General features: G+C 44.7%; 7 protein-coding genes and 1 pseudogene across 8 annotated transcripts; 4 read left to right on the forward strand and 4 right to left on the reverse strand.

Annotated features, from left to right (window-relative positions):
- Positions 1-1,268: 1,268 nt before the first annotated feature.
- On the forward strand, positions 1,269-3,727 carry LOC120848570. The gene is made up of 3 exons (XM_040220559.3): positions 1,269-1,695; positions 1,771-1,910; positions 2,583-3,727. The coding sequence occupies exons 1-3, from the start codon at positions 1,512-1,514 to the stop codon at positions 3,660-3,662; spliced, it is 1,404 nt and encodes a 467-aa protein (XP_040076493.2). The 5' UTR covers positions 1,269-1,511; the 3' UTR covers positions 3,663-3,727.
- Positions 3,728-17,675: 13,948 nt separating this feature from the next.
- Positions 17,676-25,798, reverse strand: LOC8038636 (surfeit locus protein 6 homolog). Its single transcript, XM_029973973.4, has 5 exons — positions 25,484-25,798; positions 25,220-25,393; positions 23,561-23,653; positions 19,719-20,149; positions 17,676-17,965 (listed from the first exon to the last, which is right to left on the reverse strand). The coding sequence occupies exons 1-5, from the start codon at positions 25,668-25,670 to the stop codon at positions 17,744-17,746; spliced, it is 1,107 nt and encodes a 368-aa protein (XP_029829833.2). The 5' UTR covers positions 25,671-25,798; the 3' UTR covers positions 17,676-17,743.
- Positions 25,799-25,946: 148 nt separating this feature from the next.
- Positions 25,947-57,642, forward strand: LOC8038638 (60 kDa SS-A/Ro ribonucleoprotein). The gene is made up of 8 exons (XM_029973974.3): positions 25,947-26,045; positions 29,853-30,188; positions 31,644-31,869; positions 32,587-32,819; positions 38,041-38,379; positions 39,432-39,671; positions 49,585-49,754; positions 51,914-57,642. Exons 2-8 carry the CDS (start codon positions 29,904-29,906, stop codon positions 52,044-52,046), a joined length of 1,626 nt encoding a protein of 541 aa, XP_029829834.2. The 5' UTR covers positions 25,947-26,045; positions 29,853-29,903; the 3' UTR covers positions 52,047-57,642.
- A 3,549-nt stretch (positions 57,643-61,191) lies between these two features.
- Positions 61,192-70,148, reverse strand: LOC8042418 (calcyclin-binding protein). The gene is made up of 6 exons (XM_029973975.4): positions 69,971-70,148; positions 68,198-68,411; positions 67,462-67,558; positions 64,624-64,723; positions 64,176-64,270; positions 61,192-61,685 (listed from the first exon to the last, which is right to left on the reverse strand). The coding sequence occupies exons 1-6, from the start codon at positions 69,986-69,988 to the stop codon at positions 61,520-61,522; spliced, it is 690 nt and encodes a 229-aa protein (XP_029829835.2). The 5' UTR covers positions 69,989-70,148; the 3' UTR covers positions 61,192-61,519.
- A 337-nt stretch (positions 70,149-70,485) lies between these two features.
- LOC8042417 (V-type proton ATPase subunit G) lies at positions 70,486-74,936 on the forward strand. The gene is made up of 3 exons (XM_002415476.5): positions 70,486-70,683; positions 70,804-70,904; positions 74,679-74,936. Exons 1-3 carry the CDS (start codon positions 70,602-70,604, stop codon positions 74,844-74,846), a joined length of 351 nt encoding a protein of 116 aa, XP_002415521.1. The 5' UTR covers positions 70,486-70,601; the 3' UTR covers positions 74,847-74,936.
- Positions 74,937-81,788: 6,852 nt separating this feature from the next.
- LOC8042413 (aspartate--tRNA ligase, mitochondrial) lies at positions 81,789-111,871 on the reverse strand. Of its 2 annotated transcripts, XM_029973976.4 has the most exons (16): positions 111,253-111,871; positions 105,303-105,401; positions 104,630-104,728; positions 102,550-102,673; positions 100,668-100,714; positions 99,982-100,053; positions 97,416-97,520; positions 94,516-94,695; positions 92,962-93,069; positions 90,556-90,621; positions 89,031-89,183; positions 87,727-87,859; positions 84,617-84,696; positions 83,268-83,378; positions 82,520-82,595; positions 81,789-81,969 (listed from the first exon to the last, which is right to left on the reverse strand). In XM_029973976.4, exons 1-16 carry the CDS (start codon positions 111,541-111,543, stop codon positions 81,812-81,814), a joined length of 1,902 nt encoding a protein of 633 aa, XP_029829836.2. In that variant the 5' UTR covers positions 111,544-111,871; the 3' UTR covers positions 81,789-81,811. The 2 variants fall into 2 exon arrangements, with proteins under 2 accessions (XP_029829836.2, XP_040076494.2); XM_040220560.3 differs by lacking the exon at positions 105,303-105,401 and having other exon boundaries at positions 111,253-111,808.
- Positions 111,872-132,284: 20,413 nt separating this feature from the next.
- On the reverse strand, positions 132,285-133,831 carry LOC120848571 (annotated as a pseudogene).
- Positions 133,832-137,511: 3,680 nt separating this feature from the next.
- On the forward strand, positions 137,512-139,417 carry LOC8042414 (innexin inx2). Its single transcript, XM_002415478.4, has one exon. It carries the CDS (start codon positions 137,609-137,611, stop codon positions 138,731-138,733), a length of 1,125 nt encoding a protein of 374 aa, XP_002415523.1. The 5' UTR covers positions 137,512-137,608; the 3' UTR covers positions 138,734-139,417.
- The last annotated feature ends 3,453 nt before the right edge of the window (positions 139,418-142,870 follow it).

Genomic DNA, 142,870 nt, shown 5'->3' on the forward strand with positions numbered 1-142,870 from the left:
TCGTCTCGTTCAGCCTACGGCAGGAGGCAGTCACTCCAGCGATGACTTATTTCCATGAAGCTTCAAGGAGGCCGGACGCAGCATCGACGATAAACAAGTACGATGGATGCGAGCGGAAGCCAGAGCCAAACAAGTTTGTCATGCAGGTGGGAACCCCAGAAGCTGGAGTTCTAGGGATATTTCTTCCCTCGATATCTGCGTAATGGAGGCTCAGTTGTTGCAGTGGAATCCAAGGACGGAGGCCACTCCAGGATGAAAGGGACTCTTGCGAAGGTGCAGTCCGAGCGAGCGGAGCCATAGACGGAGCAGATTCATTCTTGAGATGAGGCAAGCAGCCTCGAAGAAGGAAGCCGGGTTGAACATCGGTGGCTCGCGGTTGAGACTGGGACGTTACATAGCTCAGAAATGATAGGTATGCTTGGGAGAAGAGCGTGTTGGTTCAAAAGATGGATGAAGAAAGAATAAACAATTAACACTGGGACAACACAACCACATCTTTCAACTGGCAACAGATGATGAAAAATTCCCTACAGCAAGCAGCCAACTAAACCCAGGAGGGAAAGGGCGGAGAAGGGGAGATAAAAAACGCGAAGTGCAAGTCAGAGAGATGAGTTTATCTCGGACTCTAGAAATTCAACTTCAGTTTTCGCCAGCAGGAGGGAAGGTTTGACACGTTGTTGTTTGCTGTGGTCATGGCGAATGACTCTATGATCTCCCTGCCGAATCTGCTGCTACCCCCCCCCCCCCCCCCCAAGATTTTTGTTTAATCAAAGAGGGGATTATCAAGCGAACACGAACGGGCATGTATGATATGGGATGATAGGAATCTGGAGAGGGCTTAGAAAGTTCGTTGTGATGTTCCCGGAGTTTGTGACTGGTGCATCTGCCGGTCTGACTTATGTATTTATGACCGCAGCTCAAGGGAATAGTGTAGACGTTCTTCTTTTTGCATGAATGAACTTCTTGTCGTGTTTAACAGTGCAGCTAATCGGAATCCGGTTTTGTTGTTCACTTGTTGACATAGTTGCTTAAGACGCATGCGGCACGAAAAGACAACATTCGTGTCAAACTTTGAGGCAATGGATTTTTTCCGGTGGGCTGAATTGTGTACGTAAGGAATGACGGCGAATCGGGTTTTCTTTTTTTGTGGCTGGTGACTGGCTGGGTGGTTCCCGTTTCAACCCATTCCCATTTCAACCTTCCCGTTTGTACCTTCCCGTTTCGACCCGGATCAGAACGACCTTCCCGTTTCATCTTTCCTCATTTCGCCCTTTCCCGAAACAACCTTCCCGTTTCGACCCGTGTCACCTCGCACTGTCCACGGGAAGTTTGTTATCAGTTCAGTCAGTTCAAGTGTACCATGTCTGTCTTCCTTGGTGACCTAATTTCACCCTCTCCCAAAACGACCTTGAAGATTTAATCACCAGCAGTCATTTTTTGCACGCTGTTCTGGTGTTAGTGTGTCGGCAGTGCTGTAAACGCATAGCAGTTACCGCTGTCACCGCCGCAGGATGTCTTCGTTTGTCATCTTACAAACCCAGAAAAAGAAGCAGTGTTTACACTTAGATGGATATAAGTACCACAAGAAACGTTCGAATGCGAACGGAACTGTTGCGTGGCGGTGTGCCAACCATGGTTCATCCTGCTGCCCTGCATCAATCCTGACGGAAGGAGATCATGTCAAGAACACCCTTCGTGAGTAGAAAGGTTATTTAAAGCTGAAGGTTAACGTGAATTTGCACTGCGAAATTAACATTTCATTTTTTTTAGGAGACCACAATCACCCTCCCGATGAAACAGCCGTTGTCAAGGACCGGATCAGAATGGAACTAAAAGAAAAAGTGGCCTCTAATCCTCACGTTGCAGCTCCGACGCTCTACAACCAGGAACTTCTTCGCGCATCTCAAGCCGTAAGTGTCCATTTTGTGAAAGTGCGATCATAATGGGCTTTTTTTTTTTTTAGCTGGGCTACATTAGAAAAAAGTAAACGTGAGATGTAGTAATTTGAGTCCTGGGGCAGTGATAATGGCCTTGGTGGCCACTAGAAAAATGCGAAATTAGGTCATTAGCTAGCTAATTAACTAAAACGTTTTAATTATTTTTCACTCGAGGGCGCGTAATGTATTTGGATAATTAAAGCTCGTCCTCAATATGGTCTAGATGTGAAGTACCATTCTGAATTAAAATTCATAGTGGGCGCTATGGGGCAAGATATGTCAGCCTTGTTCAAGGGTAAACTTTCTTGCCCTGTAGTGCCCACTAATACTTTTTTAATCAAACTTTTACGGTACGGCTAAGCCAGATTGAGGTCGAGCTTCGATCTTTTATATACCCTATGCCCCTAGCCCTCAGATGCTAAATTTACCTACCCATTTTAGTTAAGTAACTACCTAATTCCGCCATTGCGCCTTAGTTCAAGCGGCCAGAATGGCCACCAACTTGGCCCAAGGGCTCAAACTACCCTATCTCACCTTCCGTTTCTTTGAAAATTTGGTGCAGCTAAAAGGAAAAGAAAAGGGGACTGTATGTTTTCATGTGTAATCAGGTTTGTTGGCTAAAGCGGGAACTGTATTTATTTTTAGAGCGCGGCCGATGTTGTAGCTGAAATCCCGACTTTCGCAAGCCTGAAGAACGCCATGTACAGAGAGCGACGCCGTCATCAGCCGGAACTTCCTGCAACTGCGGACGACATTCAGCTGAGCCCGTTGTACCAACAGACAGAAGACGGCCATCCCTTCCTTGTAATCGATGACACTAGTGTTGGTGGTTCTCGGATCTTAGCCTTTGCATCACGGGAGGGTTTGCTGCGCTTGTCATCCGCGAAGATGCTCTTTGTTGATGGTACATTTTTTGTTGTGCCTCAGATTTTTGATCAACTCCTGACCATTCATGTCATGTCGGATGGCAAACACTCACCCGCAGTGTACTTTCTGCTGTCTGGTAGATCTCGTGAGACGTATGTTCGAGCATTTCAAAACTTGAGGAATGTATTCGCTGGTGCGGGCATCGTGTTTCCGAATCCTGACATTTTTCTAACAGACTTCGAGCAGGCGCTCATCGCAGGCTTGTTGACTTTATTCCCAACCGCAATCCATCGTGGGTGCCATTTCCATTTCACAAAAAGAGTGTGGGCTGCAGTACAAAGAGCCGGCCTCCAAACTGCGTACGGGCAGGATGACACTATTAGGTCCCTTATTAGAAAGATGGTGGCGCTGTCGTTCGTTCCAGTTTCTGACGTCCAGCGTGCATGGCTGTTTTTGCGACAAGAAGGCGTATCCCTCGGTGTTTCAGGCGTCATCACTGTGCTTGACTATTTTGATGGCACCTGGATGAATGGTCATTTTTTGATTCAGCAATGGAATCACCACGGAAACCGAGGGCCACGGACAAACAACCACATGGAGTCCTGGCACCGTAAAATAAATGCGGTGTCAGGGAGGGCCCACCCGAACATTTACAGTTTTATCGATTTAATTAAACGGGATGAGGCTTTGACTAGGATATCCTTGCAGCAGCTTGCGAATGGTGGTGCTGTGCGGGCCAGGGGCCACAAGTGGGTCAGCAAGGACCGCAAGCTTTCTGAGCTCGAGTGTCGCCTTTCTAATGGCACGATTTCCATCTTTGAGTTTCTCAACAAAGCGAAGGCATTTTCCGGTCTGTGATGTTTTTCTGTGTGCGCGAGTGTTCAATGTTTAAAAGTGTAAAAGCAAATAAAGTCGCGATCATATGTCTGTCCCCCTGTCTGATTTCTCGCTCTCCAAAATATCACAATCAAAAATATAAGGTTTTAGGAGAATGTACGCAAGGCTTTGGGTAAACTGAAAATAGCGTCGCGACGGCGACGCTAATTTTAGCTTACCCAAAGTGATTGTGTACGTAAGACTTCATTATTGTGCATAGCGTGAAAATGTTACCGCGAACAAGCGATCGGCGGCGTTGCTGTTTATCTCATAGAATTAAAAAGCTGCCATAAACACTATTGCTCTCTTTGGAAGTGCTTATCTGAGCCACTACCCTAGGCCCTAAAATTTGGTACCTGCTAATACCCTTCCGAAGTAAAATTCTAAAAGAATCGACAAGGTCGTTTTTGCAGCAACGGCGTCGCCGAATGTACTTAGGCCATTTCGCGGTTGCACGTTAAGGCCCGTTCACACTCTTGCGACCGAGTTCGACCGAGAGCAACCAAACCGGTTTTTAAGCCTCTTGCGATCTCTTAGGACCAGCTCAGCTGCAGCGCATCCGGTCCTAAGAAGTCGCAAAAGGCTTAAAAACCGGTCTGGTCTCTCTCGGTCGAACTCGGTTGCAAGAGTGTGAACGGGCCTTTATGGGGATCATCTTGAAATAAAAAAAAAACAAAAAAACTTTAAGTGGTTGAAGTAAGAATAATATATTACATCGAAGCCTACCTGAAAGGTGCATATTTTTAAAACACACCGGCTTCCAGAAATATTTCAGAACATGTATTCTTAAGCCGAAAAGGTGCGCTGACCAGGATTTGAACGATTAGCCTTTCGCGAAGAGGTTGGCATGCGCAGGGTTTTATACAAATGGGCTGAAAATGGACGGGTTCAAACGCAAAGGGTCTTTCGGGTATCAGTTGAAACAGGACGGATTCAAGTGAGAGGGGCGTTTCGGGAATGGGACGAAACGGGAAGGGTTCAAACGAGAAGGGCGTTTCGGGAATGGGACGAAACGGGACGGGTTCAAACGGGAAGGTCGTTACGGGAATGGGTCGAAACGGGAAGGGTTCAAACGGGAAGGTCGATTCGGGAATGGGTCGAAATGGGACGGGTTCAAACGGGAATGGGTTGTTTCGGGCTACACCCGACTGCCTATCAGGCCCGCGAATCAGCCTTTTTATTACTGGTCGTAGAAGGTCGACGGGAAACCCTGCCCCGACAAGCCTTATGTGCTGGAATTTGAAGCTATTTTCTGAAAGATTACAGCAAGACTTCATGAAGGATGAAGAAACATGGACTTGATGGTACCGTGTTTTGCCGACTTCGAATGGGCGCTAGAAAACGGTAGGGCAGGTTTTGCAGACCTTTGTTGAAAGGTCCAGCAAAGTCCAGTGGCACTGACATGAAGCCGCAAATAAAGGTACTGCAGACATTCATTCGAAGGTTCTTTTTTTCGTGAAAGTAAGGCTTGACGAGCAAGCCGAAGAAACGGCTGTAATACTGTCAGGAGAAGTTCGATCAGAATGAATGATTAGGTAATCGTCTACATATCTGAAGATATGGCAGCCAGGCGTGATGTCTAGTTGTGCTTTTATAGCTCTGTCGACGAATAAAAGAAATAACTCGCAGAGAACGGGGGCGAGGCATGAGCCGATGCAAACTCCTTTCTTTTGGCGGTAGATCCCTCTCTCGTGTTCAACTAGATGAACTGGAGATATAGATGAATCAGGTACACGAATCCATCAACGGAGACATCGGAGGAATTCTGAAAATCCACGGCTCCGTGCTCAAAGATGGCGTCGGAGATTGAGACAAGCAATCCGGGAGGATCTAGATTGAAATAGACGTCTTCTATGTCAAATAAAAAAAATAGAGTGCGGCAAAGAGAAGAAATGTTAGGAACTGATGAGAGAAATGAGTTCTATTGAGTTAGACATTCTCAAGGGTTGATGAAGATGGATGCAGGACAGATGCCTTTGTAGAAAGAGCCCGAGGTGCTTCTGCCAACAACCTTTTCCTGACACAATACTTCTGAGGGGAACTCCAGTCTTATATGTTTTTGCAGTGAAGAAATTTGAAAGGTACTGCTTAACTGGACTACTAATGGCGGTTCTTTGGGACGATTGGTTCAACGACGAGCAGAGTTGTGTAGCTCTTGACCTGAGGGTCCCGGACGGTCGCGATTTCAGTTTGAGAAAATTCTTTGAAAGGGCGGCGTTCACCTTATCTCCAAAATCTCCCTCCTCTAGCGCAACGAAAACACCTGTCGTATCGGATTCTAACAGCTTTAGGTGTTCTTGACAAAGCTCTTGAACAGCGCCGTGTAGCGAGATCTTGCCTGGCTTGGGGGGTGGGTGGAAACACACGGCGCGGATGGCGGAGCCGAGAAAATCTTGCCTCTGTGGTTCTGGGACGGCAGCGAGGACTTGATGTACGGAGGCGAGTTGATCAACCTTCTTAGTGGGAAGGTCTGGGGTGAACTTGAGGCATTTGGAGAGTAAATCCATGGTGTCGGACGAGAGAGCAGTGTTGTACAAAAGGACTGGTGGTTCGAACTGCGTCTCGTTCAGCTTACGGCAGGAGGCAGTCACTCCAGCGATGACTTCTTTCCATGAAGCTTCAAGGAGGCGTGACACGGTATCGATGATGAACAGGTACAATGGATGCGAGCGGAAGCCAGAGCAAAACAAGTTCGTCATGCAGCTGGGAAGGATCGTCCCCAGAAGCTGGCGTTCTAAGGATATTTCTTTCCTCGATATCTGCATGATGCGGTAGATGGAGGCCCAGTTGTTGCAGTGGAATCTAAGGACGTAGGCCACTCCAGGATGAGGGGGACTCTTGCGAAGCTGCAGCCCGAGCGAGCGGAGCCTTAGACGGCTCCGCTCCCGTAGATCGTAGAAAGTCGCTCCCGTCGACCTTTTACGATCAGTAATGGAAAGGCTGATTCGCGGGCCTGATCGCCAGTCACCAGCCACAAAAAAGAAAGCCCAATTCGCCGCGTCATTCCTTACGTACACGATTCAGCCCACCGGATAAAAACCATTGCCTCAAAGTTTGACACGAGCGTTGTCTTTTTGTGACGCATGCGTCTTTAGCAACTCTGTCAACAAGTGAACAACAGCCGGATTCCGATTAGCTGCATTGTTAAACACGAAGAGAAGCTCATTCCATGCAAAGAAAAGAAAGTTTACTCCACTCCCTTGAGCTGCGGTCATCAATACACAGATCAGACAGGTAGATGCACTAATCACAGACTCCGGGAACACCACAACGAAGTTTCTAAGGCCTTTTCAGATTCCTATCATCCCATAGTCACACATGCCCGTTCGTGTTCGCTTTATCATCCCCTCTTTAATGATACAGAATTTTTTTTTTTTTTTTTTTTGGGGGGGGAGGGGGTGCATAACAGCAGATTTGGCAGGGAGATCATAGCCATGACCACAGCAAACAACAACGTCTCAAATCCTTCCTTCCTGCTGACCAAAACTGAGGTAGGTTGAATCTCTAAAATCCGAAATAAACCCACCTCTCTGACTTGCTCTTCGCGTTTTTTATCTCCCCTTTCCTCCCTTTCCCTCCTGGGTTTAGTCGGCTGCTCGCTGTGGGAATTTTCGATCGTCTGTTGCTAGTTGAAAGATGTGGTTGTGTTGTCCCAGTGTTAATTGTTTATTCTTTCTTCATCCATCTGTTGAACCAACACGCTCTTCTCCCAAGTATAAAAATACATATGATCATAAAATAACAAAGGTGCATGTCAAGCCAATACAATATTCCATCGACGTATATGCCAATAAGTATTGTCTTTTCTAGATGCTTCCCAACCTCTGGGCCTTCCTGAGGTGTCTGAAGGATGAACAACTACTGCAAGAACTGATGATGGCCCAGCTAGACGACGGGACAACTGCTGCCGCGTCTCGCGCAGAAATAGAAAGATGTGAATGAGCGCATATCTAGAGTTTTAGAGGAGCACTTCACCGGGTCTCCTTTCTGCACGTTTTGAAACATTGTTAAGAATATTCGGTTTTGAGTTCCATGCTGCAATGGCCCGTGCAAGCTCAATAAAACCGCATTTGTCATTTGTTCTATCTAAACCGTGTCGTGGCATATAGTTTATTCATTGCAATTTCATCGCCATTTTACAGACGTATTGAGAACCCCTCACGTTAAGTTTCAAAAACGAAAAAAAAATGTTCTTGACATTGCGTTGCTGGCGTTTATTTTCGTCGTTGAAGACTTTCTTTTAGAAATACTCCTCGTCCTGTCTTAAATGCGTTATTCTGGAAAGTGCAAGAGAACACTGTCATCATCACCCCAATCAAAAAAGAAAAAAAAATCCTGTGATTAAAGGGGTATTGGAACAAAGCTCTAGCGCCTATCTTATACACCTTTTTCAGAAGGACGCCGCCATCTTGAATGGCGTTACTTCCAGTGTGGGCGAAAACATTTTGCCGTCCCCACGCCAATAGAAGACATTCAGAATATAAGTGTAACCGTCACTCATTCTCGTTTTAACTCACCTCTATGCTTTTTTTATCGTTTTTTTTTTTTACTATTTGAAGGTTGCAAAGCTTTATTCTTTTTTGGTCGCCCATACTGAATGTATCTACCGAGTAGATGGGGACGAGCGTAAACGTAAAAGGTGTATGGTCTAAATCGTCGACTATGTTGGAGTAACACCGCTAAGACACAAATTTTCGTTCGAAAAGACACTAATACTTTATTTAAAACGATTACCGAATGGCACCTGGTGGACATTCTCAAAGCTTCTTGAAGTGTTATTACGTCAAGTGTCCCCCGAAAAAGCAGCGCCGCTCAGTGGAAGTACGGCGCCAAGCTCGGCCAATCGAACCAGATTTTCCATCTTTCCCGTGCCTATTCAAGTGCTGCGTCTGGGTCCTCGGTCGTCTTGAATGGCTAGGTTGTTGTAACCTGTTGACACAAGTAAGTGGCGAAGCTCTGAAACACGCCAGCTTTGCCGTAGACTCGCCCGTGCTGGGACCAGGGACGGCGCCAAGGGGATGCGAGGGGTGGCGGGCGCCTCCCCTAAAATTTCTTCTGCCACCCCAAGATGAAGCAGTTTTGTACACAAATAATTGCCTACGACGTTGGCTTGAAGACCCAGTGTAACGAGTGTCCAGACTTTAGAGCCATTCATGCGTTTTATTTTTTTTTTTTCTATTAACTTCCAGCCACTGGAAGTCGTACCGCGGGTAGGGTGCCTTCATGTCTCCCTAACCGCGGGCGAGTAAGCTATCAAGCGCTTTAGAAAAAGCAGCTTCCCTTTGCGACGCCTGCTGGCTTTTCTCTCCGTATTCCGCTCTGTGGTGCTTGTCTTCAGCGGAGACCGGAGGCGTGAACGAAGGAGAGCTTAGTTAAAGTCGAGGTCATGGGGAATTTCGGACTGTCTCGGAAAGGGAAGCAAAACGTGGTTGTGAGTCTGAGCACAGGGGGCAGAAACCCCTGCTGTGATACCCCCCCCCCCCCCCCCCTCCCCCCCGTCTTCCTCCTCATGTCTCCACATTTCCCTTTTCAATGAGCACACCGCATAAGCTATCTTCCATAAGCCCGTGGGCGACAGCACCTCAAAGCAACCGCCCCTCCCCCCCCCCCCCCCCCCCCCCCCAATTTGGTTCGCCTCCCCACTGCCCCCCCATTATGAAGATCCTGGCGCCGTCCCTGGCTGGGACAAATGACGTCACGAGTGCGCTGGAGGCGCCGGATCCCCCAGACGCGTCGCGGTCTGAGCGGCTACTATTCGAGGCTATTTAGAACGGAAAATATATAGCCATACACTCAAACTTCGAGTGTGCGATTGCCCTTAGCAGGTATTGTTAATCATGTTTAACTTATTTCTGAATGTGATAGGTATATTTAAATTTTGATTGTAATATCCCCGAAAGCAATCGCTCACACTAAGAATTTTTTTAAATTTTTTTGTCGATTTTTTTAAGAAAACTTTGAAACAGGCCCTTCAAAAACCTACGACTTTCTGGCCTCGGTCCCCTTCAAGGAAACGAAACGTCAACATAACTCGCGGGCTAATGCTCCGATCAATAGAAGGCGCACGCGCTCTCACATCGGACTAGCCCAAATCCGTGTTCGTCGGGCAAACATGCAAACTGCTCGCGAACCGCCTGCCGGCAATTTCCGCCGGGGCACTTCCGCAATAAACGCCAGATTGTTTGCGTGTCACCGAGGGTTCATCGCACGCGCGTGGCGCCGGCAAGAACACCGCAGCCCCGAGACGCGTGTCGGACGCGCCGCGGGTCACCGCGCTAATGGCGTCCGCGCCGAGACGTGATAACAGCGCACTGCCCCCGCTCGCCGCAGTCAGGTTATCTGCGCAGCCATATTTTATAAAAGCGGAGCCCTGACGGGGCACGCTCCGCGTGAGGTATCGCGGTCGGGTCCGGTGTTCCCAGAAAAGATAAATGGCAAGTGTTTGTGTGCGTGTGCGTATGTACGTGCGTGCGTGTGTGCGTGTGAGTCTGTGCGCGCGTGTGCGCGCGTGTGTGTGTGTGTGTGTGTGTGCGTGTTTGCGTGTGTGTATGGACAACATTCTTACACGTCCTACGTCACAGTTACGTTGCTCATTCATCACACAAGAGACACAGGACATGGAAGGAGCACGCTTCTGACAGTATCTGCGAACTGTATTTTGTATGACGTATTAGTAGTCGGACCACACACTGCAGATACATCCTCACAAGAGAAAGTGCTCGACCAAACGCGTCACTCTGGTCGGCCTTCTACGATTGGCCAAACACTCGATCTGATGTCTTAAAAAGAATTCATTCTTTGTGCGTGAGGAAATGTGTTTATTGAGAGAATGCATACATCACTCGATGAAGTAAGGAGGATCGGGTGCCAAGTGGCATAGCGCACACCATCTCGGAGCACCTGGAGCGAAAACTCGCGCCGCAGAACCCATGGAGGCATCCTGGGTCCAATGGCTCCCTGTCTGCGTATTTCGATCTGGATCAGCGTCGTACCTGCGAGCGGTCGTCTCGCGTTCCTGCGTGATGCACATTCAAGAGCTTAGGTTAGCAGTGTTACTGCACGGGCTAAATGTCTCATCTATGGCTGAGACACCAGACGCTCATCGAGGCTTACTAACTTAATAATTATGTTGTGTGTATGCTTATCACAGCAGGAAGTTAGTCAGTCCCAATGGGCGCCTGGTGTCTCAGCTGTGGATGAAAAACATAGCCAGTGCGTTACAACCGCTAGCATGGGGTCGTTAACGTGTGCCACGGGGTAGTGAGACACGACCGCACGTCGGAATGATGGTTAATTCAGATCAAAACGGGCAAACGTTAACTTGAAACCAGAAAAAGAAAAAAAAAATTACGCGGCCAATTTGCTTTTAGGTCTTTTTCACCAGGGCACCGCCATCTTGAATTGTCGTCACTTCCAGTATGGAAGTGACGACAATTCGTCACTTCCAGTAAAACAGGCACACGTTCTCGTTTTGCCTCCCCTCTATTTTTTTACTATTTGCAGGTTGAAACGTTTTATTATTTTGTCGTCGCCCATACCGGATACGCCTAATCGGTGGCTGGGGACGAGAGTACGCCAAAGTAACATGCATTACAAAGTGACTTTAACAAACAACACATACACAACTTTTCCAGGCATCACCCTTACAGTTGGCAGTTGCCGACTGGAACAAACTGGCAGCCAACATTGTGTCCTTAGTAAACGTCGACGAATTTAAAAGTCTGTGTGCTACCGCGTAAATTGATATGTACGCTTTCCACGTGTTTTCATTATATTGTATTTTTTGCATGATGTTTGTTCACATTTTTACTGTTCTGTTGTTGTTTTTTTGTTGTTTTTTTTTGTATACTGTTGAATTTCTCCCCTTCCTGTATGCCCTCCTGGAGCGCTTGTGAGGTATAAATAAATTAAATGAATGAAAGTAGTTAAATTGCATTTTCACGAAACCAAACAAACAACAATAAAAAAAACGTGTCGCAAATTAAACAAAGTGGCGATGCGCCTTTTTGCAGTGACAGCAAATTATACTTTAAAAAAAATTAAATTCAGAACGCTGCAAGACTCAGAACTGTGCAAAGGTGCATTCGATGCTTCGTGTCGAAGTGAAGTGATCATTCATTCATTCATATTAGTGTATTTCTTTAATATGCTTATATTAATTTATTAACTCGTATGTATATTTATTCCTTTAATTTATTAAAGATGTTCTAACAAAATGACAGTTCTCAAGGACAGACAAACTCTGACCCCAGCAGAACACAACAGCCCTAATGAGGATATCAGGCTATCTAAGTAGAACTAAACTTGGATTGAGCGCGTTGGGGATAGATTAAAAAATACGAAAGAGTTAGACAAAAAGGACGAACAGGACAAACATCTTTCGAAGATGTTTGTCCTGTGCGTCCTTTTTGTCTAACTTTTTCGTATTTTTGTATCACAGTAGCTATGCAGTTTTACGTGGGAAAGGCAGAGAACGTCTGCACGGGAGCAGGAGGAAATGTCCACAAGATACCGTGGCCACCCTAAAGCGAGGTGTTCAATGTGGCACTGCCTAGGGTCGGCTAAGTGAAGCTCAGTGCAATGGCACTGCAGTGACAGTGGCCACAACTCGCGTAATTTTATCCATTGCAGTCTTTGGGGTGATGTTAGTTCTAAGTTAGTTCAACTTTTCTTCAGCAGTTCGAAGTTCGTTGAACTTTTAAACTTCGCAAGTTCTGAAGTTCGAAAAGTGTCGAATTTATTATAGTCAGTTACAGGTCATCAAAAGTTTTCGAGGGAAAGGAAGGCTGAGGAGGAGGAAACAGACGGAACGCCGGAGAGAGTAGGAGGTTTTCTTCTCTCCTCTTCAGCATTCCGTTTGCGTCCTCCTCCCCAGCCCTCCTTTCCCTCGAATACTTTTCTTAACCTTCAAAAGTATGAAAATCGTAAAATTTCTTAGCGCGGCAAACTAGAACGCTCAGAAAAAATCGATTTCTGAGCGCGTAAAATTCAAAAGGTCGAAAATGGTTGATTTTTTTAAGGTAATAAGATAGAAAGTTCGAAAGCTTCCGAACCTTTCCAAACCTCTCCGTTATATCTTCAAACATCAGGTTCGAAAAAAGTTCGCAGAATCATTACTCATTATTCCCAACCATATATAAATCACCCCCCTAGCGCTACGACGAATGCGCTTTCAAAATAAACAGCTAGATGGGCTAACGTGTTAGCTGAAATAAACGCGGCGCAAAAGCACATGAGCCAGAAATAAGAAGACAGGACAAGCGCTGTTTTCTCCTTCTACTCGTCCTGGCCCTTTTGCGTTGTGTTTATTTCGATGTTCGCTTTCAAACACGGATGCAATGCACACGCTCGCACGTGCATCTATGCATTCAGAACGATATCAGGTTGGCATCGATCACATTTGAGAGACCACATGCGCGGACCTCTCTCTCCAGGCTACCTGGAGACGTCAGGCTGTTCCAGGAAAGCAATTTCTAACAAAGCCTCGGCCAGAAAAATGGATTTCAGTATAATGAAAACAGATGACTCGCACGCCCAGATGCGAGATTCCCAGTATGGTTTGGAGAAACGCGAAATAAGCGTATACAGACCTGTCTCGACGTATCTACACGCAATGATGCCGCGCAGTCGTTTGTTGTGTCGAAATATGCGCGCACCAAGCACTTCAACTTCAGGCGACTTCCAGTGCCGAGCTAGTGGTAGTTTCTGCGTAGAATCATCCGCGGGCAGCATAAAGCGAACAATAAAAAGTGTTCCCTCGTCTGCCGTCAGCCTCCGCATTCAGATTTGAGGTCTGAGCAGTGAAAACTTCTCAGCTCGAGGCATCGATTTATTCGCTGTCCGTGTCTAACACGCTGCCCAGCCTGTCTGTTATGCCCCCCGCATCGGGAGAGCTAAAAACAAAAGCAAGAAATTCTAGTATGAGCAAGAAAATTCAGAAAGAAAACGCCTTTCGAACTTTACCACATAACGTATGGTTACGTTATCTTTTACTTCTTTTTGCGGGTTATTTTCAGACAGAGCAACGCTTTCGCTTTAACGGTGGGATCTTTTTTTCTTCTTATTTTTATCAAAAAACACCACAGAGATTGAAAGTTTTCGTGTGAAAACAAAAGACAAACAAAAGAAACAACATGGGGAACTTTCGTTATTTTATCATTTTCCGTTTTTGTTTGTTTGTTTTTTGCGTCTTCGGAATAAACCGATAGCGAAATGCACGTGCTTACAGATGCAGTGCCTTGTCAAAATAACTTTACACTTGAGAGCTGCATACGAAGTTCCTCGAGCTAACTTACAACCCTGGCGAACAGATCGTAAAAAAAGTCGGTGCATACCCTCGCGTTTATTTTTTTTTTTAATTCTTTTTTTATTTTTGTGGTCATTTTTATAAACTTAACAAAAAATATGGTTGCTCGAGGAACGCTATACCTATTTACGCTTGATGTGGCACGGTGTGTTGCAGATGCGTACTCAAAGAAAAAAGGCCCTTAGTTTATTTAAAATTACATTCTTAACTATCCCTTTACGGCAACCCATGCAAATCTGGAGGAACACACGTCATATTGAGTTGAATATCATAGGAAGTACTGCTTTCTTTTTCACCCATCGGCGTTTAAAGGTGAGCATCATGTGTATATTCTTTAAATCTTGAAAGTGGACTGAAGAAACTTCTCACGACGTCTTTTGAGAACTCTGAGTTGGTCCACGTACATACGTCGTAGGAGTTACAGAAGCGCCATTTAATGTCATCATTGATCACCAAACACGGGTGATATGACATACCGACTGGATACGTGCACTCACTTCCCACTGCTGTTTTTTTTTTTCTTTTTTTTTTTTTTTTTTTACTATTAAAGGGATATTTTAAAGAAATTTGAAATATACCAGTCGTGTTCAGATATAGGCTGAATAGGATCCACAATATCCGTAAATGTCGATCTCGCGTTTGTATTTTGAGCCTGATAGCTATAATTATTCGTTATAAACGGCCCACTCTGACCAGCGCTCGGAGAGCAGCCAGCGGAGAGCAAGTGACACCCAGCGCAATTGCGACGTAGCCTGTCTCGGGACAACCAAAGCTGCGGCGAGGCTGACGTCGACAAGACAATTGCAAGCAGGGCATATGGCTATGGTGCCTGGAACACGTCCCGGACTGGTGTGTTTACAGCGTCCAAAAAAGCGGTCCCTCGATTTCCGCCTGGTGATGTCATAAAAGTGTTATGCTGTCGCCGATCGCGATCCTGGCGGTGTTCCAACAACTGTGGTGATGTAGCAGATGCCTGTCCTGCTGCTGGTCGCACTCCAGTGTGGCAGTCCGCGGAAGTTTCAGCGGCCAGATGTTGGGACGCCGCGACAACAGCGACACTCGCGTTCGGTTGTGCTACTCGCAGCTTCTCGTTAGTATTGCTACGGTCAACCGCCAGGATCGCGACATGCAACAGCATGACACTTCGGCTTCTGTGACGTCGTTTGTTGCCACTTCGAGAACACTTTTTATGTATGGGCAGCATAGGACGCTAAGCACACCAGTCGAACACGCGCCTCACGCTCCAAAACATGGCAGCCGCCATGCCTCTGCTCGTGCGGGGCAAGTACGTGCAATTACAAGCTCGCCAAAGCTACGTTCACGCGCACGCTGCACAGGCATCGTCACTACTTGGTCACTACATGTCAATGTTCATAGACAGACTACAAACGAGGCTTTTGCGGCATCCACCAGGTGCCATTTGCTAATCGTCTAAATTCGTTTTAAAATTCCTTTTCGTGTTGTTTTTTTCAACAAGAGATAGGGGTGTCCGATGTGCCACTACTCCCTTGAACACGAACAGACCAAGAAATAAGCGCAGAAATTTCGTTGTAGTATCTCTTTAAACGATTATTAGAGAGCTTTAGTAGATCGTTCCGATACCTCCGATAGGCCCGATAACGATACTATGAATGCACAAGGGAGGCGGTGGCGGAGTATCGCGTATCGTTATCGGAGTCATGGGAACGATCTACTAAAACTCTTTATTGTTGTTTAGGGCTTCGGAAGGAGCACGTGTGACGACGAGACAAGCGCGCTCACGTGATTAGGCACACGGAACGGAGCCCGATGTGCGCGTTTCTTATCCCGCAAAAATGGCCGTTCTGCAGATGTCGCTTTTCCACGGTGCACCTGTGCTCTATGGGAAGCGCACTCAACAGCGCTGACTCACCCACCCAAGCAGGCCCACCTCGAGCAATACGGAATATAGTTCTTAAAACAGTTTGAAAACCAGGGTTTGTGTAATAAAAAAGTTTAGTTTCGGTACATTCATAAGACATAAAGAAAACGCTAAAATAACGAGACGGGGCGGCGTAGTGTACAGTGGCTAAATTTCAGGGCCAAAATATCCCGTTCCCTTTCCTACTGAAAAAAAAAAAAAATGCTTAACAAATTAAAAAGAGACCATGCAAGAAAATAATAATAATCCATGGTTGTGTCGGGACCGCGACTGCGGAGTCTGGCAAGTAGGAATATTTTTGAACTTTTGAATGTCATGTGTGCCCGTTAGACAGTCTGCAGCTGCGCACGCGCGCGTTTCCGAAGAGAGAGGGTTGCTGGCGGTGCGCCGCCGCGCCAACGCTGACCAAGGCCACACGCGGCCGCAGCTCCTGCAAGAGGAAAGGTCGCTTCCCGCAACACCTGTATCATAATCCAGCGTCGAACTCCCCCGGTCGTTTTGGAGCGCGCCGGGATAGTGGGAACTGATCCAAAACGACGAGTGGAACAGGTCCATCTCGATCCCGATGGCCCAAGGGATAGGCGCGCTCAAAACGACCGTGCAATTCACCATCCTTATGTTATTTTATCAAAACGCAAACATTTCAAACGCCAAAAGCATTGTCTTTCTTCGACAACCAAATATTCCAAGAACTACTTCGCGCAACGCATAAATAGTGCGCAAGACCCACGTTTGGATCCTAGCTCTGCCGATTATTATTTTCTGCTGGCTATCGAATTTTCATTTCTACCTGACCAGTACTCTTCATTCACCTGCATGTTTGTATCACATAGATGTAATTCAGTAATACTATGTTAAACTAATCAATATCTGTTTGAATAATTACGCAGGCACATCATAACCCAAAATGTAGTGCCCCCCCCCCCCCCCCCCACACCATTATTAGTGTATCCATAATCGAGAAAGAAGAAAATATCTAATGGCACAAATGATCTATTACATCTTGACAAAATGTAGAAAAATGTATTAAAGTTACCAATTTATATTAAAGCTACCATTTTGATGCAAGGTGGCTAGCGTGTTGTTCATCATTAAAGGGAAGATCTGGAAAAATGTTGAGTCGCCGATTTGCCTCAAAATTGCTCCCAACACATTAATAAAGAGAAACCTGAACTAGTACCCAAAATTACGAATCACAATAATGTTTTTTCGAAAAGTTACATCTTCAAATTTGATCCGAGAGGCTCTACTGGCAACACTAAAAATGTGACGTCAAACATAATTTGGGCCAAATTTGAGCAATACAGCTTGTTCCTGATGGGTAACAAGAACCTTAATGGTATGAAATTAATGCTGGGGAAGCTCATGCCAACTAAATGAAAAACAAAATGTAAGAATTACTGTTTCTTAGTCTGCCTGCACAACTTGCAAACGTTGTGCAGGCAGACAACCTGCAAATGGTACCTGGGACTAAAGGTGCGGAAAATATTGGTTTTGGCATAACCTTCTTTTTGCCACCTTCTTAATAGTTATTTTAAATTTGTTAGAGGTAATGAATAGCACGCCAGGAAGAGCAAAGCGTGGGTATTCCAAAACTGCGCTTAGACTGGGTAGCTTTAAAAAAAACGCCATACTATGCAAAAAAAAAGAAAACAAAGTGGGCAGGTACAGGGGAAGAGATGCAGAGGACATGGCCTAGTCAGCAGCCTTTCTAAAATGAAGCAATAATAACCCCCACGAAAACGTGGACTGCCCTCACTGAGGAATTCTGCAAACGGCATTGGCTCATTAAGACAAAGGTGCCACGAGCACCAACCATTTATTATTTACAGCGCAATTTGGAATCCTCGGGGAAACCTAGAAGCCTGGGATGATGCGTCCCTTCTTCTTGAGCCGCTTCATCTTGGTCTGCAGCTTAGCCTGCTTGCGTGCCTTGATGTTCTCCCTCCTCTTGTCCTGGCGCTCCTTCTGCTTCTGCGTTGTGCTCTCCACCCGGGCCTGCCACTTCTTCTGGCTCTGCTGACGCAGCTTCTGCTGCCGCTTCATCGACCGCTTCAGCAACTCAGGGTCGTCCTTCACCTGCGACAAAGAACGAAAAAGGAGCATGTGTCATCACTGAGGGTTTGTCCTCACAAGAACAAAGGAATTGTGAAAAATCTTTCCTAATTTCGGCTATTGTTTCGAGTCAGACCTCGGTGTCTATAAAATATGAAAGAAGTATTGGTGTTTACTTTCTCTTACAGGCTTTTTGTAGAAACTATCTAATCCCTTTTGATGTCAAAAGAAAGAAGTCTGAGTAACAGATAAGCTGCGCTTGTCATGGCACTGTTTTCCATCTTCCCGGTTTTGAGTCGCCATCATTTCCAACAGTCTAGACAAAACACAAGGAAGGTGAAAGCTTGGAGGAAAAACTTAAAAAGGGTACTTGAAAAGGAAAAGGTAAAACAGTACTAAAACAGACAAAGGAAAGAAGAAATGGAGCACGAAGAAAAAACTGAAAAGAAAGTGAAATTATTTATGAAAGAGATGTGAAAATAAAAAAGGGTAAGTAGGTGTGGCTTGTGCATGTTCTAATCTCTGTAAATCCCTCTTCATTTTAGTGCCATGTCCCTTCCAGAAATAAAATAATCAGTCGACAGTCAGCACCTTGTGTGTGTGCTCTATTCCTTGTGCTCTCTGCCTATTTTAGCACTGTTTTACCTTTACATAATTATGAAGCAACTAGCCCAACCTGAAAAAGAGTCTGCTTGAAGTTTTAGATTCAGAGTGCAGTCGACATTTCGCTAATAAACTTAGGCCGAAAAGTAACCCTTTTGGTGAAATGTCGGCTGTTAGTACTCCGAGGCTTCCAAGACACTCCTTCTAGAGCTCATGTAAGGATGAGTGATAGAAACTGCACGCGGACGCTTGTAACAGAGCAGGGGCATTTCAAAAATAGCATAACTTGCTAGTACTTTGGAATTACATAGTCCTAAAAATTCTACAAACATTTACCGGCGAGCTATTACTGAACATTTCTTTTTTATTGATTCTAAAATGCTTAAAGGGGAGACTTCTGCATTGTACAACCATGGTTGTACAATGCATAAGTCTCCCCTTTAAGCATTTTTTTCTTTTTTCTTTAAAGGGAAGCTACGGAGCTTCTTGAAAAAAATGAGTTAGAAGTAAATTCTAGTGTATTTTTACCCTGCGAACCTGAATACCCAAACCATTTGCTGTGCAAGTATTGTTAAACGCGAGAAAACGCGTTTAACACTACTTGCTGTACGTGATGTATTCGACCAATCTTTTGGCTGCCCAAGGCTAGGGAGGTGGGGCTTCAGCCCTATTTTGAAATTGCTCTTATGGCTCTCCGACGCGGCGCATTGAAAGATAATTGTGATATCTGTTATTCTAAAGGTGAAATGAATGCAATTCATGTTTTTTCTCAAATGCAGAAGTGCCCCATCTTCTCTTTAAGCCCCTATCTTTTTTGTGCATGCATGCACAAAAAAGATAGAAGGTTGCGTATGTTAGTCAAAATGGACTTTGAAGAATGGTTGAATGTGAATGTAGACAGGCACTATCGTGGACACAGCTAGCTATAACATCGGCAAGGGCTGTGGTGTTGTCTGCTTCGCATTTATCAGACAACCAAGTAGGGTGTGATTGTGAAATGAGAGAGTGATCAATCTTTGAGAGGAATTTTAACATTTCATTCCTCTTGGAGAGCATGTGGCTCTGAGAGTATGGAATGACCACCACTCGCGCATTTTAGTCGACGGTATCCACAATAGTACATGTGCACTTCAGGCTCATCCAACTCCACCTATTGAGAAAAAGTTGACTGTACCTTGACTCCCTGTACCTTGTCCATGGCCTTGAGCCACTGCTTCTTCTGCTTCAGCTCCTGTGCCTGTTCGGGGTCTCTCTCCTCCAGCGTCTTCAGCTTCTTGGCCTCCACTTCCAGCTTGTGCATCAGCTTCTTGGGCTGGTTGCTGCGCGCCGCCGCAGACTTAAAGGCCTTCTTCTTCTCCTCCGTGTCTGGAATCCCGGAGTCAGCCAGGTCGAACTTGCTGAACACCATCTTGCCTTCCCGGTTGAAGATGGGTGCCGGCTTCCCAGGCGCCGGTTTTTTCGGGGACAAGTTGCCGCCAGGAGCCGTCGAGTCTTCGTTGGCAGCTTTGGGTCCCTTGTTCTTGTTCTTCTTGGCCGCCTTCTTCTCGGCTAACTTCTTGGCCTTGCGCTCTTCCCGAGACTGGATTACAGGAGTCTTGCGAATACCTTTCCATGTGAGACAGAGGTTGCAAAGTGAATACACGCATGCATAACCTTCCGATGAAATCATTCAGTTGCAAGATGACGGTGTAATCTGGAGAACTGTACTACTGGCTACCGGCAGAAAAAATCTTGTACCTTCTCAAATTATGACATAATGATGCTGAAGGGGACAACATACCTGTGTGTGTCTTGTCCCCTTTATCATTCCTAAGTCTCATGTTTTCAAAATATTGAAAGTTGACCATGTTTTCTGCATGTTTCCTATAATTTCGATTAGGCTGAAGTTATACAAAACAGGGGAGCGTGTGTCCTTACAAAATGCTTTTGTTGAGCAAGCTCAGATGAAAACGAGATGTGCTCACTCGTACCAGCAGGAACCCTTATGACAAGTAATGTAAAACTATTTCATATTGTCACGAATGACAGACGATGAGACAGGAGAAAACGGAATGAACTTAAGATTTAATGGGGGCAAACTTGTGCCAGAAATGAAAGAGAACACACATCGAGAAAGCAGCAGCGAGTGAAGGTATGTCGCGCAACAGCTCGCTATCGCTAGAGAGAATCAGTGAATGAATCGGCAATACGGCACTAGGCTCTTTATCTACTATGCCGTCATCTCGAATATCCGACCTAGAATGTTTGGGAAAAAGCTAAGGCGAGACTGACTAGGCAAGGTCATCTGGCTTCTTTCTCTTTTACGCTCGGAATAAGAGTATACACGAATCTTGAACGCAGCACTATTTCACTACGCAAGTCATGATTTTCTCCAATAAATTAAAAACTTAAAAAATAGATTATAATACAACATTGTACTTCGTGTGTCGTTTGCAAGTAAAAACAAGACCTGGGCAAGGAAAACAATGAAAATCCCAATGCAAAGCGTTGCATGGAACAGTTTGAAATGTAAATAGTCTAAGCATTATTGGGAAATGAGTGCTAATAGAGGTTCATAAAAACTAAATTTAAATGCTTGCCCCCTCTGTTGATATACAGTGAAGCCTTACAAAACTAACACAGCAAGGTGCCCCATCTGGGTTCCCATAACTTTACGGTACACACCGAGGGTTGCAAGATACCCAAACTCTCCTGACCACCCCATACCACTTAGTAAAAAGCTTTTCTCCAACTTAAGCTTCTTAATTAGAAGTATGGAATGTCAAGAGAGTTTGGCTATCTTGCCCGCTTCGACCTGGATGAGCATTGTACCGGCATGCGGCTGTGTATCACTATTGCGTGGTTCATGTTAAAAACCCCAGGCCAATGGCTGTACTGCACTGGCTAAATTGCTCATCTATAGCTGAGAGACAAGTTGCCTGTTGAGGCTGACTAACTTCCGGCTGTACTAACATACACACATTATTATTATTAACTTTGGCAAAAGTTAAGCATAGATGAGAAAAGTCGAAGTCGAATTCGGAGGTTTTATGTCTGAAACCAACGATGGGCATCTGGCATACCCCAGCGAAGGGGTAATGATTAATTTGGACCACCTGGGGATCTTTTCACATACAATCAAAATGTTGATCTCTACAATAATCCTCCATCAGATTGCAAGCACCTCTACTGGGATTCAAACCCCCACCTGGGGTTTTGCCTCGATGCCACCGAGGCGGCTAAGCAGAGATGAGCCACACCATATAACACTGTGGTCCAAAAATTCCACATTTTTCATTAGTGAGCATGGCATTTTTAACAAAGTTTGTTTTTACAAGAATGAAGACAGGAAGAGTTATTCTTAACTGTTTTTAAAAGGTAACTAGAGGATATCCAAGACTGAAACGTTTGACGATATTTGATATAGATTGTTCTCAAAAGAATTGGGACGTGCCAAAAATAAAATATGACACAACTATACTGCTAAGACTCATTTGTATCTTCCTATATTTTTACTAAATTTGTTTTGAAAATGATGGCGTAGTTTCGTGAAAAAATCAATATATGTGCGGAGCCCTCGGATCCACCCTATTCGGAAAGGTCGCCATCTGTGTTGGGTTGGTGACGTCATTCGCCCAACGCGCAGCGTCCCCTTGCACACATTCGCAGGCTTGGCTCTTCGGCATCTCACACTTCAGCTTTCTTGTTTACCTTCTGTGTTTTGAAGAAACGGTTTCGAGACGATGACGTCTATGGCATCGCTCGCTTCGTCGGAGTCTTCAACACTGATTGCAGCAGCGATGAGAGCAATCGTTATGAAAAGATATTGGAAGCTGGTCATTTTGACTTCAACCCACTGGCGACCAGCTCCAGCGACGATAACAAATTGTGACGGACAAACTCGCCGTCGTCCGCAATGACCTCGCATGTGCGTGCAGGGTGGAAAGTCAGAACGCAAGGGGGTCGAGAGCTAGAATAAGGAAGCCTAGAATGAGGGAGTGTTCAACTAAATACGATCACGTGGTGTATGGGCACTAAGGTGTGACTAACTTGGGCAGTGTTGACCGGTCCCCAGATGAAAATTATCAACATTCGTAAATTGATTCTTGCAATTGCTAGAGTTCTAAAAATCGCAAAACTTGGTGCATATACTAAGTAGTCTATGAGCATTCCAATTCAAGAATCATCTACCAGTTTAATTTTTGTGACTTAACCCCTTTAAAGGGATACTTCAACAAAATTTTAAATATGCCCGTTGTGTTCAGAAATAGGCTGAATGTGATCCACAATATCCGTAAATGACAATCACACATTTGTATCTTGAGCCTGATGGCTCTATTTTTCCTTACAAGCAGCCCACTCTGGCAAGCGCTCGGAGATTAGCCAGCGGAGAGCATGTGACATCCGCTGCAATCATGAGACAGATTGTCTCAGGACGAGCAAAGCTGCGTCGAGGCTGACATCGAGAGTATGTCCTAGCCGTTTCAGCCACCAAAGTGGCCGAAGCACGCCAGCGATCAGGCCACCGCAGCTAACCCCAAAGCTGCTTTTGTATGAATTTTGAGTGATGGATTAATCTTCTATAATCTTGTAGAGGGACAATAGCGACACCTGGGACACACAAAAGAGTCTCGGGAAAAGGGGAGTTCCTCCTTCCCCTCTTTTCTCATGGGGGCTGGAGGCAAGACAGTTATCGTCACTATCTGTCAAGGTTCCTAGACAGGCATTACAAATGAGGGGTTAGCGACATCCATCAGATGCTTTTTGCTAATCATTTCATTCGTTTTGAAATTACCTTCCGTGTCTTTTTCAACACAAGATTGGTGTGTCTGATGTGATTATGGTCCCTTGAACACGAATAGACCAAAAAATAAGCGCCGCAATTTCGTTGTAGTATCCCTTTAGAGATTAGGCTATCCCCCAAAAGTTTAGTTTGTGCTCTGCTTAAAGATACCAGGCATTTCATGCACTAAAACATGTTGAGTCCCTGGATAACTATCTTGGTAGCAGGAATCTTCTTTGCAATACTGAAAGTACCTTTGAGTGCTTCAATCTTCTCACTAAGACGGTGTTTAAGCTCGTCCAGGTTAGATGCTCTGTCCAAGGCCACAGAATGTAGAGTGCTCATTTCTGAAAGGAAATCAGAGAAGAGGCGACACTACAGACAATAATTCCAGCACAAGTGATGAAAGAACAGATAATAAAATGAGATAGCTCTCTCCACTGTGTCTCAAATTTCTGATACGATTATTTGAAAATTGCATTGCATTCAAACCCTACCAAGACATAGTAGTTCTAAAATCTCCAGGTCACCCTATTCTTGCAAAAGTAAACACAGTCATGGCTGAGACTCAGAAGTGCATGCAAATTCCAGTTTAAGTTCAGATTAACAATCCTTTACCAATGGGCACTAAGCGGCCTGTATCACATAGAAAATTAAAAAAAAAGAAAATGCTCTTTAGTGTCAAAAACATTTTGATGTTCTTCCTTATAAAAAGTGAAAACAAACCTTTGTGTAAATTAGAAGAGCATAGAGCACTGCAAAGTTTTCTTTGAAGAACAGACAATGTTTCCTTATATGGCCTTTCACCGAAAAAACCTGGATAAAATTTTGTTTTCTTCATGAGCTCAAATGATATGAGAACTGCCACAAAAAAAGCAGTTTAATTAATGAAAAAGTGTATATGACTTGCAGATAGGGTTACCCACTCTTCAATGAGTGAAGTCGGGACGGGACGGGACGGAACTGGGGGGGGGGGGGGGGGGGGGGGGCAGCGCGAGGCAGCATGTTGACACGAAGGGGTTTGTACACACAATGATGATGATAACAGGCGCAGCCCGGCACCAGCGTCGCCCCGATTTCCAGCTTGCCATGGTTTGCATGCTAAAGTGGCTAAAGTCTCTCACAGCCAAGGCTAGCCACCGCAGCACTGCTTCGTATGATTCGTGCTATGCAGTGTGACGCGCATTGTTGGGCATGCATTGGATCCTATACAAAATTTCTAACTGGACAGTCTGGACCTAATCCAAGACATACAGCTGTCCCGACAGGGATGCTGCGGGACTCGGGACGCTTTATGAAAGTCGGGACAGTCCCGAAAAATCCGGGACGGCTGGTAACCCTACTTGCAGAAGGTATTTTTCTGTTTGACTAAAAAGATTTATTTAGCAAATCCTTAGAGTCAGATAAACACTCCTATTGCCTCCAGCAGTTTTGGCATGTCTTTGTGCAGCTGGTAGTCCGCACACAGCTTATTCAAGCGGTTCTGAAGTCACTTCATTGTCTTTTGAACCCTCTTCACTGGGGGCTCACCTCTGTGTGCTTGCAGGAAAATTGTTGCAACCAATGCCTGATCTTACTGAACCTTTGTCTTGTGAGCTTTTGTCTGTTGAGCTTATTTCCGGCCAGCATGACACTCCATCGGCTGCTATAGCTCACGTGTACACGTTAGGGAATTCTAGAACGGCAGAAATAGCAGCTGCCACAAGGATCGTTGACAGATACACAAGAAATGAGAGCTACAAGACAATTGTCGAGCTTGTAAACTTTCCGAACAGAACAGAGAACACAACAACAAGACTGCTCTGTTTTTCCCTTTCACACTGTCCCGTTTTTGTGCTCCTTCGTGTCTGCAGGGCTCAATCCTTAAACTGCTCAAGTATTGAAACTTGTCAGGCACGTCAAATTCTACTCACTCGCTTTCTTCTTCTGCGCTCTCCTCAGCCTCTTCAGCGACTGCTTTTCAGTGAGGCCTCCTGGTTCCAGCCCCTGATCGCAAAGTATCTGGCTCACCGTCTTGAAGGTAGAAGGGTCCAGTCGTGCCAGCTTGTGCTTGCCATGCACCGACATTTTCTGCATTCTCTTTGAAGCTACAAAAGAAAGCGGCGGCATAAAATAAAATTAAAAAACTCGTAATTCGTAATTATAAGCGTACTTTAGAGTCCCCGTGAGTACGGTACCTTTCACTCTTTCATCGACCTTTTGGTGCACTTCGCTGGTCAAGGTGTCAACAGTGTCTTGATCGAAGTAGTACTTGGGCTCAATCGTGTCGACTAGTTTGAGCATGTAATCGTTTTCGGCTTCCAGACGTGACCGCAAGTCGCACAGTGGATCGTCTGATCCATTGCTGGGACTCGATTCACCCATTTTTCCGCGAAAACTGAACGATCAAGCAAGGAACAGCGACTCCACATGCACACAACCGCACAAAATTACAGACGTGCACAAAACACGCGCTGCGGTGGACGTCGCCATGTTTACGCCTCGATGCGAATGAGTTTAGAATAATAGCTTTTATTATAAAGTTTTTAGCAAGTTTAATGTTTATTGCAATAAAATAAATATAAATAATTAGTGGTTGAAAATTATTTTGAACACAAATATTATAAAATCTTCAGACGTTGTTGGTTTGCTGCGGACTCGCAACAAAATGTCCGACTCTCTCCAGCTGTAAAGAGTTGTAATGATAATTCGTGCGAAATTTCGGTTTCCTCTCCTTTGTGCTACATGAAACTTGTACAAGTAAGCAGTGAATTTTTTTAACGTTTAAGGGTTTTCCTAAATGAATTGTGAAACTCAAACAAAGTCATTGGCGGTGATCGAACCCTTGAGAAAAGCAGCAACTTGAGCAAGGCAGCAGAAACGGATTTCGATGTTACTACGTGGTGTCGTTTGGCGCATGTTTCATCGATTTCTCGTGGTTATTTTTTTTAGATATTTATGATTTACATTCTGCGGGGGGTTAATATTATGTTAAAAGTGTATGAAAGGCTAATCATCTTATCTCGATTCGCTCATGAAGATAATTTTGATCGCACTCGTAGGCTTATTTCGTTTTCATCTGACTCTGCATGTTTGCTTACCGATCGACACAGTCTTGCAACATGTAGAGACGCTGAAAATATCGCGGAAGCCAAGCGTACCTGACGCGAAATTTAGGGCAGTCTATATTCTTAAAATTTGCTTGCTGCTCTTGTATGCCCCCGAAGCTGAGGTCACCTCAATAATTGTACGTTTTTTTTCCTCGACAAGTGGTTTTTACCTCACCTTTTACTAAATCGGCGCGTTCATTTTCGTCTTCTGATCGATCATAAAGCGTGGCATGGCCCGCTGGGCTGTGTGCTTGGGGTCATCTTGATTTCAGTGACGCTAATCCCTTCGCAACTGACAAAACTGAAGGACACTTATTTGTGATCCAGAACTTATTTCTCTAACCGTCCCCCCTCCCTCCACTTGACTGACTAGACGCAATCAGTGCCCAATGGTTCGAAGTTCGAGACTGACTTAAAGGCCGACGATCAGACTCGAGATTCGGCAAGGCAGAAGATCCTCCTCACCATAGGGGAGGAGGAAACAGCCAACGGTGGACAGGGTAGAAGAGGTGAGAGGAGGAAGTTTGGGGGAAAGTGGAAAGCGCGAACTGGTCGTCGGCCTTTAAAGGTTTTATGTCAACCAAGTTTGATGAACGGGCAGGAGTGCAGACAAGCTAAGCTACATTCTAAGCTTGAAACATATTGAATCCACGTTGAAATGGATGTCGCTCGCAATATTGTGCAATAGCGAATTCACTAAAAAATGTCACATGAAAAAATGTATACAATATTAAAGCTTTACAAAGGCTTTGTGGTTATTGTGGTCAGAGTGACCTTGCTAAGGTGAATCGTAAAATTCCACTCGAAATTTGGTCATTATGACACACTGTCTCAAATTTAACATTTACGATTTAAATTGAAGGTAAATTGCTGCTTCAAACATTTCAGGGGATTATTTCAACGGTGCTACTTCGTTTGAATGCGCTATGTTTCTAGTGTCATGTTCAACATTACGTGAACTGATCAGGTGCAAATCTTGCTCAAGTGGTGGTGACACTGAAAGTACCTTTCAGTGTCACCACCACTCGAGCAAGATTTGCACCATTTTAAAGTTGCTAGTGACAAACACGAAACTATGGACGTCGCAGACTTCTTTCAAACCTCGGGTTCGACTGGCTCGGTGAACCTCCAAACTTCCAACAAAATTTGACAAAATTCTACTTTTTTAACAGCGTTGCCTGACCTGCCCACACACAATTTAAAAGTTCGGGGGAAGATAATTGCTACAGTAATTTGGAGTAAATCTAATGGAATAATTACCCAAATTTTACGCCGTATAAAAGCAGACGTGGTTGCTTCATGGTCTAGTTAGTTTGGTAATGTAGAACAATATCCTTGATAAATGCTCCACTGTCCTGCTACCAGGTGGCGCCACTAGTTTTAATTTCCTTGCACGCGCGTAACCAAGCTTTGGTCAATCTTAGTATTAAAATGAATCTGGTTGTACTTCAAACTCAGCAAGTTTGCAAACATCTGCGTATAGGAACAGCTTTTTTGTAGCGTGTGCACCCAACCAGTGTAGGGAAATAGCAACTTGAGACAAGCTTGCGACCTCGTAAGAACACCGAAAGCATCAGCGAATAAATACCAGAAAGAAAACAAAACAGTGCTCCACTAACAGATAAACTTTAATGTTAAAAGAGATTTGAAAATGTGTATGAAACCAAACCTGGAAAGAGATTTTTGAAGCTTTTAAATGGATGCTGAACCGAAATTCGGAGCTCACAGAACAAGGCTGGAGTGATAGGCGGGATGCTGCAAAACCCAAAAACATCACTTGTACCGCAATAGCTCTAACGGTTGGACGTATTTGAACGCGGCCGACGAGACATGTCACTTCATGATTCTCATTCCCTCTCCTCTTTGCTTCGTCCCCTCGAGCAGGTAAACCAAAGCAAGGAGGAGAGGAGCAAGGCTGCTGCTCCTCGTTCTCAGCTGTTGCAGTTGAGAATGTCACGGTCCTCGCTCAGTCGCACCTTTCTTTTCTGAAAATACGGCCATCCGTTTGAGATATCGATGTATGAGCAATGTTTTGGAGTTTGTAGCATCCCATTCGACGCTTCTGTGGCCTTATTTCGCAAAATCCCAATTTCGGTTCCACGTCCCTTTAATGTCAAGCTTTCTGGCAAAATGATATGTGCTCGGTCGTTAACACCTATCATGCCGTGTAATTTGAGTACATCGCACATCATTTCGAAAAGGCATATGTGTTTCTGTTTTTCTGATCGTAGTTCAGTTGCCTTAGTCACTGACAAGATGAGAAGGGCAGGGCATATCTCTTTCGAATGACGCCAGCACTCGCTTTTCGCCATGCTTCGTCGGCATGTGCGAGCTCGGGGCCGTTGAGACGCCAAAGTATTATCAAAGGTAGAGAGCTCATGCTGGAGGCGGGACAACTGAAACTCCCCTCCCCCCCCCCCCCCCCCTTACCATTCTCATCCTTCCAGTGACTATAGTAGCACATTGTCTTTCTTGTACGCTCCATTTCACGTAAACACGATGATGCAATTTTGCCGTCGCTCGCTCTGCTTCATCTGACCGTGGAGTCAACTGCGGTCAGACTTGAAGGGAAGATAAAGCACTTTTCGACGAAACCGAGTTTAGAGCAGATCCCTGCCGCTTTTTTCTCTCATGAATTCTATTATCGTACTCAAATCAGGTCAAAATAAAGGTAAACCACTTTTATTTTGAAAAAAAGAAAAAGGGCTGGGATTGTTATGTGGCGTGTGGTGAGCCTCTCAGTCGTCCATCATTCGTCTAAGACGTGGCATCGTCGTTGGCATCTCTGATTCATCTCCGAGTGACGAGCGAAACCCCGCCGACGACGTCGCTTTCACTAGTTTTACCCTCCGCTCTTGTGCTTTCCTGCGCTCGGCGTGCAGCAGCGGGTGGAGCTTCGCTCAAGTTTTAATGCAAAAGCATTAACTGTCTCATGGAGCGAGCTGACGTCATCAGTCTGAGACGCAAAAACGGCAGATAGTTTCCTTCGGTTTTATTAGCTGGCGTGCGTCAATGGGGCTCTCATTGGCCGCTGCGCTCATCAGTTTTCATGACTGATCACTCCATGGCGCTGCGTGTCCATCAGCGTAAAGCATCCAAGGTCACCAGGGGAGCACCTGCGCCGACCGGCGACGAAAAGTACGCAGCAGATGAAAAAGGGAGCAGACGAGCGGCTTGCACGTTTTTGCATTCACAACTCATAAGAAATGCTTAGGTGTACCTCAATCTTTTTTAATTGCTGATTATGTTGCTTCTACTGATAAAATCGAAAGAAAACTTTGGACAGATAATTTAGAGGTGCCCACATTCAAACTTTCACCGTTTTTATTTGTTTATATTTTTTTGTAAGTAAGAAATTTTTTTTGGTTTCCTTTAATGTGAAATGAAATACAGTCCTCGTTCCTCTCTGCTTTTATTATCCTTGCATAGTACCAACTTGCCGTCTTCCCACCCTCAGGTCGGCCTCCTTGGTGGCTGAGGGGAGGCATCGTGCCTGAGGAGGACGATCATGGCGGAGGACGCTGCGCTGGCCCGTCTGAGGCGCTTCCTCTACACGGGGCTCGAGGGCAACCGCTACCAGCCGGGTCGGAGGGACTTCTCTGCTGAGTCTGTGCAGAGCGTGCCGTCGCTGCTCGCCGACAAGAGGGGCGTCGAGGTGGTGAAGGAGGTGCTCTGCTTCGCCAAGGGAGAGCCTAAGACGCTGTGCCCGGACGCCTTGGCCTACGTACTGGCACTCTGCGCTGCGTCGGATGACGCAGCCACCAAGACGGCTGCCTACAGGGCTTTCAAAGAGGTGCGTGCTGTCGCCATTGTGGAGGCACTATAGGTGTGTTGGTATAGGGACGGGCTTACGCATCGTGTCTGGGTCGTAAAAGATGCAGAGTCTGGGGGCTCAGAAAGTTCACTGGCCGACACCTTTTGACTAAACAGCTTCGTGTGAAAGACGCGACGAGCTGGCGAAACTACCGTAATTTCCCGAGAAGTACCCCCACCCTCGAAAGATGGCGCGCCCTAATTTTAAGCACGACTTTCTGTGCGAGAAAAAAGGCCAAAATTTAGCCGACTCCTACAAGTTGCACCGCCCGTGTAACCTTGGCAGTAATGCATCTATTTTTTTTTTTTTTCACCTCTGTTATATTGCTGTGTTTGTCGTGCATTTTTTTGGCACTTGTTGGGAGCACTTGGAGACAGCGTTGTCCGACTGAGCTTGGTGCACCATGTGCCTCTCAGCAGAAAGCACTTGCATCCAGGGAACACGAAAAGAACAGCAGCCGTGGCATCTGTAACAAGGCACTGAGAGATCTGAATGTAGTCTCAATCCAGCTTTGCTACTGTGTTGTTATGTGGTATCAAGGCTACAAGACAAAGGCAAAATGGCGAGAACTCAATCCACGGCTGTGGGAGCAGCGGTATTATATATAGGCAATTCTTTTAAACAGTTTGAAATATAGAAAAACTAGCTGAACAGCATCTGAAATTTCTGTCGCTGTTATATAGTTGTACAAATAAATAAATATAAATACCGAAACATGAACTCCTTGGGATGAGTAGCGGAATAATTGAGCATGTCCAAAATTTTTGTGTTCGAAAAATCAGTTGGCGACTGTAAACTTTACATTCCGATAGCGTGCACGATGAGTTGGAGAAATAGGCTGCAAAGAAACAACTTTCACATTCTTTAGAAGAATGCATTCCCAGCCTGGCTACAATACCGTCTTGTTAACCTTTTTGGTAGCACTCCCAACATCAGCCGACCCCTTATTTTCACCAATTTTCTCTTCATTTGCTGGGACCTATCTGTCTAGAGTATTGCAATATAGGGCAAATTTTCCGTGTTCGTTTCCAAAGGACATGATAACTGAAGAATTGAGTAATTTTTGGCAAAAGATACGAGGAATTTCTAGAAGTACTGCAATGTTAATGAAACATACAGATGACCGACATTGCCACCTCTGCCCACGCACACCTGGGGCCTTTATCTTCTACCGTTTCCTTCACACCCACCGACGAGCTGCCTTGGAGGTTTAAAGGCAAGCACCGACCTTTGGATCCTCAGTTGGTAGATTGGAATCACAGCCGAGGTGCCTGCAATCCGACGAAGGCTCATTGCAGAGAAGGCGCTGGTAACCGAGATTTCAATTGCATGTCAAAAGATCCACAGAGGATCCAGAATAAACCTCAACCCTTCGCCGAAGTCTGCCAGACGTCACCCTATTTCATTTTGGTGTGCCCCCTTGCCCTGACACAGGTGTGCTCGAGCCCCACGCAGCTGTTTGCCGTGACGCGCTTCCTGGAGTCTGTGAGCCAGGGCACGGGCTGGGGCCGTGCCCACCGCAATGCAGTGGCTGCCTGGTACACCCGGCGCAAGCCCCGGGAGCTGGCTGCCCAGGTCACCAAGGTGGTGTGCAGGCACCGCTGGACCCACCAGGACGTCATCCGGCTGGCTCACGTGCGGCCACCGGCTTCCAACCTGGGTGCGTCATCGGCTCTTTTTTTATTTTTTATTCTTTTTGCCGCGAAGGTGCATGCAAAGGAGGCAAGGGAGGCTAGATTCACATGACATACTCTCGATTTGAAATCTCACCGGAGGCCGCATTAATTAACTTTCACCCTATCTTTCAAGTATGTGTGGAGGCAGTGTTTTCCAGCCCACTCGAGTTCTTTCACGTTGGGATCGACCAAGCCAAACAGAGATATGGTTGGTTGCTCGTCTTCATTTATGACCGGTTGGCCACAAATGGATAATCGTGCGGGCAAGCGTCGTTTCAACTTGCGGTCGCATGTTACAGTTACACAATGCATCGGTTGTCTCACATAGCGCAGTTGCTCAACTGTTTCTGCAGTTGCCATCATTTCAGTTGCTGCGTACGCCATAGATGCAGGTATTCGAACCGGCGTTTAGTGGCCCAAAGCTAGGGTAACTATGTGCACGCTTTACTGATGGTGACAACATTGTCCCCGGAATACCTTTGTATTCCGAGCACTTATTCCTTTTGTTCTGGAGCGCGTGAAAGAGCGACGCCTGGTACAAGCTCTTGGTGGTCACTGACAGGATGAATGTGGCAGGGACGAGTTTTAGATGTCCCGCATCCGGCACATGCTCGCTACTTTCGATAATGTTTGGAGCATCGAGGTCGAAAGTAGAAGATGCACCGACAACAAAAAGCCGAGCCTGCCCTCCATTTTCCCAGGGGTGTCCCTAGTGCTGCGCTACCTGACCAAGGGGTTCCAGGCGGCGGAGGAGTACCTGGCGGAAGAGCGGGCCAAAGGGGTCGTCAACCCAGAGGCGGCAGAGGTGCTGGCCTACCTGAGGGGAGTGCACGAGGTGAAGCGCACCTCGGACGAGCAGACGGCCGCCAGGCTTGTGGAGATGCACGACCTGGCTCTCGAGCATGTCCCCACCCACTTCCTCAAGTCCAAAGAGGTGGGTGCAGGGAAGTGCGGCGCCCAAAGCATGTTTCCGATTGTTCGCCGCAGTTGGCGGGAGTGGATGCCACAAAGGTGCTGCGGTATTTGGTGCCCCGGTGGGCTTCCGGTAGCATATTCATTTGTTCTCTAGCAGCTCACAGTGATCAGGTAAGAAAATTTTCCTTCGGAGAACTATCCGTAACACGTTGATAAGAACCTGCGCACATCGTAGAAGGTGGTCCAGACAACGAAAGGATGCGAGAGAAAAACAAAACAAGAGGAAAACTGGAAGTGTGCTGGGGTCCGCCGATAGTGGGCGGTAGCGAGCTCGTTTGCAAACAGAAGTCGGCGATTAGCCACCGACACGCCGAGAAAGGCAGGGAGAAGCTTCGGTCGTCCTGCCTCCAGCACGAGCTTCCCGCTTTCCACGACGCTTTCGCGTCTCGTGCATCTCAAGCAAGCGCACACATTCTCCTTCCGTCCCTCGATTAGTCCCTTAATTTTTGCCCGACGATATCACAAAAGTGTTACGCCATGGCCTGTCGCCTACGTGACGGCGACGCGACAGTAGGGTCAGATGCGGCAGACGCCTGTTCGGCAGCCAAACAGTTGACGGAAGGCAAAGCAGATGTGAGACGGGACGCCACAACGGCAGGGATCCGCTGACCCCTATGACATGTGCGCGGGTGTTTATAAACGGCTTCTCTCGACTGCACGCAGGTCAAATGAACAAAAAATGAACAGTTAACAGCGCAATAGGAATCGGTAGCAATGGTAGTACTCACCCGGGGAACGACGCGCGAAGCGGCGTGTTGTCCGTCAGTACTCCCGTCGAAAAAGGCAAAATAAAGACACAAATACTATATACGGTACATACAAGAAATATTGCGCGCCGAAGAGAATAGAAACACTCAGAAGCAATAAAAAATACACTGGAATAGATAAAAATAGGTAATAGAATCGAAAAACAGAGGATTGAGAGGAGACAAGCAACAAGGCAACGCAATCTCAAGACAGAGTGGCCAGGCGAGGAACAGTCTCTTCCACTATTCCTCGTGCGTGAGCCGGGGCACTTGGGGGGATTTGGCAAAGGTCTGTTTGGCGTTACGAAGAGTTGTGAATGGCTGTCATTTTTTGCGGGCACTTATACGGCCAATTGCCTGATCTCGAGATGCGACGGCGCAGCATGTCAGCTCCCAGACATGCTCTGTTACCGCTTCAGGACCACTTTCGACGCACGGGTGGTGAGGGACGGTAAACGCACCGGTCAGAGGCGCATTCTCGACATCGTGGTAGGGGTCTTCATTATAAAACATTACATACCTTAAAGGGATACTGAACCGAAATTTCGAACTCACAAAACAAGGCCGGGCGGATAGGTGGGAAGCTCCAAAACCAAAAAGATATCACTCATATGGCGATATATCTAACGGATCGCCATTTTTTTTGGAAAAGAAGTGTGCGATTGAACCCGGCCGACGAGGCCAACGCGACAGAGCACATCACGATTCCCATTCTCTCTCCTCCTCGCTACGTCCCGTCAAGCTGGTGAACCGAAGCAAGGAGGAGAGAAGCGAGGCTGCTTCTCCTCACTCTCAAATTCTCCCGGAGGACAGTTACGTCAAAGAACTCGCTTGATCGCGCCCTTCTTTTCCAAAAGTATGGCCATCCGTTTGAGATATCGATGTACGAGTGATGTTTTGGAGTTCGTAGCGTCCTGTTCAACACTTCTACAGCCTTACTTTGCGAAATCCAAATTTCGGTTCAGTATCCCTTTAAAAGATGAAGTGAGAAATCCCTTTGAAGGGTAACTCCGGTCAAAAGTTGAATTAAAGTAAACGACTGATGTCGACCTACGGAGTCTAAATACGAGCATTGCTGAAATACTACGGTAGTGGGAAACCACGAGTTACTCTGTAAACCGATATTAAAAATGCTACCACCAGCTTTTTGGCGACCATTTGGCGGGTTGGTTGTTTGTCGAGCAACCTTGTGCCCCGACGTCATCTTTGTTTTCGAGGAGGTTTCTCGTTCAAACTGCCGCTTCTTTCGCCGTGTTTTTACAGCGGAGCTGTTAAGGGCTAGGTTCCCCAGGATTGTGTCCGGTATGTCGACACAAACCTACCTGGACAGCCACTGCCATCTATAAGCGACAGCGGCAAGCGCACAACCAGTATGGTTTTCACCGTCGCTCGTAGATGGCGGCAACCTTTCCAGCTATCATAGAAGAATTGATAGTTGGGCTCGTTGGTGGGAATTCATCAAAGAAAACAGCGCGAAAAACAGACGACAACGAAGAAGCACACGTGACGAGCGCAGTGCTCATCACTTTTGTTTCTTCATCCTCGTCTGTTTTGCGTGCTGTTTCCTACGCTCCTAGGCTCTTATCTATTTAGATTTGGACTCAGGATGGGTTGGCCGCGCGCCCTTTCGAGGAAAGGAGACAGGCTGCGGAAGGAGCGGCGACGTACAGAGCAGCCCAAATGGGTCTGCAACTGCCGCAAAGCCGCTGTCGCCTCGACTTCCACTGTGTCCAGTGCTTCAGATTTCCTTGCCAAAGAGCACATCGCTCGCCTGGAAAGCCACCGCCGAGAACAGAACCAGCGATGTAAAGGGCGCCAGCGGGCCAACGCCACGGACGACGATCGTGCCACGGAGGCGAAGTGCAAGCGCGAGGCCCAGCGACAACTGCACTCCACGCCGGCTGAACAGTTCTCGGGTGCGACATTGAGTTTCCGGAGGAAGTTCGTGGAGAACCCATCTGGCGTCACGTGCGCCGTGTGCGACCGACTCTGGTTCGCCGGAGACGTATCCACGATCGGCGGCGTGTTGGACAAGAAGAGGCGGGAATCGGGCACGTGCGCTTTGCAGCAATGTATTGAGTACAGCTCCGCTGGTCTTCCTTCTTCACGAGAGTGGAAAGGCTGAACGTTTTTCTGTCATATTTTCGGGCGTCCTGGCTGACGATTTCTGCTTGTTACATACCGTTTTAGCGGTCGTAGTTTATAAGGGCTCTTTGGCGATCGTACGCAAAGATTATTGACTCACTGCTCGCTCAAGCGTGTCATAGTGCCGAAGGTAGCATTCACTGGCTGACAGAGTTTAGTCCGTTCCTGCTCGGCACGAGCTTACGATTAGCTTCCACAACACTTCTGCAACGTGCATTGCACACTACCAAGATTGTAGTTCTTTGGAGAAGATAAGGGGGGGCTTGTTTTGAGCCTCGCTTTTTGGCCGGCAACTTTACTAATGTGTATTAATATCTGCTACAGATGTTTGATATCTGCGAAGCAAAGCTGTACAACAACCGTAGCGTCTTACCTGACTGATTGGAACTGCTGTTGCGACTAGTCCAGTCATATGCTTTGCAGTACCGCAAGATGAACTCTGCGTCGCACGATGGCCATGCAGCTGATAACGATAGTTGCCATCATGCTCGAGCCATTAGTTTCGGTTTTGCCGCAGACCCCCAAAACGAAAGCTTTGAGATAGCATATCTACAAAACTACACGAGGCATCGCAGAAAAAGTGACACTTCGTAATTCAGGGACACTTAACCTCCTTGTAATTCAGGGACATTGTTACCCTAAAATCGACAACATTTCTCGGGGTTACCCTTTAAAAGGCAACTCCGCTTCATTTTTGGTTTTGAAAAAACAATGCAGTTTTCTTCAGTATCACCAAGGAAGACCACACTTTAAATATTACAACCTAGTTCTGTCTAAATGTTTCTTTACTGTCCGGCTAACTTCGCAACTCGCCAAGTTACCGAAATCGGTGGACCCTAGTGGGTTAATTGAGGCACAACCAACAGCGCAGACAAGGCTATGGCGTGGGCATAGCCAACATTGATCTAAACGTCGTCACCATTGCCCCTTTTTGTTTGTTTTTACTTCTCCGGGCAAACGTAACAGGTGATGTCAGCAATTTTTCCTCTCGGTGCTTGGCGGTGTCCACGTGATTGGTGTAACTCGCCTGCACAGCACGCATCTTGGGAGCTGTCTTGCCATTACCGCCCTCTCCCGCGTCTCAACCGCCGTCGTCGTCTCACCGTTTGTGATCATTGTCTCTCGGAGTTTCGTTCACACTAGGTACGCAGACTGATGTTGCAGTATTGCAGATGTCATTGATCGTTGTTGACACCAAATGTGGTGAAGAGTGCATTGCAGACGACACCCGCCCCCATCCCGCTCGTCGTTGCATAGAGGATCACGCGACATCTGCGATAGCCACGTTTTTGGCAGCCTGAGGCCAGTGTTGCCAGACGGAGCCGAAATTTTGGATTTCAATTTCTGCTCATGGTTTAAAGTAAGATTTAACAATATATATACAGTCGAATCTCGTGAATTCAAACTCTCTTAATTCAAACTAACATCCAGGTCCCATCCTATGCATCTCTATGGGAGGAAACTCCCGGTAATTCAAACTTTGCTTTATTCAGACAAATTTTGGGTCCCCCTCGAGTTTGAATTAACGAGTTCTACTGTACCATTTTTTGTGAAGCAAATGACATAGTGCCTTTTATAAGTGCTTTTGAATGTGAAATCACTCATCATCCCGAAATTTTCGGAATTGAGTGGAGATGCCCTTTAATGGTGTATTCGCACGAGAGATCTTTATCCCCGGAGAAAGCCGAGTACATCATACAGCTGAGAGAAGGAGACGACATGAGAGGGAGGAGGCAGTGCAGAAAATCCAAGCGAGCATTCGCACGACGGAGTCGCATGTTTTTGAGTCGCCGGAGTTTTTCTTTTCGTAAACCTGTTGGTGACTTTCGGGGGCTCGTCGAACAAAAGGCAGAGAAAAAAAAATAATAAAGAAAAGACACCCCACACTTCAAGCCTGCTGGGGACTTTCGGGGCTCGTTAAACAAAAAGGCAGGCAAAAAATAACAAAGAAAAGGCACCCCACACTTCAAAGCTATTGATCATTATCCCTCCCCAAAGGCAGGGGGGACAAAAAAGGGGACCCGGTCGCTCCGACGGATACCGACTGAACAAATATCTGTAGGCCTGTCACAGATTCTCCTCGGGTCCCCGCGAGCATGCCGCGAGCTGAGGGGATCAGCGAACATTTGTGACGCGCAGCACGCGACCTCTAAACGCGATGATGTTTATTCTTCTCCTTGGGAAGAAACTCCGTCATGCGAATACACCATGAGCCCCGGTAAATTCTGGCACCTGGCCCCCTCGTTGAACGGAACGACATCCGACCCCCTTGGTTCCCTGTCTGTGCAGATGTGGGTGTGCCTGGTACCCCGGCTGCCCCTGCGCCTCCTGCTGGAGCAGCTTCCCCGCCTGGCTCGGGGAGGCCTGCTGCGGGGGGGCTGCCTGGTGAGGCCCCTGCTGGAGCGGCTGCAGTCGGACAACTCCCTGGCGGACAGCGGCTGCCCGCTGGGGCCCCTCGAGACCTACGCCCTGGGGCGTTGCCTGGAGGGCTGCTCCTCCGCCCCCGGGGCGGGGCCCTCAACCCAGCACAGCAGGGGCGGTGCCCACACAGGGGGCAAGAGGGGACACCGCCACCACCGTTCCCAGCTGGAGGACGTGCTTGCGTCCCTGCACGTCTCTTCCTTTAAGGTGAGCGTGTGACATGGGCGGCCGTGTAAGAACCTCTTCGGAATGGTACTGGTGTAGTTCTGTTGTGTGCGGGTCTAGTGGGGCCGGGTTTACAGGTCAGGTTTGAGTGGGGTTTCGCAGAGAGATCTGGCGTCACTGGCAGAGCATCGCCCAGATCTCTTTTATTGACCTAATATTTGCCATTTTAACAAAAACTAAACATCTTTTTCTTACAAAAAATCGGTATGTGGGGTATTTTCATTAAAAAAATGAAAAAAATGGTGCCTGGGAAAGGGGGGGGGGCTACTCCACTGATTGCTTATTGCAGACACAATATCAAATGAACATAAACAAAGTGTCGGTGTTGTTTGCTGGTAAGCTACGTGAAGAGCAAAATGGGGCAAAAGATGTTTCTGTCCGTTCTGCATTGTTTACATTGTTCATATTTGATAAAATTTAAGACATCCATAACTTTTTGCTGCGTGCTTTTTTCTTGTAATTGTGATGGTTTAATGCTGTGCACTTTACACTAATATTTTAAGTAAAAACAACATGGGGCCCAATTCCACCGGCAGAGGGCTTATGCATCAAAATACAAGCCTGCTGGGCTGACCAAGAGGAGCATGCGATTTCTGTTTTTACTGTTTTATGTCGTAGAAGGCTACGGGTGCGAAGTAAGTTAATCAAGCTCGACGGACCAAGGTGGTGTGTATATCAAGTCACGCCATGCCGTTTCCACACTGTTGGTGACTATATTCTCACACCGGCGCTTTCCTCTGCACTGTAGACGTTTGTGAGATCGAGCATGGGTAGCATGAAGTTCAGTGGGACTTACCTCTTCAGGTGGTTGGTTCGAATCCAAATCGAGTTGCCCGCAATCTGTAGAAGGCTCAATTGCAAAGAAGGTAACCGAGATTTCAGTTGCACACCAAAAGATTCCTAGGTTGTAAAAGTTAATCCAGTCCTCCGCTAAGGTGAGCCAAATGCCCTTCGTTGGGTTTGGCATATGAAACACACAAATTTGACTTTTTGTACTCGCTCTTTTCCTCAAATTGCGCGAACGGCCCCTGCAGACGCTGCCAACGACGGGCAAGCGGTACCTTGTGGCAGTGGACGTGCGTAGCCCCATGGCGCACGGCCGCACAGTGGGGCTGGGGGCCCTCACCCCGGCCGAGGCCTCGGGGCTTCTTCTCCAGGCGCTGGCACGTGCCGAGACCGGTGTCACGGCCCTGGCCTTCTCAGCACGCGGGCTCGTCGACATGGAGATCAACAACAAGATGACCCTCTCCGACATCAGCCGCAGGATGCGCGAGGTGGGCACCTTAATCCGTGACCTATGAGATTGCCGGCGAGCAGAGTCGATATCACCTAGAAGGCCGGGCCTGTACCCTTCACCCCCATGTGTCATTGCTACCGGACCCAAGCAGTGCCGTCTGACTCGCGTGGATGGTGCTGTTAGTGAGCCTTCAAGTGTCTAGCGACAACCGCGACGCTAGCATGCTGCGGCGTCGAGACGCGCGCGTCCGCCAGTTGGTGACGTGGCTTCGTGGCGTCTGTAATTGGACGCCACACCTTTTTTTTGGAAGGGATACTACAATGAAATTTTGGTGCTTATTTCTTGGTCTATTTGTGTTCAAGGGAGCAGTATCACATCCGACACACCAATCCCTTGTTGAAAAAGACATGAAAAAGAATTTTTAAATGAATTATACGATTAGCAAAAAAACACCTGGTGGATGTCACCAATGCCTCGTTTGTACAGTTTAAGCTCGTTATAACAGACCTTGATTTTGACCAAGATTTCGGTCTGTTGTAAGAGGAGTATGTTTGCAGATATGAAGTTGAGTCAGTGGTATGTAGAGGAAAACCAACCGAATTTCACAAATCGGTATGTTGTATCCAAATCTCTGTTGTAACCAGGTCTATAGTAATGAGCTTGGACTGTAATGCCCGTCTAGGAACCTTGACAGGTAGTGACGATAACTGTCTTGCCTCCGGCCACCACGAGAGAAGAGGGGAAGGAGGAACTCCCCTCTCCCCAAGACTCTTTTGTGTGTCCCAGATGTTGCTATTGTCCCTCTACAAGATTATAGAAGATTAACCTGTCACTCAAAATTCTTACAAAGGCAGCTTAGTTGCGGTGGCCCAATTGCTGGCATGCTTTGGTCGCTTCGGTGGCTTGAACGGCTAGGACATCCTCTCGACGTCAGCCCTGCCGCAGTTTTGCTTGTCCCGAGACAATCTACATCGTGATTGCGGCGGATGTCACATGCTCTCCGCTGGCTGTTCTCCGAGCACTTGCCAGAGTGTGCCATTTATAGCGAAAAATACAGCCATCAGGCTCAAAATACAGACGTGTGATTGTCATTTACGGATATTGTGGATCATATTCGGCCTACTTCTGAACACGGCGGGTATATTTCAAATTTCGTTGAAGTATCCCTTTAAGTAGTATTGGCAGAGGTCTCTTCCTGTTTCGTGCACTAAGCTTCCCATCGGAAGGAGTGTTATTAGTCCGTTTTTCCGGTGCTCCGCCAGGTGGAGGTGGTGGAGGAGCATGAGCAATCACGGTGTTTCTATCACACGATCCGTCTTTGGTCACGAGAGCCACTGGAAGGTAGCGGTGTTTCTGAATGGCGCAGTGTTACAGAAACGAAAGGAACGTAAAAAATCGACATTGTGCGAGGCTGGGACCGAACCAGTGACCCGCTGCTAACGCAAGTGGTGTTCTACCACGAGCCATTCTCTTGAATTACGATTCTTCCTGAGGAACAGACTGGGCCAAAGGAAGTTTCATACAGGGGCAGTTTCAGAAGCCGTGCATAATTAGGAATTGTTTCTCGTCTAGTCGGCAGATGGCACCACGACACTGGTGTCTTCACGCATGCTTGTCAGCCCACTGCTGCGAGGTTGGTTGTAACAGACCTTTTTCTAAAATACCTTTGATACTTTCTTTGACAAGTGACACCGACACGTGTGACGAAGCTCATTTCACTAAAAAAACATGAAGTCTTTCAGTTCATTTTGCTGCCGTGCGCCCCCGTTTGCCTCCTGAATCGTGCGCCATCACACAGTTGGCGCTTTAAAGAATGACGTTACTTGTAGGAAGCACAAAGTGCACCTCTTATCGAAGAACTTTACCCTTCTTGAGTAACAAACACTGTCTGGGGTGGTCGTTAGGGAACTACAAACGAAGGGCAACCCAACATGCCCCTGTTCGTCGGTACACATTGGCGCCGTGACATTGTATCAGCTTTTGTTACTTTTTATGCTCCATACTACCAACACTAAAATTTATGCACCAAACATTCCGGTATCGCTCTGGAATGTGATCGACATCTTGTAAACCCTGAGATGGGGAACGATAAAAAAACGGACAAACACAACAAAATCTCAAACGCAGCTGAAGTTTTATTGATAGAAGCATACCAATAAATAGACTTTTACACAAAAGGAAAAGAGAAAGGGCAACAAAAAGCTCAAAAGCAAAAACAAGACGGCCAACGCGTTCACCCCAGACGGCCTAAGCCCCTCCCCGGCTCCAACAAACCCCGGAAAGGGCGCCGACCACTCGAACAAACAACAACCCCACGGTCACCACACATGGTGACCTCCAAACCGCTAAAGCCTAATCCCCAAATTTCTTACTCAAAGCAAACGCTTCCCGGTCCCCCTCCCCCCCCCCCCCCCCCCCCCCCCCCCGCCTTTTTCAAGGTTTGCAAAGCTCCCGTCAAACAAGCAAAAACTCTTTCATTCGATCAGTGATCACCAAGGACGGCTGGCTGACACAATTCCCCCGCTCGCGAATGCATAAAGTCTCCTTAATTAGCCTTCTGAACAATTCTTTTTCGTTACACAACACAGAAGTCTTTTCCCAAAGAGGGGAACAAAAATTACAAGAACTAACATGATTAACCAATTCAGAATTCTGCGCCAAATTTTTTACACACCTTTTATGCTCCCCAAGTCGGTCATTCAAACAACGGCCCGTCTGACCAACATAACACAATCCACAGTCAAAGGGGATCTTGTAGACTACCTCTGTGACACAGGAGACTGAGGGATCTCTGTGTTTTTTCCCGCAACATCGCTCACGTCTGAAGGAAAACGGAGTAAGCCTGTCTAAACGGAAGTCCGTCCTAAAAACTACATTAACGTTAAACTTCGCACCCAAGGCCTTTAGGCTATGAGAAAAACCATGAAAATAAGGAATTACAGCAAAAGCTCTACCTTGAACCCTCTCAGCGGTCACCGACGCGCGTACAAGCAGTCTACGTGCACTAGAAACGATAAAATCCAAACTATAACCCGCTGACAGTAGACGTTTGGTTTGAACGTCGAAAGCGTTACCAACACAATGAGAACAAGATTTTTTCAGTGCACTGCCAATTAATGATCTCACCACCCCCCCTTTTACCAGTTTAGAATGAGCACTCCATCTAGAAAGAACCTTCTTTACGGTTTCCCTACCATAAGACCAGCAAAGCCCCCCTTTATTAAATAGTTGCAAGTCCAAAAACTGTAACTTCCCATCTTTCGCTGATTCAGAGGTGAATTTTAATTCCGGTGCAGCGGTCAAAATAAAATCATGGATCCGAGTAGCAAAAAGCTGATTCGGAGCACAAACCAAGATATCATCAACAAACCTCCGAACCAGGAACCTTTCTCCATCCAAACAGCCAATAAAATTTGTTATTTGATCGAGCCTGGCTTCTACGCTCACGGCACTCTTCACAGGGGCAGACGTACCTAGGTGTTTCCTGAGGGGGCGTCAACGTATCATAGGTAGGGATGTTGCAAACCTCCTGAAGCTTATGTTCAAAAAGTTTAGAAAATTTCGAACCTAGCCAAAGAATGAATTAGAAAAGGTCACAACATTAGAACCTTGTTGAAGTTTGAATTCATTAAATTTGAAGATGTGAGTGTTTCGGAAAGTTCGAGTTCGAAGATTTCCCATTTTTTGACAGATCTTTGAAAAATTCGAACATTTCAAAAAATTTTAAGATTCGAGTTCGAAAAACTTAAAGGGGGGGGGGACTTGGAATTTCTTCGAGGTACAGGTTCGGAAAGTTGAAAAGTTTTGGTTTTATGATCAAAGTCTGAATTTCATGGACAGAGATTGAATTCCGCAGTTTTTAATTAAGTTTTAAAGCGATGGCTTTAAGGAGCTCTTGTAGTGCCGGCCTTGGTGGTGTGCCGGAAAAGCCACAAAAACCCTGATCGGTCGATAGAATCATGACGTCACAGCCACATGACTTTGCGTGGGAATTTCAAACCATCCAGAACGGTCACGTGAAATGTGACGTAACGTGTGGAACGAAAGTGATTAAAACATGACATATAATGCAAATGAAAGGTCGCTACATGTATAAAACAATTTCACTTTATAAAGTAATTGATTTGTCTTAAAGGAAAAATATGAAGAGTTTTAGGCAGAGGTGGGATTCAGACCCACGACCCTTCGGTTGCAAGCCAGACACGCTAGGCCACGCAGACACGGTTGCACGGCTTAGGAACAAGCCAGGGTTTATATGTGTAGCTATCGTGTCCCACTCCTAAAGAAGAAGCTTAAGCGTCCTTTTTTTTTTTAATTCATCTAAAAAACATTTTTAAATGGGCTTAAAAATTTACTGAAAACGTTGCACATTTCTTTTATGCCGTAAATATACTTCTTCCTTACCGGTTCTGGTATACTGGCGGTACTACCTGTATTACTCGTTTTTTGTCGAAACGTATGAAACACGCGTTGAACTGGTTGAACGGTTTATTGAAAAGCCCGACGGTAGTCTGGTGAACGGGCTTCAAACTTCTTTGCAATCCAATCAAACATTGTCTAAATGCGATGCTGCCATAAGACAACCAAATATACAGGACAATGCAGTCACATAAAGACATCCAGGCTTCCCGGATACCTTCAGTTGCACTGAGCGTTTATTTTTGGTGGGATGACCCGTGGGACGATGAAAACTCTGGACACAGGCACTGCACCCAACACAAGTCAAGGTTGAGTAGAACACAACCAGACTAAAAAATTAGGGGACCCCCAATAATACAGCTGATCAGGGCCCGTTTGCTCAAAGCGCTAACCGCGGCTGAAGTTAGCCGCAGTACCTAGGAGAGGGATTTTGAAATCACGTGACTGGGCTCGGTAGGGATGCGGCGAAACAAGGCGGTGCCCTGGTGAGTGAGCGCTGCTCGCTGTGGAACTAATATGTCGTTGTAGCTGCAATATCGGACGCGTTAGTCGGCAACGAATGGTGCAGGAGGCTTTCGCCTTGCCTTACCAAAGCATGAGCAACGACCTTGCCGCATTTTTTGGATAGTCTTTCGGTTCTGGCCATTCGTAAGCCGAAATGAACGCGATAATTGTCGGCATGGCAACATCTTTGGAAAGTGGATTGCCTTGACTCAATCGGCCGGGTATTGATAGCACACAAAAGCAGACAGCGCTCAATAGACCTTTTTCTGAATTTTCCAAGCACCGAGGTGCATGCTACGAGAGTAGTCACACGCGTTGCACATCCTGGCGTCTGCAGTAGTAATTCTCCTAAGCAAAAAGTCTAAAACAAATTTTGCCTTGCTCGCACGTTCGTCAAAGCCTTATTATGATTATTTACTTCGAATCGTTTATAACAGGAAGGCCAGCACGCGCAGACTGTAGAATTGCACTTCCAGCGTTCTCCTCGATGCTTCGGTAATTTAGAAAACGGTCTATTGGGACGCTGTCTTCTTTTGTGTGCTATCAATACCCGGCCAATTGAGGCGAGGCAATCCGCTTTCCAAAGACGTTGCCATGCCAACAATTATCACATTCATTTAGGCTTAGGAATGGCCAGAACCTAAAGACTATCTAAAAAAATGCGACGAGGTCATTGCTCATGCTTTGCGATTTAAGTGAGGTAAGCCAAAGTGAAAGCCTCCTGCACCATTCGTTGCTGACTAACGCACCCGATGTTGCAGCTACAACGACATATTAGTTCCAAAGCGAGCAGCGCTCACTCACCAGGGCACCGCCATGTTTCCCCGCATCCCTACTGGGCCAGTCACGTGATTTCAGAATTTCTCTCCTAGGTACTGCGGCTAACTTTAGCCGCAGTTAGCGCTTCGAGCAAACGGGCCCAGGTCACGACCGGTTGTCATTGGGCTAACCATTGCCGCCGCCTGGAACTTTTCTTCTTCGTTAGTAACCAGGTGGTTACTAATGATGATAAATTAAGCATTAACCCAGCTTTCACTGTGGCGCATCGACGTCGCGCTCCGCATGCCTTTCACCAATCAACCGCTTACTCGAGGAAATCGGGGGACTTTCGTTCAAAAACAACTATGAAGAACGTCCCGAGCGAAGGGCCTTGGTTGAATTCCAAGCCTGCATATTAGGGATGTGTTGGCTCGCAGGTGGCCTCGGGGCAACCTACAGAGTTGTGCACAAAAGACACTCTGTGCAGAAGTAAAAAAAAAAAAAGTATGAGGTACAAGGCCGAAGCTACTTCAAAGGGGTCATTCAGTGCTTTAAAAGTGAATCGTTTGTCGCACGATCCGCCGAGGAAAACTCCAGTGCAATCTCCACTTATTTTTATATTTGTTGCCTCGAGCCTATGGGGGCAAACTTGGTATGAACTTCGTCAAACTTTTGTTCAGAAGTTCAAAGTTTGTCAAACTTTGTAACTTAGCAGACTCGAGAAAGTTTGAAAATCGTCTAATTTCTTAGTGTATAAGTTCGAAAGTTAGAAAATTGTCGAATTCCATAGTGCAAAAAATTCAGAAGTTCGAAAATAATTGAATTTCTTAGCACCAAAAATTTTAAGTTAGAAATTCATCGAATTTTTATTTAATAACTTCAAAATTTTGAAATGCTTTAGAATCTTTCGAACCTCAGGTTTGAAAAAAGTTTGCTGCAGCATCTCTAATATGTCATATGTTTGAGACCCCCCCCCCCTCCTCGTTTCCCTCCCCTAAACCTTTACGCATGCAAAATTGAAGAGGAGGGGTCAGATATCCGGACGCCCCTTCTGAATACACCACTGGTTTTTCGGCAGATAACTTTGCCCGTGGCATGTACAGTAATCCCTCGTTAATTCGAACTTGGCTATCTCAAAAGTTCAAAGATTCTCTCGTTATGGAATTAACTCCCATAGGAACCATGCATTTACTCATTGCTTATCTGGAAAGTTTTCAGGACTGACCTCGGATATCTCAAAATCTGACATCAAATGTAACAACCACAAAAAATGAACCGGGCAGGGCACAGCAAGCAATGTACTGGTGGTCTAAACATTGGTTGATGCAGAAAGAGTAATCCAAAAAGAAATACACAAAAAAGTAAAAATACGTTCAGCCTTCCCACTCTCGTGAAGAAGGAAGACCAGCAGAGCTGCACTCAATACACTGTGCGTTTCTTCTTCGTCGTCGTCTGTTTTTTGCGCTGTTTCCTACGATGAATTCCCACCAACGGCGCCCAACTATCCATTCTTCTATTATTCGCAACTCCAACGCCCTATAGGTGGCGGGGCGGTAGTTCCAAGATGGCGGAAGAGACGGGGATAGATTTTCCAGGATATCCCATGCGCCTGATCGCTGACGCTGTTCAGCGCGCTAAAATTTACTTATTTGTCCACAAATGCAAAGCGGTTAGGGAAGCGGTTAGGGTGACGGAGAGAACCTCAAATTGCGAAGATTTGAGGTGAGCGAGCGTGTTTTAGGCACCGGCCACGTTACTGTTTGTGGCAGAATATTTTTAAGGGTGATGAAGATATGTTTGCGCTTTGCCTGGCCATTAGTGCTCTAAAAAGAGAGCCGTGCACGGTGACCGTCAAGCTTCAGAAGAGCAGCGTTCACGGTATTGGTGTCTTCGCGTCACAGCCTCACAACTCGCTGCTCACTGTCCCGGTTTTTGTGTATTGCAACACGTAATCAAGCTGCTCTATTGTTATTGATAGAAAGTTTGTTACCGCAGGTTACCGTGCAGTGTAGCATTACAACCGCAAGCTCGCGCTGCGTCTTTAAAGCACAATTTTCAGTGCGCGCCAAAAGCGTTGCCGTGCTCATCACTCTAAAAAAAAATGTTGTAGTCCGTACACTTCTTGTTATTTATACGACACTCCAAAACTTCGGTTCGCCGTGCAGCCCTCCGACATCAAACTGACGGCCCCAACTTTTACGACAGGCTTGATGGCGGCGCAATATGAGATTAAACAGCTAAAGTATGCATCAAAGAGTACCGAAAAAAAAAACCCACCAAGGTTCTGCAGTAAAGCAAAAAAAAAAAAAAAAAACGCGATTACTTTTTTTTTTTACGGTCATTTACACTTACTTAAGCTATTTTAATAAGTTGCACAACTCGCTATTAAGCCGCTTGTGAAAGTTGGTAGCGCCGGTTGAACGTCCGTGCGCTCTACGTTCAACTGAAGTTTAGGGGTGTTGTACACTATGCAAAAAATGCCTATTAACATAATCGGCATGTTTAGGGGTTTTATTTATTGCTCTATCCAAAATAAATATTTTAATATACCATACATTTTTTGTACCGTGTTATTTGCAACATTGTGGGCCCTCTGCCCAAAACTGCGCGTTCCAAGCTCTCCTCACAAACGGCTGGCTAACACAGACGTGCTTGATATGCTTCAAGCATTTCTTTATTTGCTTTGTAATTACCTGAAAGCAAGTATGGGTATTCTGTCTTTTTAAAGTGATTGGAATAAATGGTCATGTTCCTTGTAACGGTCTTAAAACGCAAACCCATTCCCAATTTGTATTGCTCGACATATTGTTGCGTGAGTTTTCTCCTACTTATGGCAAAGAATAGACTTTTCATAGACCTTACTATAAAGTTCTTCATTATTAACGGTAGCGTTTTCCGTCACGTTGAGCTCAGATTGAGCTGGCGGCCATGCACAAGACCAGAAATCCGCAGTATATGCTATACACAAAAGGTCCCTAATGAAATTAGACATCCCGGTCCTTCGTGGAAGGCTGTTGCAAGGCGGAGCACAAGAATTCCTCTTTCAACGCGCTCCCTATTTTCGTTAAAACGGCTTCACGCATGAAGGCCGACAGTCCCTGCCACCATTTCCGCGCCGCCACCACCGCTGCCGTCCCCGCTCCTCTGGTTCTCCATTAGTCCGTGGGAGGGCGAGCGGCGCGCTGGAGTTACGAATAGCTGGAAAAATTGGTGGCATCTACGAGCGACGGCGGAAACCATACTGGTTGTGTGCTTGCCGCCGTCACTTATAGATGGCAGTAGCTGTCCAGGTAGGTTTGTGTCGACATACCGGACACGATCCTGGGGAACCTAGTCCTTAACAGCTCTGCTGTAAGAAAATTGGGTATCATTGGGCGCCTCAAAAACATACGTTGCCTTGCCTTTTTTTTTTTTTTTTTTTTTTCTTTTATTAAAGTTTGGCAGTGGTTGAGTCAGTGGCCTCCATTTTTCTCGGCCTCTGTATCTCTCCCTGGTAGGTTATCTCGTTAAATTCTGCTCCTCATTTTTTTTTCTTCTTTCTTTTTGTGGGTTTTTCCTTTTTTTTTTGAATTTTTGCTTTTTGGTTTTGCTGCCTCATCTTGTGAGTGTTGCTTGTTGATAATTTTGTTGCAGTTGTTTTATTCTCCCCACAGGGCAGCGTGCCCTGTGAGTGTCTAGTCAGTTGGTACGATTGTTGGAGGGTTCCATTCCCACAGCGCGGGATCAGTGCAACGAAAATTCACTACCTCGCGTAGCTCGAAACACCCGCTCATCTTCAATTTTTTCTAGTTTTTATGACTTTGAGTTAATGAGTGTTTACATGAACTTAATATTAGTTCCTGGGACGAAGATACTGACACCAGCCAGGTTTTAAAGCCTGACGGTTTTCCAGAACCTCCCATACTCACCAGAATCAGCCAATCAGCATTAATCACGTGACCTTTCCACCAGCTAATCGGCGTTGAGCTTTGCGGTCGATTTTTCAGGCTTTACTAAATCTGGTGCCCCCCCTCCCCTGATGTCTGATGAGCCAAAGAAGCTTTCACAAATAAAATTTCTGCCAAACCGGACAATATATGCAGAAAGATGTTGGTTGTGCCCACCAGGAATGGCAAGATCGGGAAGCAAGGATGTGATGTTCTGGACTGCTTTTAAGGGTGTTAATCAGCGTGCAGTTTGAGCATTAAAAGTTGTGTCACCACTTTTGTTCCTGGTTGAGTTTTGAATGTTGGGAAGCCGAACCGTAGTTCCCGATGTTCCCCCAACAGACGCCCATGGGCCCGGTGAACGTGTCACTTCCCTTGCGCTGGGCCCGAGAGCAGAAGCGTCCATTCGACCTGTTCCTGGTGTGCACGGACAACCAGACACAGGCATGGGACGTGCATCCCGCAGAGGCCCTCAAGGAGTACCGAGAGGCCCTGAACCTCCCACAGGCACAGTGAGTCGACAGCTTTTTTTTTTTAATGCACTTTTGAGTCCGTGGCATGTATCCTCGATGGTGACGTCATGCTTACAACATGACGGTGTTTGTGTGACGTACCGGCATTTTAGAAAGCTTGTCTTGACGTCATCACGTGAACACCGTGATGGTGTCATCATTTTCACATGACATCATCAGCGTGACAGTCATCATGCCTGATGTCAGTGTCACGTGACCTCAGGTGACACTACAACATTACATTGTGACATCACATCACACCGTGACATCGCGTGACACTGGTGCCTTTATATATTCGCAAAACTCTAGAAATGTGCATTTTAGTGGCCTTCCTGTTGTGCCCGCAAAAGGAGGAGCATGAAGAAAGGCTGTCAAGTGAGAGAGAAAAACAATAATTTGTTTAAAAACAGCGAGGCAATATAAGTTCTATGCATTTAGAATGCCTTTGGGAAATGCCAAAGAGGCTGCTAACTTTTTTTTCACCGACCCATATTGGCATGGTTTTGCATTCTTAAGTTGCGAGTTGTGGAGCCTTTGGGAGGTGGACATTGGAGGGTGGCGTCTTCATCTGAACTGGGGAATTTTGTCGCTCGTTTCACGGTTTGAGTCATACAGCAGAACATTGTTGATATGTTTCCGGGGGTTTGTGATAAAAGCATCTCATACAGCAGAACATTGTTGATTTGTTTTCGGGGGTTTGTGATAAAAGCATATATGATCTGGGAAAATATAGCGACGGATATAATGCTTGTGGGGACCCTTGGGTGAGGCAGGACGCTACTCCGCACAGCAATTTTCATGTTCGCTGACATTTATCATATTTATTCAAAGTGCAGCGAAACATCTCCAGCTCGGGTCTATCATTGTGCACATTTAGACTGTCCATCTTGGGGACTGTTCGGCAAAATAAATGCACCTATCCGCCGAGTGATGGATGTGACCATCATGGGGTGTGTGCATGTTGGCACTCAGTATGCTTATCCTACTTACGAAGGACAATGAAATAATGCTTTTCACTTTGGGCACCAACTGCTCATCATAAACACTTCATGTTCATCAAACATGGAACGGGAATTGGTGAGAATGTGACTACAAGTGAAGCGGCATCATAAATAATGCTTAGGTTTTTACAAAACACGATGTATGTACAGGTATTACTGACTATGACAACTGAAGGGAAACAAAATTAAAAATAAAAATCTGCTGAATGAAAGTAAGCACTTAGAGTCTGTTAATTTCCAAACTAACATGCTCAAATCAAGATTGTATCATTGCTGTCAGATTTTAAATCTGACCACACTGGAAAGTGTTTTGCCCATGTCCAAACATTTCTTGTGCCATATGCTGCTCAAAAAGTTCAAAATATTTGACAAAAAAATTGGCTTCTATCTTTGGCATTTGCCAAAAGCATTCTAAACGCATGAAATTTAGATTGCCTTTGGTCACGTCCACCAAAACCAGTCTGCCGCTCACATTACACACCGCGCCGAATGAGCTGTTCATGAGCTGGCACTTGGACTGCTCATGAACAGCTCATTCGAGCTGTTCATGAGCAGTCCAAGTCATGAACAGCGACACGAAGCCAGTTGCTGTGTAACGGCAACTGGCTTCGTGTCGCTGTGGGCCTGGTGATCTTGTTTTGTGGCCATATCCCCCACCCTTCCCTTTTCACCTTTCTGCGCCGCTTTGGTGGCGCACAAAGTTCGTAAGCAAGACTTTATAGTATATGTGGTCCACTTTGCTGCCGCCGAGTGCACACTGAGGAAAGCCCCCGCTTCAAGAGCAGTCTCCAGTTACATGTGAAGTGTGTAGTCGGCGAGTGCACACTTCTTGCTGCACATTATATTGAGGCTACATACCAGGCTTGGGCACAAAATGACTAAGAGCCGGCCTTTAAATGCTACTACACATTTAAAAGGACTTCTAAGTTTATGTTGCAGTACAATGCAGGCACAGGATGCAGATCACCATATCAATGGTAGGTGTATGTACAGAGCCAAGTAAATCACGATGTGGCAACAAGATGTGCGGTCAGTTCAGGAAGGAAGCAACGATAGCCCAAAGATGTCCTGTTGCGTTGATGGTTGTTACATACTACATCTCGTTTTACTAGTTTTTCTACCCTGAGACTCAAACGAAGGTCTTTGGTTTTTCGACAGGCTCGTCACGTGTGCCATGTGCAGCCATGGCTTCTCGCTTGCTCCTCCCGACGAGTTTGGAATGTTGGACATTGCGGGCTTTGACACAAATGTCCTGCGCATCATCCAAGATTTTGCCTCGGGCCTCTTCTGAGGGCGGCCCTGGAACGCCACTCTCCCAGGTTCCCAATCACAGCCTTATTTGTTATTTTCAAGAGGATGTACAACTTGTGCATGGCCCATGTCGTTCTCTTTACACACGTGTCGCTAAAGTCACTGTAGATGGTCCCGAAGGAAGCAGAGTATCGCAAACTTAGAACGCCATTTCTCAACGACTAGTGATGAACAGCACCGCGGCTCCAGCTCTGCTCGCATATGCACAGAGAACAGAAGAAAACCACACTTTGCTTGCTTACTAGACAGCCTGCAGTATAAAAACTGTCGGTAACATTGCATGCATGCTTCACGAAAACGCGCTCATTTGTTTCGAGCTTTGGACAGGCTCTTAATCATAGTATCTAACTGGGAATAACCTGAGGGGCTCTGATTGTGCGGACGTTAGGCAGCCAGCTTACGCCTTCACTTCTCAGCATGCTCAAGGTTGCCCTAACGATGCGAAACCTTCCGTTCATGTGACTAGCTTTAACCAAGCCAGCCTGCTTCTTTCTCACGGGACAAATGTAGTCTGCTACCTAGTTCTTTCCCCCGGAAATTTTTGGCGAGTACTCAATTTCTGCCAAACCTTTTATTGTTCTACCATCTTTGTGTAAAGGTTATCTAGAGAAGCGTAGGGGCTGCTTCATAATTTTAGTTGCCTATTCTGCCTACGTCCTGTTCATCTCGGTACATTCTTTTGCTAGAGCATTCCTAGCAAGCAAAATCTGGGGCCTTTTACGAGAGGGGGCAGGAGAGGGAATCATATGACCAGCACCAGCTGCTCTGAAAACCCTGGCACTCTCTTTGTTGCCATAGTTTGTGGACAAAAGGAATGCACTACTCTGCTCCCTTTGGGAGCTTGCACAGTGGCACTATGTATCGCCAGCCTAATTTTTTATGCTGGATTGGACGTTCTCGAGTAAAATTTTAATCAAATCTACCCAGCAAGTAGGCCACCATTGGTGAGTGAAACATTGCAAAAGCAAAAAAATATATTTCAGGTACCCAGAAAGGTTCTTTGTAACTGTAAAAACAATGTGTTGTGTCAGTAGATCTCGGGGCAGGCAGAAGTTTTCAGGTGCATCTTTCCAGGGTTTTTATAGAACCTGGACACTTAAGGGCGCTGATACAAAACTCCATTTTGTATTATTGTTTTATAATCAAATATTAAATCAAACTCAACTTTTGCTCGTCAATTAGAGAAAAAAAAAAATTAAATCTGAGAACATCCAACCGTATTTGCAGAGTAGATGCGTTTGATTCCGAACGCTTCTCTCTGTGGTTGCAACACAAATGTTGGCGCTCGTGCTTCTGAAGTAGTAATGTTGAGACGTTTTATGCATGCCATAATTATTTGCTAGATAAGATGGTTCTGTAGGTGACGAGGAATGTTGTTACTGTGGGGCCAGATTAACCTTGGTGGTGGTGATGATTCAGTGCCCTTTTTAGTGTGTTTATCACGTCGTGCAAATTGTGGATACACTTTGAACATAGCTGCTGTTTTTAAACCCCTCTGGCCAAATGTTTCGGCGGTTTGTTTTTATGTTAGGGTACTACGGCATCAGTGTTTGGTGTACTGTTAGGCCATTATACTATAGTAGTTTTCCTGTTCTTCATTTGAATGAGAAACAGCTGTCTTTCATGGCGATTTAAACAAGTGTTGCCTTCCAGCATGATCCTAACACCTATAAGCATTTTTAATTTTATTTTTTTATGACATTCTGCTACAAATAGCACTACTATATACCATGTACTAGTGCCACGTGACGTCCCATTTGTAGCCGCACAACGTAGCAAAACGTTATAGCACAATGTTTATCGAGGAGATTGTTTTTAGCCTCTCCACATTACCCAAACACAGGCCTACTTACTGTTGTTTGTCCTCTATACAGACAATACCAGTTCGATTTTAGCATAGCAACCATCGACGAACCTCATGCCAAAAATTCTTCCCTTCCAAGCGCTTCAACAACTTTTAATTTAACTATAGGTCCTTCTGTCGTCTCCATACATTTTTAAATGTTGAGTCCTAATGTCTTTGACATGGTATCAAATAGAGTTTTTTTTTTTTTTTTTTTTTTCTTTCTTTTTTCTGGTGGTATTAAGGAGGCCTGTTGCATGTAAATAGTAATAGACACTTTGGATGCCTTCCTACAATTTGGCTTCGCTAAGCTGACCAAAGAGACATATGTACTATCTCGGTGTCGTATATATACTAGAGTACCTATGCTGGTTTTACACAAGGTAATGGGGGTAGCCACTGCGTCGGCGAAATTGCCTCGGAGTGGTTACTTTTCTTATTTATTCTATTTATAATCGTGTTTCAGAGCTTAAAGGTGATGCATTGTATGTGATGAATGTGCACCGATCAACTGCTTGTGTCTGTCCTCTGTCCGCTGTGGAGCACAAAGGTGCATGGTTTATTGAAGATTTGGTGACAAGAGTTTTACAGGAATCAGATTCAGTGGAAAACTGAAAGTTGCTATACTTTCTTTATTGCATTGAGTGCACAGACATGACTTGTGTGAATGAGATTTTGCAGGAGAGACTTAGGCGTAGCTTGTGACAGGCGTTTTCATTTATGACTGCAAGTTAGGGAAACTGCATGGCGAGCCCTGTCTCGCTCTATGTTATTTTAGGCCTCTTATGTAACTAGTGCACTGTCTTCTACAAGATCTGGTTATGCATGTTACTTCTTCCATATACTAGTTCATTTTTATTTCTATTGCTGAGGCGTGTAGTAAATCTCGATAACTCTAGGTGGTTATCTTCTGGAGCCATGGTTACTTTTTACTTTTGTGTAAAAGGTTAACATTTGGTTCACTTCTGGGTTCACATTTGGAAAAAGGTTGAGCTAACGGGGTAAAGACACGCATATCCGTGTTTACGGTGTTTCACGAGCTCGCAGTCGGAGCTTGCGACGTAGCACGTTTTCGTTTGTCAAGGGTAGTTTGCCTTAGCACTGCAATAGTTTACTCAAAGGTTCATGGTCATGTATTCAGCTCTGTATTCATTCAAGGTTGTAGTGAATTTTTAGTTAATGTATTTTGTATGTAATGCATGCTAATATCGTGATGGACCGAGGGCCGTCAATTATCTCGAGGCAGCATCCCAAATGGAAACAATTGTACTGCAGCCTCTCTCTGTATGCTAGGTATGCCCACTTTTCTCAATTTTGCTTCATCTGGTTCCTTGAGCACTTAGCGATACTGCATTTGATTGCCCCAACATTATTTTACCAAATAAAGCCTAGTGCTTGCTTATGCTCGTGCAGTTTGAACTGCTGCCCAAGTTCGTGAAACCATTGGTGAAACCCACTCAAGATAGTCTTTAACAAAAACTAAGTCAGCACCAACACATCGGGGACAAAGCAGAAAAAGTGGTTGAAACAGGTGCTGTCAACATCTGAATTCTCCCCAAACACATTGGAACGTTCATGTAATACCAAACATTAAAAAAGAAGGCAGCTTTACAATCTGCTAGGTATGTGGGAATGTTTCGACCTTTTAAATGTTGACTATCAATTTTCAGTTTAATGTTCTGCAGTTTACAAGTGTGTTGCCCTATATATATATATATAAGTAAAAGGCATAGGCCCGGTCACAAAGAGTGAAACATTTGTATTTGCCTTAACGAGTGTCATTAATGTTTGCTTTCTATTGAATACAATTGCTAAATCATTTATATGCTCAGCCACAAGCTGCTGTGTGGTTTGTCTCTTGAATGCTCTTCCGCTTATACATTGGTTAAAAGGAGAACTTTAAGGTAAAATCTATAGAGTAATATAGCAGCCATGTTTTTATAGTATGTGTGATAAATGAATAGGCCCCTTTTGCAAACCCACATGAGAAAAAACTTTAGGATATGGGTGTCATTTTGTGGAAACTTCTTGGATTCACATCTTTGCTCAGCATGTGTATTAAACAGAATTGTCACATGTATTCACACCTACAAAAGTGCTTCTGCTGAACTGTTTTCCCAGGAACAATAACCGAAACAACTTCTGTGGAACATTGGCTTAGTCGGATTTGTGCTGCACCTTCGACTGTTTTGAAATAGACCACTGTATTAAGCTCAGTGTTGACACAATTAAGTAGTTATAAGTAGGGTTCTGCATTTTCAGGGTTCCTTGCTCTTTGAATTCCGGAGTGTGTTTTGCAATGTTAATTTTTTTCCCACCAGTCTTTTCTTTTTTTTTTCTTTTGCGTCTACTTTTGGTGTTGGACAAAATTACGGCATTCATTGGGCTGTTACTGATACGCGAAGTAAACCAGATAAGAGGTGCAGTTTCCAAAGAAAAAACCAGCCTCGGGGACATTCCAGTGGGGGACATTTTTCGGGGTGAACACAAAATAGAGCTCTACATAAAGATTTCCTCCCATGAAGCTTGCTTTTTCTTTTCTTTTTTTACAGCGTCAGCCATATTGAGTTTTGTACTGGCCAAGCCTCGTGTTGCCAAAAACGAACAGAGCATACAAACGCTTGTCGCAGTTGGCTTTGGTGCCAGGAGAGCGTGCCATCTGCTCTTTTTCGCTTTCGGTCACCCGTTTGCTTGCCGCTCAGTCTCACCCTGGCTGTTGGCATGGAACGCATTAGCTGTTCTGTGTGTGATTGATTGTGATTTACGTGAGACCTAGTGTCTTTGCTGGTGGCTCACCACAAGGTTCTTCAGTCATTGTACCCGGACACTGAACTGACTGCCTTCAAAATGTGTGCTACGTGCCTACGCAGTGTTCGTGCTGGGAGGATTCTGAAACTCGCCACATACTATGGGTACGCATACCCGCCCATGCCAGAGAATCTGCCTCAATTGGATCTCATAGTTGCTCGGTGCACTAAGCCTTTCGCGCAATGCTGAGCCAGCCGAAGCATACGCCGGAGCAAGCAGAAGCTGCTCTATGGCATAAACACACCCGTGAGAGAGAATGTTGCCAATGTGTAGGTGCCAGCTGGTGCTGTCCGTTTGCATCACGTCATGTGAACATCCGTGCAGTTTTTTAGAGCGCAGCTCTTGGGTGCCCATTTCGCGGTGTCGCCGTCGGCTTAATTGTTCCGCTAAATTTAGTGGGAAATTGAATTGGTGTTGTTGTCACGTGACGTCAATTTTCCCGCTAAATCTAGCAGAGGAACTGAATTTGATCATGGGTGACGTCATGTCATGTGACGTCATTTTCCCTGCTAAATTTAGCGGGGAAACTGAATTGGTGTTGCAGTCACGTGACGTCAATTTCTCCGCTAAGTTGAGCGGGTTAAGGAGGAGGAGGGCGGGGTATGGAGCGACATACCCTCCCCTCCTCCTGCACTCTAATTTCACATTACGGAGATTTGTAAACGTCTCATTTTTTTTATTTGACGACAGCTTTAAGGTTTTTTGGTTTTTCCTGATTTCGATAAAACAGGCTCGGGGGTTACTTTTCTATGCTTATCAGTATGTAGTGGAAATGCAGAACCCTAGTTATAAGTCAACTATCAACAAGGCTGTTAAAACAAAAATGAAATCATCCAGTACGAGTCCATCCATTCTCCCCATTGCTGTTTCAATGTGAAGTAATCCTCTGAAATTATGCAAAATAAAGGTGATCTCATGACATGAACATTCGACTCCTTCCTTTTCTCATGTGTGAACAAATTTCGTTGCTTATGAACTCGAGGCTTCCCCTATTGAGTGTGCACCTTTAGTTTCGAATCATGGTGGCAGAAAACTTGTTAGTAAAGGGTGTCTAGGGGGCTTAAACACCAGAGTCAGCATCTGTCCCCACCATCATGTCACTTGTATTTACTGGCAGAATCATTTGTTTCCCAAGAAGCAACAAAATATTGAGATGCCTTCACACCAATCTCAACTGAATTGTTTCCAATGAATTATCAAGCAATGTCAAATAACTGCAGTGCTGGAAAAGATGCAAGCACATGGACAAACCACAAGCCTCTTGTGGCGTCGAGTTTATGACAAGATTTTTTTTCGCGTACCAAACAAAACTGGATTGTTAGGTGATGGGCTGAAAGAAAGAAAGGGTCCCATATTTCTAACATGCAAATGTACACTAAAAACGAAAGAAGTTGAAGTGGGCATTTATGGTCGTGCCATACTCAGTAATGCAAGCACATAACTTAAAAGGGCATTGTTCAACTAATGATTGAAAAGTTTGGATTCCAGCAAATCATTAGCAATATTTTTAGATACAGAACTAATTTTAAAAAAAAACTGCTTGTGAAAGTAATTCTAGATATATTAATGAAGTATGAAAACAGTAAGCAGTTTTCACTAGGGGCAGATGCAGGTGTTTCCAGAAATGGAGGTCAGCATATCGATTCAGATGCTTGTAAAAGACCACCACCTTTTTCCCAACCTAGAATTTTACATATGCAAAATTCAAGGGGGGGGGCACTATGGAACTATAACAGATATGAAGTGGTCAGAGGTATATGGAAAGGAGTGATGGTACCAGGACTGTCTTTTGGCAATGCAGTACTGTGCATGAAATCCGAGGTTCAATCAGGATTAGAAATTCGACAAAGAAGCGTAGGCAGATTGGCGCTGGGAGCACATGGAAAAACACCAAATGAGGGAGTACAGGGGGACATGGGATGGTCGTCTTTTGAGAGAAGGGAAGCAATCAGCAAGTTGAAATTTGAACAAAAGTTGACCGAAATGGATGATACGCGGTGGGCACGGAAGGTATTCAAGTATTTATACATGAAAAGTTTAAACACAAAATGGACAAACTGAACCCGAAAGCTTACATTTAAATACCTACACACTGGTGATAGGGCTGAACAGACTACTTCAGTGAAAAAGGGGGTGAAAGAGGCAGAGAGGAAAACGTGGGAGGGGAGAATGCAGGCGAAATCAGCTTTAACAGTGTACAGGTCACGAAAGCATGACATAAGAAAGGAAAGACTGTTCGACAATTCACTGGGAAGTGCTTTGCTGTTCGAGGCAAGAATGGGAGCTTTGAGGACGAGGACGTATAGGGCTAAATTTCAGGAGACGGACACATTATGTGCCGCCTACCATAATAATAGCAAGACAGTGGAACACTTGGTTTTGAAGTGCATGGGGCTTTGCCCTGCCCTCCCTGAAGGGGTAACGGATTTGGCGGGGGCCCTGGGTTTTACTGGCGACGATGGAAGGACGGAAGAAAAAAGGATTACAGTGACAAAGAGGCGATTAGAAGATTGGTGGAAATTATCTAGGGAAAATTAAATGATGAACAACTAACTAGCACAGCTGGGGACGGGCGTGACAGACGAAAATTGGGACTCCCTCCCGCGTGGCTCCGGCCCAAAGTCTCAACCCTGTCTCCCAGTGGGTCCGGTGCTGGGGTAACGCCGACAAGGTTTGACCAGACGAAAATTGGCGACTCCCTCGCCGGGGGGAAGAGGCAGGGGTGTGATGTTTTTAGTTTTCTTTCCCGATCCCCCGAAGGTCATCCTAGTGATATCCCACACTACCTGGTGATAGTTAGGGGGAGAAAATTGGTCGGAGGAATAACGTTTTTGTCTTTTTAGACTTTGGCTAGGTGGTGCAAGCTACCGCCTGTTACAAAGGGTATAGCCATTAACATCCATCCATGTCATCAGGGACGTAATTCGCATTGCCATCGTCATCGTCATCGTCACTGATGACGTCATCAGTGACGGCATTTGCATCGTCATCGTCACTGATGACGTCACTAGTGCTGATAACGTCAACAGTGACGTCACTGATGACGTCATTGTCACGTGACCCCCTGAGGTCACGTGACCCTCGTGAGGCGACGGTGACACCGCTCAGAGGGAGTAGTAGCAGACAGGATGAGGAGGGAGGAGGGGTTACCTTCCCTCCTCCTCCTCAAGAGCTGCTCTGTAATTCGGCGTTACAGGGAGTTGTAAACCGCTTTCGTTTTTTTCGTTTAGTCATACAAGGCCATGACAGACGTGTTTACTGCTCGAGTTGGGGCCCCGGATAACCATATTCTGCCACACACTTTTCCGTGATCCCTTGTTCATGTTGCCATGCTCTGTAGACCTCGCTCATAGTGTATCGAGCTGTGTAGAATCTTTTAAACGGATCGAATGAACACCAACACCAAAGAACTGTGTACAAGGGTTTATCTGTCAAAAAAAGGAAAATTGTAAATTTTCCCCTTTTTTTTTTTATTTCAGTTGCAAGCTCGGGAGGTGCACACTTAATTTAGCTATGTGGATTTCGAGTTCCATATCAAGGCTGTTCCGAAATAGTTTTGCTATTTTCTCAGAATAGACAGATCTCACTAGCCAGTTTGGGTAGTCTTTCTGCATATGCGACAACCTCCCTGGAGCTCTGTACGTGCATAGCATGAGCCGTCTTGGGCACTGTCGCCTACCTGCTTCTTGTAAAGTTAAGCTGGCTTCACACAGTCTAACGCTTGGCGAGATGGGCCTAGTCATTTTGCGACACAACTCAGTGGATTTGGATCTGGAACTTGGAACTACAGTCAAACCCGTTTATAACGAACAGCAGGAAACGCTGCAAGTAATTTGATATAGTAAAAATCATTTACAACGAACTTCCACGTTGCATGCATTGCAAGGCGAGAGCGTCTCTTTCTTTCTCAGCTCTTCGCTTCCGCCTTCGCCTTGTACCTACGCGCTAATAACCTTTCCTTTTTTTTAGCTTATTTCCCTTTCTGAATCACTTGTTTGTGAAAAGTTTTGTGGTGTATTTTTAGCTTTCTCCCATTCTAAATTGCTTCTCCTCACTCAATTTTGTTTGCAACTCGAGCTTTTGGAATTTTCCATTTTTTTTGGGGGGGAGGGGGGGGGGGGGGGGGGCGGGGAACGGGCTGGAAGACGATTGTTTGCTCATTTTTTAAACCCTTCGCGGGGAGAAAATGTTTGATGTAGCGATTATGTTGTTCATTATAAAAAGCACATTTTACATGCATTTTTATTTAAATTTTCCGCGAGTTTGATATCGACAATAATTCGCTGTACGTGGGTTCATTCTAAACGGGTTTCACTGTATTTTTTTTGCTGAAGCTGGAGGAACATAGACTCAAAATTCCAACAAATAATATGCACACAAAATCATGCTTTTACAACTTACAAAATTCACTAACATAGCATACTTACAAAAATACAGCTAATTAACTCAGAGTAAAGAACACAGATGAGCACGCTGATCTCTGCAAACACACTTTATTCCCCACAGCAGATTTTTAACACTTCCCCATGAATATCACAACTTTGATTTCTTCCATAGCAAAAAAAAAAAAAAAAAAAAAAACAAGCATGCAAAAAAAAAAATAATGTGACCCCCTTATTTTAATGATGTCCTACACGAGTGTATCGTCGAAACGCCACCAGACCCCAAGGCGGCACCGACGGAGACTTTTGAAGATGGCAATAATGTGTGTTCCACGATAAACAAAAGATGGCCAGTGTGTAGACTCGTAGAATAATGGGGCAGTTGCAATGGAGTCTCTGAGGAAGAAACAGGAAAGGTCGCTAGAGCATGCCGCCAAAGTCTCCCGTGGCCTGCTTGTCCCTGGCCTCGGTCCAGGCCTTGGCAATGGTGCGCTTCATGTCGTCATCTCCTTCGTCGTACATCTGCTTCATCATGGTCATCAAGCTTGAGCTTGGGTCGCTGCTGTCCACCTCTGGCTTTGGGACCCTGTAAAGTGATTGAACGATTGCGGCTATTCGTGGCTTGCACTGATGTCACACCAGCAGCCATTGTGATGAGAGATACCACGTACCTCCTGAAGTTCAAGTTAAAAAATTTTGAAACTCACCAAGGTTCCACTTCGAAAATTTAGTAACTTTAGAACCCTCTTAAAAAGGCCCTGCAACAACTTTTTTACTGTTTTTTAATTTGCACCGAACTTGAGCGCACTGCTCAGGTTCCGCGTCGTCCAGTTAAAATATGATGCACTGATATTTAGTTACTCCCTTTGTGCCCGCTAGGTTGCCCGAACCACAAGAGACATGGAAACCGCAAAAAAGGTAGACGCTTAAATAGGATTGCAGGGCCCCTCAGGGTTCGACTTCAAAAAATTCTAAAATGTCAAGGTATCTAAAAGCTTGAGTTCGAAGATTTCCAATTTTTCGACAAATAAAAAAAAATGTGAAAGTTTAGAAAAATTCAAAAGATTTTGTATCTCTTCGAAAGTTTGATTTTAAGATTGAAGTCTGAATTTCATGGACAGAGATCAAATTCCGCAGTTTCAAATTAAGCTTTAAAAATTGCGAAATGTGCTACAAATTTTACCGAAAACGTTGCACATTTCTTTTATGCTGTAAATATACTTCTTCCTCCGCAGTGCTATACTGACAGCACATGTATTACTCAATTTTTGTTGAAACAATCAAACGCCGCCTAAAAGCGATGCTGGCATAAGACCACTAAATATACACGACAACGCAAAAAACACAAAGACATGCAGCTTCCCAAGCATTTTACGGTAAGTTGCTTGGAACATTTATTTTTGGTGGGATGACCCGTGGGATGGTCAAAACTCTGGACAGTTACAGCACCCGACTTGGGTCGGGTGCTGGGACTACTCCCCATTCCCATTCCCATTCCCATTCCCCCCCCCCCCCCCAAAATACAGCCGACCAATCAGGTCATGACCAGTTGTCGTTGGGCTAACCATATTGCCGCTGCCTGGAACTTTTCTTCTTCATTAGTAACCAGGTGGTTACTAATGATAACGAAGCAAGTGCCGACTTAGCATTCGCTGTAGCGCACCGGCTTCGCGCTCCGCATGCGCCTTTCACCGACCAGTTGTTTACTTGAGGAAATTGGGGGACTTTAATTCAGTAACAACTATGAAGCACCTCGGTTGAATTTCAAGCATGCAGATCACGGATCTGTTGCCCGCAGGTTACATCAGGGCAACCAACCTACGGAGTTGTGCACAGAAAGGCTCTGTGCAGAAGTCGAAAGAAAAAGGTGCAAGGCACGAGGCTGAGGCCAGCCCAAAGGGATCATTCAGCGCTTTAAAAGCGAGTTGTTTGTGGCACGATCATCTAAATAAAACTCCAGAGAAATATCCACTCCACTTCACACATTGACATCTTGTGTTATTTATATATGTTGCCTTGAACCTATGGGGGTGAACTCGGCTCAAACTTCGTCAAACTTTTGTTCAGATGTTGAAAGTCAGTCAAACTTTGTAATTTAGCAGGCTCGAACGTTTGATACTAATCGTTGAACTTCATAGCACGTAAGTTAGAAAGTTGGTGGGCGAGTGTGTTATGGTGTAATCGCACGACAGAGTTTTTCTCTGGAGAGGGATTAAACGAGTTTTGAGGCCATGTGAACTGAGTCACGGATATCCGCTAATAACCCAAACCCACGGGGAGCCGACGGGTTCGGGGGATGTTTAGTCAGAGTGCTTAGTCTCCCTCCTTTTGGGGAAGGATTACAGTCAGCAGCATTGAACTGCGAGATGCCTCTTTTTTCTTTTTCTCTGCCTTATGTTCGATGAGCCCCCTAAGGTCAGAAGCACGCACACGGAGAGAGAAACTTCGCAGAATCAACTATGTGCAACTGCATCACGCGAATGCTCGCCCGGATTTTCTGGACTGCCTCCTCCTCCTCGCGGAATTTCCTCCTCGCAGCTCCACAACATACTCTGTTTTCTCCAGAGATTCAAGATTCGTTGTGCGAATACACTCTAAGTGGAATGCAGATCGGAGCATGTAAAGTGGAAACTTGTGCCGTGTGTATGTTTATCCCCTTTTCTATGTGTTTGTCGGTCTTACATTTTTGTCATTATGAATAAGCATCATTACAATCATTCCGGAGTTTGACCACCTCCCCTGTCTGTTTCAATCCTAATAAGCATCGTACTGGCATGCAGTCAGGTAATCACCACTGCACAATGTACGTAATTTTTTTTGAAACATTAGCAGTTGTATTGCACTGGCAAATTAAATTACACATGAATCGCACATCTACAATGCGAACCAGTTTTGCCATACATCAAAGGCAGACAGACTGACCCCTATTTGTCTACACATTCAGTCAAATTTGCCATCTTGTTTTTGTTATTTTTTGCCATTAATATGAAGAAGTTAACTCTACAAGGATCTGAGCTCAAAATGGGTATGCAAGTTGACCAACTTATCATGTCACAACACTGTCCCACACACTCACTTGGGCTCTTTGGCTTTCTTCTCTGCCTCCGTCACATGAGACCAGTCCTGGGGACTTGACTTGCGAAGGAAAACCACAACCATGTCTGTCTTCACCTGGGTAAAACAAAATGCTTGAATTGAGGTGGCTGAGGTGATGTTCAGACACAATCACTCCCAAAGCTTGATATATTAAAGCACAGTTGTAATTAAAAAATATTTTAAACAAAATGAGAACATGAAAAAAAAAAAAAAAATTAAAATCCAGATTTGCCCAAACACACAATTGCAAATGGCAAGGTGATACATATATTCCACTACCTCTAACATCCTCTCTAACAAATAAAGAAACTGTTCAATTTTGGGTAGTTTGAATATGACAGCCCTCATGAGTGTTTGCTCCAGCAAACACACACAAGGGCTGTCATATCCGGGCTTAGAGGTTTGCCAAAAGGGCTAGCCAAACTCACTTTGTGGTAACTACTGTCAGGCAAAATATCCTTCATGAGGTTGGTGATCACCAGGCTGTGGTTCTTACTTGCCAGTGCTGACACCAGGAGCTCAACTTTTCTGTTGGGAGGGAAACAGTACAACAGTTTAGCTGTGGAAATGCTACAAGCTTTCCAACACACTCCAGTTTGGTTTGTTACTGTGGCAGCACTAATCAGTGTAAATTACAAATGCCAGTGGTCCAAGTTACTCCCAGTTTATTATGTCCACTATGGAACAAGTAAGGCATTCTACATTTGCCATGCAACACCTCATCATGTATCCTGCAGCTGGATGTGGCAATCAAAAGTCAAGGAGCTACGCCATAGGAAGCCAGTTCACCAATGTTGTCCAGTACACCTCTTAGACAAGCTATCACTTGTCACCATACTATGAAGCCTTTACACAAGCCCAAGAAGTCTTTGCATGGAATGTGAAGCATCTACTAATAAGTGCCACTGCACTATCCAAGTAGGCCATGTTAATAGCAAGTATCCTTGAACTTCAGAGGGAACTTCTGTCCCACAATAACAATAATGCTGCTAAAAGGCCTACACTAACCTCTTGCTGCTGCCTCAAAAAACTTGAACTCTGAGTAAGTTACAACTGTAACCCACTCTGCTAAAACCCCAACTAGGGATTGCACTATCTTTAAATACAAAAAAAATTATACATCATTTTCTGCTCTAGAATAGTTTCTGAATTATCCTCCTGTATCAAGAAAGTCAATGCTGACAAACCAGGTGACATGATGCTGCCCATTCTTCTTACTGGCAAGAAACACATTCCAGGCTGAATTTGTACTGGGAAAGGATGGTCCCCTCAGGCAATGTTATTGTATGACAATGGGACAGCCATTGTTAGGACCGAAGTTCACATGCTGTATCTTCTTTTAAACACGAAAAAAACGTGCCAAGCTAAATTTTTATTTGGGCGAGAATTTTATTTCCAGCATCATCAGGTTCGAGAAGAGCAGATGCTTTTATTAACAAAAGACATCATGACCAGACAATGTGCAAGACCATTCGTCCCAGATGCTACCATAAATTCAAACTTTTCTTCCCACTTACAACAGGTTACCACATACACAATAAATGGGAAACTGCAAGTTAACAATCCAGCTTAAAAAAAAAAAAAGGAAAGGTATGTGATGAAAGAATTAGTTTAAATAAATTAAAAAAGATATGCCAAGCATTGAGACCATCGACACCAAACGGTGCGTCGAGGCACTATGAGCTCGGGATTGTTTTCTGGCACATATTCCCACAAGGTAAGCTTACACAATCCAACATAGAGGATTGCCAACAGCCCTGTGCCATGTTTAGTAGCATGCTTCACATTTTTAGGTAATACATAGACCAATGAAAAAGCCTCCCCAAATTCTTGCCCTGGCAGGCATTGAACCCATGACCTCCTGCACACGAGTCCATCACTTTACCCACTACACTACTGAGCCAACATGTAACATGCAATAAAACAGATCCTCCTTACAAAACCTCCATTTATCATGTAGAATGTACATTAAATTAAATCTAAAAAAACTAACCCCCCCCCCCCCCCCAAAAAAAAATAATATACTGGTACAGATCAATAAAAAAAAAAAAAAGAAGGGTAGAAAAAAAAGGGGGGGGGGGGGGGAATGACATGCAATAAAACAGATCCTCCTTATAAAACCTCCACTTATCATGCAGAATGTACATTGAATTATATAAAAAAAAAAAAAACGGAATCCTTCCGTTAAAAAAAAAAAAGAATACTGGTGCAGTTCAATAAAAAGGGCAGAAAAAAAAAGGGGGGGGGGGGGGGGGAATGCTTTACAAATGCAAGAGTTACAATATATTTCATTGCTCAATCGAAAATCACATCTCAAACCCTAGTCAGGGACTAGAGGCCAAATGAATGTCACACTTCTCAAAATTCCAGAGCAGAAAGGAAAGTTATTTTTAACAAAATTAAGCTGGGTGGCAAAGCACTAAGAAGAGGTTTTCTTAATATTCACTGCTAGTGAAACAAATGAGAGTGGTATGCTGCATACCACTCTCATTTGTTTCACTAGCAGTGAATATTAAGAAAACCTCTTCTTAGTGCTTTGCCACCCAGCTTAATTTTGTTAAAAATAACTTTCCTTTCTGCTCTGGAATTTTGAGAAGTGTGACATTCATTTTGACCTCTAGTCCCTGACTAGGGTTTGAGACATAGCCACTAGAGGTCACTCGTAAATTAGCCTGGCAGAACCTGGCACGTCCATGCCCATTCTATCCTACTCTCAAATGAATAGTTCCGCTAAAATCAAGGACAGTTAACTTCTACGAAGACAGCTTCCCAATTTTAATGTTCGTAAATTCAGTAGGTCTTCTGGAATGCTCAGCTCATCCTCAACTGCAATCGTTTGTTCTGGTCCGAAACATTCATAAACATACCGTGCATAAAAAAGCAGCAGTTACGGACTGCCTCAGGAAGATCCGTGGTGACCTTCTCGTTTAAGTTTGTAGGCACAAGTTTGCCTCACTTAACATTAATTTTTAGTTTTAAATTCATTTACCATTTTCTATCTGTGACATTATGTTCCCGTGGAGTAGAAACCATCTAATGCATTCTACTATTCCACAATGAACCACCTGGTAAAATGCCCATGGCTTGCTGCACATGCAACGATTCTAATCTGCTCTCTAATTCAAGTTAAAGGCTCTTTTATTATCTACAGTAAAGTATCTGGTAATCAATATGTAGAAGATAACAGCTCTTCATGATTTTTTTTTTGTTACCCTATCCTAGTTACGTATGATTCCAAATTCTAGGCAGCATGAAACCTATCTTACCTTGCTCCAAAGACCGTCTTGATGTTGTCAGAGGGCAATGTGTGCACACCGGGAAGGGTGATGTAGAACTTAACAAACTTCTCAGACTGGTCCCAAGCTAAGAAAAAATAAAATGGAAAGCTCTTTTATGTCTTCTTTTGAATCCATAGACAGCATAAAGATACTTACCAAACAAAACAAGAAAGGTGATCAACTTTGTCAGTCTGTCAGAGTAAACCAGCAATCTAGTTTAGCTCATTCTTTGTCTAGAAAATCTATAGACTAGCAGAACTGCCTTCATTTTTAGGTGTAAACCACCAGAACAGAGCGGGGTTTGCAATCAGGGAAAATGGGGCACGTTCCCAGCAACATTTGCCATTCATCTCCATACGTATCCGCGGGCTCTATTGGTTGCCAATGTTTCAATGTAAATTCCCAACAATCGTTCATAATTTTTTAACTGCATACTGATCGGTTCTGAAACTTCAGCATCAGGTCTACATTTGGACGAAAACTGAGCGTATGGCGATGAGAAAGATCCGGTTCTTTTTTCTCTCAAACACCCGCTACAACTCCTGACCGTTTTTCCCTTGACGATAGAAGAATGCACCTGCATCAGGACAGTCTCATGCATCTCCTCATCGCACACATTTAGATGTTGCTACGAAATGATGCCAATTCAAGCGCAAGAAAAGAGGTATTCTTGCTCTTCCATTTTTCCAAAGCAGATGATCACTACTGGGGCAGAACAACTCACCGTAGTCTGTGATCTTGACGGTAAACACGGTGTTTTCCTTCGACACCTTGGGCGCCGTGGGCTTGGCCTGATCGGCACCCTGCTCGGTGAGCCGATCCCGCTCCTTGATGAGTTCTGTTTCGAGCTTGCGGACTTCCACGGTGAGAATCTGCTGGACCTTGGGCCTCTTAGCAGATTCCTGGAGGCTCTTTAGTTCGGCCAAGTCCTGCTTGATCTATCGACAAACGATTACGAGGAGCCATAAGTTTTCGCAACAGTCACTACCACACACACACTCATAATGCGGAAAGCAAGTCGTCTGCTTCTTGTGCAAGAGTTGCAGTGACATCAGAACAACACCGAGTTCTGATTGGCAAGATAGTGGGTAGACTTCAATGCTAAATGCCTTGAGGTCTGCCCACTATTTACTTTTTTTGTTCCTTCTGTCAGCCAATAAGAGCTTGGCATTCTGAGTCGCGACCCTTGTGCAAGAAGCAGACAAACTTGCACTCCCTATACACGTTTGCAAGTACGGCCTCGGGGCACCCCCAACCAAGCAAGATGGCGGCACCCTGAACGTCGCTATTCTCCCTCTAGAGTAATATAGAAGATTAACCCGTCACTATTGTGCCTGGATCGCGTCTCCGACTGGTGTGTTTAGCGTCCTATCCCGCCCATACATCAAAAGTGGTCCCCAAGTGGCAACAAATGACGTCACATAAGCCGGAGTGTCATGCTACCGACTGTCGCGATCCTGGCGGTTGGCCGTAGAAATGCTGGCGAAAAGCTCGAGTGAACGCGAGTGTCACTGTCGTTACGGCGTTCCAGGCGTCCCAACTTCCGGCTGCTGTAGCTTTCGTGGGTGGTCACAGTGGAGAGCGACCTGCAGCAGAACAGGCGTCTGCCATTTATACCACAACTGTTGGGACGCCGCCAGGATCGCGACCGGCGACAGCATGACACTTTTATGACATCACTCAGCTAACCTCCTCGCGTAACCTCCTTGACCGTCACTCAGGCTGTGTTCCAAATCTTACTCAAATGGATTTGAGTTACTCCAACTCCGGCGGGTCGTGTCACGTGACAACGCCGATTGTAAAACGCAGGACGCGGGTAGGTTTTAAAACGCCAAGGTACAAAATCCTTACCCTGGAGTAAGATCGAGTAAATATTGGAACACGGCCCAAAATTCATACAAAAGCAGTTTCCCCTCATTCTCTTCCGTGCTGGTGCGAAATGGATGACATGACGTCAGCGCAAAGCGTGCTTTGGATGGCTGAGCGTGTTGATGACTTGATAACGAAAATAAATTAAGAGACAAGGACAATACAGACGACACGGTCCGCCGTGGAGCGTGTATTTCCCCTTTTGTCCCTCTTTCGGTTTCGGAATGGAAACTGTACTGCGGCTTGTGAAGGTAGTACGGTGACGATTCCAATATATACGGTTAGAAAATTATGTTTGATTTACAGCACACTGGGGAGCGCAGAGCACTAACAACTGCGTTCGTTTCTTCCCTAGGTGAACGGGTGAACGGGTAGCGTTAATGCCGCTTTGGCGATTATTACGTGAAAGCGTAATTGCCAACCTAATTGGTAACCTACTAAGAAGATTTGGCATGCGCTCAGTCAACCTCATACACCAGGTGATGAGAACAGTCGACATTTCTACTAAAAGCAACTTCGATCTGAGAATGACTGAGCGGCTTCACTGTCCAAAATTCTCCTGTAGTCGGTTTACTGGGGCCCAAGAATAAAGAAATCAGGATCAGAAGGGATGACAAAGCTCACCAACCTCGTCAAGTTTCGGCATCTTTGGGGAATGTGAAGAGTTCGTGCCGGTGAAGGCTAGAAAAGCAAGATAGCCGAAGAAACTTCTAGATCGTCGTCAGTGAAATGTATGATCAAGGCTAATACACGCAAAATGCACGCCGCCGCTCTGTTCTCCGCTTTGTCACTTCCGACGCTTTCTCTTGGTCGGCTGGTGGCGCGTTATGTTAGCAAAAATGCAATAACTCCTTACAGTTAGTTTGGAGTAATCAAATATAACCTATTTTTGCACAAAAAAATAACTAGTAAAGTTATTGTATTAGAACATATAATTTAAATTTTTGTGTTTAACCAAAACACAAAAGTAAGCCTAAGATTAACAAGTTTATAAGACATAAGCTAATAAATTGTTTTATGACGTAGTTTAATATTAGGGACACTTTATAATTATTAGAGTTAATAATGTAAAAAAGAAAATTTTATGTTTACTCTAGTTACTCAAATGTTCTGCCACCTACATCCCATGAACGCTCTCAGTACTTTAAGAGGTTGTGCGAATTCTAAAAGGGAAGCGCCGTAGGTCGCCGATCACCTGACTGCGGCAGTGTCTTCGCGTCTTGTGACCGCTACCTTCCAGTCTCCGTTCGATACTTACGATGGCTAGTCAAAGCCAAGGCGTCCAGCAATTGTTGGCTGCAGAAAAGCGGGCGTCTGAGAAAGTCGCCGATGCCAGAAAACGTACGTTTCATCGTCTTTTCGAACGTAGAAAAGGGGCTGACCTAGTGCTCGGCAAAACGATCAATAAGCTCAGTGTGCCGGGGAATGTTGCTCTAGTTTCTAATTGTTGTGTTTTTGTAGGCAAGGCCAAACGTCTGAAGCAGGCAAAAGATGAAGCTCAGCTTGAGATCGACAGATTCAAGGCCGATAAAGAACGTCAGTTCAAGGAGTACGAAGCCAAAGTAAGTGGTGCAAATGTCTTCCTCCCTGTGTGGAACGCCTCCCTTCGTGGAGCGCCCACTAAACTTTACCAAATACGAGAAAAGGTATTTGAGGACCACGTCCTTTTATCTGCAATTGAACGCCCGAGTGACTGTGGTTTATTACCATAGCATTCTAATAAACCCAAAGTAAAACCGGAAGCAATAGGATCTTGATAGAAGGCACTACGAGATATGCGCTGATTAGATTGAATTTACAATTATCATTAAATAGCATCCATCCTTCTAAACACAAACACGTGTACAGACTTTTCTTTCTTTCCTTTTTTTGTTTATTTTTTTGCATGGAAGAATTTTACATGTTTTATATGCCCTCTCGCACGACCTCCACCGAGTTTGCACTGGTTCACACAGCCAACACTATGCCTTTGTAACAGTCAATGGCACACTCCAAATAACCCACTTTTTCACGTGTCGTGCACCTTGGCCGGAAATGGCTGTACGCAAGGAGCGAAACTTGTTGGGTCTTGAATGAAACAAATTGTAAAAACAAATATCTCAAGTTGTAGTGTAGCTTAGTGGAAAGGTGTCCGCTTCGTATGGAGCAGACACAGGTACTATCGGGGAAAAATGAAATGCGAACAGAAGAGCGCGTGGCTCGCGGTACAGGCTGCCCCACCTGGAAGTGAGCCTAGGGGCGAGGGTGCATGGCCTACTCCGATGTATTCACGCCCCTCGCTCTGCGCTCCCCAAGCTTCGGCAGTGCACCTCTTAGTGCGCTGAAAGCTATCACCGCTATCTTTGCTGGCTCAGCGCGTTCGGTGCGAAGAAGCTCGCCGCACGCGCCAAGCAGGCAAAGATAGCGGTGACAGCTTTCAGCGCACTGAGAGGCGCACTGTCGAAGTTTGGGAAGTGCAGAGCGAGGGGCGTGAACAGATCAGAGTAGGCCATGCACTCTCACTCCTAGGCTCACTTTCAGGTGGCGCAGCTTGTACCGCGAGCCACGCGCTCCTCTGTTCGCATTTCATTTTTCCCCGATAGTACAATCAAGAGAGGGCTTTTTCTTTTTTTGTCTAACATTTGGCAATATTTATGGCATTTCTGCCATAATTGTAAAACTCATTGATAATTGTAAAAACAATTATCAATGAAAAAAAAAATGTTCTCAACAAATCTTTGTTGGTCTAAATGGTATGGGACTCTTTCCAAAGTGCAATGGGGGATAGCAGGGCCTGGGTTGCGGACTGGATGCCACGAAGCGGCGTGTACAGGGGACCAAGTGGGTTAATAGTTTTGTAAGGAGCAGCCGCAGACTGTCGCCGCAAGTGCAGGCCAGGAAAGGAAGGGGGGGGGGTTTAAACGCTCTTCAGTGATACACGCGCCGTCCGAAGAGAGTGGCGGCGCAACCGTCGCTTCGTGCATTAGCAGCTTCCGGTCCAGCTGCACTACGTCGTGAATATAGCATTACTCTTTCACATGACCTCGCAGTTTTTGCGCACAATCACATGTCCATTGGCGTGCAATCCGTAACGATTTACTTGTACTGTTCCTGTTAAATTATTTTTCTTTTTTTCCTAACATGCGTTGCATGCCAAGGGATGATTGAGTAGGACAAGGAATGCCATCAGCGACAAACATAACTTGACCCATTACTTTACTGAGGGTTATAATTTTTATTCACTTTTTTATCACACTTTTTAATTTCCCCCTAATCATAGTTTGCACGCATGTGCTGATTGTACAATTCAGCTGCGACAGAAAACTGAGCGTTGCATAGGTCCAGTGCCATCCCACACCACATGCTTGAGGTGCACAAAGTGACTGCTGTTTTGAGAGAAGTTTGATCTCTTGTGGGGAAATCAAAATTGCCTCTGCGGCCCCCTGCACAATGATTCATTCATTCTTGTGAACATGACCTTTAGAATTAAGGTGAAAATCAAAAAGAAACTAAGTCTTAGTTTCAGGCCTTGTGCCTCTAAATTTCTTGTTTTGAAATATCAAATACGGCAGTCTCAACATTACACAAACCAGTCCGGACGTAATTTATTTGCAGTCCTGCAATTTTTGCCATTTCCAGCTTTGATGATTCCCAGAATGGCAGCCAACGTTTCCAGGTCGAAGTCCATTTCTCCAATTAACTTTTGTAGCAAAAGATCAGTTAGCACTTTGAACTGTATATCGAGACTTGTTTCTTAATAACTTGATCAAGCATTTGCCATCTTCTGCATTAGAACACCACGTTGCTTGACAGAGCAATTCACAATGGATTATGATGCAGAATTGCATGTTTAGCTTTTTCTCCAGTTGTCCTTGCACTGCCGAGATCGTGCAACATGTACTTCACCATAGATTCTTGTGCCCAAGGCAAGCTTGAGGGGCAGTGCTATCTGTGAAACACTTTTTTTTTTTATAATACTGCCGGCGAAATATTAGAAACCAAGGCATAATGTAGGAGGAACAATAAAAAAAAAAAGTCAGCATTGCAAATAAATACACATATTCACGAAGAAAGGGTAAAAGCACAGGCGAGCTGGTGAAGAACTTCCATCGTAAACCGAAGACACAGAAAAAAAAAAAAAAAAAAAAGGTGTTTTCATTGTTAGCAGGGTTTGAGTGCCTGTTTCTTGGATTGGAAAGGGGTCAGTTTTTGGTTGGTATGAAAGGAAGGGAGGTAGCATGTGTCATTGGTTCAGTTTGAGATGTCGTTGATGGAGTGGAGAGGAGGTGTGTCGACCTTTGGAGAGGAGGGTTGTTGTGTATATATAAGAGCGGAGGTGTTCAAATAAACTAGAAGCTGTGTTTGAGACTTGTTGTTGTTTTGTCCGTTTTTTATTTTTCCGTGTCTCCGGTTTACGATGGAAGACACATATTCATCCAGTAAAATGTATAAGCAGTTTAGTCCTTGGAGTCCATTTTAATGAAGAAAAGTTAATCAATTGCACTAGAAAATGTAGCAAAAAAAAAAAAAAAATTTCCATCACGTTGCGCCCTGCAGCGTGACAGAAATTCGTTTGGCTCGCAAACGGTATGCGGAAAAAAAGGAATATTTTAAAACATCTTTCCAGCAACGAAAGTCGCGTATCAGTTTTTCATGCTTCTGTCTTGGCTCACGTTATACTGCAGATGGACATCAAGCTTTAAACAAGTTTTTTTGTGCATTATGCTATGAAAAACTTTTAAGCGCTTAACTTTCCTTTGACATGAAAACTCAGGCAGTCATATCTTATTCATACGTCATAAGAGATTTTCTAAAATTTTCAATAGAAAAGTGGTGGTCGACGTAGCTCTCAAATACACGGAGCTGAATTGTGCCATTTATTGAAACCCGCTGAAAATGGGCCCCATTTTCCCATAAATATTTTCAGAAAATCACTTATAACTTTTGAATGAGATAACATTTCTGAAACTTTGACATCTGCTTCGGACTGGTAGCAAAATATTTGGGCGGAGAATGAGCATTTGGCGATGCGTGTTTATTTTTGCGGTGAAAAAAAAAAACCTTAGTTTTTTGGGGGGACATCCTGTCAATAGCCTCTACTCCGTTCACCCCTAAGCTGACAGTGCAGCGACAGCTGCGTGATCTTCGGACTAGTCCTACATTCATCATCCACAACATGATATCCATACCCACGCGCAGAGCGGGATCGGGCAACGAAAGGGAGGAGGTTGACCAGTCCCTCAGGCACGTAGCCACCCCTGCACCGTCAGCTTAGAAGCAAACAAAGTATGGTTTGGTCTGGGGAAGTAGGCGATGACCGTGGTACGACTAATAGACCAGCGTCTTTAAATCGACAGCACATGGGGTCCAAGGAAGACATAGCGTCCAAGATTGATGCCGAGACGAAGCAGAAGATGAATGACATGAACCAGCTGGTGGCTCAGCACAAGAAGGCGGTCATTGAGCAGCTCCTGACGTTGGTCTACGCCATCGACCCTCAAGTGCACCGCAACTACCGCCCTTAGATGTTCCAGTCTTCCGAGTGTTGCTCCCGGCCAGCACAGTCGAGTATTGATTGTTGCCGAAACTCCAAATAAAGGTCTTTTGTCATTTTACTGCAGTTAAGGATCGGTTCAATAGTTCACCTATGGTTTGTCGTGTCGGGCAACACAAGTTTGCAACCTCGCACAGAAAAAGGCACTGTGGCTAAATTTTGAACTGTTACCTAATGATCTAGCTTGCTGAAAACAGGTGGCAAAATTCATACCTAAGGCAGAACGAAAGCATGGTCGAGCCTCTCACAGGAGCCTGTGTAGACTGCAGTGTTTTAAGTGCTAGTCTGCCTATGTGCTGGCATTGGCAATGCTTTCTTCAGCGCTTTCTCACTGTTGTTTTTTTGGTTTGTTTGAGCAAGCCAGCTCTCAAGTCTGTGCAGATTTATTTAAATTATGTCTAAATTCTTTACACTGTCGTAAAGTTCACTCTTATTGCTTGCAGGTGCCGAACAATGCTGAAAGTGTTCTGTTTGCTGTTGTAGGTGTGATTGTGCCCCAATCATTCAAGTGGCTTCATTTGAACTTCAAAGGATCATTCCACCGGTGGATTTTAATTGCCTCTAGAAGTGGTTGTGCTATAGTTTATTAGCAGACTATAATTGAACTGGTGCATGTACAGTGGCCCAGTTTTTTTAATAATATCAAGCGAGCATCGACCGCCGGGACTGCCAGTGCCGTACCGTAAAGGCGTGCGGCAATACGGGAGAGATGAAGTGCATGCGCATAAAGCCCTTTCTGGTGGGAGCGTCGTCTGCTAGGCTATTCCGTTGATGACACGCAGCCCCTGCTTTGTAGCAAAGGAGGGCAGGGCGCTTGCAATGTCGGAAGATCATCGCCGATACGCCCCTCCTCTTGGAATGCGTTCAGAATCCTATTGACGGTAGCCTGTATAACCCCGACTGTTCTTGCTGCAGGTATATCCCTTTGCGTCATGCCGCCCATCGACATTCTTACAACATGTTCCTGTGTTTCTATAGGCACTTGAGGAGACATAAAAATGTGCGCGCACCCGCTGGTCAAAGAAAAGTGTGACTACCGGGCTACAAGGCTAGGTGATGGCAGCGACAACGCAATTGATGATACAAAACACCAAGCGGAAACCCTGCATATACTCCATTTTGCTTTGTGTTGTACCACAGCAGACGCTACGAGCCATCTTGGTCAGTCGATCGCTAAAAGTGTGTCACGTGGCCTTCCCGTTGGGTACAACTGCACGTGGAACCACAATGTCACGTGTCGGGGTAAAAGCACTGGATTCATTTTGATGGCTCATAGTATTGGCTGCGGTACATAGTTTAATGCGTTGTTGCATTCAGTTTGTCGTGTCACCATATTTTTTTATTTTTTTGGTGTTCACAGAAGTAAACTCAAACATAAAACGAAAAAAAAAAAGTAAAATAAACTTGAGATGACAAGCAGTTTATGCCACGCCTGAGCAGTATTAAAAAAAAACGCAAGAGCTGTTCAGGTTTTAAAGGCGGTTAGCTATGACAGCAGATAGTGAACAGGGGCTGTGTGCGGTCATCAGAATAGCCCAGCAGACTACGCTCACAACGGAAAGAGCTTTGTGCACACGCGCCTAATCTCTCCCTAATTGCAACATTTCTCCGCGGAACAGCGCTGGCCATCCCGGCGGTCGACACTCGCTTGATAATATTAAAAAATTTGGCCACTGTATACTTGCTCACAAAGGCAAGCATTCTGAAGTATTTAGGTGCATTTTTTTCTGTATAAATGAGGCAAATTAGTGCTATTGCATACCCAAGATCCTGATTACAGCTTGTTACTGAAAAATCTAGATGGAAGTTTTTGGCTTGTATAAATCATGTGTACATTCATTGAGTTATATTACGTCTATTCTGTTTTGGACAGTGTACACAAAGGTGTTTCCATGGGATTCACACTGCACTGCCATGGTGTTGTGACTATTTTGTTTTCCAGTTTTGCTCTGTATATACAGTCAAGACATTAAAGAATTAGTCAAATTTTTTTGTCTTGAACTTTCAGCTGAGCAAATTATTGCAGGGCCTAAATCTCTCCCAATTTTCAGGATGTACACTATGCGACAAAGTTAAAATGTTACTTTCACACACACATTAGTGTAAAACATATGTTTTACCACCTACACCTGCACCACATAAACAGGCTCTACAAGACTACTATGGTAATATCCCCGAAACGCCCCACCCTCGAAAGATGATGCACCCCTATTTTTGGTACGATTTGCTCTTTCAAAAACACAAAAAGATAGCCCACCTCTAGTAAGTGCGGGGTTCAGGCCAATGGTGACCTAGGCAGAATTGGTGTTACTAAGCCACAATGAGAGATTATAGCGAACATTGCTTACTGGGAAGGACTGTTTTCTACGCTCCATTGCCCTTCAATGTAGAAAAAAGCTTGGCAGGTCACAAAAAATAAAAGTAGCATTCTTAAAAAAAATTTGAATTGCATACCGAAAGATAGTTTACTCCTCATATTAACCCGATTTGCTCTCGCTTTTAGGTGGGCTATCTTGGGATATTACGGTAGTAGTATTGATCACAGAATTTTTGCTGAAACTTGAAAACGCTGCCAAGGAATCTTCATAAGAAACCATGGAACACGCACTAAGAGAGCTAACACCCTTTGCAAAATTCCACCTGCTCTGGATCATTTCGGAGAACCTTTGTGCCTTGTCTCAGCCACCAATCCTTCGTAGAATTTACTTGTAGCTCTCTCTGGAATACAACTCGCAGTTTAGTGCCACCTTTGCGGTTTTAGACACTGTGACGTGGCTCGGATGAATGTCGTTTGAACGCATTGCGCCCACGTGGTGACCTTGTACTGTAGATACGATGCCCAGTTTCACCTCTGTCGGTCGCATACAAAGGTCGGCCAAGTTATAGGTATCAAGAAGAATACTAATCGAGTAGGGCTCCAAGTTCTCAGCAGCAACCCTTTATTTTATGAAGTTCCTCTCGAATTTGGGGGTTTTATGTGCCAAACCAACGACGGGCATCTGGCACGCCCCACCGGAGGACTGAGGATTCATTTTGAGCACCTGGGGATCTTTTGATGTGCAACCGAAAGCCCGCTTACTGGCGTCTTCTCCGCGATAAGCCCTTGTCAGATTGCAGGCACCTCGGCCGGGTTTGAACCCATGAAGGTCCTTTCAAGTTGAAATTTCTTCTGCTATGCACAGTACAAGTACTACCTAACACCTTTCGAGAGCTTATCGCCTATGTGAGAAATAGAGTCGCTGGGTTGCAGACGCATGGTTAGTGCCTGCCGCAAAAGTGAGCTGTGTCAGGTAGCCCGGCAAACAAAGATGCAATTGCGCAGAAGGAAATTATTGGAAAGGTCTTAGGTAGGGTTACGCGTTATCGGATAAATCCGAAATACCCTCACCGGTCAAATTTTCGCCAATTCGGACTTATCCGAAAAAGCTTGAGATTTTGAGGTCATGATGGCAAAATAAAAAGCACGAAAGACTATTTACAAATAAATTTTGTGAGAGCACAGTGTTGGCGATCCTGGGGAGAGGCCATTTCAACAGGTCTGGGTCTAAGTTTGTATTGGTCATGACAAAAGCCACTTTTCCGGTTTCCAGTTTGGATCATAGTATTTTTCTATTTTTGAGGGAGGTTTGTGTTTTTATAGCAGTGAAAGCAACGAGACAATTTCCTAGGAGGGGGGCAGGGCAGCTGGAACTTCTTTGCTTCCTAGCGCCCAAGTTCAGGTGTTAAGTCATCTCGAAGTATGGACGTTAATTTAAGCAACGTTTTGTAAGATTTGTCCTGGGACAGTTAGTATTTCCAGTGCTAAGGACGGTAATGGTAAATGCAGCTGCAGACATATCATTCAATACAGGTGATGTTCTGATGAGTTTAAGGTGTGTTCGTGCCTGCATAATATTTATTTGATTTTTAGTTTTGAAAAAGTGGAAATAAAGTAAATCTAAATTTTAGAAAATTAACAAAACAAAAATAAACACAGAAAAACCCTGAATTTTTAGCAAAAAACAAACTCCGTAAAACACCCTTCGAATTTCACGAAAGATGAACTCCGAAAACACTGAATCCTATCTATAGGAAAGTAGAAACAAAAGGGGCCATCAGCAGAAAGCTTAATTTCACAGAGCTGTTTTTCAAGAGGCAAGACATTCGAGAAGTATTACTAGAAAAAATTAGGTTTGGTACATGAGGACAAGGTAAAACCGTTACTACCGTAAAATGCTGGGCAAGCGCCCACTCAAACTTTAAAGATAATTGCAAGTAAATGGGGGATGGGCGCTTGTCCGGTCATCAATTTTACTATAAATTTACAGTGCATATTTTCTCATATCTTACAAATTTGGGAATGGGCGCTTAATGTGGAATGGGCGGATGCGCAGTATTCTACGGTAGTGTTCCGTGTTTTCAGGGTTTACTTTTTCCCAGAGATTCGGTGTTTTTCGGTATCAATTTTTGATGTAGGAGAAAATGTTGGGGTTCATAGGAGCCGATGATGGGGAAAATAGAGTACAGGCATTAGATTAGATACCCCCGCTTCCGGGGAACATGGGCGCAACCTGAAAACTTGAGCGAATGTCCCCATACCGACAAATAAACAAGAAGAGATGCAAGGTTCTGAAGCAAAAAGCAACCTTGCAGACAGTTCATCGGGAGCTGTGTTCTGGGTCAGGACACAATAAAGCTCTGGACCAGTGGTTCTCAAATGGGGGTCTGCGATGGCATCTTAGGGGTCTGCAAAGCCCAGTCTCATCAGGCAAGCCCGGAAATAAAAGTTGCCTTTTTTCACATTGAGAAGAAGCATTTCAATTTTCGGGCGAGTTCTTTCGTATGTATGTCAATGAGGTAAGTCTACTTCACACCAGCAATTAGTTATATTCATTTGTTAAATCATCATCATTAACCTACCATAGAATACTGCGCATCTGCCCATTCCACACTAAGTGCCCATTCCCAAATTTGTAAGATCTGAGAAAATGCCTACAGTACATTTATATGTAAAATTGATGACTGGACAAGTGCCCATCCCCCATTTTTTCGCAAATATTTCTAAATTTTGAGGGGCGCTTGCCCAGTATTTTATGGTATATCTTTGTATTGCCCTCACCCTGAAATGGATCCTCCATAATATCCGCATATCCATAAGGGGTCCGCAAAACATCTATGGTTGAGAACCATACTGCTCTAGACAAAGGTTTAGCTCCCATAAAGCTTTAGTTTTTACAGCGAAGCTGTTAAGGGCTAGTTTCCCCAAGATTGTGTCCCCCGCAAAAAAATGTCGACACAAAACTCTGGACAGCTACCGGCATCTATGAGCGACAGTGGCAACCGGTTTACCGGCTTCACTCCATAGATGGCGCCAACCTTTCCAGCCTTTCCACTCTGGTTTTCACCAGTGGAAAGGCTGAATTTCTCTAGGCGTTATCCTTGAGGTCGTCCTTGACGTCCGAGAGATTGTCCTCGAGGTCATCCTAGAAGTCATCCTTGAGGTCGTTCTAGACGTTGTCCTCGAGGTCATCCTAGAAGTCGTCCTTGAAGTCGTCCTAAACGTCATCCTTTAGGTCGCTCTAAACGTCGTCCCTGAGGTCGTCTTAGAAGTCGTCCTTGAGGTCGTCCTAGACGTCGCCTTCTAAGCGTTGTCCTTGAGGTTGTAAAAGAAGTCGTCCTTGAGGTCATCCCACCATAGTACAGCTTCGCTGGTCTTCCTTCACCAGAGTGGAAAGGCTGAAAGTTTTTTTTATACAAGAACAGCTCTCATTCGGGGTTTTTTCAATTATCCCCGATTTTGATGAAGCCTGTTCGGGGGCTCATTTTCGGTGTACGTCCGCATTTACCGAAGACACGGACTCCTATTTATAACATACTATAATTCAATAGTGACGAAATGTGCACGCTGCGGTGAAGTCTTTGGGAAGGCTGCATTGTGCTTGCGAGCAACGGCGGTCAGATAAATTGTTCAGCAGCTGCCGAGAACCTTTAGACATTTCGACAGCGCTGTATCGGTTCCTGATAAAACACTAACCGATATAGTTGAACCTTGATTTAACGAAACCCGATTTTACGAATGTACCGATGTAACAAACATTCCCCGTGCAGCCTATGCGCGAGGTCTCCCTTCCTTGATTTTATGAATTTCCCAATTTAATGAAATAATTAGTGCGTCTCGGTGACTTCGTTAAATCGAGGTTCAACTGTATTGGTACTGCAGGTCACAAGCGATGCATACCTATACGGATCGGGTATCGTTTAAGAAACTCTATGCACCACACATCGTGCCATAACGGTGTTTAACAGACCATGTGTGGGCACCCACGTGAACTTTGCTACCTCTGGAACTGCCCGTTTCAACAATTCCTTGGCCTCCCTACTCGGGGGATAGCTAAACCCGGATCATGTTTGTAGACCCTTCAAACTTCAAATAGACTCCAGCACAACACCATCGGAACATACTACGAGAACCCATGGGGCCTTACGACTCCCATCACCATCCTATCCCCTTCCCCCCGCCCCCTTCCCCCCCCCCCCCCCCCTTCCCCCCTTGCACACACAAACACACACACACAAACGACTCCCAGTGTTGGCCGTTCTCTTAGGAACTGCGAGAGCTATAGTCCGTTATACATTAGGTCAGACCGGAGTCAAAACTACAATGCAACCGAGCCGATGAAACAGCGCAAAAGTGCATGTCACGGCGCTCTTTGTGCATATGGTATCACCAGACAAACCAATGGTGCACAGTGAATGTCACACAATCCTGCACTTTTTTCCGAATTGTCATGGACGAGTGCCATGACGATGCACTTTTGGCAATGCTCAATTCGCTCGGTCGGGGTAGCAACGGCTTCAATCGGTCGGACTTAATGTGATTATAGGTGAAAAAGGTTCACTATACGGTGGGTAGACGACTTCTATGAGTCTGATACACTACTATACTTGTAATTTATTCTAGTCCACGGTACGTATGTGATAGAGGTCCATCTCTGCTTGTGTGATGCGAGCAGGTACATTGCACATGAGATCCTTGCCTTCCACCGACTTGGGAAATGCTATGACGTCCCGGATGCTTGGGCTGTTGCACAAGATGCACACCAATCTATCCAGACCTGCAAAAGTGAAAAGGAGACATATCGAGCCACTAAGTGAAAAGAACGCTCGGGATCTTCAACGAAATTCAGGCACAAGTTTGCAGATTTCACTGCCAGTCAACTGAAATTAATTAAAAATGGTTAACAAATGTTCTGAAAGTTTAGGAGTTTCAACTGCACTGCTTAGAAGTGTTCTCATTTTGTACATATACAACAAAATCAAAAAGTGTCGCAGATCTTTAAAAGATTTCGAAGGTCTACTTTATCTTCATAACTACTTCCTAGTTACTTCATACTTGCTAGTTACAACCATATTAATCAATTGATTTGGATAAAGTCAATTTTAATCATGACCAAATCAGGAGTAGACTGATCCCATATTGCACACGACCACTCAAACAGCAACATTTGCATGATTTCAGCCAAGGGTATGTGTTCATGGCTGAAATCATGCTATACAAAAGTGTTGAGCAGCACAAATTTTTTGTGTCAATCAACAAATAGGTGGACAGAATCTCCACAGATAATAGGACAAAGAAAAAAGATTGTCCTTGTAAAAAAAACTTGCCCAGAGCAATTCCTCCATGAGGTGGCGCTCCTGACTCCAAGGCCTCCAACAGGTGACTGAGCTGTGCATCATCCTCCTTGTAGGAGAGAAGACAGGGCATGCCAGTTAATCTCTCCATGTGTCAAAGTTATGTATGCCAGAAGTATGTTGATGTAAACTGCCCATGAGTAGATACATACTCGTATAGGGTGCGCACTAGGGATCTTGCGCTGTAAAACGAGCCGAAAAAATAGTCACTCGCAAATAGAAAGTTTAAACTTTCACCAAATTTGCAATAAGGAGGTCAGTTTTACCTTGCGAAATTCCAAGGCGTAGTTCTCTTCCTGAAAAAAATGCGACCAACAAACTTGCCGAAGTTAACGGCAAGCGTGTTCGCAGACGGCCCAATTATCTATGAATGCAACTGGTAGCGCAATCGCCTGATAGGCGCAGCCAGCAGACGGCAGAGTGCGTCACCTGCCCGCAGCACCTGTCGGGAGACGGTGCCACAAGTTACTGTCACTGCTAATTTGGTCGTCTGCACAATGTGTCCTGGTGCTGGCTTTGGCAAACTTGTTGGTCTCATTGTTTAGAGGAAGAGAAATACGTCTTGAAATTTCACAAGGTAAAATCCATTACCTCAATGCATATTTGCTGAAAGTTTGAGCATTCTATGAGCAGACACCTGTTTTTACAGCTTGTTCTACAGTGTAAGATCCACCCACTGTGCACACCCCTGCATACTTTGCATTTTCAGAGAAACCCTTGCCTTCAAAATTTCCCGTAGAACTTGCCGCTGCAGGTGTGCATTGTGGATCCTCACAGAGCCGCCTGCAACTTCCCAGCCATTCAGCACCAAATCGTAGTGCTGACCCCTGGCCTGCGGTGGCATAAAGTCCTTTTGTAAGCAGTTTCTTTCAGGGTGTCAAGGGTACTGCAAACATGCACCGATATGGGAATCAAAGTATAACGGTGCATGTGTGTGTATGGCTACAGGCTTCATCTGTAAATGCCTAACAGCTACAAATGAAGCCAAAGCACGACACTAATGAATATCAACAAATTTTATGATATGGTTATAGTATATATACTATTTGCTCAAAAACTTGTTCTTAGGGGGAAAGAAATTTGATCAATTATTGTTTTAGAGGTATGTAACCACTTTTCAGTGTTAACCGAAAAACAGATAAACATCTGTTGGTGTCAAAGATACAAAATCGTTTAAAACTAAAAGAACACTCATAAACATCTGTTGGCATCAAAAATACAAAATCGGTTTAAACCTATAACACCGATTTCTTGAAAGGTTTGTTTCAGCAAGCAGTTGCATCGCTATATGGGGGGGGGGGGGTGCCTCAAGCGCAGCTCTCGGGGGTGGTGCGCAGTTGGGCAGTGAAAGGGAGGGGGAGGGGGGGGGGGGGGGGGGGACTGTTGCTTTGGGTGCTGCTGACCCTAGTGATGCATCTGCTAACAAAGGCTGTTTTTGGTAAAACCCTCCCCTTTTAGACTAAAATTCTTAGTTTTTCGTGAATCATTTCCACCAATAATCACTGTTTCTAGCGTCCATCCGAAGCAGCTCACTGAAGTACACCAACATTTGCAAAAGCATTGGATGATTTTCTTTCTAAATAAACACCGGAAAGGCCACAACCTAGGGTTAACTTGTATACTACATTTATATGGGAGGAAGACGATTTATGTGTACTATCATTACTAACGTACTGTTGAAATGCAGCAAACTGAGGGATGAAGACGACAACGCTGCACGTGCAGGTGGCAATTAGAATGAATTCGATTTAAATCCAGGATACCAAGTAAAATATAAACCCAATTTGTGACGTAACAATGATCATGTCGACAACCAGCAGAAACTGGCTGTGTTATCTAATGGCCATTGAAGATAGCTCACTGAGGCTAGGGTACAAGTGCAAACACCTCCAGCTGTATATCAATTAGTTTGGACATTGCAAAAGTAGTTTGCCCATCCAGTGCTGCTTTCATCACTTTTTCTTTTCTTCCCATTTGATAGTGTAGTCACTTATCTCTGCATACAAGTCGTATTGCTTAAAAAAGTATGAATCAGTTTGTGCTACAACGAATAGGTAAAGGTGCACTCACCTTCAGTGGGTCTGTGTGGATGAGATGTAAATCATCAAGGTGTGGGGCAGTGAATGGATGGTGATTTGCTTTCAATCCCCCTAAAATAAAAATAGAATGCCTTGTGCTCTCCCAATACGGTCAGCTTCCAACAATTAAAAGCTGTAAAGTCTACCGAAATTTGCTCGAGTCATCACGACTAAATTTCAGTTGCTAGTCCACAACAAACAGACATTGTATCTTTGCACAACAGGCAACATAAACAGAAGTGCAAATCACAGTGTCATTTACCATTCACCGTTCTGATTGATCAAACAGGAACAAGCAATAATAATTTGTATTGTTTTTGTGAGCAGGCACGGTGAGGAACCATGGCAAAATGTGTATCTTATAGTCACCATTATGTGAGCTGCTTTGCCAAACATATAGACCTTTTCATTTCAGTAGTTGCCTGACCGGCGGGTAGAGGGCGCTGGCGCACTCGGCGCCATTAGGTTGCTTCACTTTGGTCGGTTTCGGTTTCAACGTGCACGCGATAGTGATGCTGTTTCATGTTACTTTCGATTAATTGTGCGATATAAATTTTTTTCTTGTAGCACACAGCGAATGAAACAATACTATTGAACCACTTGGCAAGCCACAAAAGGGTTTCGAGCCTAAATTGCGATCTTTTTTTAGGAACACTATGTGCGTCGGATTCCGTCCATCGTTAACTTCGGCCAGGTTCGGCGGTGAAACAACTGCGCTGCTGCACAGGGAGGAACACCATTGTCCACGGCCGTACCCGCGGACACTAGTCTTCAGAAAAAAAAAATAAAGAGCAGGACAAGCTCCGCCTGCAGCGTGCGCTCGTTGCCTGCAGCCGTGCCTTGGCTGTGCGTGCACCGAGCGGTACGGAAGCTAGATAGCTCGCGCTCAAGTCAGATATTGAACTGATCATCTTATATTGCAACAGACTATATTGCATCAGTGCTTAGTGAACAAGCAGGTCGACAACATGATTAACAATCTGCTGAATCACCAAAAACAGATGAACTAACAAGTTTACAGTTCGATGTTTGGTTTCCCTACACAACCTTTTCTAACTTCGAGACTGGAAACGTCTTTTATAATGACTACAAAAGTTTCATATAATCAGGTAGATAATGTAAAAAAGTGATATTGTCCCTCCCTGTATTATTTAAAGAAATTAAGCGCTCGGGAAATATTTTGATAGACCAGCTTGGGCTGACTAGAAAATTTCTTTAACTAAAGTACTCATTAACAGCCTTTCAAAATATTGCCCTTATGAAATAAACTATTTGTTATATGAACATTTCCTTACGACGTTCTCAAGGTATGAGAATGGTGAGATAAGTGAATGCCAGACTTCAAATAAAGTCTGATATTCATCTTCCATAAAATTTGCCGAATGAATTGAAGAGCGCAGAAGAAATGATCTCCGATAAGTTTGGCTGAAGTCGAACGCCAGGCGCCGCCCAATGGGCCTGTGTAGAAAGCTGTTCACTGATTTGAAACGATGCGCTTTGCACATTTTGACGTCGCCAGCTACTGAAAGTAACTCCCTATTTGCCGTCGACAACCGGCTGCACTCAGGTGATTTTCATGCAGAAGGATTCTTTTCAGCGTCACATTTTGTGAATCATAGGCACTATCAAGTTGTCTGTGACAGTTTCTTACGCGGGGAGTCCAAATATTTGTGTTGAAATAAATTAATTCAAACTGCATGGTTATATTGAAAGATGACTTAAGCAACTGAAAGACTATGGACATGGGACTAAGCACGATACACCATTCCGTGGAATTCATAAATATACCGATAAAGCGAATGCTTATATCACACACACGATTAAGAACGTAAAACAGATATAGGTGTGATATTGCGAACAAACAAGTTGCCTGATGTTAAGGTACCATTATTTATAGCATAAAAAAAATATTCAACTAAACGTTTGTTCCCGCGTCTTGTCCACAAGTTCCCTAGTGTAATCAAAAGAAACTGTTTTCGATCTGTTGTAACTACAAAACACCATGCTTTCAGGAAAAACACATGGCTAATTACGCTGAGTGTTTTTGTGTCCTCCCTTGACACCAATGCGCACTCATATATATAATAACATTGGGCTTCCTATTGCAAATGTTCCGCCCTTATTAGTAACCAAACCTCAGTTCTCGTAAGTTATTGGTATTTGAACCCTCAAGGCTCTCTTCAAGTCATATATGTAGTCAATCTACGCAAGTGCTATCGCTGATTCCTGTTCCTCTAAAGCCTTTTCACACGTATCCCGCACGCCGATGGTAAAAAAATATTCAAAACGTGTTACAAAATTAAATACAGAAGTTGCGCGCACAATGATGTAATGCAATTGCACGGTAAGTTTAAGTATCGAACGACACTTTACGGAGTAAGGCAAGAGACGCGGTGAAGCGCGACGAAAAACACGAATTCAACGCATCCGCCAAGGCGCGGACGGGAGAGCGGAGCAACAAGTTGAAGCAACCTAATGGCGGCCGCATCACGTGATTCCAAGATGGCAGCGCCCATGCGGCGGAGGGTGAAAAGGTCTATAAAATGCAACCCCGACCTGGTTTTTTTTACAAACAATTGTTTTAACATTAGAGTTTCCAGGTTATAAACACATGCATAGGAAATACAAGAGACTGCAGCAGTCCTCACATTACCGATTGGACTATACTACTATTAGATACCTCAAAGTTTTCAGACCATAGCATGTACCTATAGTCTTGATTTTATATAAAAATATGACAGCACAAACAAAAAGTTTGTGCTGTCATATCACCTTGTTTCAATGTTTTGCCATATAAATAAATGATATGCAAAAAGTTGCATATCATTTATTTGCACCATGGCAATTAACTTGTGCTCTTTTTGAAACCCTGCATCTGTGGTAAAAACATTATGGTTGGTGCGAGATACTTTTATCATGGCAAAACATTGAAAGCGAAATGACAGACAGTTTTCAGGTGAAATTGGCTGATGGCTCTCTTGTCATACACCAATGTTACCCACTTTAAAACTACTAGTAGTATAATACTTCATGCAGAAACATGAAGTGATACACGGAGTGATAGCGGGTAAGAAAAGAATAGATAACTCCTTTTAAACTCACCATCTTCCTCAAGCTTGAACAGGGGGAAGTCAACAACCCACAAGAACTTGAATGTTCCTGGCTCAAGGAGATGAATTCCCGCTTCGGAGAGGATTTTCAATGCCTCCAGTCGAAGCTTCCCCAAGAGCAAGCACTGCAGAAAAACAAAAGTTGACTGTATACTATCAGTGCATTACTACGCACTACATCAGGCAGGTGTCTGAGGAAAGAAAAACTGAATTTCAACAAGCCTTAGAAATTGCTAGTGTATCAGAAGCTTTTTATCATTTCGATGCAATTTGCAAAGCACATTCTAGAGAGAGCCACAGACAGTCTCAGTTCAAGTCATAATTTCCATTGGATCAGTGCTCCACGTAATATAACAGCTTTGAGAGTGCATCAGCTATAACATGCATGATGAACACCTTTGAATATTTAATGCACTGGTATCATAAAGCAAGCATGCATAAACTGGGGGCAGGTCCAACGAAAGAGGCCATAGCTGCATCTCATCCATCAGCCACTACAGCGAAGTAAGAGATAGCAAATGCATAATATTAGTATATCATACATGACCATGTAAATGCAAATATTCAAAATTTTTTTAGATTTGTGGATTAAATTGTAGTACTACTACAGAGTGAAGAAGATGCTACTTCTGTGCACTGTAGCATCGCGCAATGTGAGAAGAAAACTTGCAGCCAAGCTAGTGCTACATGATCAAGTTTAAAACGAGGGCAAAGCTGAAACATGTTGTTTATGAGCTCCCTGTTGCCTCGTCATGGGGACATACCAAGCATGAGGATCACCATGTCTCGGGACAATATTTTGAGCCGTGTTTCATAAACGAAATCATGTTTTTGTTCCTTAGCTCTCTTAGTAGTGTTTGATTCAAACTGGCTCTGTCTGATTCAATTATGTTTTTGATGGCACTCAAGTGTGCATTTGTTCAAAATCCACATTTTCTCAGACAAGCGAGTGATTCCTATAAATTACCAGTTTTCCGATCCTTAATCTTGAGATACAGTAACTCGCTTTCACATACGATACACACGTTAATTCTTATAAAAAAAAATAGTAATCTTTGTTTTTATGAATATGTTCTTGAGGTGTATATAAACAGGCAAATTGTATCAATGAAAGCAGCACTTCCTATCAAATTGAAAAATGCACCAAGAAAAACATTGTTATTAAAAATTTATTTGTACAGTAGCTATCCAATGGGGAGATTATGTTCCAGTACATAAGCTATTATATTACCTACAACTGCACCTAAATAAGGAGTTAATCAATGTTCAAGTAACAAGAAAGTTTGTGTGGCTCACCACTTTCTCTGTGTTGCCAGCACACATCAGTATCAAGTCTCCCGGTTTTGCATGAAGTCGTTGTAACAGTTTCCCGGTTAGCTCAGGGGTCAGGTGCTTCTTGATCGATGACTTAACAGTACTGTCTTCACATACCTGAATGTCCACAATGCCCTATAAAAACGGCATCATGAGAGAGGATCATCTCCATGTAATACAACAATCCCCTAGTTCCAAGGTTCTCGTACTTTCGAAATCGGGAAATCTCTCTTGACTAAAGGCCGAGGAATGCCTCCCAGTCGTGGCATCGATGCAGTAAAGCAACGCACAAGTCTACACACCTTGCAAACAGTAATGCACATACTAAGAAATGTTTGGCTCATGGGTATGCGTCGACGGGTGGCTGACATCCGCCAAAAATGGCACTTTACTCGAGGTCGTGTACGGTCGAGGAAATTTGGGAGCTTGGGAAAATTGCGAGGGTATTCTAAGGGACCCAGTTTGAGAGCCCGTGCCAATTAGTCTATTTTGTTACTTGGACAGAAACTCTATGAAATAGGAATTATTGCAAGGAGAAAAATACTATGTTACTGGATAATAGCCACAATTTCAGCTGTAATGAATGGTGAAACTTCTAATGCTAAAATATTGTGCCAGTCTAAGGAAATAACAGCATTTAAAGAAACACCTTAAATTGCATTTCTGAAGCACTAAAGGCACCTCAAATAGATGAAGATTTCAAAAATAATATATAGAAAATTTATTAAAAATATTAATGCACCTCTTCCTCATCTCATTAACGCTGCAAGTGTGCACCGTAGTAGCACACTTAGTTCTGTGAATGTCCTAAGGATGTCCTAATGTTCTGGGAATGTCCTGCGGACGTTCATAGGACACCCCCAGGAAGTTAGAGCATCCCAGAGACATCCACGGATCTTCTGTAAAATACCAGTCAAGTGCCCACTCAAAATTGAGAGATAATCGTGGCAAAATAAGGGATGGGCGCTTGTCCGGTCATCAGTTTTACATATAAACGTACTGTGCATATTTTCTCAGATTTCAAAATTTGGAAATGGGCGCTTAGTGTGGAATGGGCAGGTGCACGGTATTCTATGGTAAGTGTGCTAGTACTAGGGCATATCCACCTAATTGCATGACATGACAACCAAAGGCATTTTTGAGCTGAAGGCTGGTGCTCAGCTAAAATGTTACAGTGCCTTGGAGGAGGCTACACGCTAGATAGTTTGTGAAGGCAATTTTTAAAGCCTTTCAAATTATGCACATCATCCATATAATTTATTCATGTACATTATATATCATCCATATAATTGATTGCTATCTAAAAAGGATTGGAGTGGCTCGAAATAAGATTTTGAACTAAAAAAGAAATAATAAAACATTTCAACAGGAGTGGTAATATGGAAAGAAAATCCTGCAGAAATTCTTGGAAACAGCGTGTCTTTCTTCAGCATAATGATATTTCGAGACAAGACAGCGAACATTTTGTCGGCACTTCAAGGTAAAGCACATGCAGAAGAAAACACACCTGGAGGTCGAAATGGTGCTTTGCAATGTCCTTGAAGGCTTCCGCATGAACCCGTTTCCACACACGCTGAAGGATGCAAGTCAACAGAATGCCTTATTCATACGATATTAGAATCGTGAAATACTAGTAGTGTCAATTGTTCAACAGAAGGTATGCATCAAAGAATTTCCCCCAAAAGACAGCCCCAGTATCAGTGATGAAATGGTAGGGTTTGAGGCTGCAACATTGACATGTGGCACTGTAGTCGTACGAATGTAGGGAGGGGGGCCGAGGACTCGTCAAGCTGCATGTCGCAGCTTTGTTCCTCGGTCTCCTTCTGTCATACCTTTTAACAGAAAATAAACAGCATTATTGTTTTGAGCCAACCGTCACAGCTTTGAACTACCTGGGGACAAACTAAAAAAGTAAACAATGTCTGTTGCAGTGGCACCATGGCCTAGCTCTCCACAAAATCTCGAACACCCAGCAACTAGTCTTGTGCGAATAGCAAATTTTGAGTTCGAAACAAATTCGTTGGCCAAATATTTTTGATTTGAATGTCAAATAGTTTTTCCACGCCTTTCACTACCATTGCGTAATGCTTAGACGAAAACCCAGCTAAACTTATGACGGTTGTTCCACTTGTTCATTTATAAGCTAGGTTTATCTTTATTTTTGAATTGTGTCTTCATAATGTCTGATGTCTTGGGATGGCAAGTAAATGACGGATTTGACATAAAATTAATCCTATAGAGATGGCCAACTATACCCAATTGAGTGAATTTAAAAACCTTGCTATATAAAATATTCCTTCTTTAATCTCGAGTTAAAAAGAAATAATTGTGCATGTTGAATGCAGGTTGTAAGGGCATCACTGCCTAACATAGCACACTCTTGCATAACAGTCCGTTTAATTTTGGAACTTTTACTGCAATATAGATATACAAATTCACATAGTTTCCATTTATTCCCAAATACAGCCGGCATGAGCGAACTTCCCGCTTTGAATGTATGCTTTTCTTCCAAGCACGCAATTGCGATATTCATACTTTTCCAAACGTTTATCGCAGCGGGTTGCCCCGTTCAGTGCGATTCTTACTGAGCACTGATGTAATGCAGAGAAGCAACACCCACGGAGCTCACTTTCGCGGGTATTGCTTCTCCGCTGTTCACCGGTGCTTGGAAAGAAGCGCACTCAACGGGGCTAACCCACCGCAATCAACACTTCAAAAAACGCAAATAGTGCAGTCCTTTTCAAAGCGAATATCGAGTAGTCTATTATTCAAAACTACTATTCAAAATTTCGACTATTCGCACAACCCTACCAGCAACGATATGTAATAATATGAAAGACCCATTTGATGAGGCAGTTTTAGGGGGCTGTGCTGGTTTCACTTTGGCCAGGACCATCTCGCTTGGGTTGAGGAAATAAATCAACCTTCATTCTATTTTCTCTCTCGAAACTAAAGAGTAACCGCATATACTCGGCTTGCAGAGCAGAGTATCGCATCGGTCTCGAACTTTCTACTCCAAGTATTGCAAGAGAAGCGAACCTTTCTCCTGCAGGAGATGCCACGACATAACCGTGCATGTGCTGACAGCGCTGCACCGTTGTGAATTATTTTGTTGTCTGCTTGTACACAGCCGCTTTGAAACATCACTTACATTATTAAAGGGACTCAATGACACATGTCTAAGTGGAACACACAATGTCCGAAGGTTCGTGAAGCATACTGCTCGTCGGACTTCACTGTAATATCTACATTTTGTGAATGCAAAGCAAAACGTATGTCTCCCCCAAACCCGGCGCTCTGCAAGGCCGCTTCCCCACAAGCGCCATAGTCAAATTTGGTGCATGTGACACCTTTTCTGCCAGCGACAAACTGGCGGCAAAAGGAAAAGGAAAGCGATAACAATAATCTTGCCATGCCACTTAGTTGCTCTAGCCATCACAGCAGGATTGAGATTGCCTGGCGAGTGCCATATTCGTAGCACAGGGGAGGTCGGCAGGCAGCAGCCGTTCCCAAAGATTGCCTTTAAAGCGCCGCTTCTCTGCCTCGGGCTTTTGCCGAACATGCATGACTGTGCACATAGGGTCTCTTCTTGCTTACTTGCTGAGAGCAGTGATATCTTCTTTTTTCCTCACTCCTTAACCACTGTTAGATATCTGCAAGATGCTGAACTGGCAAGGATTACAAATAACAGCACCAATGTAGCAAAGAAACAAAATTTGTTGGAAAAGGTAACTGTCTGCTGAAGCACCCGCAAGATCAAAAGGTGGGAACGGCCCGACCACCCTCGATCTCGGTGCATTTGCGACAACGCAGCACTGTGTGTGGCTATTTCACCATTTTGGCCGTCGAACACTCGCGCCAGTTTTTCTTAGCGAGAGTGTACGTGGAGCATCACTAATGCTTGGGTACTTACAGCACCACCAGGCACAACAATTGTCTGCACTGAAGAGCCCTCAGCAGATGTTGCCTTGGAGATGAAGTTGAGGTCACAATCCTTCATGACTTGCGTGACGTCGACAAGCTGGCGAAACAGAGCAAAACATCAGCGGCCTTTCATCCTTTTACCTAATGTCGAATTCTATGCTTGGTGCATACAGTCTGTGCGTTTTCTCACAAAAACAAGGTATAGAGTAGTTGATTTTGTGACTTAATAAGCACTTAACCACGACAAAGTATGAATTCTACTTTGCTATGTTTGCACTTTATATTACTTCTTAAGCCGCAAAACAGATTAGCAGCCTCTCTAATGAACCAAACCTTTTAAAATTTGATCTACCTCACTAATGGTAGCATAAAAATAGTAATTGCTTAGCAGAAAATTAATACCTGCGAAAAAAGTGCAGACACAGTGCCTTCCAATTCTGAAGCTAAGGGTACAATGTCAAGAAGATACACTGCTTCTATTAATGTTGCTAGGTCTCCAGTAACTTCTGTGATTGCTGCTCGATGGAATCTTTTTATTAATCAAAAATGAAAACAGTTTACCCCATTAAGTCTGAAATTTCAATTTGAAAATTGGTTTATGTTGTCTAGCTGCAGTTTGGTATTAATTTGCAAATGCTTTTTCTAGCTATTTTTTTACTGAAAAGCAAACAAGGTAACTGTGAGCCATACACTCAAGAAAGCAAATGAAGTCTTACATTAAAGGGATCATGAAACAATATTGGGTTGGAATGTTCATGACTTCGCAGAGGCGTACTGGTTTTAGTCTAGCCAAAGTATGCTCGCACAGACCACCACTGATTCAGAAGCTCCTTTGTTGCGGTTAAATTGCGAGGATAAAAGGGCACTAGTATTTCTTTCAGTCTTGCCTTCGCAAAGTTTGGTGCATAATTGTGGGATTAAAACCACCCGCCTGACGACAATTGAGTGCGGCTCATGGATTGGACACGAGAACTGCTTGAGCATTCGACTTTGGCTTGTAACAATCAATGCCTCGGCGGACACTCGAGTAGTGGCTCACGTCCAACCACTGCGGTGATGAGGATAGCCAAACTCTAACAATGCCTGAAGCTCAGCACGCGTTTTCTACTTTGCCAACCCAAGCGCTTGGCTATGATTAACGTTGGCGGCATAGAATAGGCACCAGGCAACGTGGCAGCTTGTTCTGGCTCCGAGTTGAGATGAATGATGCTCATATGTCTCTAATTTTTTTGGCGACAGCCATTGCCTAGAAAGAAAAACTAAAGCAAGCTTATTCAGTTATTAACGTTAGGGAGTGAAAGTGGTATTTAGCCAAAGTAGAAAAATTGTTTCATGGCTACCTTAAAGGCAAAAACCATGACTAACAAGGCAGCATTTAAAACACTAGCTTACAAAACTGCAGAGTGTTTCCTTTAGCAATGACTACATACAATTGGAAGAAACTGAGGAATGCATAAAACCTCAACTATCTCATACCTATACACTAAATATAGCATAAACGAAGTCTCATTAATCAGAACAAACTAGAGACACCTGGACGAACCTGCATTCCAAACCTCAAATCGGGCTTGTCAGTACCGTACTGCCGGATGGCATCTCTGTACGTCATGATGGGAAATGGCTCGGTGATCGGAGTCATATCCTCCGGCCAACTCTTGACCAACAGCTCCTCCGTAACTTCCATTATGTCATTTGCCGTTGCGAAAGACATCTCAATGTCCACCTGGAAGAAAGAAAAGTACTTAATTTAAGAGAATAATACACTAGACGAAGCACAATTCAGAAAAATTTAGACTAATAACAGATTGAAGGGGTGAGAAAATTTTCCTGAGTTGCCAAATGTCTAAAGAAAAATGTACAGTCATGACTCGTTAATAATGACTCCCCTAATATGGCCACCCCGCGTTATGGGCCATATTTTCGGTGACTGATCTTTCGCAGTGCAGTTTTTCCCCATTAACACTCAAACCCACAGGCCGGACCATGGACAGCTAAAAAAAAAAAGGTCCGAAAACTTTCCTGAGATATTAGTGAACCTGAGATGTTACAGTGTGTACCTGGACGTTCGTTGCGGGTTCTTCGATAAGAGCTGTGCACAAAAAGATATTTTTGTTTTGTCTTTTACGTAAAACGGGTCAGAACCGCTTGCAGCCTATTGTTGCTGAAGATTGCGTATTAACCGGAAACAAAGAAGAATGAACCCTGACGCAACTAGGTCACCAAACTGTAGATCTCGTCATTGTTTGGGGAATGGGAAAGAAGCTCTGGACCCACGAAGCTAATTTCTCCTATACTTTGTTTCACCGTAATTTGGCAAAAGGCAAAGGCTATGGTCCAAGTGAGCCAATCAGCATGTCGGAGGGAGACACATGACTCACTAGATGTGCGCAGCGCTGTTGAAAACACGGGCGGGAGAGAGAAAAGAATGCTGCTTTTGTACAAGTTCTGAGTGCCAAGTTTCTGGGGGTACAAAGCCATGTTTGGACACACAAAAGAGGGTCCGGATAACTCAACTGCTTAAGTTACGCAAAAGTCACCTATGCTCTCGCCCCCATACTCTTGGTAAGCTTGGCTGTCACATGCTGATTCGTCATTATGGACGACTCCCACTACGGACGATTTTCCTCGGGAACGGAGGCACCCATATTAACGAGACAGAACTGTACTAAAAAAGAAACAAGGGCAGTAGGCGGTATCTATTCACTTAAAACAGAAATCCCCAGGCCCCCCCTCATAACTGACCATTACAAAAAAAAACTGCAGAGAGCTTTTTTAAAATTTTACTTCCACGACGCTAACTCAGGGGTATGCGAGTTTTTTGGTCCTCGGTCCAGGACCGAAAGACCCCTTGACACCTCGATCACAAGGATCTCATTCACTGATTTATACGATTGGGCCACTGTATAGGTCTTATGTTGAAATAGTTATGCCAGACTGAATGCCAATGACACAATTTTTTATTAACACCCATCCAGATTAATGCACCTGGCACCCATAAACGTCAATGTAGCTTGACAATCTGCTATAGTACCGGAGGTGGCTCTGGTCACTAACAGAATGAAAACGGCACAGTTTATCAAAGGTAGGGAGTGACTATAGAGAGGTGCCTCTCAAGAGAGACAAAGAAAACAATTCTCTTGCCAGGAAGTGGTCCTCTGGCAGGGGTGGGAATCATTTTTGATTTCAGAGACATACTACATGTATTATAATGCTGGTTAAAATAAAAACGTTTCATATGCTACCAGACCGTGCACCACACCATAGCTTGCAGATCTGTCCGAAGCACCACGTATACAAGCATTATGATTGTATGCGGTGCTTTGGTTTCCTTAATCTCATCGGCAACCGCTCGGAAATATTTATAATCTAACGCTTCCTGCAACCAGAGAAAGTGATGCAGACCTAGGTCACTGATTCATTCTAATCGTTTTTCAGTTAGCCGTGTAAAAGGAAGAGCTCAGCACCTGAACAGGCTACAGCAGAGGAATTTACGGAAAAACAAGGTAAATAACCAAATACAGTGCAGAGACCTACCTTACGCTGGCTTCTACGTGGCTAAACGAATGCACCTGGCTCCCTGAGGCTTTTAACAAATTACGAGATGAAGATAATGTTTTAATGTGATCTGTGTGGCCTACCTGGTGATTGTGTTTTAAAGCATGAAATGCTTTATAATGCTAGCCCCCAATCCCAAAATTTCGTCTATCCTTCAGTCCGTGCATTTTCCGCTAAATTTAGTGGTGAAAGTGGCATCACGTGACCTATACACCTTGGGGAAATTGATGGCACGTGACCTATACTGTCAACAACTCAGTTTACCCGCTAAATTTAGCGGTAATATTCACGCCTTGTGGCCAAAAAATCAATTCAGTTTCCCCGCTAAATTTAGTGGAAAATTGATGTCACATGACCTATACACCAATTAATTCTGTTACCCACTAAATTTAGTGGGAAAATTCACGCCTCGTGACTTAGACAACAAATCTAATTTCCCCGCTAAATTTAGCAGGAGAAATCGACATCATGTGACCTCACGCCACGTGACCTATAGAACCGTTCAGTTTTCCCGCTAAACTTTGCGGGAAAATATATGTCACGTGACACACCGATTCCCTCACCAATTCCATATAATGCATTTCATACATTATAGGACTTTAAAAATAAAAGTCACTGGCAATTTATTTATTTATTTTTCTTTCTCATAGTCAGTGGTTCGAAGTAGACCATAGCTTTACAACCAACCTATCGGTATATTGCCTCGAGAGTCTGCACCTCGAGAGTCGAACCTTGAAGCACAAAGAGCCAGATGTGGCTTGTGAGTCACACCCTGACCACCTCTGCACCGTACCGATGCCTCTTGAGCAGAGTTTTGTTGTTGGTGCGGAGAAGCCTACGGGCTAGGCATTTGCACCACTCACCGTAAACTCGCTGCCCAACACCCACCTGTGTGAACTCTGGCTGTCGGTCCGGGCGAGCCCCCTCGTCCCGGTAACAGCGGGCCATTTGGAAGTAGCGGTCTATCCCTCCCACCATCAGCAGCTGCTTGAACTGCACATCAAACGGACAGCATCATGCAAGGCATGAAGGCTCGGAGGTAGGAAGCTTCTGGAGGCGACATGACGCCACCAGAGGTGAAGCCAGAAGTGTGGAGGGACACGCCCCCAACAGTGACCAAAACCAAGAGACGCTATTGGACGAAGAGGACAGCCGACTTAACAGCTGCTTTGGTCACCCTCAAGGGCAGCCCCGAGGGTGACCAAAACAGCCGTTGGCGCCTAGTCAGCTCTCCTTTTCGTCCAACAGCATCTCTCCACACTTCTGGTTTCACCTCTGGTGGCGTCATGTCGCCTCCGGAACCTTCCTACCTCTATGCACAAAGGCAAGGGTTTCTTACTAACAACAGTAGGCCAACCTTCCGCACTGATTGCAAATTTCTCCATTCAGCATTGTGGAAAAGCCAAGTTTGGGAAAGCACCTTGGCAGCTCTAAAGGTAAGGGTGCCATTCGATAACGAATAGGGTTGCATCAATCTAAGAATTCTCAGTGCAGGGGTGAGCCACATTGTTTTGGGCCTCCTTTGTATTTATACACACTAATCTAAAAACAAAAAGCTTTTTTTTTTTTTTTAAGTTGAGTGTTTGTTTTTTTTGCTAGAGGTAGAGATGCTTTTGTGTGAAATGCGCCTAGTCCGATACGGTCGCCGAGTTTTTGAAGTATTGCTTAGCATGGTCCTCGAAATGATTGCAGCAAGTTAAAGGCTGACCTGCAAGCTTCCCTTTCTCTTCCTCCACTTGTTGGTGAAAGAAGCATGAAGCCCCTTTTGTAAAGACTTTGGAAGGCGAGACAATCCACAATAAGAAAGAAACAGTGTTAGCCGGAATTCAGTGGACTCTTTAAATTCAGCTTACTTGCCTGTGGCCATCAGAAAAGGTGGGAAGGAAAAAGTCGGGAGTAAAATCAACAGATTTAAGCCCTTAAGAGTTAACTCCCAATTAATACGTTCAGCACCTTTCATTTCACATTTTTCCTAAATGTCACGAGCAAATATTCCTGTCTTCACAGAACACCACTGAATAGTGTAACCAAGTTATAGCTTCTCAGGGTAAGGAAGGGGCATCCTGACGGCAGGAGTTCCAGCGAGCACATTTTGCATGTGAGTGGCACTCAATAGATAGCCTATCTACATACTACTGAGTATGAAACACAGTTCTAGAGAAAAAAAAGTGCCATTTTAAGTTTCAATACAATCACCCTTGAACTCATTATGCCTGCCTCATTCTGATTTAAAGAGGTGGACTCCTTAAAGAAAGCAAAATCCTGCTGAGCCCTTGTTTGATTGGAAATATAAAATTTTCATCACCTGATTGTTAGATAACCCCCCTGTCACCAGTATTAATTTTTCAGCAAAGAAGAACAGTGAGCGTTCAAACGTTCAAAAACTTGGAAGAGTAAATATTTTCAGGTGACAAAGAACTGAAAATTACTGTTCCCAAGTGGTTCAAAAGAGTAGGAAGCTGAATGTACCCAGGGGGTACAATCAAAATGAAATATAGATGTCTTGAGCATGCAGGTGACTATCAAATTGTGGATTTAGGTGCATTTAAAACAAAGAAGCAATGAGAGGCTGCCCACGAATGGGAAGGCGTCAAAGGAAAGGAGGGGTTAAGATTTCCTACGTCTTTTGAATGGATAGTCCTCCTCACAAATATAGAGGGCTTAAAATTGACAAGACAAAGCCCGGCAGCACTTTTATTTGAGCACTTTTCGGCTCTCTGGAATTTTTCTTTTTAACTTAAATTTATTTGATCTGTATGACACCCCAAACAGAGCTGCAAGGACAAGGCTCGAAAATACCATATGCTCTTTTAGCATTGGCTAAAGAAAAATTAACTCAAGTTGCATGACCTTACAAATGCTAATAGAATTTGATTTGATTTTGTAAGTTTTAGTGGTGCAAGGGTCAGATTTTACAAAAGAGTGCATAATGCTACAATAGAAGAAAACAATGAACTATCATAATTTGGATAGCTGAAGGCCCGTACAGGCATTATAGGTAGTTATGAATGGCACTTAGACCAAACAATAGCATTTCAGTCTAACATTCATAAGCATGAAGCTGTTATTAGGGTCAACAGCAGCTGCCAAATGACGAGTCAGCTCTCAGTTCTAGTTGGTTTTGTTTTATGTGATGCGCATGGCTAAGCACCAAAAAATAATCCCTCATTGACAGTTGGAAGTGCCAGTATCAGTACAAGCATTACTTGGAAGCTCTAATGGTCAGTACATCTGCTCTACGAAGTCTACTGGATCTCCAGACTTGTCTTTAGTTTAACCATTCAGAAATGTTAAAAGCAGCTATGACACCTGAAATAATGTACATGTCAAGCTAAGTGCACTGCAGCTTTCTTATAGAATCAAGGGAAAATTTCAAATTCATACGTATAAAGTTCTTGTGACAATTTACAAAAGAGAATGCACCTACATATATAATTAAATGACAATATTATACCTGCTGAGGACTTTGCACAAGAGAGTAGAACTGGCCAGGAAATCTGGTTGGCACCACATACTCCTGTGCTCCCTGAAAAAAGCAATACAGATCGAAGTATAAAGGAGACACTTGTATCAGAAAAAATATACAAAATTCGGGGTAAAATAATAAAGTAACGTCAGCATACAAGAGGCAATACAAAGCAGATTCTAGGCTTTTGGTCCGGAGCCTCCATCCCACCAGCAGCTGATGTCCACAGTATTGACATACCCAATGCAGCCTCGATAAATAGTCATTTACACCAATATTGCAACAAGCTATAAAAATATGCAACAAAATTGTTTTATTCGAGGTATTTCCAATTGTAATACTATATGCTAAAAAATAGTTTGACAAGAAAATCTAAACAAATTGGGTGGAAATGTTATGAATGCTAGACTTTTATATTTACCACATATAAAAAAAAACTCCTGCAATCTCAAGACACAGGCAGTGCATGAGCCCCATCATGCAGCTTCTCCAACACAGCATATAAGGAAAAGTGCTCCCCAGAACTGGAAAGTGCAGAGATATACACCAAAACTTCTCTGCAAGTGCTAAGGTTTCATTTTCATTCATAAAAGAGTGGCTCGTTATGCCAGCATATGTAGTTCGCTCATGAATAAGCCATAAGATTTAAAATCATCTACTGTATTGTAACTCACCCCAGGAGTTCTCTTGAACAGTGTTGGAGTTTCAATCTCCACAAAACCTAGCAAAAGCAATGTTTAAAGCTCATATAAGCACGCAAGAAATAAAGGGGTATGCAAATTCATGCCAACCAGCATCCTCAAATGTCACTGTTGTTGTTCCTCATTAACTGCACAATGAAACTATTTCTTCGCTAGTATTTTGAAAACTGGTCGGAACAGGTACGTTGATCTGCAGATTTACAAAAGTCTATGAATCATGCTGTGAAACATGAGTAAAAAAGCTGCTGTCCTCCTTGCTCTCATTTGTTGGCTAAAGATTAGTTTAGAAAAAGTTCAATTCATATAGAAAGTAAACAATAAAACAGAGAGAGCACGAAACACAGACAAATACAGGTACATAGATGACTATCTTCTAGTGCACCAAGAACAGACCCAACCTGAGACCATCCTGAAAGCTTTCACATCAAGCCCCGCCGGCCTTACTACATTCAAAAAAGAGGACCCAGCTGGGGGTGACCTCCAGTTCCTGGACCTACACATTAGTCTCCGAACCGAGAGGATGTGCTGGGCGTTCAAACAGAGATCAGAGAAACCAGTCCTCCCCTTCACCAGCGCCCACTCAAGAACAGTGAAGCTAGGCCTGGTCAGGTCCCTCCTGACGACTGCGCACGCCAGGTCCTGCCCTCATTTTGCCACACACAACGTTAGCCTCCAGCTAGATAGACTGAGGAAAGCGGGCTACCCAAAAGACCTTATGGGGAATAACCTAGATAGACTGAGGCTCACCACACCCTCCCACATACCTTCCTCTACATCTCGACCCTACCAGAAACAATTCGCAGTTATTACGTACACGCATAGCACTGCACATCACTTCAAGGCGCTCGCTTCATGTTTCGACGTAAGAGTCGTCTTCAAATGTAAGTTCAAACTCAAGCAGATGTGCCAGCAGGTTAAACTTCTTCCCCTCCAAATCCCTGCCCCAAGAAACATGAAAAGCAGTTTGCTCCCTGCCAGAGAGAGGGAATCCATTCCATCCTTTACTCTGGCGGAGGAGAATATATTGGGCAAATGGGCCGGTACCTAAATGACTGCCTGCGAGAGCACTACCGAGAGGTCACCGAACTTAGCGAGGATTCGGTGTACCCGATAGCAAATTGCCACACATGCAGAGGATGTGCACCTAGGTTCAGGAAAATGCGCGTTCTTGGGCACCATTCTCAGAGATTCGGGAGGGAAAGTAATCAAATAATTTGCAATCAAAAACTCTGGCGTTAATGCCTCATCTCCCTGACGAGCCCTCTCTGAATGAGAGATAGGCTCTCTGTGCATAGAGCTTTCCAGGATGACTAGACGACCTTGGTGAACAGCCCATTCCGAAATGGTCAACGCATTCTTCCACCCTCCCCACTTGTCCTTCCTTCTTCTGAGCTCCCCCCTCTGCCTCTGCTCCTTTCCTTCTTTCCCTACAAATGCGCAGGAGAACGGGCGATCATACTCCATGGAATGAACTTTGTTACGAGTGAAAGAATGTACTCGTCTGTGTTTCGTCCTCTCTATGTTTTATTCTTTCTGTTTTCTAGTATACTCTACCAACACATTTGTAAGGAATATTAGTTCATCCATTTGTCTATTACCATAAAACTTGTGATATCCAGAATGGTATTGGAACTTCTTTTGATGACTGACATCATTTTTTGTGAACAACTAAGGCATGAAAGCACTCTAAATGATGATAGGATTTTAGGAACTGACATTCTGCAGCCCTTCAATGATGGCTCATGTTTGACAGAAAGAGAACTCCACTAAAGCCTTGAGGCAAAGTCTTTGCACAACATTGACTATTGCTATCAGGTTCTTTTTAGGCTATAAAAACAAGAAATATTGATCTTACCACACGACTGAACCAAAAAGTTTCGCATGCGCATCTGAAGGTCTGACCTGAACCTCAGGTTCCTTTGCATTTCTGAGGATCGTAAATCCAAGTAGCGATACCGCATCCGAAGTGCCTCTTTTTTCTGTGAAAATAGAAAAGAATTTTTAAACTGCACATTCCAAGGTTCTGAATCTGTTAAGTACAAATAAACAAAGAACCGGCTATAAAAAAGCTAGGCCCTGGGAGCATAAAATACTTGAGCAAATATGAAAAACAGATTTTCTTGTCAATATGCAAATCTGACTCAATTGTTAACATCAGGAAATAGTTAAAGATTGCTTCTGGACTTGTGTCTTCACCCACAAAGGTTGGCCAGCAGTGTTCTTGAAATAAATAATGCTCACTCTTTCAATTGTGATTCAGCAGTAGCAGTACAACCTTACAAACATGCCCTTTGGTAACCTCCGTTATTTGTAGTCTTGTGCGAATAGTGGATTTTGAGTTCGAAGCGAATTCGAAGCGAATAGTGGTTTTGGCCGAATATTTTCTAATCGAATATCGAATAGTTTTTCCATGCCTTTCACTATCATAAAATAATGCTTAGACAAAACCCCCTGTTCCACCTGTTCATTTATAAGCCAAGTTTAATCTATCTATATTTATGAACTGTGACCTCAGAAGGTCTGATGTCTTGGGATGGTAAGTCAACAAGGTTAACATAAAATGAATCTAATGGAAATTGCCAACTATACCCAATTGAGTGATTTTACAAATCTTAAATATTCTCTCTTTAATTTCGAGTTAAAAAAGAATGACTCGCGCATGATGAACGCAGGTTTTAAGGGCATCTCTGCCGAACATATACTCTTGCAAAACAGTCAGTTTAATTTTAAAACTTTTACTACAATGTAGATAATACACATTCACAAAGTTGCCATTTATTTTCATATACAGGCGGCACGCGTGCACCATCCTGCTTTGAATGTATGGTTTTCATCCAAGCACGCAACTGCGATATTCATACTTTTCCAAATGTTTATCGCAGCGGGTTACTCCGTTGAGTGCGCTTCTTACCGATCACCAATGTAATGCGGAGAAGCAACACCCGCAAAGCTTGCTTCCGCGGGTATTGCTTCTCCGCAGTGTACCGGTGCTCGGTAAGAAGCGCACTCAACGGGGCTAACCCACCGCAATCAACACTTCGAAAAACGCGAATAGTGAAGTTCTTTTCGAAGCGAATATTGAATAGTGTATTATTCGGAACTACTATTCGAAATTTCGAATATTCGCACAACCCTAGTTATTTGTGTAGACAAAGCAAGTGCAAAAACACTGGTGATGCTATTTGTGATGATTGGTATTGATAAACAAGTAACAGGAACAAATTACAGGCTGTGGGGAAACAATGCCATCAATGAAACATGCCACATTTACAACTTCCAATTGTGCAACACTATAAAGATTCTGTAAATTGAAATTTCTACATGAAAACAAGTGCAATCACATGCGAGTTCGTTGGAAATAACAAAAGAATACAAAACTTGTTACAATTTTATACTGAAGTGCTTAGTCCAATAACATTCATTCGAGGGCAGCAATTCTCAAACTGTGGTTTGTGGGTCACTAGGGCTCCGCACCGATTCGGCGATCACTCTTTCAGGGACAGGTAAGGCACTGAAGAGGGTTGAAATTGTCAGACTGAACATCATTGCAGCCATAGTAGAGTTCTCACGAGTGACAGTGCACTCTTGCTAGTTTCTAGTTGTGAGTGCATTTTTAATACAGCCTTTCTTGGAGAAAGCCCTCAGATATGTGTTGCCATTCATGCTTTCCACTGTGAGACCACTTTGCCCGAGTTTATGCGCAGGACGTCAATGACAATAAACATGATTTATATTCAGCGAGATCGACGACTTAAACTTTTTCTGATTTATGACAACATAAGTTCCTCTATGTATGCCACTCATTGTTGTAATATAAAATGTATTCAATGGGGGTCCATGGCAAATGACCCCTAAGATAAATGTGGACTCTGCAGCAAGGCAAAAGTTTGGCAAGCACTGTTCTAAGGGGACTTCGACAACCTTCCTATACTCACCTTCTGATACTCTCGAACATGGAAAGGTAGGTCCACTTTTGCATTGTTCAAAGCTTTTAACTCCTTGCAGAGAACTTCAATTTTCCCAGTTGGAAGATTCTGAAAGGTATCAAAACCAGCATCCCGATTCAAGAGAACAGATTTTTATCTGTGAAGCACTGCAGACAAAGGAACACTACAAAAGGCATAAAACACACAAGGAACTGTGAAGCACATTTGAGAGATAGCAATACACACTGAGACCTCCGAGTGTTTCTCTCTATTTTGTGTTTTCTTATTCTGGGGTTTTTCTCAGGCTCACCAGCTCACCAATGCCTTTGCTGCTGTCTTTAGAGTACATTGATATTGAGTCACATAATGGGATGAGATCAACAATAGTCCAGGCTTGACTCCTGGTTGTATGATAGCTCACAACTCACAAAACTATCTGTATCATTTTAAATAAACCAATCCTCCGATCTGATCGACCGAAACAGTGGCATTGCAAGTTTTTGTGAGATAAAGGGGTGACAAGGGGAGGGGGGTGGCAGGCGGTTAATGTGAGGGTGCCAGCATTACAGAAAGGGTCTGGAGGAAGGGAAGGAAGGGGGGGGAGGGGGCAGGCAATGACAACTTGCCCCACCAGCTTCAATGCCACTGGTCCATGAAAATTCTTTGGACCATTTCTATTTACCTCATTCCACTGTCCTTGTGGTCTTTCTACAACCTCTCCAGTTATCTGAACTACAGACTCCAATGGCAATGACTCCAGAAGAGTTGACGCTGCTTTTTCCTAGAGACACAAAGACAAATTTTCAGGAAACATAAATGACAATACAGGCAAACAGTTAATGCCTCACATTCCAGTTTCTACCGCATTATTCGCAACTCCAGCGCACCGCTCGCCCTCCCGCGGACGAGCGGGAAACTAGAGGAACGGGGACGACAGCGGCGGCGGCGGCGCGGAAAAGGTGGCAGGGGCTGTCGGCCTTGATGCGTGAAACCGTTGTAACGAAAAGAGTGAGCGCGTTAAAATAGGAATACGTGTGTTCCACCTTGCAACAGCCTTGCACGAAGGGGCCGGGATGTTTCATTTCATTTGGGGACTTTTCGTATATCGCATACGCTGCGGATTTCTGGTCTTGTGAGTGGCCGCCAATTCGATCTGTGCTCAACATGACGGCAAACGCTCCCGCTAATAATGTAGAGCTCTAGCGTTCGCTCTATGAAAAGTCTATTCTTTGCCCTAAGTAGGAGAAAACTGGTCGCGCAACGATATGTCGAGCAATACACGTCGGGAATGGGTTTGCGATTTTAAGGCCGTAGGAACATGACCATTTACTCCAAGCACTTTTAAAAGATAGAATATGCGTACTTGCTTTTAGGCAATTATAAAATAAATAAATAAATTACCGAAGCATTTTAAGCACGTTTGTTTTAACCAGCCGTTTGTGACGAGGGCTTTGAACGGGCAGTTTTGGCGAGAGGGGCCACTACGTTGCAAATAAGACGGTACAAAAAAAAAAAAAGATGTACGGTATATTATAATATTTATTTTTGATAGAGCAATAAATAAAACCACTAAACACACCGATTGTGTTAATAGGCCGTTTTAGCATAGCGTTACCGCAGGCTACCGTTGGCTACTGTGAGCGCGACAAGGCTCCTGGCACGCGCTGAGAATTCTGCTCCAAAGGCGCAGCGCGAGCCTCTGGTTGTAATGCTACACCGCACGGTAGCCTGCGGTAACAAACTTTCTATCAAAAGCCATAGAGCAGTTTGATGACGTGTTGCAATACACTAAAACCGAGACGGTGGGCAGCGAGTTGCGAGCCTGTGACACGAAGGCGTAAATACTGTGAACGCTGCTCTTCTGAAGCTTGACGGTCACCATGCGCTGCCCACATTTTAGAGCATTAATGGCCAGGCAAAGCGCAAACACGATATTTTCATCACCCTCAAAAATAGTCTGCCACAAACAGTGACGTGCCCGGTGCGTAAAACGCGCTCGCCCACCACAAAGCTTCGCAAGTCGAGGTTTCTGCAACTTTTAAATATCAGCATGCTCGTTTTGCTAACGCCCATCAACATCTCCGTCACCTGTAATATGGTTCTGCCCTAGCCACTTCGCGCTTGCAGACAAATAAATCATTTTTAGCACACTGACCAGCGTCAATGAACAGGCGCACGCGAAACCCTGGAGAATCTATCCCCGTCTCTTCCGCCATCTTGGAACTACCACCCCGCCACCTATAGGGCGTTGGAGTTGCGAATATATTTTGCTTCTATGGGGATTATTGGCAAAGAGATTGAAATATAAGAGGGCACTTTCTCCAGTTCGTTTTCCCCAGAGCTCGGTGTTTATCCAACACAAGGCCCGTGGACTGGATTCTTCACGTCATCTTCCTCGATTCAGTGCGGGGCACAGATTGGGCACGAGTGCCACGTCAGCGTTTGGCAAAGACTCGTATTTAATAGGTGCTTCACCGGTTCAACACGAGTCCCGGCCAAACGTTGATGCAGCGTTCGGCTACATAATCTGCGTGCAGCATCCGAAATGCAAACAAATAATTCGCGCTGCTGTTGCCCCCCTCAGTTTAGTTCCGAACTTAGCCTCTGGGGACACGACGGTTCGCTCTACTCCCCAATAGTGATCACGCTCGTCAAGTCACCGACCTACCGTAGAATACCGCGCATCCGCCCATTCTACATTAAGCGCCCACACCCAAATTTGTAAGATCGGAGGAAATATGTGCTGTACATTTATATGTAAAATTGATGACCGAACAAGCGCCCATCCCCTATTTTTTCGCGCTTATCTCTAAATTTTGAGTGGGTGCTTGCCCGGTATTTTACGGTATATGCAATATTCCATGGGATGCATGGAATGAACAGTGTTCTGCCAAGCTAACAATTAGTAGTTATACTGTGGTGCCTGGAGAGGGTCTCTCACTGGTGTGTTTGGCGTCCTATCCCGCCCACACATCAAAAGTGGTCCCGTAGTGGCAACAAATGATGTCGTAGAAGCCGGAGAGTAATGCTGTCGGATGCCGTCGCAGTCCTGGCGGTTGATCGTAGAAACGCCAGCACGAGCGAATGCAATTGTCGCGCCGTCTTAACTCCTAGCTGCCAAAGCTTTTGTGGACTGCTGAAGTGGACAGCAACCTGCAGTAAGACGTGTCTCACACATTCCTACTTATTTAATCGCTTATCTTGGAGGAGCATTATCCTGGAGGCTTGTCCTCTCATTACAATGACATGGACCTGTAAGCAGTGAGAGAGTGCAGGCGAGCTGGTAATCAATCGACATCTTGTAAACCCTGAGATGGGGAATGATAAAAAAAACATGGACCTGTTTCACTTAGTGAGGCAAAGGGGGCAGCACAAGCAAACTGCCAAGATAATACTTTATGTCTGGCTACGTGTTTATGTGAGTGAGAAAGTGTGAATCCGCGCGAGAGAAAAGGAAATCTTCTACTTAAACAGAAACCGGGACATTGAGTCAAACGGGCAAATCGTGAACTACAGCCTGCTCCCCTCTTTAAGCACATTCAAGGATGCACACTCGCCCAGATGCTTGGTACATGCACCGCGGGCCAATGACACTTGAGCCAAGAGTCCGTAAATGTTTGCACCCCTCACCTCATTAGAAAGTCAAAACTTGACGTCGTCGAAGGTGAAAAGACGTGTCATCAGGATAGAGCTCAACAAAAAATAAACAAGCGATGGGATATTAGCTCTCAAACAACCATATTTTTTACAAAGGGCAACAAAGAGCTTTCGAGTGCACTCAGACGATGAGATTCACTTAACTTTTCAAAAGATAATGCACCCATTCCCTACACTGACAAAGAGCTGATGTGCACTGCTGATGCGTGCACCATAAAGACCATCCTCTAACCTCTAAGCGTGCTTTATTACATAGTAGCAACGACACTCTTGAACCCACTAATCTAGACCCTCAGTCACCTCTCGATAGAATTTAGCTGACATTAGGGAGTTTTAGAATAGCGGACTTCAAGGTTAGGGGGCCTCTAAGAGATAGGGGCCCACCACAGCGCATGCACTTAACTTAAATTGCGTTTTGGGCTAGCGCTCACTCCAATTTGAGAAATGGCGTCGGCTAACATGGCGGCACCCTTCCCAGCTAGCGTGGCTATCTTCGGAACAAATCCGCAATGGTCGTCGCATCATCAGGAATAGCCACCTGCAATGAACAGTGCGGCAGGCTTTTGCCTCGTCTTAACTCGCCTAAATCACAAAGTGTAAGTGATAAGAGTCGTAATGGGGGAAGTTGGGCCAGTCTATAATCTCGCCACTGTAACGCCCCCTCCTGAGTGAGCCAATCAGTCTGCGGTGCGGAGCGAGAGGCGTGAGCACATGCGCAAGAACTCTCAGCTACTCACAGCTGAGCAGCGAGGGCCGCCATTTTCATTCATTCGCCTGGTGGAATGCATGGGATCGACATCCGAATTTCGGTTCTTTCCTTTCATTTGGCAGACTCTGGCAAGAAAATGGTATAGTGTTACTCCTTGGCGATTTAAAAAGCTAACGAATTAAGTTTCTCCACGTTTGAACGCAAACTTTGATTCAGGCGAAAAAGAAATAAGCTTATAGCAGACGACGCATAGCCTCAACAGTGCTCGGCGCTGACAGCGTTGAGTCATAATTGCGGTCGTCTTCTCTTTGCTCCCTTCTTTCCCTATCGCTCCTTTGGCGCTCCTTCCTTTCCTTCACTTTTCTTTTCTCCAGCATTTCGTCGCCACACCCACTGGCCAAACTCTCCCAATATACGGCTCTGTAAATGATGACCTCGCCCCGTTTTTTAGATTGTCTTCAGAGTCTGGCCTTTCCTAATCCTAAGGGGATGTGATAATCACTGACACGGCAACATCTCACAAGTCTCGTGGATTGTCTCAGTTTGATCGGCTAGGTGATCATGACCACACAGAAGCCGACCACACCTCTATTTCTACTGAAGTCGAAGGACGCAACTCATGTAATATGGAAGAAGTTTTATACCAAGCATTTACATTAGTCGCTACATGCTGCAGGCCTTCATTGCTTACATCTTCCTCGTTGTTTCAAGAGCTAACTTCATAACTCCTTTCGTACTAGGAAGGAAACTTCAGCAAGGCTTGTTTTTAAATAAAACGAGCCTAACATTTAATAACTTGCATCAATGCAAATATTTTACTTTTTTTAAATATATTTCGGTTCTGAATATTGAAATGTTAGTTGCATTGGTGCCGCAAGAGAAACATAAGCAAGCTGGGCTGTGTTGTAGAAACCCTATTTTATAAGACAATAGTGCGAGTACCGCTCCGCATTGGCCCCCCTAGTTTTTAGGGGTCCCCAAACAAAGGGGCATCCTATTCTAAAACTCCCTATTAATGCCATTAAACAAGGTTTTAGAAACACCTCAGGCGTACGCAGTGCTAACTTATGCGTATTGATTGCATTACATGTTGAAATTGTACACCGTAACACTCAGAAAAGCAGTCACTACTACCAAAGCTTTTTAAAACCCCAACGAGTCGATATTACAAGAGCGAATGACGTTTTAACGAAAAGCGGTCATTTGAGCAAATCAACGTTTTAACGAAAAGCGGTCATTTGAGCAAATCGACGTTTTAGCGAATGACGAATCACAAGGGCACGTGTTAACCCACCCGCCCCCCTCCGTTCACGACGCTTTCCGCCGACAGACCGCAGCGGCTTATTACAGAAACATTAACCCACCTGGCCCACCCACACGTACCGCTTTGCGGAGGCCGACCATTCGCTAAAGTGCCTTTCGATGAAAAGAAGAGGGCAAAACTTTGTTTGCTAAAACATCAATCCACCAACTGCATGTGAAGTCATTTGTGGCCATGCCAGTATTTTATGCGCCACAAGCATTTGGTTTGCCATGTTAGCTTTACATCGCAGAAGTTGTAGTTCAAGTAAACCAGTAAGTAGTCAGTACCCAGCAAAGGCGATGCTTGCGAGCTACGTCTTATAAAGAATGCTATATGCATAATATTGTGTACCTTGACCAGAAATGGCGATACGCACAACATGAAACTTGTTGGGTCTCGTATAAAATTAATTGTAAAAACGAGTATCTCCAGTTGTAGCATAGCTTAGTGGAAAGATGTCAGTTTTATACGGAGCGGTCCCAAGTTCGATCCAGAGAGAGGGCATATTTCCTTTTTTTTTGCCTAACATTTGGCGATATTTATGACTTTTCTTTTCATAATTGTCACAAAAAAAAAATGTTGTCGACGAAAGTTTGCTGAATTAAATAGTACAGTACTCCCTTTCCAAAGGTGCAATGAGGGACAGCGGAGCTTGGGTTGCCGACTGGACGCCGCGAAGCGGCGTGCACGGGGGGGGGGGGGGGGGGGGGGCGGCCAAGTGGGTTACTAGTTTTGTAATGAGCAGCCGCTAATTGTAACTGCGAAGCTGCGCGCGCGCAAGGGGACACGTTTTCCAGTGATACACGCGCCGTCCGAAAAGGGTGACCCAAATGGCATGACCTCTTCACGTCGTGCATATAGTCATATCCGGTTAAGGTGCACGACGTCGTGCGTATAGCCTTCACATGTATTATTGATATTATTAAAATACCTAACAAAAAGTCGGTAGGAAATACATCGTACGTCATCGGGAATGACCACTTGCGTAATTCCGTACGCATCCCTGACTATCAGGAACTTGTCCATCCTTTTGAAGAGGATCCACCCACACAGCGTCACTTGTTTTCCTCGATGCACGGGTCTCAGTTCTCCACAGGTGTGCGTTCTCCATGTGTACCGGTTCAGTACTGAACAGCTCGGCGAGCAGTACAGTCTTCTCGCCTCTGTTACGACCGACCTGACGGCTGTAGGATTCATCAAAAGTCCTCTCGATAAGCACAGTAAAGTATGCTTGAGACCGCCAAACCCTGACATACTAGCCGATTCCCTTGAAGGTCTGTGGAGATCACAGTATCACATGGCGATCGCACGTGCGGGAATATTAAGTAAGTCGGTCCTTGTTACACGAACAGTCAGAAGTTGAGAAGTGCACCATGAATTAACGCAGTAAACGTAGCAATCTCTTCTTCCTCCGTTCTTTGGTAGTGCGTTGTGATAAAGTTGAAATCAAACCATCAAACGACCTCGCAAAGGCGGGTCACGAGCACAGAAAAAACAACGCAGGGCGCGCTCATCTTGCTATGTCGATGCCGATGATAGATACGGAGTCGAACGAGGGGTAACAAGAGTTGGATCACAAAACGAAACTTTGTTCTCTCGATACGCTAACGTTTTTTAGAAAGTATTTTCACCACTATTTACGTGTATTACCATTCACTACCATTTATTCGAGCAGTAGATTTCAATTCTGTCGCCTTGTGAGTAGAATTTTTTATAAGACCCACTTAGGGTAATCAAGGAAATAAAGAGACACTGACCTACTGACACCCCAAAAAGTTAATTTTTCGTTCAAACACTGAATTATGCTGTCAAGACAATGAACGTTGCATAATGTTGTCTGCAGAGCAGCAGGGTAGCTTATTTGCTAAGAAGAACGGACGAAGTCAAACCGAAACTAGAAAAACAACCATAGAAGACTGCCGTTGGAGGGTATGGAAATCACGAGAAGTCACTTTGGTATTTCGGAGATCATCAAAACAAAGCACGTTTAATAAATTATATTATATTTAATTATAAATATGTGCCCTAGGTGGCCTCTAAGTTCGAAATATTTTGGGTACTGCATCGTCACCTGCGTTTTGGGAAACTCGCCGTCGAAACCTGGGCCGCTGGCGCCCACCGAGACCGAGCTAAATACGACAACAGCCCCACTCTTTATCATTTGTCTGTACTGTGGTCACCTTGAGCTTTTAGAAAGCATGTTTTTGCAGAAAACAAACAGAAAAGACTCTTTTTGTATGAAATGTATTGGTGTTTAATACAAAATGAAGGACGCGTGATGTTTTTAAAATCTTTAGTTTGCATTGCGGCACAATTAATATTGTTTTTATACAACCATGCCTCAGCGGTGCTTTCAGATAGCCCTTCCCAACCTAGGTGCATTTTAGCTTCGCTAGAAAGACGCGGCGCGTCCGCTGGGGAGACGGGATTGGCACCCCCGTAACCTATTCCGCTGAATCTGTTTCGGCCCAAAATGGCCGATTAAAGCCAAAATAGACGTCACGTGCAGTTCCTCAAGTGGCCGCCGCGGGAGAAATGGCGGCGTTGTGTTCGCCATTAGCTCGGTGCTCGAGGACAGATCGGGGACACTTTTTCAAGGCAGTCTCTGTGGCAGTTTCGCAACGGAGTGTTCTAGTAACGTTGGTCACTGCAAAATACCACTTCTCAGGTTGTCACTCGAATCTCAACCAGCAGTTTTCGTAAATAATAATAATAATAAATACATTTCAAGTCGCAAACATTATTCCTACGTAGATGGTGTCTAAGTTGAAATCTCGGCCAGCATATCTTGCTTGACGGTGAGATTTTTTACGTGAAACGTTGTTTGGCCAGGGGTTCGGCATTTTGTTAAGCCCAGATAAAAGTGAACCCTGGATAAAAGCTTGGCCACGAGGCTCTACACTGATTGGTTGACGGGTGGGAGGGGATGAGTGAGGTGCTCGACGCTGATTGGTTAATGGGGAGGTCATGTGACCAGAGGGGTAGGCGAGGAAAGGCTCGACCACCTGTGCGCACTGAAGGAGAGGAGTTACAGAGTCTGGAAGGCTCTGGAAGATCGCCAGTTGTATCAGCCTGATTAACGGTAGTATAATGTAGTATCGCTTCATCCTGAGAACAACTATCGAGTGTACATACGGTACGCGTAAAATTCTCTGATGAAGAGCACTGTGAACGTAGGAGTCTGGCGTCTGGAAACTTAGAGTATCGCTAAACGTTTGTAATGCCAGAACGTTTCATGTATGCAACACAACTGCCTAGCAATTTGCCATATTTGTTTTTCTGAAAAGTTTGTTTGGTTCTCGTTTTAACTTAAAGGGATACTACAACGAAATTTCGGCGCTCATTTTTTGGTCTATATGTGTTCAAAAGAGCAGTATCACGTGGAACATACCAATATCGTGTTAAAAAAAGTCTCGAAAAGGAATTTTAAAACGAATTAAACGATTAGCAAAGAGCACCTGGTGGATGTCGCTAACGCCTCGTTTGTAATGCTCGTCTAGGAACCTTGACAGCTAGTGACGGAGGTTGTCTCGTCTCCGGCCACGACGAGAGAAGGGGGGAAGGAGGAACTCCCCTCTTCCTGAGAATCCCTTTTGTGTGTCGCGGAACTCGTTATTGTCCCCCTAGAAGATTATAGAAGATTAACCCGTCACTCAAAATTCGTACAAAAGCAGCCGCTTCGGTGGCTGGAACGACTAGGCCATCCTCTCGACGTCAGCCTCGCCGTAGCTTTGCTCGTCTTGAGACGACCTACGTCACGATTGCGTTGGATGTCACGTGCTCTAAGCTGGGCCTTCTCCGAGCGCTTGCCCGAGTGGGCCGTTTATAACGAAAAATACAGCCACCAGGATCAAAATACAAACGTGCGAGTGTCATTTACGGATATTGTGGATCATATTCACCCTATTTTTGAACACGACGGAAATATTTCAAATTTCGTTGAAGTACCCCTTTAAATCTAAGCCATCGAGTACTCTGACAAGGTGCCAGGAATTTATTAATAGGCAATCAAATGACGACGACCTAGCTCGTCTTTTCGAATGTGTGAATTTATAAGTCCAAACCATATGTTACATCTGAATTTTAGTGGATGTTTTAGAACAGGGATCTCCAAACACCAACCTGCGGGCCCGGTCCGGACCGCGGCGGCGGCCCGTTTCTAGCAGGCCCGCTGCTACGGGCGCAAAAATAAGCGCGTTTGTAGAAACGACGTCGCGACGCTCGCCAAGCACTTCGTATTCCTGCTGATTCTTATCCCGCAGTTGTGTGCCACATTTATTGCACATTGTCACCATCTTCATTCTTCGTCTGCGTGTCTGCGTAACTGCGTTAAAAGTAATTTGCGCTCTCGTGTATAATGTGCATAGTGCCCTGTGTCACGTGTTGCATATTACCATCAGCAGTCCTACCATTCTCATAAGTATTCTGCTGTGCGAAAATGCTAACGTTGATATTCGCCTTCATTTATTCCTGAATAAATTTCTGGGCTACAATTATCGTGTAAAGTAATATTATATACTGTAAGCGACTTTATTTTCGCGAGGACCCAATTTTCGCGAATTTCGCAAATTGCCTACTATTCGTGAAAAATACATTGGAATCTATATTGACATTCCACAGCGTCGCGAAAATTAGAACCTGCGAATTATTTCAAAACTTCATCTTTGACCTAAATCGCGAAATATTGAGCCCGCAAAAAATAAGTCGTTTATAGTATATACGTAAAGTACATACTCGTACAGTACGCTATACATTTGTAATACTCGCAAGTCGTGTTACTAGCATGTTGGTTTGTTTTAATACACCTTGGATTCTTTTTCTTTTTTTTTATACTACACATTGTATTTCTCTATCTAGATGCCTATCTGAATATATTTATTTAGAAATGCTTTTCTAATTTATATTTACTTACTTATTTTGTGGCCCCCGAGGCCGCGACGAACACCTAATCCGGCCGATTAACTATAGTCTGGAGTTTTAGGCAACTAGGAAGGGTCTTCATACGAATAAAACACACAAATATAGAAAAATAAACTTTTTGAGAAAATGGATGTTGAAATTTGTACTTCTGAAGTTTCCTCTTATGTTCCCCAAATACGCTTTTCGCCAGGATAACTTTTTGACTATAAAGGCCCGTTCACACTCTTGCGACTGCTTGCGACCTCTTAAACCTGGGTTCCTTAAAACTTCTTAAACCAGAGAACACACTGGCGCCATCTATTGGGAAGCAGTGTAAACTCGGCGGTCCGGCATATTTTTTTTATTTCTCGCGCAATATCCTTTCTTTTTTGGCTCGAAAAACTTTTGTCAATGTTATAAACGAGCCTTTCTATGGGTATTACGCACATTTGACCTCGGAAATCGCGCAAAACCTTCGCTTTTGTGAAATGCAGTTCTAGGGTCACCGCATAGATGGCGCCACAATGTCAGTGTGTCCCCTCATTCTAGAAACATTTAAGAAGTTGTAAGAGATCTCGTCTCTCTCAGTCGTACTCGGTCGCAAGAGTGTGAACGGGCCTTAACGATATCATACCTGTTCAATAGCTATTTGTTGAGACTTTCATTTGGTATATAATGTATAAGTAATACAATTAAATGTAACAAAAGTTATCATCATTCGAACAAACCAGGTGAATTTTAATCAAAGAAACCAGGTTCTAAACCTTTTTTTTTTATTTCAATATAAATAGAGCAAAAGCTTTTTGAACGTATTGGGCGCTTTGTTAATTTAGTTTATAAAACCATGTAAAAGGTTCATTTGTTGTGTTGAAAGTATCCGAGTCCGGTGAAGCTTCAAATACGCGACCTGTAATGATCGCTCAAATCCCAAAATCCGCCTTTGGTCCTTAACAGGTCAAAATCTCTAGAACTAAGTAGATGACGCAACAACGGCTTTTAGTTTCGGTCCGTTGCAACCTAAGAACGAAGGGCGAGGGTAAGACGGGGGCCGAACCGTCTGCTTCCTCCTCCCCGGCCCGTCTTACCCTCGCCCTTCGTTCTTAAGGCCCGTTCACACTCTTGCGACCGAGTACGACTGAGAGAGACGAGATCTCTTACAACTTCTTAAATGTTTCTAGAATGAGGGGACACACTGACATTGTGGCGCCATCTATGCGGTGACCCTAGAACTGCATTTCACAAAAGCGAAGGTTTTGCGCGATTTCCGAGGTCAAATGTGCGTAATAACCATAGAAAGGCTCGTTTATAACATTGACAAAAGTTTTTCGAGCCAAAAAAGAAAGGATATTGCGCGAGAAATAAAAAAAAATATGCCGGACCGCCGAGTTTACACTGCTCCCCAATAGATGGCGCCAGTGTGTTCTCTGGTTTAAGAAGTCTTAAGGAACCCAGGTTTAAGAGGTCGCAAGCAGTCGCAAGAGTGTGAACGGGCCTTTAGGTTGCAACGGACTATAGTAACATTTTTACCAAGAATCTATATATATATATATATTTTAACGTTTTCGATACATGACTTTTTTCTGTTTTTCCTGCCCGATTTGAAATGAATCTGTTCCCAGTCCCTCCTCCAGACATTTTAGAAGTTCGACGTGAACAATACGGGGGAGGGAGACCAAAACTTCCCCGTCCTTCTCTCCCGAATAAGCCTCTGATACACGGTGTCTTTCTGAGCACAGATAAAATGCACCATCATGGGCGTACCAACCGAGGGGGCAACGCTTGCCCCCCCCCCCCCCCCCAAGTTCTCAAAGTGGGGACGGGGGGGGGGGGGGGGGGCAAGCTTGCGGTTATGTGTTTTGCTTTTGGTGTTTAAAAACCAAAAGCAATTTAGTACGCCACTGTGTACCATGGTCGAAATTTTGCACAGAAAAGAGTAAGTTCCAAAAGAAATGAGATTCTGGCGTATGTGTTAAACGTTACACGAATTTCGTACTTGTTGAATACAAGTCGGACTCAATTGGGGCTCGGGTCGAGTCATTATAACCCCAAGTCGAATAACAAAAAAAAGTTTTGTATATTTGGATAAATTGGAGACGACGGACGAAGAAGGGGACAAACACAAAACGTCTCAAACAGATACAAAACGTCTCAAACACAGTTCGAGACGTTTTGTGTTTGTCCCCCCTTCGTCCGTCGTCTCCGGAATTTTCAAATATGTGCAGTGTCAACCAGCTCGCCTGTTTAACTTTTTGTATAAATTTTTTGTTCCTTTTTTTTTATCTAATTCTGTTTTAGAAGAAATGCGATAGATGGCACCAGAGGTCCTTGACGTTGCATAGAGAGCCTAGATTATAGAGAAGGTCCATCTCAGAACATGGGGAGCGTTTGCAATTTAATGGCGGACGCCTCTTGCAGAGTCATTGGTCGCAAGTGTTCGAGTGCTAAGCATTCGCGTGGTAAGGAGGAAAGCTAGGCGGAAACGCGGAGACGTTTGCACACAATTGACGTTTTCGGCAACTCCTCGCAGCTCTTATTGCAAACCGGGCCCATAAATCACGTGACGCCGATCGAAGAGTTGGAATCTCTCTGTAATACAGGCTCTCTGCGTTGCCGTCTTCTCTTCCAGCAACTGATCACGTCCCTCACGCACCCATCAAATCAAATCAAATCAAATCAAATCAAAGTTTATTCAGACAACCGTGTGAAATACAGTTCTCTGGGGGGCCGCCACAAAAGGCTTCGGCATGCCTGACAAGACGACTCATCGCGTGCATCACGTACTCCGTATAGTGTAACTCCTCGTCAGTTCTCTCTGGGGGACAAGTAATCGTGATGCCTGTGGAATTCGGGTAATTTGAACGACGCAAGCAGCCTGTAAACGAATACACGGTAGCCAGGCAAATCGGACTCGTGAAAATCTTGAGAAATTCGTTCTTCGTGGTATTGGATGCACCAGATACGACATCTATATACGAATATGAAAGGCCATTGGGGTTCAAATAACGTCGTATTTTCGCTCATTCCACTTTTATATTAGAATCTTAGTTTTGGAGAAAATCAAATTACAGCAATAAAGAAATTGACAGTTGTTTCTCGTGTTTACAGTCCCTTTTCTTTTCTTTTTTCTTTTTCATAAGACGTGCAGTGGCTTTGGAAGTGCTCGTGGTAAGAAAACGGTCACTGCGAGAGCAAGATTCGCTCTTGTGATAAATCTTACTAACATTTAGCTTCGTGCTCTGTATAACTCTGTATAAGATATGTCAAGCTGCTGAGATGCTCAAAATCATCGTTTCCTAGTGGGTCGGATGACGAGAAGTCGACTTCTCGTCACCCAAACCCTGGTCCCATTTGACAAAATATCTCTATCCCCTTTGATTACAAACTGTTCCTAGGAACAGTTTTTAATGAAAGGGATAGAGATATTTTGTCAAATGGGACGAAGGATATTTAATTAACAAATACAAATTTAGGTTCCCTCCTAGATATGTATTTCTCATGCAGGCGGATAACTTTTTTGTTCTTAACTTATTGTCAAGATCCCTTACCTTTTCAGAAGTCAGCGGGACAGAAATCGAGATTTGTTTTTAGCCATCAGGGCAGGCAACTTTTGTCTTGTTTGCGGCGAAACTTTGCTAGTCACCGATTTGTCTCAAAGTAGGCCTATGGAATCGTAAGTTACCCAAGCATCATTGAGAACGTTGAGAATGTACAGAGCGCGACTCTTTGAAACCAAGGGATGTCATCCAAGTTATTATTGCTACGGAAAGAGCTCATTTAGTTCTATAATGTAAGCAATAAAATTTCATGTTCGCTCATAGTATGTAGAAGTAAAATGCGAAAATCCGCCGACGCCGTGTTCGCGCTAACACTGTCGCGATGTGTAACCAGCGCGTGTCTCACCCCCCGAAAAAAAAGAATGACAGCGCATATTCCACAACAAAAATGAACTACGCATCGCCAAACGCCCATTCTTAGCCCAAATGTATAGCGCTAGCGGTCTGAACCAGTTGCCAAAGTTTCAGATCTAAATTTATCTCAGTCAAAAGTTATGGGTGATTTTCTGAAAAAATTTTAGGGGAAAATGGTGCCCGTTTTCGTCCGTTTTGGGTAACTGGCGCCATTCAGTAGCATGTACTATTTGAGGTCCATCGGCCGTCATATTCCCATTGGAATTTTCAAAAGATTGGCTATGTTCGAATAATATAACGGTTAGTTCTGAAACTTTGGCATCTGGTTCGAACCCCTAGGGCTACATTTGAGCAGAAATGAGCTTTCGGTGATATGTAGTTTATATCTGTCATTAAAATAACTTTTAGCCTTTCCACTGTGGAGGAAGACCAGCGAAGCTGTACTATGGTAGGAAGGAAGTAACGGCCGGCCGGTAAGTCGGCAAGCCAGGGTGGAAAGGCTGGAAAGGTTGCCGCCATCTATGAACGACGGCGGCAACCAGACAACCGGCAACCGTCGCTTATAGATGGCAGTAGCTGTCCAGAGTTCTTTGTCATCGGGTCATTTGAGGACGGACACAATCCGGAGGAGACTAGCCCTTAACAAGTCCGCTAAAAAAAAACAAAAAAAAAAACTTTTTTTTTTTTTGGCCGATTCAGGCTAGCGCACACCAGCTCGGAGCACGTGGAGCGAAAGCTCGCTCTGCAGAACCCAGGGATGCTGGATTCAATCCCCACCCTGCTCGTTTCGATCTGGATGAGCGTCGTACCGGCGTGCGGTCAGACTAGCGGTTGTACTGCACTGGCTAAATTTCTCATCTACAGCTGGGAAACTCGTCGCCCGTTGAGGCAGACTAAGTTCTAGGCTGTATAAACATACACTACAACCCATTTTTCTTTTTTAGGTCGTATTCACTGGCGGCCATGGTTGAGTCCGTTGCTTCAGAGCACGATCACGACAAGCTCCCACAACGCTTCCGCAACGTGCACTTCCCATCACCAAGATTGTAACTGTGAACGCTGCGCTCAAATATGACGCACAGTGAATACCACCGATGCATTCCGCAGTAATTGATATCCATCCACACGCCCTAACATTTTCGTGTAAAAAAAAATCGCTCTGAGAAGACCGGATTTTTTAATCATATAGCGGCAATATTTTGATAATTCGTGGCTCGATGCCTTTCTCTTGACATTCGTTCCAAATAACTAGCATCACAATCTTAATACGAAATCCAAGACAGCTTTTTTTTTTTTTTTCACCTAGTGTTTTTGCACTGCAAGTCAGAACTCACAATGGCTAGCTACGATCCTATGCGAGTCCCTATACTCAGTTCAGTCAAACGACCGGCTGGTCCGAACAATGGATGAGCCAACCTTCCGTCATACGCCTTAGCGGTGGCTTACATTTAAAAGGAATGCAAAACCTGTGCACATTTGACGCAGTTCGCGCCCTTGAAGCGTTGGTCATCTGAAGTTGAAATATATCACGAAGAGCATAAAGGAATTTCGTCAGCGGTGCTGTCCTGGTGCAGCAGTGATGCATAGCTATAGCTTCAAGCGCAGTATCGAGTTTTGTCTCAAAACAGCATGCACTTGCCCAACTTGTATTTAAAGGGGCGTTCAACAATATTGTGTAAGAATGTTTTTCGCTTTACACAAGCATACTGGCACTAGGAGGACCCAAGTATATTCACACGCAACGCCACTGACCATGCAGCTTCTTTGTCGCCGGGTAATTTCAAGGGTAAAAGCGGACGTTTTCTTTCAGTCTCTCCTTCGCGAAACTCAATTAGGAAGTTGTGGGGATCGTATGTTTGATGTAGTCAACAATGTGATCCCCAGGATTTCGTCATCGACCTTTGCGATTCCCGCGGTGACGACATTTAAATGCGGCTCATACAGCGAACACTAGCAATCGCGTCCCCTGAGAGCAAAAGCTCTCGCTGCAAAACCCAGCGATCCTGGGTTCAGTTCCCACCCCTGGCCGTTTCGATCTGGATGAGCATGGTACCGGCGTGCGGTCTTGTGTCACTACTGCGTGGTGCACGTTAGAGACCCCAAATGCGCACCTTAGCGATACACGCGTGACGAAATATCCCTACCGCGTGCAACTCGCGTAACGACTGTCGATGAAACGATTGTGGCGCAAGCCGTGTGTCGATGAAACATGTGTCAATAAAAAGTTGTTCACGAAACGTAATTCTACGAAACGAGTTTCGAAGAAATGAAAGATAAGCACTGCATGGATGAAAGTGCTCATCTACAGCGTTGAATCCTGCGGTATTTCTAGTGGTACTTCTTGCTGCACAAGCATTTGTGACAGGGCTGGGCACTTGATCGATTAACCTGCCAATAAATCAATTATTTCTTTAATCGCGATTATTTTTTAAAGGTCAATCGGTTCAAATTTGTCAAACAAAAAAAAAAAGAGTAAAATGCAACATTTTTATTATGCACGCCTGGACGAGCACATATAATGAAGGCACACTTTACGCGAAATTTTGACCTAATGTAAGCTGTAGGGGGCGAGACTTGTAAATCCAAACAAGTGGAAGAGGTTATACGTGTCCACATTAACGCCGTGTAAATGTCCGTTAAGCGCAACAGTGGCTATTGTGGACATTAAAGGAGTTTGCTCTTGCGGGAGAATATCAATGAACCTCTTTGTACCACTGCGGCTGAAGTAATAATTTGTGAGTGGTGGTGTCTTTTCACTCTTCTCAATTACACATCAAGGTTGTTTTAAAATCCGAAATTGTACATTGCACCCTTTATCACTGAATAAAAAAACAAAACAAAACACTTTTTTTATTTTTTTGCTAGGTAATGAACAAAACCTATTAATCCGATCAATTAATCGATTGAAATGTGGCTGTTAATAGGGTTACAAATTTTAATCGAGGCCCAGCTCTAATTTCTGAGCCCAATTTGATTTTGCTATTTGCCTCTATTGTAGACGAGAGAATCGGCTAATAGCCCGTAGAAAACATCGCGTATAAACAAAGGCACTTGTCCATCCACGGAGCAAATGCACTAGATTACACATCATGTCTGTGACTCCCGGTTCCAATGACAAACAAACAAACACAAAAACGCAAGAGAGAGAGAACAAAATGTCTAACACAACAGAATGCTTTCTGTACGTATGTTTCGCCATCACTAGCCAATTACAAAATCAAATCCCTCGATGCGCACTCCATGGCTCTCCCTTTGTAAGCACGTGAAAACATTCCGCTTTCCAATATGCGTTTCTCGACGACCGAGCCGCGTACGTGTTAGCGCGGTGCTTACAAAATTCAACTATTTTTTCCCCCTCTTTTTCTCTACAAGCGTTCACCGCTGGAAAACAACGTTTCCTCATCTCGAAACGCTGGCTGCCTGCAGCATCTCCCCAGAGCGCTGTTTTCGACTCCAGACGACTTCCAAGGCCATTGGAAGGATCGCAACGTTGCCTCAACTCTCCGGCGTCTTTTTTTCTTTTTAACGATTACAGTCTGGCGACAGCGGCGTCGAGCTCGTACTGCCCCACGTTCGCCCGACGCCTTTCGAACAGGAGGGACATGGAGTGCGTAATCCGAGTCTGGCTCGTTAAGACGTCCATAGACCGCCCCCTCGTCTTTCTCTTCGGGGAAACCTGAATGCCGGAAGGCACCCAAACAACTATGTTCCTGAAGAGGCTAGATTCAAGAGAGGGAGCAACTCAAACCACGAGTTTTTCCGCGTGGTAAGAAGGATAACGGGCGGCGCGGAGAGCTTGCAGCTTGCAGACGACCGAACGTTTTCGCCTCCTCCTCGCGCCTTGTACTGCAAACGTGGCTGACCTAGCTCCCAAACCGCGGGATCCCAATCGAGCAGTTGGAAACACTCTCAAATCTAGGCACAACATGTTCTCCTGTACTCGAAGCACCCGAGCAATACACCTTTTTCAAAAGTGGATGCCATCTATGGTCGCTGCATGCTGCGAAGCTTGTCCGAGACCGTCATTGCATTTATTGGATGCGAGTGTGGCGTTAGCGTTCGGCGAGGACTCGGACCCAATCACACGCTTCGTGCCCCAGAAATGGCGGCCGCCAATATTGCTTGATGGACTTTTGAAAGGGGTCCATTGTTTCGGGAAACCATTAGCATCGGAGCTTTCTGACCTAGTTCGGCGAGCGCATTTGTTGGAGCTTGTACTGGGTCACTGAATGAATATAGGAATCTTGTGCTGCGAAAAATACTCGGACAAGGGTCTGGCAAACGACGGAAGGCTTTGAAATGAAGTAATGCCTGTATATTGATTGTTTGGTGACCGGTTCTGACATATGAGGCCGAAGTCGCTCAATAACGGTTGGTGTGTGTTGCGCTTGCACAATTTCTAATCGAATTTTTAAGAAAATAAAATTAGCGGCTTCGGCACTCAAACGACCCATTGCCGTCACCCTGGATTGAAGTTGAGGGAGAGAAATTGAAGTACAGCGCAATCCACCTACAAGGATTACGAGAAAACCCGAAATTTTAATCGTTATAACCAATTAGAGTTGATTCTGGACTAAAAACTGGTCGTTTCTAGTAGAGAAACCATAGAAACTTATCCTTATAAGCAATACACCATTATGAGTGGATTCCACAGTATCAATATCTGAGTGGCTGCGGCTTTGACGCACGCATGTTTCAGCACGCTCTCCCTACTCTGGGACACAATAGAAAAGATACGGTGGTATATTTTAGTTTCTCGTTTTTATGGTTTTCGTAGTCTACATCAGAAGAGGTTGTGGACTAAACATCAACATAATCGAATGCAGGACCACTCTACACCCCCCCCCCCCCTTTTTTTTTCTTCTTCTTTTCTGTCGCCAGTGCTGTGACGCAATACGCGTGGATTAATCCTGATAATTTGATTGAGTATTTTCATCCAGAAACGCTTTGAAACATTTTTGCAGTTCTTGATTATGGTTACATCTCGTGGCGTACGCGTAAACTAAGTCTAAATCAAGTTTTTAGGACCAAACCGGCCTCGTTCTGTTAATTCCTCAAAACGAAACAAAATACCCTTTACTCCCTTACGTCCTTTTTAAATCGAAGAATATCTATCTGGGCGGAAGGGAAAAAGAAATTATTGTTTTTTTTTTTTTTTCGCCAAGTTATTGTGGATTGCAGAAGACTTGGACACAGGACACCTGCAGGCTGCTTCTGGTGTCGCTGTCGATACACTACACCTTCAGCTGTGAACGAGCCAGACGAACAAAATATCAAAGAAAAGAACCCAAGAGGTCGATGGACAAAACGAGGCCGCCTTTGTGGCTCTTCCTGCGAACTCCCGCCATGGCGGTTCGTGTACAGGCCGAAGTTCGGTTGACGTCTGGTTCTCTTTCATCCCGTCGTGCGTGGCGATTCGTCAATGCCGCGCGCATAGCGACGGGACATTCGATTCAAGGATTTCAACTGCGTGGGATGCCGTCCTTCTACTTTTTTTTTTTCCCTAATCTTTCGTTGTTTGGTCGAGACCAGACCGATGAGCTGGGCAAGGATGGGATCGTGCCTTTGGGCACGGTTCTCTACGGCCCCACCCGCTTCCTTGGAACTGTGTACCGCACACAGTGCGCACGTAGACAGTGTACGGTATCTTATACAAGGACCGCATGTCTCGCAAACAAACTTTAAACATCATTGATGAATGTTCTTTTTTCTCTTATTTTTTGTAAGTGTAGGTTTTTAGGAGTTGTCGGTGGCGTTGTCCATGCAGTGCCAAATCTGTCGGCGGTTCGGAAACTCATACATGATGTTACTTTGCCTACTTACGCGCTGTGCAAATTACAACCAAAAAGGTTTTTGTTCAACACAAAACAAATTAGTCGTTAGATGTTGAGACAGCGTTTGGTTAGTCTGCCAGAGCACTGTTACATGATGTACGTGACAGATTTATCCACTTCAGTACGGCCGCCAGTCTGGGATCTTTAACGCGCACCACGCAGTATAGATCCCTTAAAAATTGCGCCCTCTTACGGTTAATCTGAAAATACTGTAAAGAGGCGTGCGCAAAAAATACCAACAACCTTTCCAAGAAACTGTATACACCTGATAGACTTACCCTTTTTATGTTGTTTTTTTTTAGCGCAGGCCGCTTTTCATTTTTTAGTTACACCGTAAGCGGGCGTGATTTTTTAAAGTGTCTATGCGAAGAGAAAATCGCCTGCTCCTGGCGCCGGAGTTGCGATGACGTCAGAACTGCGCCGAGCTCTTTTTGGCTCTGATCGAAGGATGGTGGGTAGACCTCAAAGCAGTTTGCTTTGACGTCTAACTACTATCCTTCAGTCGGGGCCAATCAGAGCTCGGCTTTCTAACGTCACCACAACCCCTGCAAAATAAAGCAGACGAACTTGTGCTCCGCATAGGAGGGAGTATTTACTGGCGGCCATAGCTGTGTGCGCGACTGCTGAGCGCGTGCTGATGGCAAGTTTCCACAATAGATCCATCTCACCAGCCAGTTTGACTACGCCAACGCTGCCGCAATGCATCGAGGTAACTTTAGTATTTCAGCACGTGCCCGAACCTCGCTGGAACTCTGCGCGTGAAAAGCACGAGACAGCACGAGCCGTCTCGGACACTGCCGCCTGCTTCTTGTGAACTAAAGTTATGTCGGCTTCACGCATGCGCCGAACGCTTGGTGTATTCACTGGCGCGCATATATGTGTGCGCTAATGCTGAGCACGTGCTGATGGCGAGCTTCGACAGTTATTTTGCAACGTGCACCCCGCACCATCAAGATTGCCGGTCTTGGCAGCCTATTAATGCGAGCTCGTTCTGAGCATGCGCTCTGAACAGTGACCTCAAATATGGCGGCCAGTGAATACACCCTATTCTTTTGCAACGTGCATTCAACACCATCAAGATTGCTGGTCTTACCAACCTATTAATGCTAGCCCGTTTTGAGCATTCGCTCTAAACAGCACCCACAAACATGGCGTCGAGACGACCAGGACCGCACGCCGAGACGATTCTCATCCAGATCGAAACGGGCAGGGGTAGGCATTGAACGTATTCAACCACTAATGTCCGGACCGCGGTGTGGTTCGGACACAGATTACTTCTTGCCAAGACCCTGAAGTGGAGAAGTAGCTTGAAACTCGCGAACTACTGCAAAGGCCATGGATACGCTCAATCTGCGACGAAGCAGGACCATGATAACGACATGTTTAACCGTGCTACCCAAGTGACATGACCTCGAAGTCATGCTATGTGAACAGCAAAACGTTTTACTTTACTTTTTGTGTGTTTTATTGTCATTTGATGTTATCTGTCTACGTAGTGCGCCTATAGAAACAATCAACAATGGCAGGACGTAGATTCGAGCCAAATCCATAAATAAATGGTGATAAAAAAAGAAACGCCAATGGCGCTTGTGCAGCGCAGTCTTCGACGGACAAATGATCCGCGCATTGTTCGCCGTCCGCGCTTCTCGCGCTCCCGTTTCTTCGAGGAGCCAGGTCAAATAAAACAAGCACTATTTCAGCTTTCTCTCGACTCCCTTCATCTTTCTTTTTAGTTGGAGCGAAAGCTCTAAGTTCTAGTAGCTCTAGCTGATAAATCTGGAAGGCGGTTCCACTGCACGCATGATTGTAAAACGAGACCACCTTAGCGCGGGCTTCTACTGCCGTTTGCTCCAGTCATGCAGTAAGTGACCGGAGCCTCTCTCCTGGCTCACGTTCGTGATCATTTTTCAGAGAGAAATAAAACTAAAACGTTGTTGTTAGTGGGTAAACATTTTTTTTAATTCGTTAGCATTTATTGCACAAAAAAAAATTAATCAACTTAGTTAATTAATGTTAAAAAAATTTAACATAAATGTTATAAAATAAAGAAAGCGGATAAGCTTCTCGGCGAAATGACAAGGGCGCCAATGACAGGGTAGTTTTCGTGTTGGGGACGATTGCAGTGCAGTGGTGGTTCGTGAGAATGAAACGAGCATATCTGTTTCGAATGGCTTCCAATCAGCGTTGTACCAAACGGCGTTCCAAGGAACGGCGTTTCTGGAACGCGTTCCTTTAGGAGGTGCGAAGGAATGCCGCCATTATATTTTGCGTCGGTGAACTGGAACGGGAACTCATTACATTTTTACTGGAGAGGAAAAAAGAACGGCGTTTCTTTTTTTAGTCCAGTGGGGTAATTATCATTTTATTTCTAAGGGGAAAAATCTAGAAGTATAAAAACAATATCTTAACGAAGAGCAGGATCTCGTTAACTTTTTTGTTACTTATCTTAGGGCTTATAGTGTGGGGTTCTCGTTGGTAACAGTTGGGCGTAGGGGAGCAAGTGGACATTGATTTTTTTTTCAGTGCCCAGGACTGCGGTACAAAATGCAAAACTTTTAGTCGAAGGAAACGACACAGAAAGAGAGACGTCTCAAACCCAGGTACTTTCCTTGCTTCCCCAAATCCTCATACACCCAGCAACCTAGGGCCGACCACAGCCATCACTTAACTTCCACAAAGAGACCTACAGTTACAACAAAATAGCAGGTGACCAACTTTGTAACCCCAACATTGGTCACTTAAAATATACACAAAAATTAACCTTTATTCACTCTTCCCTTGTCTCCCACGTTCAAACTGGACAACGAATTCAACCTTCACGAAGGGGTAGTTTTCAAGACTGACCTTCCAAAAGCAGTGCCCGCCTTTTCCTCAGGTGCTCGTCTTGCGGACAGCAGCATCGAGAGGCAACTGTTGTTAAGTTCGAACAAGGAACTTTGCTAGATTGAAATGTGTGAAGTTGTTGTAAAACGATCGTGCAATGTGGGGAAAGAGTACATTTGACTCGTCTGAATCACCCATCACAAACATGAATATGGTTGAAAGGTGAGATTTTTGAAGCTGAATATATCAACAAATAAAACCTTGCTTTTGCTTGTTTTCTTCTTCCATCACGCCATTCAAATTCGTATGTTGCCATTTGATGGAATAGAGGAAACAAAAGGGTGAAAGCCGTTCACAACTTCCTGTAACGCCGAATTAGATTGCAGCTCTTGAGGAGGAGGAGGAGGGAGGGGTACTGAGGGGGGGGGTCACGTGACCTCGGGGAGGGGGGGTCATGTGACTTTGGGAGGGCACGTGACTTCGAGGAGAGGGGGTCACGTGACCTGGGGGGTGTCACGTGACCTTGGGGAGGGGGGTCACGTGGCCTTGGGCGGGGGGGGGGGGGGGGTCACGTGAACCCGAGGTCCTCCCGAGGTCTTCCCGAAAGAACCCGAAGTTCTCCCAAGGTCCTCCCGAGGTGTCCTCCCGAGGTCCTTGGGGGGGGGGGGGGGGGGCTCGCGGTTACGCCGACGCCGCTCAAGCCGGAAACGGGTGCCTAAGAGCTGAGCACTAAAAACATTTTGTTTGATCTAATTGAATATAGTAATCAGCAAAATACAAATGTAACGTATGTGTAACGATACGTTCTATTTTTTAACTGTAACGGGAACGAGTTCCTTATTCACATACAGAACTTGTAACGGGAACTCGTTCCAAAAATCAAAAGGAACGAGGAATGACCTTTTGTTCCTTTTTTTGAGGAACGTGTACAACACTGCTTCCAATGCAAGCAAGACAGTAACTTGCCCGGGATCACGGACAGAATATGCATAGTCTAACTTTGGACGAATTAGTGTTTTAAAAAGAATTAACTTGAGTGAAACAGGTGGAAAGAAAACAAAATACTTTTGAGGTAACCTAACATGCGTTTAGCATTATCGGTTATGCTCTGAATATGGGCTATGTATGACTTGTCATTCCAGGACTTCGAACCGAGCGGAAAACAATGATAGCTGCCTTTCTGCGAAACGTCAGTGTCGACGAAACGCGTGTCGATTAAAAGCTGTCGACGAAACGCATGTCGACGGAACGCATGTCGACGAAACGTGTGCCGACGAAACACATGTCGACGAAACACATGTCGACGAAACGTATGTCGCCGAAACGATACGGACGGCCTTCCCCATATCCCGCCCTTTCTGATGTGTCGCTGCAGCCGTGCCACATACGAAGTGGCAGCGGGGCCCCGTCGCAATGACCGGCGGCGGACACGGGCGCTGAATGTCCGCCGTACCGTAACGCCGTCTATAAAACTGTGTCTCCGTTGATCCGTGAAGGCAATCGGCGTCGCCCGAAGCCTTGGACCGTGCCGTGACTGTCCCCCGCCATGGCGTGTTGCTTGCTCGCCGCCTCGTTGAGCAAACGCAGCGTTCGAAAAACGGATGCTGCAGTTTAGGGATGACCTTTTTTTGCGATATCCGACACACTGGTTCTAATAAACGGCCTTTTGCCGAAAAGATTTTGAGTGTGGATAAGAATATATGCTGCATAATTCTGTTCGCGGTTGCGAATCTGTCACGTTCTGCGAGTTGTCATCTTTGTCTACTGGGCTGTGGAACGCGCGCCAATCATGCGCAGTAGCTCCCCCCCCCCCCACCCCCCCCCCCCCCCGGTGTAACAGACGCCGCGCAAGCGTCCATGGATCAGTGACGGTGACCTGGGCTATAAACGCTATACACTAGTGCCACTAAATAAGCCGCTTCAGAGTAACGACACTTGTCCATAGTGTGGCTTAAAACCAGGATTGCCAGTAATAAAAAAAATTATCTGAAATCACAGGAAACACTTTTACGCCCTCCAGAAATGTTTAAACAGTTCGCGACAGAGCAAAGCAATATTACGTGAGCTTCCTGACACGAAATCTAATGCTGAGGAAGTCGCACTTTTGGATCATGACAATTGGCAGTTGCGTCTGCTCTGCATACGCACAAAAATGGTGGCGCCCACAACAATGTCGGGGAATAGAGTGCATCTCAAGAAAGCTCGCGCTGAAAGCTCCGCCTTCAGCGCGAGCTTTCTTCCCTCGCTAACACAAGTGTCTGCGGTACATTATAAGGTGAAATAGAGTATAGGAAGTATTCACTGGCGGCCATAGCTGTGTGCACGACTGCTGAGCGCGTGCTGATGGCGAGCTTCCACAGTTCTTTTGTAACGCGCGTTCCGCACCCTCAAGATTGCCGGTCTTAGCAGCCTATTAATGTGGGCTCGTTCAGAGCATGCGCTCTAAACAGCACCCACAAATATGGCGCCCCGTGAATACTCCTTATAGACAATTGCAAGCATGGCGCCCCGACTGGTGCCGCATGCGTGCAAGCACGTGCATCTTGCCCGTGAACATAGCTGCGGCAAGCTTGCGATTGCACGGGCTTCTCCGTCCAAGCGACGACATGGTGGCGGAATCGCCTTTCTTGAAATACTCCGAGCACGAAGACAAAGAAGCGCATGCCGAGCTTAGGGGGGGAGGGGGGGGAGGGGCATTTCCTCGTGACTGGCTCCAAGCACAGGAGCACACAGTTTTGTACATAGCTGATTAAACTCGTCAAGAACTGAAATCGAATTCAGTTCTTGGGACACGTGATTACATCTGGAGAATGTAAGTCCTGAGAATGAAAAAAATCTCCAGTATCCTAAACATGCCTCCTCCTTCAAACACCACGGAGCTCAAAAGGTTTCTCGGAATGGTCAACTTCCATAGCAAGGTATATACCAAACTTGGCAGACTTTCCAGGTCTTCTTCATAAGAACACCTCAACAGCAAGCGTTTGAGTGGGTGAAACGGAATCTGACATCTCGACCACTCCTGGCACTCTACTCCCCAACGAAAGAGACGATAGATCGGCCGATGCCTCACGCTACCATCACGCCAGGAAGATGAAACCCTTAGGGCAGTGGCCTTTGTTTCAAATCCGCTTACGGAAACAGAAAGAGGGTATTTACAGATTGAAAAGGAAGCCCTCGAGATTACCTGGGCTTGCGAGAAACTACCTTGAGGGATTAACTTTTCACACCGCGACCGATCACAAGCCTCTCACACCATTGTTCACCAGAAAACCCGTAAATGGCCTTTCACCCAGACTTCACCGGGTGCGTATTTGCATGATAAGGTACGATTACACGATAAAAATCTTGTCGTAGCAGACACTATCTTCAGAAAGCCTCCCAAAAGTCACGACAGCTTATGTATCGAAGAGGAGATTAGTGGCATTTGAGCACGCTCTCATTCAACATGTGTCTACCCCAGACGTCTTCCTAGAACAACTGTTGGCAGCTCAAGACAGCGATCCGGTCATGGCCACTTTAAAGAAGTGCATCACCGACGGGTGGGCGAAGAGTAAGTCGGAAGCGCCTCTAGATTGCCTTCAAAACTGGCACTTTAAGGACGAGCTCACTCTGCATGATGGCATTATCGTGAGAGGCTCACGGTACCTTATACCCTTTTTAATGCGACCATCGGTTTTACGGTTCTCAGTCTCACATGATGGGCAGGAAATGGTCATCAAATGTTCAAGGAGGGCTTAAGAGTCTAATAGGTGGCCTGCTCGGACATGACTGGAAGATGGAAAAACTATCTACAGCAAAGGCATCACAGAAGACAAACACTCATTCCAAGTCCACTTTTACACCGTCCCTGGCAAAAAGTCGCCATGGATCTCTTTTACGTGGAAGGCAAGAATTATCTTCTTGTCACCGGTTATTTTTCCCGTTCCTACGGAGTGTCCCTCCTTGAAGACCAAAGATCGGAAACGACTATTATAGAAGCAGTCTATCTTTGCTAGACATGGCATATCGGAAGGGGTCTTAACAGATAATGGCCAACAATTTCGATCGGTATTTGTGTCATACAGCAAGGAGTGGGGCTTTCGACATATTATATCAAGCAGTATCCTCAAAGTAAGGAAGCAGTAGAAGCGGCCGTGAAAATAGCGAAAATGGAGTTTTAACAGTTATCTGACCCTTACACACTTTTAACATATGTGCCTGAGACGTGTTTCTAGTGCTCGCGCTAGAAACACGCCTCAAAGACAGAAGTGCGGGTTAGCTCGCGTTTATAGCTTTGGCTGCAGTCTCAGCTTAAGGGTGAACAGAGTATAGCAAAGGTCGTATTGCTTAGATCTGGTTTGTCCACTGTATGCACGGTCGTTTTTAGCTTAACATATCAGAATACGGGTGTTGTATTTCTTCTTCTTTCATAGGTTACAGAACCTGCAGGACTTTTACGTTCATCCGGGTCAGTACTAGTAACCCACAACATCAGTTAAGCTGTCAGAAGAAAAACTTCTATCTCCAGCAAGGTTGTTCAAAAGTCTCACACTCAGTGACTGAGAGAGAGAGAGAGAAAGAGAAATTAGTTTATTTGAAAGGAGAAGAATGTTATCCCGCGGAGATTGGCAGGATGGCTAGTTCGCACTCAGGGGAGGGAAAGAGGGAAGGTATAGACTATAGATTATAGAGAGGGAGAGAAAAAGAAAAGAAAAAAGAAAAAGGTATGTACACATATATATACATACTTATATACATTCATCTATGCACATATATACACGTATATACATGTACACACATATACACACACACTCACCTATGTGCATATATACAGTATATATATATATACATACACACATACATATACATACATATGCATTAAGGAAAAGAAAATTCTGTACGTTATTGTTTGTTCATGTGAAAGTATGTCCTGGATTTAGAGTATTCGGTCCAGTTTTGTTTTCTGAAGAAAGCGGATGAAGGAGGTCGTTGATTTGACCCTTTCCGATGCTGAGTCCCATGGTCTGAGCAGGTGAGTCAGAAAAAAAGCTTCTCCGTTGGGAAGATGGAGAGAGTTTGCCAGTTCATTTCGTTGACTTGTGTATAGGCTACACTGGCACAGGACATGTTCGAGTGTGTCTGTGACGGCACAGTTCTCACAGAGAGGAGAGTCTAGCTGGCCGATGAGGTTCAGATAAAATCCCGTTGAAGCTACGTTGAGTCGTATACGGTGGAGCGTAGTTTCAGTCCGGCGTTTAAGGCCGCGGTGTGAACGAAAGACAAGGAAAGGGTCAATGCTGTGTAGATGTCTGTAAAAATAAAGCGGATTTGCCCAGAGGGAACTTATCATAGTTTTAACAACACAGCTGATTCTGGCCCTAGCATCTGTTCATGCCAAATGGGATTTTTAAAGCACAGAAGTGATGAAAGCTATACTCCTTCTCACAGGCATTTGCAGTGCAGGCAAAAACATGGGCACGAGCGCGTGACTTTGGAAAGTGCCTTCTATGCACGAGTTCTCCTACAAACAAATGCATTCTGGAGAGCTAGGCTCACGCACCTCTGCCTTTGCCTTTACTGCAGACATCTGTGAGATGTTGTATTAGGGAGTATTCACTGCCGACCATAGCTGAGCTCGCTGCTGTTTTCTTACCACCGGGGAAGAGAGAGAGGAGAAAAACGCTTTTGTACGAATTTTGAGTGGCAAGTTAATCTTCTATAATCTTCTAGAGGGAGAATAGCGACATCTGGGGAAGCCTGAGACATACAAAGGAGAGTCCCGGTGATAAGGGAATTTCTCTTTCCCCTCTTCTCTTGCGGCTGCCCGTGAGCTGACGGGAAACTTTTCCCGGGCATGCGCTGTGAGCAGTTACCTCAAATATGGCGTCCAGTGAATACCCCTTATAATCACTAAAAATTTAAAATTTCATCCTAGTTACATTACCTTAGCTTAGCGCCTTCGGGACAAGGGAAGGATTTAGAGAAGTGACACGAAGGGACACAATACGGTCATATTACTTTGTGATGGTATGCTTGCGCACACTAGCCACCAAATGCGAACATGTTATAGTTATTGTGGCAGATATTGGAAACCATCATAATGGACAGTGTTGACTGTATCTCGTTAAACAACAACGAAAAAACAAAGTCCACATGAAAATATTTTTTTTTCTAAAATGCTGCATGCTATTCCGTTGTTAAATGTGAGAAGTGAGCACTAGGTTTATCTATTTATTTACTTATTTATTTTTATTTGCTTACAATATAGCCTATAGGCGATTGCATGTTCAGGTAGTGTGTATCAACAATAATAATAATAATAATAGAATTTATTGTCGTGCCGCTAACAAAAGCAATGGCACGTCTCCTTTAATTTCGCTATTAATAAAGGGACAGTATGCAACCAACAATGGTCCCACACGTTTTTCGGTGTTACTTTTCTTTGTGCTTCATAAAGACAAGTTTCATACATTCGTTCATTATTTTTATGTACGCGAAATCGTAGGAGCAAATTGAGCTAAAAGTTTGTGATAACGAAATAAATAGGACAAAAAAACTTGTATGTCTTTTATAGATTACGTTTCTAAAATGTTAATTGTCGATACTGCGCAGTGTGTTATTAGGATCAAAGGTGACCGTGCCTTCTGTGATCTGAAAAAGTGAAAGCCGCTTACAACTCCCTGTAACGCCGAATTGGAGCGCAGCTCTTGAGGAGGAGGAGGGAAGGGTGCTGGGGGGGGGGTTAGACTAACCAGGGGGGGGGGGTCACGTGACCCCCAATGCCGATGATGTCATCAGTGACGATGACGATGCGGGTACCGATGACGTCATTAGTGACGCCACTGATGACTTCACCAGTGATGATGACGATGACGATGCGAATGTCGGTGACGTCATCAGTGACGTCGCTGACGACGTCATCAGTGATGATGACGATGACGACGCGGATGCCGGTGACGACATCAGTGACGTCACTGATGACGTCATCAGTGATGATGACGATGACGATGCGGATGTCGGTAACGTCACCGGCATCCACATCGTCATCGTCACTGATGACGTCACCGGCATCCACATCGTCATCGTCATCATCACTGATGACGTCACCGGCATCCACATCGTCATCGTCATCATCGCTTATGACGTCACCGGCATCCGCATCGTCATCGTCATCATCACTGATGACGTCATCATCACTGATGACGTCACCGGCATCCACATCGTCATCGTCATCATCACTGATGACGTCACCGGCATCCACATCGTCATCGTCATCATCACTGATGACGTCACCGGCATCCACATCGTCATCATCACTGATGACGTCACCGGCATCCGCATCGTCATCGTCATCATCACTGATGACGTCATCATCACTGATGACGTCACCGGCATCCACATCGTCATCGTCATCATCACTGATGACGTCACCGGCATCCACATTGTCATCGTCATCATCACTGATGACGTCACCGGCATCCACATCGTCATCGTCATCATCACTGATGACGTCACCGGCATCCGCATCGTCATCGTCATCATCACTGATGATGACGTCATCAGTGATGATGACGAGACGATGTGGATGCCGGTGACGTCATCAGTGTCGATGACGTCATCGGGGGGTCACGCGACATCGGCGGGGGTCACGTGACCTCGGGGGTCACGTGACCTCGAGGAGGGGGTCACGTGACCTCGAGGAGGGGGTCACGTGACCTGAGGGGAGTCACGTGACCTCGAGAAGGGGGCCACGTGACCTCAGGGGAGTCACGTGACTTCGGGGGGTCACGTGACCTCGGGGGGAGGTCACGTGCCCCCACGAAGTCACGTGACCCCGGTGGGGGGCTCGCGCGGTGCATCATGGGACATTTCCCATGATGCACCGCGCAATTACGCCGACGCCGACGCCGACGCCGACGCCAACGCCGACGCCGACGGCGACGGCGACGCCGACGCCGCTCAAGCCGGAAACGGGCCCCTAAGAGCTGCGCTCTAAAAAGCGGTCTGTGCATAAACCTCGCGTGTTCGATGTCTGCCTGTCGCAATGAGAGTAACGAAATGGCAACCGTACTATGTCATTCTTGAAACAGTCCGAGTGGTGAGCGGTTCCTTTGTTGTTCGAGTAAACAATGGTAGACACAATTCCTACACAAAAGGAATGCCAACAGTGCCCACAATGAGGTTGATGGAAAACGTTCAGTGTTGAATATTGGGCAGCTGCAGGTTTGGTGCAACTTTGCCGTAGAAATAAGTTTTTCTTTTTTCTCGTAATTTTCTGCAAATAGATTTTGACCTATAATGCAGATGTACTGTAACGTATATTTGTTATGACTGTCTGCTTTTTTTGTGGGTATGCTACATTTGTGTTATACATAATTCAGTTGTCGTGTTTAATAGACTTCTCCTTTTTATGTCAAAGGTAACTTCGGTACATTTCACTCAACCAGCCCACGCTGGCACGTGCTTCTCTGTCTGCCCGCAAAAGCGCTTAGATGCTACACGTTTCCTCCTTCCAAAGCGGGGTTTGTAGTATGCTCGCTCAATTTTACAGTCTATTCACTTTTATTTAGCGGAGGACACTTATTATTCTTACTTCTACAATAAAAAAAAAATAAGTAAAGCTTGCTTAGGAAAGGGGGTTATCTCGTTGAAAGATGTGGAAAGTTTCGGGCTGACGCCTTCACGTTTAAGAACTCAAAAAGGGGATGTAAAATGATAATGAACAAATAAAGTAAATTACATATCTTCTGGTAGAAGAAGTACCACACTATAAGGCGTCTTAATGCTCTCTCTAAGATACATTGTAGCCCTGGTGAGCACTTTAGGGCAGTTCTGAGAATGGCGCAGCAGTCACGTCATTGCATCAAAACAAAAAGTTAGATAGGCAGTTTAGCCAGTTCAGGATACGCCAGCTCGTCTAGGATCTATAACGTGCATTACAAAGTAGTGATCACACAACTGCTCGCGGTATGAAGGTAATTAATATCGAAACAAGCGGGGAAGCCCAGGATTCCTCGGTTCTGCGCCACTATAGTTTTCGCTGTGCGTGTTTCAAGATGCGGTGCGCTAACATATTCGGCCACCGATCACCCAGGAATCGGTGACCGAATATTATGCCTTTTGTCGAACATGTCCGGAGCTATTATCACATGCCATACATATAGTTCCAGCTTTTTCTCTGCTGTACTTAAATAATAGTTTAATATTTGAGTTGCGGTTTGTATGGTCTTGAGCGTTTTTATATTTTGTGTCCACGAGTGTAAAGTATTTTTTAATTTTTCATATGGAGGCATAACAAAATTCAGATATATACTACTAATTGGGATAGAACGATAAAAAGGCGTTAAGGAGGAAAGGTGATGCATTTCTAAAAAAAATTACAAGTGTGAAAATGTTGTTTCAAAGGCTGCTGCATTAATATTTTTCCGTCCAGTGGTTGCGTAGCCAAGCTAACCAACATAAGTTGCTTCGGGACGTTTATTACATATTGTGCCCCAAAAAACAAGGCACGTAAACCTCTTCAGAAGAATTAGTTTTTGTATGTGTCTTCCAAAGCTGCCGTACCGTCGAAAGTAGAGTGGCTTCTCTCTCTCTCTCTCTCTCTCGCTCTCTCTCTCTCTCTCTCTCTATATATATATATATATATATATTGTTTACGACTTGTTGCGATAATAATGCAATTAAATGCAAAGGTGCAAGCGAGTTGCGATAGATGTCGTCGGGGTGCTGCTTCGAGAGAATTTCTGTCTGGCTATCTTGACACTGGGCAAAGTTCTTTTGCGAGATTGTGGTGATAACGACGTGAACCTAAAAGCGATCTCTCTCTAGAATTAGTCGCCTCTTGCAACCGGCGGGATATCGCCACCATAGATAGCCATGGACAAACTTTTTCTCACCGACACCTTCAGAAACCTTCTCCGGTTTGGCAAAATCCAGACGGACAACAACATCTTCCGCCTCCATTACCGATTCACTGGCGTGTTCCTGTTCGCCTCCAGCGTCCTGGTGAGTGCCACGCAGTTCTTCGGCAATCCGATCTACTGCATCACGCACGATGCCGTTCCGGAGTACGTTATGAACACGTACTGCTGGGTGGAAGGCACCATCACGCTCTCAAGATCACTGAACGCGACCGTCGGCTCGCAAGTAGCGGCTCCCGGAGTGGACCAGATGAGGATCAGAGACACGGACCACGTCATCGAGCACGCCTACTACCAGTGGGTCTGCTTCGTCCTCTTTCTGCAAGCGATCATGTTCTACTTTCCTCGCTGGCTGTGGAGGTCGTGGGAGAACGGAAGGATACGATCCTTGCTGCTGGAGCTGAACAAGCCCATCCTCGAGGATGACAAGAAAAACGCGCAAGTCAATGCCGTCGTTCGGTACTTCCTCAGGCACAAGAGCCAGCACCAGAGCTATGCCATCAGGTTCTTTATTTGCGAAGTGCTCAACTTTGTCAACGTCATCGGACAGATGTATTTTCTCGACAAGTTCCTGGGTGGCATGTTTACGACCTACGGTACACAGGTCATCCAGTTCATGAACGACGATCCCGAAGTTCGTGTCGATCCTATGACCAAGATTTTCCCAAAGATAACCAAGTGCCGCTTCCACCGCTATGGTACCTCCGGGGACGTTCAAAAGCATGACTCCATCTGCCTTTTACCGTTAAACATAATCAACGAGAAGATTTACATATTTCTGTGGTTCTGGATGATCTTCCTAGCCGTCGTCACGGGTCTGACACTTCTGTACCGTATTCTTGTGTGCGGTTTTCCGAGGTACAGGTACATGCTGTTAAGAACCTTGAGCAAAATGGTAGACCCAAAGTACATGGACCAGATCGTAAGGAAGGCCAGCTACGGAGATTGGTTTGTACTCTACCTTCTCAAAGACAACATACAGGGCATTTATTTCAAGGAGATAGTCGAGACGTTGTCTACGCGACTAAAAGAATATCCTGAGCCGGATCACATGGACAGTGCTCTTGAAACAAAAGCATGAATACTTTGCTTCGCATGAAAAAAAAAAATACCAAGAATATAAAATACATTTATTATCAAGCTACGGTTATCATTTATATTTCTTGAATCGATCAAGAGTGTACCGTCGCGGTCAATGTGAGCTGCAATGCAACAGTTCTACATGCTTGGCGTGCCTGACAGTTTTAGAAGAAGCATTGCTCCAGACAGAAGAGTTTAGGTGGCATTGTTTGATGTATTTGACAATTCGAAAGATTCCTGAGCTTGAAGAGACCGCCGCAGGTTTAGCCAAAAACCGGATCGAGTACGAGTTGCTGTTCATAATATACGTTGACCGCAATATTTTTTGCACAATAGTGGCTTAATTTTTTTTTTTCGGTTTTGGATCGTGGTAGCTTGGAGAATAGGAACCAAATAAAATGGCTTTCAATAAATAAGCTGATTTTAGCTGTAATAGTTTTATTGATATTATTTCCGCACCCAATTCTTGTTTTTTTTTTCTCTCATATCATCTTTATTTTTTGTCGATCAGCTAGCTCGCAGTTCGCATTTTTTTTTCATGCTTAAATTTTGGCACCATCATGTTTTTATTTAGTTTTACCTCAAGCTGATTTGCATATCCTTATACTATGGTTGTACACGTCTCCAGTTTAATGGAGGCAGTTTTTATTTGAATCAATAAATATGTAAAGTTATAATACTGTAACCGTAGACGAGTGTTCTTATTGATGTTTTAGAAGGAGGTATGGAACCATCTTGAGCGATCGGAGCTGTTTTGGGTATCCATGAGTTATCCACGTATGCGCGGTCCCAGTGGCGCAGAGGAGCATATATGTTCTGATAAACACCGAAGCTTATATTTTATTATTTGTTTACTAATTAACTGGCATCGTAGGATTTTGCTTTTTTTTTTTTATTGTAGACATTTTACAGCATCCGGCGTCGGACAATAAACTGGGAAATAGACAGTATTTGGTGGTGGTGTACGATGGTGTATCTGTCGCTCTAAGGAAGATCGATCAGAAAGACAACTGAGCTGCACGCACATAGTGTGTTTTCTTTTTAAGGTTTTAAGTGTGCATCTGATATTACAGACGTGTAGCCGATTCGGTGAATATTTTTGAAAGATCAAATCTAACACTTTGTTCCTACGCAGCGGCCCGCACTAACTTCCAAAACAGGGTTCTCTGCTAAAACCTTTGAAGTTACACGTGGAAAGTGAAGTAAAATTGTTTCATAGCCACTACGCGTCATTTGCGGCTATAGGAACATTGAATCAACCGATCCCGTATTATATAAGAAACCACGATAATCAACAACTATAAGATACCGCGAACTCTTTTCGACCCTGAGGTTCGAAGATCGAAACAAGGGGTTCGAAAGGTTCGAAAACATTTCGAATGTCGAACTGAATACATAAACAATTCGCCGATTTTCAAACTTTCCATTTTTGGCGCTAAAAAATTTGATTTTTTTCGGACTTTCCAATTTTTCGCGCTATGGAATTTGACAGTTTTATAACTTTCGAACATATAGGCTTAGAAATTAGACAATTTTCGAACTTTTGAGCCTAAGTTCAAACGGCCGAGAAACATCGAACTTCTGAACAAAAGTTGGACGAAGTTCGAACCAAGTTCACCCCTATAGGCTCAAGGCAACTTATATAAATAACAGGCAACGTCAATGTGTGAAGTGGAGCGGAAATTGCAGTTTTACTTGGCCGATCGTGCCACAAAATGGTCCCTTTGGGGTGGCCTCGGCTTCGTACTTCGCACCCTTTTCTTCCGACTTCCGCACAGAGCCTCTCCCACTGACAGCTCCGTAGGTTTCTTCGATGTAACCAGCGGGCCCACTGATTCATGATCTGCAGGCTCAAAATTCAACCGAGGCGCTTCGCTGGGGGCGTCGTTCATAGTGTTTTTTTAACCAGTTTCCTCAAATGCGGCTGTTGAAAGTAGAGTAACTGTATATGACTCCGCTTGCTTGTATATGCTAGAGTAACTTTATAGGCTCTGCAAGCAGAGCCTTTACAGTTACTCTAGTTGAAAGGGGCGCGCGCCGAGCGCGATGCCGATGGTGCTACAGCGAGCGCTGGGTCGGCGCTTTCTTCATATCATTAGTAACCACCTGGTGACTAATAAAGAAGAAACGTCCCAGCCCGATGACGACCGTCGTGACCTGATAAGCTGTATTGTTCTCTTACATTTTTTTTTTTTTTGGGGGGGGGGGGGGGGTTAATTTAGTCATTGCGTTCTAGTGAACCTTGACTTGTGTCGGGCGCATGTGACTGTGTCCAGAGTTTTTTTTTTTTTTTTTTTTTCACTTCATGGGTCATCTTGCCAAACATAAACGCTCAGAGCAACTAAACAATGTCGGGAAGCCTGGATGTCTCTGTGTTCCTGTGTTATCCCGTATATTTAGTTATCTTATGGCGGAATCGCTTTTAGGCGACGTTAGATCGGATTGCTACTAGTTTGCAAAGACGTAAGAAGTACGGTCACCTGATCGACTCAGGGCTTTCCGATGAACCGTTCAACCAGTTCAACGCTTGTTTTATAAGCTGGGACAAATAACGAGCAATACAAGTAGTACCGTGTGTATAGAACTGAGAAGGAAGAAGTATATTTACGGCATATAAGAAAGCAGTAACGCTTTCAATGAGATTTGTAGCACATATTTCTCGATTGTTTTTAGATCAATCCATAAAAACTGATTTTGAAACTGTGGAATTTGATCTCTGCCCACGAAATTCAGACATCAATCTTAAAATAAAAAAGTACAAAATTTTTTAACCTGTATCTTCAAACTTTTCAGACTCAAAGATTTAAAAAACAAAAATTGGAATGTTAAAAATTTTTGAACATTTGTAAAAAAAAAAAAAAAAAAATAAAAAAAAAAGTTCAATATTCTTGAGCTTAAATTTTTAGAAACCTTGACACTTTCGATTTTTTTTTCGATCTCGAACCTTAACGGGGTTCTAAAGTTGCGAACTTCCAAATTCGAACCTCTGCGAGGTTTGAAAATTTCGCAACCTTTTTCGACCTCGAACCTCAGGAGGTTCGCGGCACCTCTACCAACAACCGAGAGGAAATAAGGAGGCGAAAATGCGTTTGGTTCGTTCTAGCAATCTGTGCATTTTTTTTCTAACACTTTGTATTTCAGAGAACTGGCTACTAAAGAACGCTCTCTTGCAGAGCCCTTTACTTTTTTATAGCTTTAGGACTCACTGCAAGTAGTTGACTGCAGTCTTCACTGCTTGGGACCCTAGGGTAGAGCTCCCGCTTACCTGACAACCACGAATACAAACTTCTCTAAAAGAGAACAGTTCGTACAAAGAAGGGAATAGTTTCGCCAAAAACTCTTCAAGCCTGATTCAATTAAAACAATAATTTATGATTCGAGTGATCAAAAAAGGACATAAGAGAGTTCATATGATCGGAACATGTGCTTAGCCACGAGCTTTCGATAAAAGGTCAAATCATCAAAATAACCTTTTTTTTTAACCTTTATGCGGCATTTAGCGTTCAATGCCTGTGGCACTTCCGCTATTCACAGGTGCCCCAAAGTTGAGTAGATAATTTGGCAACTTTCATGGCGAGGCGTGAGGTTGGGACCCGTCCAAGCACAGGTCAAACAACCAATGGCGAGCGCCCCAACTAGGCAGTAAGACCGTCTTTTCGTATGCAATGATTTCTGCTGCGGGGAGAGGTTGTTACGGTGGAGGCCGTCTCAGACTGGGTCAGAGCACAATGGACGCACAAAGTGAACCCGCCGCCGTTGACACAACCGAACTGGTCAAACTGGTATACTTGGTGGTGGTGGGCCGCAGAAGACGATCGAAGCTGACCTTCGGGTAACCACTCGCCGGCGCTACGCTGGCGATCTGAAGAGGGCGGCACCAACACATCCCCACGGAAGAGCTTTGGAATTGCCTTTGCTGGCTTCTTTGTTGCGCCCGTTAATCATAATGACGGTTTGGGCACGACGGACGCCTCCCCGCCTCCCCTTGCTTCAGAACATTCGACTACTTCAAGGCCGGTAGTTGAGGGGCTTCGGCCTATAGATTACCATTGTCTCCACTGCCCACGAGGGATGAGTCCATGTTCGCATAAAGGGGGATGGAGGGAGGTCTACGCAAGACGGCATCATAACACTTAAT

This window comes from Ixodes scapularis, unplaced genomic scaffold (assembly GCF_016920785.2).
Source record: "Ixodes scapularis isolate PalLabHiFi unplaced genomic scaffold, ASM1692078v2 PGA_scaffold3__209_contigs__length_174095766, whole genome shotgun sequence".
In the NCBI taxonomy this organism is placed as follows: Eukaryota; Metazoa; Arthropoda; class Arachnida; order Ixodida; family Ixodidae; genus Ixodes; species Ixodes scapularis.

Excerpts from the sequence above, each read along its gene's own strand:
- LOC120848570 (XM_040220559.3), top strand. The coding sequence starts at position 1,512 with ATGTCTTCGTTTGTCATCTTACAAACCCAGAAAAAGAAGCAGTGTTTA. Across the intron at positions 1,696-1,770 it reads TCATGTCAAGAACACCCTTC|GAGACCACAATCACCCTCCC; the intron begins GTGAGTAGAAAG and ends CATTTTTTTTAG. Across the intron at positions 1,911-2,582 it reads TTCTTCGCGCATCTCAAGCC|AGCGCGGCCGATGTTGTAGC; the intron begins GTAAGTGTCCAT and ends ATTTATTTTTAG.
- LOC8038636 (XM_029973973.4), bottom strand. The coding sequence starts at position 25,670 with ATGGGTGAATCGAGTCCCAGCAATGGATCAGACGATCCACTGTGCGAC. Across the intron at positions 25,394-25,483 it reads GGTCGATGAAAGAGTGAAAG|CTTCAAAGAGAATGCAGAAA; the intron begins GTACCGTACTCA and ends TTTCTTTTGTAG. Across the intron at positions 23,654-25,219 it reads AGCGCAGAAGAAGAAAGCGA|AAATGAGCACTCTACATTCT; the intron begins GTGAGTAGAATT and ends ATTTCCTTTCAG.
- LOC8038638 (XM_029973974.3), top strand. The coding sequence starts at position 29,904 with ATGGCGGAGGACGCTGCGCTGGCCCGTCTGAGGCGCTTCCTCTACACG. Across the intron at positions 31,870-32,586 it reads GCCACCGGCTTCCAACCTGG|GGGTGTCCCTAGTGCTGCGC; the intron begins GTGCGTCATCGG and ends CCATTTTCCCAG. Across the intron at positions 38,380-39,431 it reads TGCACGTCTCTTCCTTTAAG|ACGCTGCCAACGACGGGCAA; the intron begins GTGAGCGTGTGA and ends CGGCCCCTGCAG.
- LOC8042418 (XM_029973975.4), bottom strand. Across the intron at positions 64,724-67,461 it reads AAGACGGTCTTTGGAGCAAG|AAAAGTTGAGCTCCTGGTGT; the intron begins GTAAGATAGGTT and ends CCCTCCCAACAG. Across the intron at positions 64,271-64,623 it reads CTGACAGTAGTTACCACAAA|GTGAAGACAGACATGGTTGT; the intron begins GTGAGTTTGGCT and ends TGTTTTACCCAG.
- LOC8042417 (XM_002415476.5), top strand. The coding sequence starts at position 70,602 with ATGGCTAGTCAAAGCCAAGGCGTCCAGCAATTGTTGGCTGCAGAAAAG. Across the intron at positions 70,684-70,803 it reads AGTCGCCGATGCCAGAAAAC|GCAAGGCCAAACGTCTGAAG; the intron begins GTACGTTTCATC and ends GTGTTTTTGTAG. Across the intron at positions 70,905-74,678 it reads TCAAGGAGTACGAAGCCAAA|CACATGGGGTCCAAGGAAGA; the intron begins GTAAGTGGTGCA and ends TTAAATCGACAG.
- LOC8042413 (XM_029973976.4), bottom strand. The coding sequence starts at position 111,543 with ATGTCAGGGTTTGGCGGTCTCAAGCATACTTTACTGTGCTTATCGAGA. Across the intron at positions 93,070-94,515 it reads ATTTGAGGTTTGGAATGCAG|CTTGTCGACGTCACGCAAGT; the intron begins GTTCGTCCAGGT and ends CTGTTTCGCCAG. Across the intron at positions 83,379-84,616 it reads TCCACACAGACCCACTGAAG|GCCAGGGGTCAGCACTACGA; the intron begins GTGAGTGCACCT and ends ATGCCACCGCAG.
- LOC8042414 (XM_002415478.4), top strand. The coding sequence starts at position 137,609 with ATGGACAAACTTTTTCTCACCGACACCTTCAGAAACCTTCTCCGGTTT.